The sequence below is a fragment of the Diabrotica virgifera genome, chromosome 1, assembly GCF_917563875.1.
Source record: "Diabrotica virgifera virgifera chromosome 1, PGI_DIABVI_V3a".
In the NCBI taxonomy this organism is placed as follows: domain Eukaryota; kingdom Metazoa; phylum Arthropoda; class Insecta; order Coleoptera; family Chrysomelidae; genus Diabrotica; species Diabrotica virgifera.
Window position 1 is genome coordinate 209,411,218 of NC_065443.1, and position 144,179 is coordinate 209,555,396.

Consider the following 144,179-nt stretch of genomic DNA (forward strand, 5'->3'; position numbering starts at 1 on the left):
AATCAATCGAACACAAAGATTGTCGGAACAAAACATCGCTTTCAGGTTTTGAAGTTACTATTTCGCAAAAAGGATTTCTGACACTCCATCTATTTTGTTCGAAATTTATCGCTAAAGAAAATTTTGAAATAAAGTTACTTCCTAAAATAAAATTTATTGGTAGCGATGGCACTACAAGACAACTAATCACATGATAAATTCCATTCGCCACAAACGGTAAATCTACAATACCAGAAACTTTTTTACTCGATCCGTCGGCTAAAGATACATTCTGACTACACGATAAATCGATCTCATCCTATTGTTCAACAACGTTGAATCAGAAATTCGAGAACGTTGCTAAAAAATTTGACGAGACTTCTCAAGTAATTAAAGAAGTTTGTAGACAGAGCAACGAGAAATTTGAAAGTGTTTCTCAAGTAATTAAAGACGTTTGTAGACAGAACGACGAGAAATTTGAAGAGGTTTCTAAAACATTCGATAAGATGCAGAAAAGTGTAGAGACCGTAGAAGAAAAGATCAAACAACTAGAGAGCATGATAACCGATACAAAAGTACAACCATCAGTTAATGCAGCAGCGTTAGATCCTGTAGTGAAAATCCTGTTGTTTCTCTCAAGAAAATCCAATCCCTTGGATCTGACTACAGTGGTGGAACACCCTGTATCTAATAAAAGCGTAAAGGTTTGCGAAAGAATCTGGACCTCCAAGTAAGGTCTGTTATCGAATGGCTTTGAAGCGATGACCGGAGACAATGTTGATGACTGTTTATAGAAATTGTTTACTTTACCTAGCCACTTGTACCAATCAGAGACATTAAAATTTTCTGGAAACTTATTATCGGCCGCAAAACATGTATATTCGGGGTTTGAAATTTTATTGTGAACACTCCTACCGAACCTAAGGGAGTTGTTTATTCGTTTTTTGGAGATTTGACACAGTTCGTGCATGTCCTTACCGTAACATCATCTGCGCCGCACCGGAAACAAAAATATCTGTCAAATATCTGTTTACAGTCGTTGAAAACGTGTCCGCGTTTTCGGCAATTAAAGCAAACGACCATCTTCAATTTATTTGAAGTACTTTTACTAGGGTTTTTCGCCTCGGAATTTCGCGGAGCGGAGCGATCGTCATTATTTTTAAAATTTGCTTTCCCGGTAGGAACATTGGCTTTTCTGGAGAAACCGGGGGACTCATGATTCACATAAGCGACGGACGTTTCCTTCTTGACACTAGGCCCGACCACATTATTCTCTAGTTTACGAATGACAGCAGACAGTTCCTCAACAGTATTGGTATCAACTAATGCAATCAACGGAACACATTCAGGGATAATATTTTGCCTCAGGTGTTTTACGATAGTTTTCTCCAGAGGCTGCACCGTCAGCCGTTTTGCCAAAGACAACCTGTGCCTGAAATAAAGCGAACGACTCATTTTTCTTCTGCTTCCTGGATTTAATCTGGTTCCATAAATCCTCGTCGTAATCTTGGGGAAGAAACGTAGCCTTCAAAAGACCAACCAATTCGTTCCATGAAGAAACGGTACCACGAACACTCCTGAACCACACAGCAGCGCTACCGGTAAATAACTCAACAGCTGATCGGAAAAGAACCTCTTGTCCTACAAAACGGGATTCAGCCAGGTCTCTAACTTTTTCTAGGAAAGAAAAAACTCCTTTAGAATCTCCATTAAATTTAATGTTCCAATCGGCTAAATTAATTGGATGCGACACCTGAACGACGGGCGTCGACGGGAGCTGGAATATTTACGACCGGCTGTGAAGGAATTACATTTGAAGAAACAGATGGCCCATCAGGAACGATTTTGTCATCTAATTGCCCCTCTAAAAGTAAACAATCTGCAGAAGCCTCTGCCTTATACTCCTCTTCTTCCTCAAACTCTACAGGTAACCTAGCTATTCTAAAAGATAAATGCGTAAGGTGAGCCTTTGCCCTACGATAGACCGAATCTCTAACATCACCTTCGAAATCTCCAATCAAGCTACTGATGTCAACATCATCAATCTATCTGCTTCCTCTCATCATTGAATATTAACCTATTTTCTTCTAAATCAATAACGGCATTTTTATTAAGTAATTTATGAAGCATTGTCTTTTTATCACAAAGATTTTTCTTAGTCTTAACCCCTCGTATAAACAAGTCATAATCAATTTCATCATTTTTCAAATATTGAACCACGGAGGATTCCATTTTGAATTATATACTTTCAAAATAATGCAAAAAAAATTCTAGAAAAAAATATTTAAACTCAAAATTTACTGTCAAACTTGAAATTGAAATCTAGCAGTTATTTTATTTTACCTTCGGAATTTTCTCTTTTCATATTTACATGATCTAAATACCATCTAATTTCTTATCTGCACATCCATCGAAATTTTATAAAGAATATAAAATCTCTGTTCAGACACCTTAAGACAACACATATTAAATTAGTGCGGGGAAAATACCATTTACGTGTAAAAACTTGAAAAAAAAAGGAATTGCAATGACGTTGCAGACGTCACTTTTAAGTATTCAATAACGAGGAGCAAAAAAACAAAAATGACAGAAACCTCTAGGCGCAGTCGCCGTTTTATGAATCAACCCTAGGTTGCGTTAAATAAAAGAGGCCTAGACGAATGGGTGCCATATTATGATTTGAATAACGAGGATAAAATAAAACAAAAAACAAAAAGGACAATATCCCAGGTTGGCAGCGTCATTTTATGAAGCACGACAAATTAAATAAACAACACTCTTTATACTCTAGCCGACAACAACAGCACATGTCTTTTCTAGGTACTTGAATGTCGACGAACATTATTAAGTCTTCACTTAGCGTGAGACTTATTGAAAAATATTTCGTTTGCAAACTGCGCCTCACTTTTACCCATCACGACAGGGTCGGACTTGGTAATATTTAGACGGTGAATTTGAGACTGTTTCAACTTATTAAAGTTGATCTAACAACTTTTTGCTCTGTGTAAACGGAAATAGAGACCAAATAGAAACCATTCCTTTCTTAATTCGCTCTTCTGACAAGTAATCGTAGTAGCCTGTCATTTTTCTTTTGTAGTGTAGTACTAACAACTCGCAGCCAAGGTAAATCTCATTTTACAGTTCAGAAACCTACCCTAACCAATACTTGCGAACTTTTTTTTTTCTGATTCTGGCCTTGGTTTAGAACTAGAACCTTTAGCCACGTAATTGTATAACTTATCACTAACTCAGGTGTAATGTGTAGTGTGTGTGTTGAGTAAGTGTCTTGTTACTTTACAAAGTCGATGTCATTGCCTTTGCAAAGAGACGCTAATTGTATCCGTACGTCTGCGGTCCCTCCGGTGAGTTACCTGCGAACTAAAAAATAAAAATGTTTATGCAAAACAATTTTGTTATCAGAGATTACGGAGCACCCGAAAACAGCAGGTTTATTTTTTAGACTCAATTACCAACTGATTGGAAATTCTCACTTCTCTGATTTATTCTTTACAGTTAGTTTTTGCTAGTCTAGAATGACTACCATTTGTTTACACGAGCTGAAAACTTGTGCATTTGTAAACAAATAAGACTGGTGCTTAGATGTACCTACTTATGTCTTCGGCTGAATTTATGTTCATCTAGTCTGGCAGAAATTGGTCGGTTGGTTTGTCCAATGTAATGTTTGTTAGATTTCTTATCAAGATTAGATCAGAATTAGATTAGTTAGATCAATTATATTGTAGTTGCTTTGATGTAAACTAAAACGGATTTTCAATTAATTTCTAGATCAATATGTTAGTTATATTGCACTGCTTCCTATGTAATATACAAACATCATAGGTTTGTTCCAACACGACGAAGAACCATAATGAAAAGATCACGAAACTGCGCAGTAAACAAAATAACCCATAAAACGTATTATTTTGCTATCTGCGCGCAGTTTGGTGATCATTTCGTGGCGGTTCTCGTCGTGTTGGAACAAACCTATAATAACAAACGTTGGTTATAGAAAAAGACAGCAAATACGAAATAAGTGATTGATGTAATCGTTCTTGGGCTTTTCATTCACAGTCATTTGTTTCGAGCTTCTGTCATGTGTCACATAATATTAATATATCTACGTCCTACGTTATTGGTATATAACAATTGTACAAACCAGAGACGTATGACGTAGATATATTAATATTACGTGACACATGACAGAAGCTCGAAACAAATGACAGTCGATGAAAAGCCCTATTCTTTCATTTTTCCGACTGTATATAGGTACTGCTCTCGTTGTAGATACCTATTTTTTTTCTTTAGTAGGTATATCAAAAATGAGATTTTACCAATAGTATGATAGAATTGATTCAAAAAATGACATAACCCAGACATCCAAAGTGAAAGTTATCCTCCAACACCAAATTGTTCTATATGGTCCATATAATGTTCAGAAAAAAGTCACACCTTTTTGAGCGTCGGGTTTGGGGGGGAGAGGGGGGAGAAGTCGGTAAATTCGTAGTTTTTTACGTTTTTCGTCAATATTTCTAAAACTATGAGGTTTAGCATGAACAACCTTCTATACAAAAATGTTCTACATTAAATTTGAAATAAGAAAGGCCCATACAAAATCCTTCTAAAATCAACGGTTTCAAAGTTACGGAGGTAGTATAGTATAATTGGTCCAAAAAAGGGCCTAACCCAGACATCCAAAGTAAAAGTTTTTGTCCAACACCAAATTGTTCTATATGGTCCACATATTGTTCAGTAAAAAGTTACACCATTTTGAGCCTCCGGTTTGGGGGGGAGATGGGGGAGAAGTCGGTAAATTAGTAGTTTCTTTACGTTTTTCGTCAAAATTTCTAAAACTATGTTTAAGCGTAAACAATGTTCTATAAAAAAATGTTCTACATAAAATTTAAAACAAAAATGGTCCTATCCATATTTGTTATAAAATCAACGGTTCCAGAGTTACGGAGGGTGAAATGTGAAGGTTTTCGATACTTTTTATATTTTTTGGGCAATTGATGATGATTTTGGGTGGTGAGGTTGACGTTTCTTCAAGGGCTTATCACTAACATACCATCGGCCACTGAAATAGCAAATCATGTTAAAGAAAATTTTTTTCAATCGGTAAAATATTATAAATTGTCCATGAAATAAAAAAGTATCGAAAACCTCCACTTTTCACCCTCCGTAACTCTGGAATCGTTGATTTTATAACAAATATGTATAGTATAGGACCTTTTTTGTTTTAAATTTGATGTAGAACATTTTTGTATAAAACATTGTTTACGCTAAAGCATATTTTTAGAAATATTGACGAAAAACATAAAAAACTACTAATTTACCGGTTTCTCCCCCATCTCCCTCCCCCCCAAACCGGACGCTCAAAATGGTGTAACTTTTTACTGAACAATATCTGGACCATATAGAACAATTTGGTGTTGGAGGAAAACTTTTACTTTTAATGTCTGGGTTAGGCCTTTTTTGGACCAATTATACTATTCTACCTCCCTAACTTTGGAACCGTTCATTTTAGAAGGTTTATGCATAGGGCCTTTTTTGTTTCAAATTTATTGTAGAACATTTTTGTATCGAAGGTTGTTCATGCTAAACCGCATAGTTTTAGAAATATTTACGAAAAACTTAAAAAATTACGAATTTACCCATTTCTCCCCCTCTCCCGCCCAAACCCGACGCTCAAAATGGTGTGACTTTTTTCTGAACATTATGTGGACCATATAGAACAATTTGGTGTTGGAGGATAACTTTCACTTTGGATGTCTGGGTTTGGATCTAGTTATACCATACTACAAAGCGTTTTTTAAAACTTTCATCAAAAGGAAAAGAATTACCAGTGAAATCAGTTTTTTTGGCGCCATTCAAATCCGAAATTGATGAAAAAAGTTTGTTGATTTCATAATATGAAATGAATGTTTCATAAATAATTCTGGAATCTATAAGAATTATAATCCAATTCGTATGCACAAACCAGTTCCTCCTACTAAGTAGGCAACCAAGAATAAGGGTCAAAACAATCATAAAAAACATAAATGAAACAAAGAACAATAATTAATTATGTCTCAAATACATCTTTTTTTTACTTTTTATTATAAGTAATCTTCCTTAGGAAATTTTTATTATTTGTAGGTAACTAGTTTTTTAACTTTTTCTTATTGCTAAATAAATATGCACCTACCTATAGTTTGCCTATTTATTCCAAAATGCATATTTTTTATAGCACCAATTATAGATTGTAGAAAAATTGTTAAAAACAAACTAAAATATAAGCTTTGGATACTAGATGGAAAAGGACTGGAATTGGAATGTACAGAATATAAAGTATATTATCTTATACAGAATAATACCAAGAAACTTTTACAGAACTAAAATGTTCAAATAAGAAAAAAATCAATCCGAAGAAATTCTACAAGAAGCACTAGAAAACGCAAATAGTCGGTAGTTATATTGACAAGAGACCTTAATTCAAGAACTGGAACAATGGATAATAACAAAATGGTAGGTCATATTATGGAAAGAGACTGATTGACCTATGAGACCAGTAAAGCAGTAGGTATTCGTTAAGAATCTGTAATACAGTAAGTATTTGTAATAATAATAATAATCTGTATCTTTAGGCACAAACAGATAAAATATACATAGGTATAGGTACAAGACCGGTTCTTAATCAAAAATCAATAATAGCCTATGTAAACGTTAGACAAGAATCAATGATCATCAAGGTCGAAGAAACGAGAGTATATAGAAGAGCCACCTGCGGCCCAGACCACCATTTGGTGTGATCAAGAATATGCATAAGAAATAACGATCACAAAAGTAATAAGAATAAAAGTAATGAAGGTGAAAACATAACATCAAAAAGGTACCCTACGGAAAAGATAAACCACAAGTTGATCTCTTTTCTTTATAAATTGAGACTATTCGTAATAAACAAAAGATGTACAAGGAGTAACAAATAAAGAACTATATGAAACATGAAAATGACCACATAAATTATAAACCAAATAAACCATATTGATGGACAACAAAGATAGAAAACCAAATAAAGGAAAAGAAAACTAAAAGTGGCTGACCACACGAGATTAAGAAGGCAGAAGGCAAACTTAAGGAACAAATAAATAAAAGAAATAGCGAGCAAAAAAACTAATTTTGGTAAAAAATGTAAAGATATGGATAGCTTAATGAGAAACTCAAAACTAATGGAGGCATGAAAAACGTTGACGAACTTCAGACAGTCACCATAAATGGGTAAAGATAAAACCAATACAAATGGACGAATGGGTAAAACATTACTCAATTAGTTATTACAAGAAAAAATATATCAATATACTCCACCAACTTACGAAATAAGGGACAGACAAACACAAGTTGCAAATATATCTGAAAACGAAATAAGAAATGCGCTAAAAAGGATTACAAATAATAGAGCAACTAGCCCTGGAGGTACCTATAACCACAAATGCTTATTTGTTGGAAAAATATCGAAAGAATGGAAAATGGGCTATTTAAGCCCCATACACAAAAATGGAAACAAAACAGGCCCCAGTAATTATAGAGGATATGCGTTACAACTCTTGCAACACTTGCGAAAACAATGTGACAACTACAGGGGTATTTCCGTTACACCAGTAATGAGCAAAATATACGGAGAGATCTTAAAAACGAATAGAAGACGAATACAAGACAAAGGAGGCAGAAGAACAAACACGATTTGGAGCCGGAAGATCTACAATTGACCATGTATTTGCAATCACACAGGTCATGGAAAAGAAAACAGCGGTCAACCAAGAGATTAATTTCGTATATATTGACCTGGAAAAGGCATATGACAGTGTACCTTTGGTAAAGTTATGGGAGGCAATGGAGAATACAAATATAAACATAGAAACCATAAAAATAATTAAATTTTTTTAACACGACCACGAAAATTAGACAAGGAAACAAACTCTCCGAAGGGTTTTTGACAAATAAAGGGCTCAAACACGGATGCTGCCTCTCTCCAACACTTTTTAAAATATATTTGGAACAAGCTCTGAAAAATTGGAAACGGGAATGCAGAACATTGGACTCCCATTGAATGACCATACACTATGTATATACTCTTTGTTTCGCAGATGACCAAATACTAATAGCACAAGACTACGATGATATCTGTTACATGACAAGAAAGCTAATACAGGAATACAGGAAATGGAGACTAGAGATCAACATTGGAAAAACCGAATATATGAATATCGGTGGAACGCAGCAGGACTTAATACTAGACGGAGGAGAAACAATCAGTAAATGTAATGAATATAAATACCTGGGTATGAAAGTCACGAATGATGGAACACTGGACAGAGCCATTAAAGAACGCAATATTCAGGGCAGGAAAGCAATTACGCTCCTAAACTCAGTACTCTGTTACAAGCAGATAAACAATCAAAACAAGAAAAAGATCTATAACGCCGTAGTGAAAAGCATCATAAACATACAGCTGCGAAGTATGGCCTATGAAGGAAAAATCAAAACAAATGTTAGAGGTCACCAAAATGGATTTCTGGAGAAAAGCTGCAGGAAGATCAAGAAGAGAACATGTCACCAACGAACGGATTCAAGAATCTAAACCTAAATCAACGAAATACAACTAAGATGGTTTGGTCATGTACATGGAAGTCCAAAACTGGAAACCGCAAGGTAGAAGAAGAAGAGGTAGACCGAGGAAAAGTTGACAGGCAGGAATAAACAAAGCAATGGATGAAAGAGGTTTGCAAGTAGATCAATATACGGACAGAGAGGAATGGCGAACGGGTATTGGAAGACGGAGTACGTTGTAAACCGATAGTATATACAGGGTGTCCCGAAAAGATTGGTCATAAATTATACCACACATTCTCGGGTCAAAAATAATTCGATTGAACCTAACTTACCTTAGTACAAATGTGCTCATAAAAAAAGTTACAGCCCTTTGAAGTTACAAAATGAAAATCGATTTTTTTCAATATATCGTAAACTATTAGAGATTTTTTATTGAAAATGGACATGTATCGTTATTATGGCAGGAACATCTTAAAACAAAATTTTAGTAAAATTTGTCCACCCCATAAAAAATTTATGGGGATTTTGTTCCCTTAAACCCCCCCAAACTTTTGTGTACGTACCAATTAATTCACTATTGTGGTACCATTAGTTAAACACAATGTTTTAAAAACTTTTTTGCCTCCTAGTATTTTTCCGATAAGCCATTTTTTATCGAGATGCGACTTCTTTTTCAATATATTTACGTAAAAATTTAATGGGGGTTTTGTTCCTTTAAGCCCCCCAAATGTTTGTGTACGTTCTAATTAAACTATTATTGTGGTACCATTAGTTAAACACAGTGTTTTTAAAACTTTTGCCTCTTAGTATTTTTTTCATAAGTCACCTTTTATCGAGATGTAGTTCTTTTTCAAAATATACCTAAAAATGTAAATTATAAATAAATTTTCAGATTATTAACAGGTCTCTATAATCGTACTTAACCATAAATATGTGGTGGATTCGACAAATATTCAAAATATCTCGATAAACACTGGCTTATCGAAAAAGTAATAAGAGGCAAAAAAGTTTTAAAAATATTGTGTTTAACTAATGGTGCCACAATAATAATTTAATTGGAACGTACACAAAAGTTTGGGGGAGTTTAAGGGAACAAAACCCCCATAAAATTTTTATGGGGTGCACAAATTTCACTTTAATTTTTTTGTAAGATGTTGCTGCCATAAAAATGCCACATGTCCATTTTTAATAAAAAATCTCTAAGAGTTTTCGATATATGAAAAAAAATCGATTTTCATTTTGTAACTTCAAAGGGCTGTAACTTTTTTTGTGTGCACTATTGTATATAGGTAAGTGAGGTTCAATCAACCTATTTTTGACCCCAGAATCTGTGGTATAATTTATGACCAATCTTTTCGGGACACCGAAATCATTAAACAAAGGATGGAGGAAGCATGAAATAGGTTCTTGTATACATTTCATTGACAGCAAGCTAAGTCACTAACACATACACATTTGATAACCAGTCATAACAAAAAATGAAGGGAACTCTGTCCTCTCAACAATTGGAAAACAAATAGAAAGAAGTCTTAATTCTCGCCCGATTTAGTCCTAGCCAATATGTACAAATAGTTCGATCAGCCAAAAAAACTATATATATATATTTGTCCTGTTTTAGGACGGTCAAGATATTGGAAATAAAGAAATAAAGGAAAACAATTTTTGAAGAAAAATCCATTGGATAAACAAGAAAAAGTTTCAATCAAAGTTTGAAGCTAGCTTATAAAACAGCTGCAATAATAAAAGAAAATAAAAGTAAGGACTGATTATCAGCTGGAAAATCATCACATTTATAATTATTATGCAGATTTTTACCATTCTTTTTACCACTTACCATTTATTTGAGGGGATTAGATGCTGAAGGGTACAAGTTACAAAATATTGGCAACTGAGTTAAGTGCACAAAATAATACTAGATAGTACTAAAAATTTAGTGGCAAAGAGATACAGGTGAATTACTACTGGTGGCGACATATCGCAGGTTGTAGTTTGACTACTTACGAAATATTTAAAAACAGTTTGGGGCAAACAGGTATAACTTCACTTGTATTCCTTTTCCTGTAAGGTGTTGAATATTATTTTTGGTTAATCGTTTAGTATCTTTGCAAATCAAGCCTTTAAAAAAGTATTCAAAATAAGTGAAATAATAACACAAAATGTACCAAGTAATTTTTCATAAATAAAAACGTTTAATTTTTACGTAATTTTTCTTTTATTTTGTTTTAAGAATTTAAGAAATTCGTAAGGTACGTAAGTGGCAAAGAGAAACAAGTGCAAAATTTGAAGCAGAGGGGTACAAGTGCGAACGTTTTTTTTTTTTTTCAAATTTCAAATATTTCGAATGAAAATAAATACTAACTTTAGTAAAAGGGCTAGGAGCGTTCTAGCTATTTCTCCATGTAAAATCCCATAAGAAATCGCTAAGGCCCATTCTGATCATTTTTGTCTCACTTTGTGGTGGAGGCACAGGTGACCACAGAGGGTACCTGAGACGTACAGACGTCATCAGAGACACGCTAACAGAAGACCACAGAGGGTACCTGACGACGTCTGTACGTCTCAGGTACCCTCTGTGGTCGTCTGTGTCTTCTGTTAGCGTGTCTCTGATGACGTCTGTAGGTCTCAGGTACCCTCTGTGGTCACCTGTGCCTCCACCACAAATTGAGACAAAAATGATCAGAATGGACCTTAGCGATTTCTTATCGGATTTTACATGGATAAATAGCTAGAACTCTCCTAGCCCTTTTACTAACTTTACAAAAGCTTTTACAATCAAATAAATAAAAGGTATAGAATTAATTCAGATTAAGTCCATAACTGATTAATTCGCTGTAGAATTTACTATGTAAATTTAACTTTGACTTCGTTTTTCTCAATTAAACCATTTTATCACTTGTACCCCTTATCATATAATCCCCTCAATTGTTATGCAGAATTTTTTTCTCAAAAATCGGTGTCAAAAAATGTCACATTACCTCTACAGATGCATATGAAATGTGACACGACATCCATGGTTGTCGTCCACATGTTTACAAATAATGTTAAAGAACTCATTATTTCCATAAACTATAAGAGCTAAAAGAAATTCAGCAATTTCCCTATTCTACTTTGCAAAATACATATAGTGTCACAAAACTTGCTTATACATTTGACGCACCACTGTCCATCAACGTGAAAAGAGAAATATTACGATTTAAAAAATATGGCCATTGCAAAGTAGCTAATCAAGTAAGTACATACATTTTTTAACGACTTTTTCTCGAAACTATATTTTTTGAATTGTGACACTTCAAGAAAATAAGACAGTACATTTTTTTACACCTTGCCATGTTGATTACATGAACATAAGTAAATATTCTAAAATTAAAACTTATTTATTTTTTAAAAAATTTTCAATCTTATCAGCTACAGTTTGATACAATTTACTAATATCACCAGTATTTTGTCTTATTGCTATAGGAATTCCCTCATCAGTGCTTGTAGATATACCAGGATCCAATGGAAAACTGGCCAAGACATTACATTTGAGATCATTGGCAAGTTTTGAAGTCCCTTCACCAAATATATTGATGTGATTTGAGCAAGACGTGCATTTGACATACTTCATATTTTCTACTATTCCTATTATGGGCACATTTAGTTTCCTGAACAAACCAGCTCCTCTTCTGGTCACTTCTAGAGCTGCTGATTGAGGGGTTGTTACCAAAACTACACCTGAAAGACAGAATATTAGACACACTCAAAAATAATTCCATGTATATCACATCAAGGTTATGAAACTAGTTTCTTGTGGCATGTTAAATGTTTATATGGGATTAAGCCACAATTGTTGGTGTAATGAAAATTACATTAATTTCTTAATTAACTACTGTTGACGTTTCGATTTCAACTCCGAAAATCATCCACAGAAAATTAAAAAGAAATTAGGTTTGAAAATTCTGGGAAAAATTTCATAACCTGATCTTTTTAGATTATAGTGTAGGAAACAGAGGTTGAACCTTGCAAAATGGACACAAGTCCGGTTTTATTTTTTTTGTGGTATATCAAGGGGTGCTTATTATGAGACTAACTTTTTCTTAAAAAATTTCGCCCCGGAACCCCCCTTTTCACCCCTTTAAAGGGGGTAATTTGTGCTTTTTGCGGAACGTAGCCCTTCCTGTACTTTTTGCAAAAAATTTCTTTTATAGAAGTATGAAGAGGACAGGGGCGGCCCGTCGGGGTAGGCAAGGTAGGCGCCGCCTACCCTCTTCAAATGTAGTACAATAATATAAATTATTAATATAAATTACTTATTTCAAAATTGTAATTTATAAATTTTGACACAATATCTACAATAAAATAGCAAAAATTATCCAAATTATTTTTAAAAATATCCAAAAAATTTTCTCCGTAGTTATAATTATTGTACGCTCCTTGTAGTATCAGTAGTACTGTATAGATTCTATATTCTCCTTGGTCAGGCACTCGGGAACGTAGCCTGAAATAGAACGACGCCAACACCGAATTGACGTGCGATCTCTCTCTGTTTACTCGTAGCGACCGTATTCTACGATTTTGAGCGGGCGGATAGGCACAGAGTCTTATAGCCGGACCTACAAAATTTTATCAGTTGCTTCTCTTGTGTCTTGTGAAACTGTTTTAAAATAATTGTTTTTTGATTTTGGCTGTTATTAGTAGGTTAAGTATTGAATAAAACTAGGTAGGACAATTTAAATTTGTTTATGAAAACTGAATAATGTGTTATTAGATTATATAGATAATTAAAAATTTAAAGCGAGGTTAATTGTTAACTTATCAATTTATTCGAATAGTAAATTATTATTTGATACATAAATAAAATAAGTAATATTTGACGTTGTTGAAACGTAGGTGTGTTAGTTTTATTGGTGGAAAAACTTTAGTCATCGAATATGAATATTTTAAACGATGTAATATGCAGTTTGATCGAGACGCCTTTTTCAAGGCGCCAAAATCAAGAAAGATTAGTAATTATTTCAATGGGCCGGCCTTTACAAAATTTAACAATTTTATCCACAGATAAGACAAAAGACAATCAACCATTTTCGAGATCGTTTAAAACAATATGGTATGAAAATCATAAATGGCTAAGCGGAAGTTATTTTAAAAATTCACTTTTCTGTTGGTCTCAAATTTGAAGCAAAATGTTTGGGTGAGTCAGGGATATTCAGATTTGAAAAATTTATCAGCTAGTGTAAAAAAACATGAATCTTCGAAAGAACATTTAAACAATTGCTTAGATTTAAAACGGTTAGAAAAAAATAAACAAACTACTGACAGTGCTTTCGCTGGACATATTTCTCTATCTAATAAGATATATAATGAAGAAGTTGAAAAAGATTGAAGAAGTTGAAGAAATTGATGCTACAATTCTTTTAGCAAAACAAGAACTTACATTTCGCGGTCGTGATGAGAGCCATAATTCTTCAAACATGGGTAATTTTAAAGAAATTTTTAATTTAGTAGTTAAACGCGATCAGGAAATCCAGGATCATGTTAAAAAATAGAAGGGGTGTTGCCGATTACGTAAAAAATGATATTTCAACAGAAATTAATGAAAGTCAATTTTTTTCTATACTAGCTGACGATACTACTGATATAACCGAAAAATCACAGTGTACTTTAACAATCCGTTTTGTTAACAAAGTTGGTCAGGTAACAGAAAGATTTTTAGGGTTTTTTTATGTTAGCGATAATAGATCTTCAGACGCTCTATATAGTTTAATTTCAAACGTGCTTGAGCCATATGATTACAAAAATAAATTAACTGCTCAATTTTACGATGGTGCAAGTGTAATGGCTGGCTCTTTAAACGGATTACAATCAAAAATTAAAGTAGATGCTCCAAAAGCAATTTTTACACATTGTTGCGCTCATAGATTACATTTAGTATTGCAAGACGGCTCAAAATGTATTACAAACTGTAGGATATTTTTTGTCGCCTACCCGAAGTATATGTGTAGCCTACCCGCATACTGAGGTCACAAGCCGCCACTGGAAGAGGACTATATTTTCTACGATTTATTTTCCAACAGCATATGTCTATCACCCACCGTTTAGTGGGGATGGGGCCCCAAAGTTGACATGTTTTTAAAAGATGTTTTTAAAAAAAATTATTTTTCCCTAACTGTAATGGAAATAAAGAAGAAATCCTGCGGAAATTATTCACAAATAAGTGACTGATTTTTTGGTATAGGTTTCACTTAAGGGTAATTGTCCTTTTTTTAATTACAGGGTAAAAACCCCTTTTTATACCATCTGAACCGTTTATGATAGAGTAAAAAGACTTTCAGCGATTACCCATGTACTGGGTCTATTTACAAATTTGTATAATGCACCCCCATTTTTCCCCGGAACCACCCCAAAAAAAGAAGAATTAATAAAGAAAGTGATTTTCTTGGAATCCTTCACACACAATGCCCTTTGTTAATATACTTCATATATCATTTTGTGCACGTTATTATTTCCCATGCATGGACACCAAAAGCGATTTTCTAGTGCAACCCCTGTAGCCAAAAAAAATAAATAAAATGGGGGATTGAAAAAAAATTTTTTTTTTGCTTTTTGATTCATATGGGCATATGCTTCATCAATAGTGTTTTTCAAAAATATATATGGTTATTGCAAGATCCCTGCGGAAACCACCCCTATCCTTGAAAATATACTGCATAAACTACCCCTATCCCTTGGCGAGCATGTTTTTACGATTTTCTCATTACCTATGCATTCTTTTTAAACAAAACTTATACAAGGTTAAAGACCACTATTTACTCTAAAAATTAGGTCCTATTCATTTTTTTCGTATAAGCAACCGTTACGGCACAGTGGCGCCGTAAACCTCAGATATGCTTTGGCGGGCTCCAGTTTTTGTTTTTTTTTCGTCACTTGTTCGTTTTATTAATAAAGTACTTATGTAAAATAAAACAACACAGTGTAACCTACAAATTATGACCTATGCACATTTTACATTTACCAAAGCCACAGTGGTGGCCCAAAATAAATTTTTGCATATTTTCGCCACCTACACGCATTTTATTGCATTAATGCTACCTTAATAGCACAATATTCACCCTTAAGTGGTCGCTAAGCAGTGGTGGATCCAGGGAGGGGTGATGGTGGCGATCACTCCCCCCCCCCTCAAACCAAGTGATATTATATTTAAAGATTATAAAAATATTCATTTATTTTTATAGAAATTTAGCCAATTGGCACCCCCCTCATAACGATGCTGGATCCGCCACTGTCGCTAAAGCATAAAAAGTAAGCCATTTTTATTAAAATAATAATATAATATAAGTATTTCTATAAAAATAAATGATTATTTTTATAATCTTTAAATATAATATCACTTGGTTTAAGAGGGGGTGATCGCCCCCATCACCCCTCCCTGGATCCGCCACTGCTTAGCGACCACTTAAGGGTGAATATTGTGCTATTAAGGTAGCATTAATGCAATAAAATGCGTGTAGGTGACGAAAATATGCAAAAATTGATTTTGGGCCACCACTGTGGCTTTGGTGCGCAAAGAATGTAAAATGTGCATAGGTCATAATTTGTAGGTTACACTATTTGTTTTATTTTACACAAGTACTTTATTAATAAAACAACAGGTGACGAAAAAAAACAAAAACTGGAGCCCGCCAAAGCATATCTGAGGTTTACGGCGCCACTGTGCGTAACGGTTGCTTATACGAAGAAAATGAATATGACCTAATTTTTAGAGTAAATAGTGGTCTTTAACCTTGGTATAAGTTTTGTTTAAAAAGAATGCATAGGTAATGAGAAAATCGTAAAAACATGCTCGCCAAGGGATAGGGGTAGTTTCTGCAGTATATTTTCAAGGTTAGGGGTGGTTTCCGCAGGGATGTTGCAATAACCATATATATTTTTGAAAAACACTATTGATGAAGCATATGCCCATATGTTTTGGCTACAGGGGTTGCACTAGGAAATCGCTTTTGGTGTCTATGCATGGGTAATAATAACGTGCACAAAATGATATATGAAGTATATTAATAAAGGGCATTGTGCGTGAAGGATTCCAAGAAAATCACTTTCTTTATTAATTCTTCTTTTTTTTGGTGGTTCCGGGGAAAAATGGGGGTGCATTATACAAATTTGTAGATAGCACCAGTACATGGGTAATCGCTGAAAGTCTTTTTACTCTAGCATAAACGGTTCAGATGGTATAAAAAGTGGTTTTTTAAAATGTAACACCCTGTAATTAAAAAAGGGTAATTACCCTTAAGTGAAACCTATACCAAAAAATCAGTCACTTATTTGTGAATAATTGCCGCAGGATTTCTTCTTAATTTCCATTACAGTTAGGGAAAAATATTTTTTTAAACATCTTTTTTAAAAACTTGTCTACTTTGGGGCCCCACCCCCACTAAACGGTGGATGATAGACATATGCTGTTGGGAAATAAATCGTAGAAAATATAGTCCCCTTCATATTTCTATAAAAGAAATTTTTTGCAAAAGGTACAGGAAGGGCTATGTTCTGCAAAAACCACAAATTACCCACTTTAAAGGGGTGAAAAGGAGGTTTCCGGGGCGAAATTTTTTAAGAAAAAGTTAGTCTTATAATAAGCACCCCTTGATATACCAGAAAAAAATAAAACCGGACTTGTGTCCATTTTGCAAGGTTCAACCTCTGTTTCCTACACTATTATGTGTACTTTCCATACTTGATCTCGATATTATGGTTGATCTGTATCTGTGATTGAAAAAACATTGTTTGAAATGATGTTATTGCCACCAGTGGTATCAAATTCTAACTGTTTTTGTGTGTTACTTTTGTGTAATCTGTATTTGATTGATTTGATTGTTGAAAAAATAAAATTTAAAATTAAATTAAATTCCATTATCAAATTTTTAAATTTAACAATAATCTATTTAAGACCTTTATTATAACAATAATTTATTTAATCACATGAAAAATGTAATATTTTGTTCAGAGTTGTGTTTGTGTTGCATATGTATTGGGTAAGACTTTCGACTGTTCTTAGGTTTATTCCAACACGACGAAGAACCGTCATGTAACGATCACGTTACTAGATAATTAACGTTTCATGGGTTCCATGGGAACGAAATATTACGTTCCATGGTACTTCGCAGGACAGTGATCGTAACATGGACGGTTTCTAGTTGTGTTGGAACAAACCTCTTCATTCGGCTATTGTTGGTATTTTCTTGTTATCGACTTCTTCTTTTAGTATTGGTGTATTAGTATTACTGCATTCTGCTGATGGGTTTGCCACATATTTTTCCTCATTGGGTAGGATGAGGGCTGCTTCTTTGACTTTTCTCTTCTTCATGTCTGTTTCTTTCATGATTATCGATGCATCTTTCCACTGTGGCCTGTGCTCCTTGTCCCAGGCATGTTTGCATATTTGGGATTTCTCGAAGTCTCTGTTCTTGATGTATGTTTCATGCTCGTTAACCCTGACACTTAGTGGTCTTGGAGTTTCTCCCACTTTGAAGTTGTCACATTCACACGGTATTTTGTAGGATATGTTTTTGGATATTTCTCGTGTGTTATTGGGTTTGATTTTGGAGTCTCAGATAGATCAGGATAGATATAGAGGCATATCCTTACTCTGTGTGAGTTATAAGGTATTTACGTGGATCATAAACCGAAGATTAAGCTACTTCACAGAACAAATCATAGGAGGATACCAGGCCGGATTCAGACCAGGACGGTCTACTATTGACCGGCCGTTCAACGTGAAACAAATATTAGTTAAAGCCTGGGAGCATGAAATCTTCTTCTTCAACTGCCATCTCCGCGACGGAGGTCGGTAATCATCATAGCTATTCGGATTTTGGAGACGGCTGCTCTGAAAAGTTCGTTTGATGTACATCCGTACCATTCTCTCAGGTTGCGCAGCCACGATATTCTGCGTCTCCCTATACTTCTTTTTCCTTGAATATTTCCTTGCACAATGAGTTGGAGCAAGTTGTATCTCTCTCCACGTGTAATATGTCCGAGATATTCCAATTTTCTGGTTTTGATTGTATTTAAGACTTCCATTTCTTTATTCATCTTTCTCAGAACCTCTTTGTTTGTGAAGTGTTCTGTCCATGATATTTTCAGAATTCTTCTATATACCCACATCTCGAATGATTCCAGTTTTTTCATTGATGCCGCATTCAAGGTCCAAGCTTCCATTCCGTAAAACAGAGTCGAGAAAACGTAGCACCTAGCCAACCTTACTGTTAGCTCTAACCTTAGATCTCTTGTGCAGAGCACTTTTCTCAGTTTGTTAAAATTCGATCTAGCCTTTTCTATTCTAATTTTAATCTCCTGGAAGTAATCTTGTTGGAATTGGTCTACTTGTTCTACATTGGTTCCGTTTATGAGGAGATTCTCGTTGTTTCTTTGAGCTTTAGATATTCTCATAAATTTTGTGTTCTTGATGTTCATTGTTAGACCGTATTATTGGCTATAATCGCTATTCTGTTAACCAGTCTCTTAAGATCTTCAATATTTTCGGCTAAGACGACAGTGTCATCCGCATATCTAATGTTAATGGGAACTCCGTTAACCTTTATTCCAGCTGTTTCAGCCTCAAGAGCTCTTTTTAGGATCTCTTCCGAGTAGGCATTAAAAAGAACTGGCGACAATACGCATCCCTGTCTCACCCCACGTCTAATTTCAATTTCCTCTGACAACTGTTCGTTAACACGTACTTTTGCTCGCTGCTTATAGTATAAATTAGATATGATCCTGAGGTCATTGTAGTCTATCTTTTTTAATTTTAGGACATTCATTAATTGTTCATGTCGTACTTTATCGAAAGCTTTATTATAGTCAATAAAACAGACATATATATCTTGATTGATGTCTAGGCACCTTTGTATTAGGATATTAAGTAAGAAAAGAGCTTCACGCATTCCTAGGCCTTTACGAACATGGCATAGATATCTACCAAATCTTTGTAGATTTTCGACAAGCCTTTGATAACATACATAGAGATAAAATATATGTAATTATGCAAGAATTTGGTATACCAAGGAAATTGGTAAAGTTAGTTCAAGCCACCATGACCCACACAGAAGCGCAAGTACGAGTTCAAAATGAATTGACAGATCCCTTCCAGATAACTAAAGAGCTAAAACAGGAAGATGGGCTGGCACCGACTCTGTTTAATATATGTATGGAATATGTCATCAGAAAAATGTCCATAAACCCAAAAAATTTATTGTTTAATAAGTCTAAGCAGATTGCGGTGTATGCAGATAATGTAAACTTGATGGGAAGAACCGCAAGAGACGTCTCAGAACTATATGTGGAGCTTGAAGAAAATGCGAAAGAAATAGAGCTGGCCATCAACATAGATAAAACTAAATCCCTAATACAAGCAAGGAACCAACGAAACTTGCAGAATTTAACAATAAACGGCGCTAATATAGAAATCATAGAAAAGCTCACATACTTGGGTGTGCAGATAACAGAGAATAGCAGCGAGGAGGAAGAAATACAGAAATGGATAATGCTTGCTAACAAAGCATACTTCTCTTTGTCGCAGGTGTTTGGATCCAATGACATCCATAGGGAAGTTAAGTTTAAAATATATAAAACCATCATACTGTCAATAGCAACATATGGTGTAGAAACGTGGATCATGACAGAAAAGACAATAAACCTAATTAATACTTTTGAAAGAAAGATATTAAGGAAGATACTGGGAGCATGGAGAATAAGGCTCAACCACGAGCTATACCAATATTACAGAGAACCCTCTATTGGGACAATTGGAACAACAAGTTCGGAAAAGCGACACCTGGTTTCTTAGCTCGGCAACATTTTTCGCACTTTTAATTATATTGGTCAATCATATTGGTCCTAGTTATTGGACAATTGTCAAGGCCATGGCCCAAAAAAATTATAAGAAGAAAAAGTAATATTAAGGTTATGTTCATAATCATACATCTCCAAGTGGAGCAAAGGGCACCTTGCGATGTTTCAAGCATAGATATATAATACTCTAGATTGCGCCCTGCCATCTTAAAATGGGTGACGGTTGCAACAGAGATAAATGAGCCTATTTGGTCGGTAGTTTCTTTTTAATTCAAGGGGAATATCCACGACGTGACTATCCCACCTTATCGAGTATTATGTATTGACAGTTCGAGCGGGTGGTGACGTGAAATGGTCTTTGGTTCAGGACGTGGATAATCGTGGTTCGAATCCCATACCAACTTAACCTTTTTTATTTTTAATTTAATCAATATTGCGTTTATTAGATATTTTTACATCTGAAAAATGGACCTAAGTAAATCTAGCAGATAATAAATGTATGTATAGTAAGTTAATATTGGAATAAATCATCATCATCATCACTGGCTCGACAACCCTTTCTGGGTCTTGGCCTGTTCCAGGATTCTTCTCCATTCTGATCTGTTTCGTGCTTTTTTTCTCCAGTTTTTTATTTTTAAGGTTATTATAGGTTTGTTCCAACATGAACTTTTGGACGGTCCAGAAACCGTCACGAAACTACTTGTACCGTTTGTTGTGCGCATGTTCGTAATTGTATCGCCCAGTTATCGTCCCATGACGGTAATCATATATTTGTCATTTTTATTGGTGACAGCTTGTGTGCTTTTAGTCGATAAAAGGCTCAAAAACTTTAAAGAATTAAGTCCTAGTGCGCAAGTCAGTCCAACCAGCACATTATGCATTTGCCCGATCATAGGCGTAACCAGGGGGAGGTTTTGGGGGTTGTAACCCCCCCCCCCCCATTGGGATGTACTTTGAGCTCTATACGCTTAACACCATAGCCCTCATAGACCTTCCAGTAGTTGTAACCCCCCCCTTTCAGGTAGTTGTAACCCCCCCCTTAGGATCATCCTGGTTACGCCTATGTGCCCGATTACTGAAATGATCATCACGAAACCGTCACCGAAAGATCACAATTCTTGTTGGAACAGTGGGAAGGACGATCCGATGACGATCATATTTTTGTTGGAACGGATTTTGTTTACTGCGCAGGAGCATTACCGTCTCGTGACGGTTCTCGGTCGTGTTGGAACAAACCTTATATCATTCTCTATTTGTTCTAAATATCTCAGCTTCGGTCTTCCTCTTGTTCTTTTTCCTACTGGCATCTGTTTGAATATTTTGTTTGGTATTACGCCTTCTTCCATTCTTTCTACATGTCCCATCCAACGCAGCCGCCCTATTTTAATGAATGTTATGATATCCGGATCCTGGTATATTTTGTATAGTTCAAAGTTGTTCCTTTTTCGCCAAATTCCGTTTTTTTTGTGCCCTTATATGTATATGTGCCGCCAGATTTTTCTTTCAAAGGTGGCTAGCAATGTTTCCTCTCTTTTAATGAGTGTCCAGGTTTCTGAGCCGTATGTGAGTACCGGTCTTATTAAGGTTTTGTATATTTGGCATTTTGTTTTTCTTGCGACATTATCTGATCTTAGTTGCCGGATTAAGCCATGGTAACTTTTATTGGCAATAAATATTCGCCTCTTCACTTCCTCCGCAACGTTATTATCAGACGTGACTAGGGATCCCAAGTATGTAAAGTTTTTTACCCCCTCAATGTTGTATTCTCCTATTGTTATATTTTGTGGCTGCCTTATTTCTGCGTTTTTACTTACCTGCATATATTTTGTTTTGTTCTGATTGATTTTAAGGCCACTATTTTGTGCAGCTCGTTCTATTTGATTGAATGCCTCTATCATTTCTCTTCTTGATCTTGCGATTATGTCCACATCATCTGCAAATGCTAGTATTTGCACGCTTTTATTAATGATTGTTTCTCGAGTATTGACTGTTGTGTCCCTCATTATTTTCTCGAGTACGATGTTGAACAAGATGCATGATAGAGCGTCTCCCTGGCGTAGTCCCTTTTTCACATCTATTGTTTCCGTTAGTTCGTTTTGTATCCGGATTTTACTTTCTACTTTTAGAGATTCTTTTATCAGTTCTATTAGTTGTGTTGGTATATTAAATTCTTTCATTGCTTTTATTAAGAATTCTCGGTTTATATTGTCATATGCGCTTTCGAAGTCTATGAACAGATGATGTGTGTCGATGTTATATATTATATTCACTTGTTTTTTCGAGGATCTGTCGCAGAATAAATATCTGGTCTATTGTTGACTTCTGTCTACAGAAGCCACTTTGGTATTTGCCAACTATTTTTTCAGCGTGTGGTCTAAGTCTTTCATAAATGACGTTGGACATTATTTTGTATGCTGCATTCAGCAGCGTGATTCCTCGGTAGTTTCCACATTCTAACTGATTTCCTTTTTTATGTAATAGTACAATAATACAATACCCCTATTCCACTCCGCTGGTAGCTGTTTATTTGACCATATCTTTGTTATCAATTCATGTATTGTTTTCTGTAGTAGGTACGTCTCCTCCTTCCTTCAGTAATTCCGATGCTACTTGATCCGATCCCGGTGATTTATTGTTCTTTAATTTGTCTATTGCTGTTCTAATCTCGGCTATTGTTGGTGGACTCTTTTCTCTGTTGTCTGCTTGGTCTAATGGTATATCAGGGTTCGTCTCACTCCCATCTCCTTCAAGCTTTTCCGTAAAATGTTCTGTCCATCTTCTTAGTATCTCTTGCTGTTCTGTCAATATATTACCTTCCTTATCTCTACACATCGTTGTTCTCGGTTTGAAGTCTTTTCTGCTTTTGTTCAGTTTCTGATAAAATTTTCTTGTCTCTGTTGATTTACTTAGTTCTTGCAGTTCTTGAAGTTCTTTGTTCATATATTCTCTTTTTTCTTCGGTGAGTTTTCTTTTCTTTACATTACACATTAGTGAAAAGACTGGTGATGTCAAAACGAACTAGCATATGTTTGGAATTGTATAGTACCCTCGGAGATCGGTGGGAAAATTTACACCCAAAATAACAAAAATCAGTTTGGCAACACTGTGTGAATGTTGATAGTAACATATACCTTTTAAGATAAACAGAACTGTAGTCAGACATTTAGTCAGACAAATAAAATATTTTTTTGCCAACAAAAATGAGATTTTTCAACCAAATAATGTTTCAAATATGATGTGCAAAATAATTTTGAATTGGGTTCTGCTAATGAGCTTGCTTTTTTTTGTCATTAAGTAAAAAAACTTTAAATTTATTCTTTATAATCATTATCATCCAGTTCTCGTCTTATTATTTTCACTGTACTAATATCCGTCAACTAATTTACAACGATTAATGCGATGTTAAAACATCTTGTCGTTAGCGGCTTCTGGAGTGTCTTAGACTAGACATATCTAATTTCATTGATAAAATGCGCAGTCCCACCGATTTACACTTAAACTATACTCTATTTTCATTTCGACAACAATTGTGACTTAATCTCATATAAACATAACACTCAATATATCACATATTTTACCTGAGATAGGTAGATTCTGCACAAGGCTCAACAATGTATCTCCAGTTCCTGGGGGTGTATCCACTACCAAATAATCTAATTCTCCCCAATACACCTGCCTCATCAGTTTTTCCAGTGCCTGCATTACCATTAGACCTCTCCAAATAACTGGAGCATCTTTTTCTACAAGAAAACCCATTGACATACTAAAAAAATTATTATAGTTCTTAAAGGGTCCCATTCACGTTGAGATTGGTATCGATACATGTATCACGATAAATTATGAAACATGTAACCTGAGATTTGTATCTGTATCTGTTACTGTAGGTACCTACACGTTGAGAGGGTATCATGAAACCTCATTTGAAATCAAATTTTCTTTAATTCACCTGTACTTTGAAATGGTGTGGCGCCTCTAAAGGCACAACAAAAGCTACGTATTTTCTTCACAACAAAATTGTGATCACTATTATAATAGGATACTTTTCTTTGCATTTCTTTACCAAAATTGTTATTGCTGACTCCCTAAGTTGTCTATTTGAATATTCTTTGCGCTTTGAATTCCATAAACATGGATACAATTTGTATAAATTGAAATTCCTCCCAAAACTAGTGACCTGCCATATTAAAAATCAAAATTGTGTATACAGTAGAACCCCGATTATCCGTGCTCCTCAGGACCGAAGGGTGGCACGGATAATTGAAAAGCACGGATAATCCGAACATGTATTTCTTATGTATAATACATATGTACGTATACACATATATATGTACCTACCATAAAAAATAACAGAAGACAATAAATCTTTCATTATGAGTCTCTCTTTCGTCATATAGAGTTTCCGTCAAGTGATCTACGATGACGCTATTTTGATAAAACCTCAAAAACGCAACTTGCGTAATAGAAAAACTAACTAATGGACCTTCCGTATCACAACTAACTTTGCAACCTAATTTTCTCGGTGATCTAGCTAGGTCACCGAGAACTCACCTGCTACTATCAAAATGTTCGCGGTTTAAATAGTAAAATTCATTTGTTTAATCGTAATATAAGTGACAGTTAATATGATCTAATCGCTTTAAGTGAAACTTGGCTACACAGTGATGTATTAAACTCTGAATTATTTCCTAATAATTATATTGTTTACAGAAAAGATCGCAAATTTCAGGAGGTAAATAAGAAGCCGGGTGGTGGTGTATTACTTGCGTTACAAGATTTTATTATTTCGGAAGTTACAGACACCTCTGCATTTGATTTACAATTTCCGTTGATTGATTTACTTATTGTTACATCTCAAATTAAATATAAGAAATTGTATGTACTTGTGATTTATTTACCAGACAAACTGAGTTTGCAAGAATTTGAATATTTTTTTGAGTGCTTGGAACAACTTGATTATTTACATAATGTCTAAAGGCCGGTTGTTCGAACGCTAATCAACAATGATCACTATCAAATATTTAATTACTGTCACAACTGTCAATGTCAACTTTGGTTGGGTTGCTGAAAACATAATTGATTATAATTATGAGATTAGTTAATCAATTAACATAACAATTATTAACATAATTGATTAACTAATTTCATAATTGTAATCAATAATTATGTTTTCAGCAACCCAATCAAAGTTGACATTGACAGTTGTGACAGTAATTAAATATTTGATAATGATCAGTTTTGATTCGCGTTCGAACAACCGGCCCTTATGTTAGGTGATTTTAACGTCCCTAAATTTATAGAAAATGACACTTTCCAGGATAAAACTTCTATAATTTTAAATTTCTTGCACTCTTTTGGTCTTGGTCAATTTAATGGGGTTGTAAATCACTTAGGTAGATCGCTAGATCTAATAATGTCTCATTTTGCCTGCGAAGTAACGCGTGACATATCCCCTTTAGCCTATGAAGATTCCCACCACCCAGCTCTTATAATTAATATTACGAATATTTTTGTAAAGGAGTCTAGGTTTAGGTTTGGTTCTAACCAGGTAACTTACAACTTTAAAAAGGCAAATTTTTGTGATTTATATAGGGAATTGTATGAAACGGATTGGGCTTTTCTAGATGACTACTCAAGTTGATAAAGTTGTAGACATTTTTTACAACAGAATTTTTCTTTTAAGGGGGAAGTCTACTGTGACAAGGCCGATTTTCCGGATTTTTTTTTCTAACAAAATGTGACTCGTACATTAAATTAAATTAAACCGTCATCTTCACTATATATTCAAGTATTTGTAAAACATTTTTCAAGTCGAAATATTCAAAATGGCCGTCGTGGCACTCCTTCAAGCGCAGGTCCGTTTTTATTTAGGTGCCCAAACGGTGTACACGAAATCTCACGTATGGGTGATCTGAAACAAAAATCAAAATATGGTTATCATCTACATAGTATTGACTCTCGTCTGACGGAGGATTTTTTTTGATATCGTTTTTTGTTTAATTATTATAAACAATAATAACATAAAATTTGGCCAAAAAAATAGAAAAAAATTTCAAGAACTTTTTTTTCGGCGCCAAAATTTTTTATCGAAAAAATCTTCCGTCAGACGATAGTCAATACTATGTAGATGATAACCATATTTTGTTTTTTGTTTCAGATCACCCAGACGTGAGATTTCATGTACACTGTTTGGGCACCTAAAAAAACGGACCTGCGCTTGAAGGAGTGCCACGACGGCCATTTTGAATATATCGACTTGAAATTTTTTTTACAAATACTTGAATATATATTAAAGATGACGGTTTAATTTAATTTAATGTATGAGTCATATTTTGTTAGAAAAAAAAATCTGGAAAATTGGCCTGTTTTTTCCCTTGTCACAGTAGACTTCCCCCTTAATTAATAAGTATGTTCCTGTCTACAAAAACTTCAGCCACACATATCCACCTTGGTTTGATGTCGATATTATTCGCTGTATCAAACTAAAGGTTAAGCACAGGAAGAAATTTAGACTACATAAAAACCAATCTGATCTGCTTGAATTTCAGCGCTTAAGATATCTTTCAAAACTAAAAATTAAATTGGCATACAACGAATACATCGAAAATGTACAAGTATTCCTTTCTGTAAACTCTAGAAAGTTTTGGTCATATATAAATGCTAAAAATAACACTTCACGGATTCCTGGTGAAATGAAATATTAAGGCTATGGTGGTTGCTGGATATTTACTATACTGGAATGGGGTTGACTATCAGGAATACACTATGTACTCATTACTACTTTATTTGATTAAACTAATACCATATAAATGTATTCAGTTGATAGGTGACATTATTCTGCTCTAACGGCAGCAACCTCTCAAACCTAACTAACTCATTCGACTGACCCACTAATCCCTCAAATCTGATCGTGTTCCCATATTTATCAAATACTTCGTTATGTAAATATGTTTGTATATATTCTCGTTAGTGTGTCAAATGAATAGTCACAACCTTGTTGAGTAAGCAAAACGTGTAATTCAGCTAAGGTGTTCTACTTTGCAATTATTATAACAAATATGCGTAATGTTTACTGTTTCATAAATAAATATCTAACGAATACTTTAAGGTAATTTAAGGATTTCTAAAATATCTAAATAATGAGATAAATCCCATTATATCATCCCCCTTAGAAAAGAAAATTTTCTGAGCCATGTACTGTGCTTCCTTTTTCCTCCCCGAAGAGAAGAAAATTTTCTTATTATCGTTGTTCTGAAGCTATTTCCTTGTGGCATTTTTATAATTACGTATTTTTTATGGGAAATAAGCCACAATTTTATCATTAAATATTCTTATTATCATCATCAACTGACTACGTTATATGTATAGATTTATACAAATTTTTACAACAAAAAAATATATAAACAAAATTTACATATATATACAATTTATTTTACTAATTATCAAACATCGTCTATTCTTAGTTAATTCTTTTCTTGTGACTCGCGAAAATCTATACTTAGAAATTGTATTTTATACTTTACTTTAATTTCAGAGGTTTAAAAAAAATTACAACTCCTTCATTTGAACTTACTTGTTAATTCTACTTCTTTACTAGACCTTTAAGACAAATATTTTGATGTTCTTCAATTTTTAATATTCTTCTATTAGAAAGTATCTCTTTTTCTTATTCTTCTTCTTGTCTGGTACTTCACAATAACTACATATTTCTTCATTTTCTTTATACCTAGTACTTTCTTCATCGTGTACTATCAAACAAAAATCTTCTTCTTCTTCATATTTCTTCATTATTTCTTTATCATTTACTTTATATTTCATATATCTTTCTTCCTATATTTGTATTATTTTCATAGTTCTTCATTTATATATCATTTGCTTCATAAATTCTTCATTTTCTAACCCTTACCTACTTGGTGGGTAGTTTTTCGCAACTTTATACCCTTGAATTTGCTTCCGGTCCTTTTGCACGTCCTTAGTCGTGAGAAGGTTTGTTCCAAAAAGACAAAATGGATAGTTGTGCGCTTAAAAAAAACTTCTACATCTTGCATCCCTAAATTCCTGTCTGATCTGATATACTCAGTCTAGGTGAGATCCAGTTAGTTTCAAAACACGAAATGGGTATGCTAATATTTTCTAATTTTCATTTTGTACCTTTTTCTTGAAAAGAGTTGGTTTTTATTGTCTAAATTGTCTTTAATTTTACTTTATTATAAAATATTTATACTAAAATTCGACAGATATTTAAAAAATTTAAATAAAAAGTCGGTATCAAAAAAATTCAGCATTCAATATTGAAAAAAAAAAAATCGAAAGAAAGTGTTAATAAAAATAGACCATATTTTGTTAAAAAACTATCATGAAAATCTCCTACTAATGAAAATCTCCTGAAATATCATGAAAATCTCCTATACATAAAGAAAATTTCAGCTTGGAATTGCTGAGTACCTAATTAATATTAAGTCTGGACTTCCATTAAAATATTTACATAAAAACTACTAATGAGAAAAACCTACAATAGCTAAATAGTTAATCTAAATTTTTTTTTACTAGCTAAATAGAAGTTCAGTTTCTTCACGCGAATAGTCACTTTTACATCACAAAAATAATCTCTATTTCTTTAATTGAAATACAGTCTTACAAGACCTCATTCGAATTAAATAAGTATATTGTCTATATTATATTAATTTAAAGTTATTTTATATATTATACTAATAATTATGTTACTCGAAGCCCTACAAAGTATTCTTCTTAAATAGTACTTTACTGTAGGTTCTGTAACTTTTTGTACTGTAGGTACAAAATTCTCTTCAATTATTCTATTTTTCCAGATCTTTTGACATTAATCTTCTTCAAATTATCCTTAATACTTGTCTTTCTCTAGGGTAACTTTTTAAATCTTAATATTTAATCTTCTTTTGTCTTTTTCCACAGATGGGATTTTCTTTTCCTTTATAAACTCCGTTACTTCAACATATTTTTATAACTTGTTTTGTCTTTATATTTCTTCTTATATCAGTTCATCATCATTTCTTAACTGACTTTCTTTTCGTCACAAAATCATTGTATATAAATAATTCACTCTCTCACGAGGAAATTCGTTTACTCAATAAAAACTCCATATGCCATTATGGCAGTAGTTGTGGGCTCTCTCACGAGGACGAATTTTATTAGTCCTATGTACGTGGTATAATCATACTCCTTGTATATAAAAAATTGACAATGATTATTCATTTAAAAAAAATAATTTCTTTTCCATAGTCATTTTTAATTTTTCCTTTTTAGGATTCATTTCTTGGTATTGTCATATTTATCATAAGTAAAAATCTTTGCATTTCTTTGTATTTACGTGCATTTCTCAACAAAAATTTTCATTGATTGAGACATTTCCGTCCCTAATATAATAAGTCCTTTATGCTGGATTTTCCAATTTCTTTCCAACATCTTAAAATATTTTCTTTTATCTTTCCTTATAAACATATTGTTCGAAAACTAATATATTTTTCAGGCTAATTTTATTTATCATAATAAACTTTCTTCGAAAAAATTTGTGGTTTTAGCGAATTCCTATGTAGTTCATTCGTTTCAATTTTCAATGTCAAACACGTCATATCATCATAATATTATACTCGAAGTACTTAGTTTAAAAATAGTAAATACTGTTATAAACAAATTAACTTCCTTATGCAAAAAGTGCAGAAAAAGCAGAAAAACATCAATCAAAATAAACTTATTTACGTACCCGTATGGTTAAAAATAATTATATTATTTCTTACGATATAATATATAAGAATTGTTATATTTCTATTAAAACAAAACTATCGATTAAGATTATCTATATATGATATATGTAATTCTTAAAAAAATCTTCTAAATTAGTGAAATACTTCTAAAGCTTAATAATATACGAAAAAAATTTAACCTAATTTAATTATATTTAAGTGAAAATTAATAAATTCTAGTTCTTCTTAAATGATTATATTTATATTATATTAATAAAAAATTCATATCTGTGAGACTGTATATGCAATTTAAAAAATAGCTAAAAAGTTACTCACGATTAGGTACACATTTGTCCACTAGGCATTGTCCATTTCTTTCCATTTGTCCTCTTGACGTTTGGGCGTGGTCCCAAGTCTCCAAACCTTCGTCCATGTCGACGTCTACTATTTGGACACCCTTATCGTTGGTCTCTCCAGCTCCATATAGTCTCCATTCCATCTAACGATACCAATTAATATGAGGATTGGTACTTTACCCCAAATTTTCTTCGTTTCCTCCAGTTTTTTGCCATCTTTGTTCCTGTTGTCTACTGCCTCAGAAGTCCAGTCCGTCTCTCAGGTCGCCATATGGTGGTTGCTGGATATTTACTATACTGGAATGGGGTTGACTATCAGGAATACACTATGTACTCATTACTACTTTATTTGATTAAACTAATACCATATAAATGTATTCAGTTGATAGGTGACATTATTCTGCTCTAACGGCAGCAACCTCTCAAACCTAACTAACTCATTCGACTGACCCACTAATCCCTCAAATCTGATCGTGTTCCCATATTTATCAAATACTTCGTTATGTAAATATGTTTGTATATATTCTCGTTAGTGTGTCAAATGAATAGTCACAACCTTGTTGAGTAAGCAAAACGTGTAATTCAGCTAAGGTGTTCTACTTTGCAATTATTATAACAAATATGCGTAATGTTTACTGTTTCATAAATAAATATCTAACGAATACTTTAAGGTAATTTAAGGATTTCTAAAATATCTAAATAATGAGATAAATCCCATTATAAGGCATTGCTACTTCTGAACCACAAAATATCGTTGATATCTTCGCTGAATACTTTAATAATGTTTATCAAGCAGCTAATGTACTAACTACCAATAATGTCTTAGCGGTCAACACTGAATGTCTAAATTTTTATCCTGTTCAAGAAACTGAAATAGTTATAGCCAGTAAAAAATTAAAAAATAAAATGATTTCTGGACCTGATAAAATACCCTCTTTTTTTATTAAAGACTGCATAGGTGCTTTAACCAAGCTATTAGTAAAAATTTTCAATTTGTGTTTATTATACAAACAGTATCCAAGTATCTGGAAGGAATCAAAGGTATGTCCTGTTTATAAAAATGGGGAAAAATGTTGTGTAGAAAATTATAGGCCCATATCTATTATATGCAATTTATCAAAGGTTTTTGAAATCATACTTTATAATCGCATATACTCTTTCACTCGTAATCAAATTTCAGAATATCAGCATGGATTCATTGCTACTCCAGGGCCGTAACTACCATTCGGGCAACCGGGGCGGTGCCCCCGGCCAAGGGGGGCCCCGCAGATGCCCCTTTTTGACCGTGCATAGATTTGAACGAGGAAAATAAAAATATGTATTTTAAAAGCCGATCCCAACAAAATATTTTCAAATGACACAATTTTAAAAAGACCTTAAGTCGACTTTACACTACATGATTTATCATGTGATTTGTCATATGATTTTTCCCATGACGAGCCGCATGACAATGCTTATGACAAAACGAGCCGTATAAACAATGCAAAATCATATGACAAATCACACAGTGTAAACATGTAAATTTCACTCCATGACCAAATCATATGACAAATCACATGATAAATCATGTAATGTAAAGTCGACTTTACAGTGGCACCCTAGACCTCAACATAAAGTCTTATTTTTTCACTGGGGAAATTGGTATTTTCGACTAAAATGCAATTGGAACAGAACCCTCAGAAGGGGCCCCTGGGGCCTGAACTAAGCTGGGGCTCCCGAGACCTTAACATAAAAATTTAAATTATTACTTAGAAAATTAGTTATGTCGGCGTAATAAAACCTAAAATGTCATTGGAAGAGGGGCTCGGGCTAAGCTGGGGACCCCGAAACCTCTCGTAAAGATATAAATTGTTATTTACTGAGGAAATTAGTTGTTTTGGCGAAATAAAAGCTAAAATGTAACCGGAATACGGGCCGCCGGTCCCAGCTATTTTGTCTTAACCAATTTACCCCAGACCACACCTTGGTACGTGAACGGAACCACACGGTACCACATAATGAAAAGAAAGGTAAGGGTAAGATGGAATGAGCACATTGGAATCAGCCCCACTAGTACTACAGCATAATAAATCTAACAGCAGTGACGGTACTCGCCTTCGAGAGTGTCACTGCTGAAGGTAGCGGATATCGTTTTCTAATAACTTCGTCAAATAGGATTCAGATCTCATTAGAGCTGTATATAATTACTTCCCGACGGTCTTCTCCTTTTTGACATCTTCCTTTTTCCTTCAATTTTTCTTCCACCTTTTACATATCGAATTTTACCGCATTCTTGAATTTTTCTTTCACCTTTTCAATTTTCTGTATCTCCTCAGCAATCTGGTTTACGTCTTCCTGTATTTTCTCTAAATAAACCTTCATATCTTCATATTTTTCTATTCGGTTTTGAAGTTTCAAGAAATTTTCATTTTATTGATTCATTATATTATTATCTCCTTTTGTTTTACTATCTGTTTATTTTGTTGTTTTTCTTTTAAATTTTTTAAAGCGAATAAAAAATAAGGTGATTTCAAAATTATTTTGTGTTGGTCAACTAAAATAGCAATATGTAGATCGTAGGTAGGAAGAAGAGGAAGAGGAAGACCTCAGATGCGATGGAATGACGATATTGTAAAAGCTGCAGGAACTAACTGGAAAAACGCAGCCAAAGACAGACGGAAATGGAAAGATTTGGGGAAGGCCTTTGTCCAAAGTTGGATAGAAATGGGCTAAAAGAAGAAGATCGTAGGTACAAGAAAGAATATTCAGTCATGGAATGCATTAAAATGCGTTTTCAAGGGGTTAAATATCGAACATTTTTCCGGACCCTGCCTTCCGCTGCTCTGGGGGTAAACCCCCAGACCTCCCGGTAGGGGCCCCCAGATCACCTTTGCCCCGGGGCCCCTAACATCGTAGTTACGGCCCTGTGCTACTCGATCCACAGTTACAAACTTATTGGGAATAACACAGTACATATCTGAGGCGTTGGATAGGAGATCCCAAGTTGACGTTATATATACTGATTTTTCAAAGGCCTTTGACAAAATTCATCATGGAGTTCTTCTTTCCAAATTGTCCCTTTTTGGTTTTTCTAAAGATGCTGTCGCATTCATAAAATCCTATTTGTCAGGTAGAACTCAATTTGTATCTTATAATGGTTATAACTCTCACAAATACATACCTACATCTGGAGTCCCACAAGGATCAAATCTAGGTCCACTCTTGTTTTTGTTATTTATTAATGACTTATGTGAGAAAATATCTGTGCCCTGTTTGTGTTATGCAGATGATTTAAAAATTTACTTAGAAATTAACAATATCAATGATTGTCACACTATCCAGAATGATCTGAGTGGTGTGCAAGAATGGTGTAAAGAAAACTATTTAAATCTTAATGCAAATAAATGCAAAGTTGTAAGTTACTCAAGGAAACAATAGTATACACTATGTTTATACTATTGATGGTAGCGAACTGGAACATGTGAATAAAATTAAAGATCTTGGCATAATTTTTAACTGTAAACTTTCATTTACTGAACATATATCTTTAAAAATTTCTGAAGCGTTTAAATCTTATGGATTTATGTCAGAAATAGCCGAAATATTACTAACATAAAAACTGTCAAATTACTATATTTCTCTTATGTATGTTGTAAGTTAGAATATGCGTCTATAATTTGGTCTCCATTTTATAATTCACATATTCAGTTGATTGAAAAGGTGCAGCGTAAATTTTTAAAATATTTATCATTTAAAATTAACGGTATATATCCAGAAAGAGGTATCAAAAATAGTGAGTTGTGTAATAGTTTAGACATGGCTTCATTAGAAATGAGACGAAATTGTGCTTCACTAATATTCTTATTTAAATTGTTGCATAATTCAATTGACTGCCCCGATATTCTTAAACAAATAAATTTTAATGTACCTTCTTATCCTGTTAGACATGTTTCCACGTTCAGAACTACACAAGCCAGCACAAACCTGATATTAAACTCCCCCATATTTATTATGTGTGAAAATTATAATTGTTTGGTAGACTATTGTGATATATTCAAGTGTAGTATAAGTCAACTTGTCCAATGGCTAAGTCTCATCTGAATTCTTGATTTATTTGGTAGTTTTTTCTTTTTTCTCTTCTTTAGTTATTGTAAACTCTTAAAGTAATGTAATTTAAAATTTAGTTTATAATTAATGTAAAATTGTTCTATAAATGGATACCTGTTGGACAATAAAGCTATTATTATTAAAGCTACTATTATTATTAATAGAAAATCATAGTGATAATCACTGATAATCCGCAGCACGGATAATCCGCACCCGGATAATCGGGGTTCTACTGTACTTATGTGTAATTGTGTATGCTAAAGTAGGATGATGCAAAATAATCGGCATACACGTTGAGACAAGTTGAGACACAGTGATACAAACAGCGATACCTTCTGATACTGATGCAGTGGTACTGAGACAGCCTAATACACTATGAGATTTATTGAGATACTGATACTTGCGATACCGGTCTCAACGTGAATGGGACTCTTTAGACACAGATAATACCATTTTACTCCATAATTTACTAAAGGTTCCATCAGATTATCTTTTGTTAAAAGGGGCTCGTCATCTAGGTTCATCATTAGGGGTACTGATGGGCCAAATACATCTGCATCTAGAAGACCAACTCCTTTGTTAGGATTTAAATCCTTTAATGCTGCAGCTAAGTTTACTAAAACCAACAAAAAGCTAAGTAGGTATATAAAATTTGGTAAACTTTTTATTTGATGTAAAACCAACACATGGACCACTAACACCAGAATCAAAAACGGCAAAAATTTCACTGAGGCATTTAATACTTCAAAAGGCCTCCGACAAGGATGTTGTCTATCTCCCACTCTCTTTAAAATATACCTTGACCAATCCTTACAAAGGTGGACAAAAGCAGTAAAACTGATGGGACTGAAAGTGGGAGACGACTCCCTATTTACATTATACTTTGCGGATGACCAAGCTGTTATAGCCTAAGATCAAGATGACTTAAGCTATATGATACGGAAGCTAAATGAGCATTACCAACAGGCAGGATTAGTAATAAATATGGATAAGTCAGAATACTTCATAGTGGGAAACGAAGACATTGAAAACCTACCATTGGAACAAGGACATTTTGTTGGTGTGAAACAATGCAAATATTTGGGAGCTATATTTCACAAACGAAGAAATAGTGAAGATGAAATACAACACAGGATCAATAAAGGTAGAAGCATCACTAGATCCCTCAATTCAATTTTATGGGACGAAGATATCAGGAAGGAAACAAAGAGAAGAATATATGAAAGTATAATGAAGAGCGCTACAATCTACGGTACAGAAGTTTGGGACATAAGTGCAAGAAATAAAAAGAAGCTACTTAGTACAGAAATGGACCTTTTGAGGAGAAGTTGTCAGGTTTCGAGATTAGAACATGTAAGAAATGAAACAATTAGAGAATGTATGAAGGTGGAAAAAACTATAATAGACGATATTGAAAAGAGACAGCTGACATGGTTCGGTCACGTTAAAAGAATGAATGAGACTCGCTGGCCGAGAAAAATATTAGAGTGGGTCCCACCGGAGAGAAGAAGAAGAGGGACCACGGAGAAGCTGGAGGGACAATATTCAGGAGTCAATGGATTCGAGGCAATTAGATGAAGATATGTGTTACGAAAGAAAAAATTGGAAGCTGGGTATGGTATGGAGAGGCGGCGACAGCCGTAGAAATCCATTATATACAGGGTGTCCAGAAACTCTACTGACAAACGAAGACAGGAGATTCCTCAGATAATTTTAAGACAATTTAACCCAATTCACCTAGTCCGAAAATGCTTCTTAAGGGAGCTAGAGCTCTTTGAAGATGGCGTCATGAAATTAGTTTTTCTTAAATACCTCCAGAACGCTTCTATTTAGAAAAACGAAAATTGGTATGCATATTTACTTTTCAGAGATGAATCGATTCCATCCATTGCAAATTTCTAGTACCGGTCATAGGCGTCCGTTTTGGGTAGAGCAACAGGTATTTTATTGCGTAACTTTTTTGTCCTTAACTTTTATGCATTTTTGACACCGGATTATTAAATTGTGAGGTATTCTAATACTAAAATGTACACCGTTTTCTAGAAAAATCGATTTGAAAGTTTTTCGTTTTTGGAATTTAAAAAGAAATTGAAAGAACTTTTCAACAAAAAACGAAGTATTATACCAACATAAAGTAAGAGTAACTTTTAGTACTCGAATACCTCATAATTTAATAATCTATTGTCAAAGATGCTCAAAAATTCAAGACAAAAGTTATGCTATAAAATAACTGTTCACCTACCCAAAACAGACGCCTATGAACAGTACTAGAAATTCGCAAGTAATGAAATCGATTTATCCCTGGAATATAAATAAATGTACCAGTTTTCGTCTTTCTAAAGTTTTTTTTTAATTTTTTTTTTTTAATTCAAAAAGTGAAAAAAATTTTAAATCGATTTTTCTAGAAAACACCTACCGTTATCCTACCGATTTAAAACAAGAGTGCCTTTTAGTACTAGAATACTTCACAATTTAATAATCCAGTGTCAGAAATGCATAAAAGTTGAAGATAAAAAAGTTATGCGATAAAATAACCGTTGCCCTACCCAAAACGTACACCTATGATCGGTACTAGAAATTTGCAATAGATGGATTAGATTTATATCTTGAAGATAAATACGCGTACCAATTTTTGCTTTCCTAAATAGAAGCGTTCTGGAGGTATTTAACCGTTAAGTACTAACATCTTAAATCAATGGCGCAAACACTAACTAACCGCCTGACAGACGGGTTTCACATTTTACTGGTTATTTTTCTTTTGTTAAATTCTATAATGCAAAAAAAATTTCGATGACTTACTGAAAGTATTACTTATCTAAAAAACACAGTAATTGATCGAGTTTTTCTGTATTTATTAAAATACAAAACATTATAACAAGAATGGAAGGATTGTTTGTGTGACTTTTTATTCCTGAAAAAAAGTGTGATAAAAATGAAACAAATTAAAGAATCTTGATAAAAATTTATAATTGAGTTAAACAAAGAGTAATAAACATGAAAATAAAAAACAATTTAAAAAATATTAAAACAAAAAAATACTGAGTCACTAAAATTTGTACAGTGTATCAATGGTAGTCAGTGGCAACATTTTCATCACAAATTGATCCCACTTCGCTTACGTCGTGTTCTACCTCATCAAGTCATTTCAAAAGAGTTTCCTCATAGTCTTTATCCCCTTATTTGAACTTTTTGACGAACTGGGGCACATTATGTTTAATGACGATCTGGGCACAAACACTAACACCCTGTCTATTAGATGGAAATCACACTTTGAGTCTAAATATCTTTTGAATAAAAACCTGCAGCAAATTGCCGAATTCAATACACTAGTAAATAACAACCCAACTTGAAAAGTCATAAACGGATGACCTTCAAATTTTTCTAGGAAGGGAAATATCCCACTTTCAACAAAGGATGCCTCTGAGAGACAGTGTGTTAGTACTTAAGGGTTAAGAAAAACTAATTACAAGACGCCATCTTCAAAGAGCTGTAGCTCCCTTAAGAAGCATTTTCGGACTAAGTGAATTGGGTTAAATTATCTTAAAATTATCTGAAGAATCTCCTGTCTTCCGTTGTCGGTAGAGTTTCTGGACACCCTGTATATATAAAACCAACACATACCTGAAGTAGTACTTTTTCCTACTCCTCCCTTCCCAGATGATATGAGAATTATATCCTTAACTCCCGGAATAGGTTTTTGTTTTGGTAAGCCCCTGGACATAATCTGTTCCCTTTTTTGCTTTATATCTACATTTTTCTTTGATGACAGCAATGCGATTTGCTAAAAATGTCTAGGTTATAATTAAGATAAATCTACAATACAACTAATTACCTGTAATTGTACTACGGGCTTATTATAATAGAATAGTTTTTGAAGCCCAATTTTTAATATCATGATTTCAATTTTAAAAAAAGTAAGGTTAGGTCATACGTATTTTGTATTTTGCTAAAAAAAATTAAATGTATGTTTAGTAGTCTAAGTCCGGGCGAATCCTTTACATATTTATTTTTTACGAAAACAATTATTTTCTTTTTATAAACTCTGGTATTAAGAATTTATGTTATGTGACAAGGTATTATTGGACAATTCTTTATAATTTTTTTGTGCAATTATTTGTTCCTATCTTTTTTAAATTTCCGTGTGTAAATTTTTAAAACGATTCACTAGATTTTCTCATAAGGAGAAGTGGCAGCTTCTGAAAAAGAAGATATGTTAACTGTCAATGTCAAATGTCAGAATGTCACCTATTTTACTAATTTTTAGGTTGTGTTGTGTTGATTTTAAATTTAATAAATTTTAGCAAAAATAATAAACAGTAATAAAATATGATCGAAATAACGTGTAATGACCGTTTAGGTAAAAAAGTCAGAGTCAAATGTAATCCGGACGATACAGTTGGAGATCTGAAAAAACTTATTGCTGCTCAAACTGGAACAAGATGGGATAAAATTGTTTTGAAGAAATGGTACACTACATTTAAAGACCACATTCAACTACAAGACTGTATCCTTTTAATAAATAGGTTTAATAGTATATATTTAGTTCAAATAAATACCAAATAGACTATTGAAATTTTGGAAAATCTTCTGACCCCCTAATATTTAACAGAAGACATATTTTAAATGGGAATTACATGGAAAATAACGCTCGCCCCCAATAAAAAACTATTGTGCAATTATCAGTAAGTGAAACAGAATTCATTGGTATAAATTTCATATCCGTAAACTGTCTACCCTTGTTCGGAACTAGAACCAAAAATAGTTTGTGTTATAGAAGCCAGGTCAACCATTACACATAATAAAAGTGAATAAAAATTGGCTTGGAATCAACAACTATGTAAAGAAATAGGAGAAAAGTGGTAATCGCAAATAAAGTAGGTAAATCCACAAGATAAAATAAAGTGAAAATTGGAGCAAAAGTTGGTCAGAAGATGGTGCTATATACAGTGATGAGTGCGCTAATAACTGGCAAAATAATGTAAAAGATGGAAAACAATATCAAAGAATATAGACGTAAGTAGAAGAGTACTGCCCTGTAACTTTTCAGCATAGGATTTGTGTTCCCACTGAGTAGAATCTATGGTGTAAAACCACTTGACAACGACTACGGAGCTTGTGCGATCTCCTCACTACTGCAGCCACAACATCACTCGTCAACAAGCCTTCTTCTAAAATATGGAAGAGTCGAGCAACTTTCTTTAGATACTTGTAACATATTTTCTTACCTAAACGCCATGTGGTAGTGTGCATACAATACTTGCCTTAAATCCCTTAAATTTTTGCACTTTATAAAATTAGAGATCTGATGCACCAAATTTTTTTGTAAAAAATAAGATATTATTTTTACTTTTAATAACTGAATTTTTTAGAAGTACATAAGCAATATTGTGATTCAAATTTTCAATTTAAATGTGTACAAATCTAGAAATAATCAGTGGTGTCATGGCAAAATTAGCAGTGCGGGAACGCAGTGCCGGAACGCATTGCTAATTTTTGTTTACAAAACCTAAATCCTCTATTATTTTTTTTCTTTTCTTAACCAGTGTGGGAACGGCGTTCCCACGCGTTCCCACACCATGACACCACTGGAAATAATATAATTAAAACTAAAGGTTCCAAACCAAGACCAGAAAACAAACCAAAAGAACTCTCCTCTTATAAAAGCTCACTGACTTAGGCAAGCTCTCAATTTACTATCAAAACGTCAGAGGACTTCGAACCAAATTAACTGAAATTAGTCTTAATGTATCAAATTGCTTTTATGGTGTCATCATTCTCACAGAAACTTGGCTAACAACTGATATCAACAATGCTGAAATAGGTTTATCTAATTTTAATGTCTACAGGCGAGATTGTTCACTGGAATCCAGTAGTTTTAGTAGAGCAGGTGGTGTGCTAATAGCAGTTAACAAGAAGTTGTCAACAAGTCTCATCCAATCTAATTCAGCAGTGGAACAAGTTTTTGTTCAGTTAAATAAAAACATCATTTTAGGGGCTGTATATATTCCACCAGGTCTGAAATTAATAAATATGAAATTCATTCTGAACAACTACTAACCACAAGTGAACAATTTCCTAATTCTACATTTTATCTATTTGGTGATTATAATATTCCATCTGCTATATGGGAACTAGAAGATTTCTGTTCATTAGCAACCTGTCAACCGACCTCCCCAGTGGCAGAGGCTGAAGCTATTGAAGTCGTCCCAAATATATGTGCCATTCATAATATTTTCTGATCCAGCAAGATGTTCACTATCCTCCGCTAGTATCTGCAGCAACTTGCCTTATTGACCAACCTTCTTCGAGTTTGGCAATTGCTCTTGTTTCTTGCCTATCATTCAATAATGCATTCTGGGAATTTCGGATGGATTTAATAGCTTTTTATATTTTGTTTTTCAATATGCATGAAGTTTTTGACAAGCTTTTTAACATTATTATTTTTTAACATGTTACAATGTAAAAATGAAGGTGTAACTTGTCTTATTGACCAACCTTCTTCGAGTTTGACAATTGCTCTTGTTTTTTGCCTGTCATTCAAATGCATTCTAGGAATTTCAGACGGATTTAATAGCTTTTTATATTTTGTTTTTCAATATACAGTAGAACCTCGATTATCCGTCAGGGCACCGGATCAAGGGTATGACGGAAAATCGAAAAGACGGTTAACAGAACATTAAAAAAAAACTTAAAATTCATAGTACAACTCTCAGATTTCATTTGTATGTTTTGTTTGACAATATAAGAGGGATTTGTGTTCGTACAATCGAATCAATTTAAAATATTCTGAAATCTTTGTTTTACTGTGGCTTCACATTTTGCAACGGCTGAATTTCCTTATCGGCATAAGATCATGCAGTCTACTTTATTGGCTTCTTCTTGTTGAGAATACCACCCGATGAATTATTGTAGGTATGTGTGATGCAGCTTCTCTAGATTATTTACGCAAATCTTTGTCAGTTACAATAGGTTCATCAACATATCGCACCTTTAATAAAAAAAAAGAAATAACTCAAAAAACACAGTTTGTGGGAATTTGCAGTTAAAGTTTTTAAGTTTTGCACAGTACAGGTTAAAAATTAATTTCACAAAAATCACACGGGTTAGAGGAATTCTAAAGGTTGGTGTGGAGAGCTTAATTAGTAAGCTCTTAGATTTTAGTAAATGCTAATCCTCTCGTCTATTGTTAAGGGTGCAAATGTGTTGTTCTTTTGATAGTTTAGAGTTATTTCACTTTATGATTAAACATATATTCTGCGCCGATGAAATAATTCTACATGATGCTCTTTTATTGCTAAATGAACTGTCATGTAAAATAAACAATTAGGTTTGTTGCAGTTTTTATGTAAAAACTTTGAGTTGACACTGAATTAATCCTAGTTGTTTCTATATTTTCTTAAACACAAAATGAATTTTCGTTTTCTTTATAATAAAATACTGATTATTCGTTTATTTATCTTTATTAACAAAATTGCCTGATTACAAAATTAAGCTAAAACATAAGTAACACTATAATAATACAATGAAAAGATGTTAATACATTTTAAAAATAAACCGAAAATATAAAATAGATTGTTTCAAGAAACTTGTGTGGCACCCGTGTTACCTTAGCCATAAATTTCATCCATAAATTTTTTTTTCATATTTTCACAAAAATTTGGTATAAATTTATCAAAAATGAATAAAACAGATAATATTGACAAGAAAAATGTTATATATGTTATATATATTTGGAAAAAAAAATTTAAACGGGCGATGTATTGACGGTGAGTAGATAATGCCACTCAAATTCAAAAATCCTTTATGGATGGTACGTTAGTCAACTTTTTTTCTCAGTTTTTTGTTAAATTCTCAAAGTAAATATAATAAAGCATAACATATAAAAAAATCGTGATGGAGGTATTTTCCAAAACAAGCGAAAAAAATTCTGAAACTTAGATGTATTGCGCTCTATTCGTTAATACGTCTCAAATTCAAAAATCCTTTATGGATGGTACGTTAGTCAACTTTTTTTCTCAGTTTCTTGTTAAATTCTCAAAGTAAATATAATAAAGAATAACATATCAGCCATTCCAGAAATAATGAGCCTAAATGCAAAATAATAAAGTTTTATAATAAAATGAAATTTCATTAGAAAAGGCATTAAAACATTCTAATAAAAATAAATCAAAACGTAAAATTAAAAATTTGTCTATTTATTTAGGTTTTTTGTGCACCCAAAGTTTGACAAGCTGATACTGTGCTCAAAGTCTCAAATGTAATCAAGTTGGCCCACCTGATTTCTTCTTTATTTTTTCTTAAATGTCATATGTTTTGTTTTGTTTATCAACATAACCTCAAAAACCAGCACTATCAACCTAAATTATGATGTTCAGTGATTTCAGAACTTAACAGAAAAATAAACTTTAAGAGTGATTTCGGTGTCCCATACGGAACCAAAAAGTTGGAAAAGTTAGCTTCCCGAGAGAACAAAATAAGACTAAAACGTCAAAACCTTCAAAAGTTAGGTAAGTGGAATTATCAATACACTCATATAGTTGATGTTTTTTCAAACTCGGTATTTTTATATGAAACAGTAGTTCCGTACGGGACAGTTCCGTACGGGAAATTTGTATTATGGATGCAAAAGTCACACTCTATGCCTGTTTAAATGTTTTATAGCCAAATTTTACAAGAGCCTTATAGACCTACATCATTTTAAGCTAGACCTAAACCACTTACATGTATTTATCTTTTCAGAAAATGGACAATAAAGAAAAAAAGAAAAGATATTTTGAGAAGCTACGATTGGATCCCCAGCGACTTGCTGCACATCAGGAAAAGGAGAGGCAACGTGTGAAAGCCGTAAGAGCAAAGGAGAGAGATCTTTTTAAAGATAGGCCAGATATCTTAGAAAGTAAAAGAAAATATGAAACATTAAGGAAACAAAAACAACGAGAGCGGAAAAGGCTAGCTAAATTAGGAGAAGAGTCAAATTTTCCCAGTGTAGCTTCAGAACTTGGCTCATATAAAAGGCCTCAGAGCTTAGGAAAGGCTGTAAATAGGGTTAAAAAAGTTTTACCAGATAGTCCTTCCAAGAAACAAGCTGTTGTACGGAAACTGATTTTGGAATACCCAAATTTGATATTGACCAAACCTCCTCGTAAGTGTACAACCAAACTCTCTGATGAGGTAAAGAAAACTGTCAAAGATTTTTTTATCAGGGATGATATAAGTTATCAGGCTCCAGGAAAAAGGGATACAAAATCAATTAAGGACCCTGTAACTAACAAAAGAGCTAATGTGCAAAAAAGGTTTCTTGTCATGTCAGTCAAAGAAGCCTATCAACAATTCATCCAAGAAACAGGCTTGCAACAAGTGACAAAGACCACATTTTATGATCTGTGACCAAAACATGTCCTTTTAGTAAGTGATACACCACACACGGTATGTGTGTGTAAATACCACGGAAATTTTAACTATCTTTTAGAATCCTTGCATAGTAATAAAGTATTAAACCAGGATCTTGTACCAAATGGCAAAGAACTATTAAGAAAACTTGTTTGCAGCTTAAACGAAGAAAACTGTATGTTAGGAACTTGTTCCCAATGCAAAAGTTTGGTTGAACATGAACTTGCACATGTGTTAACTGTCAGTGATTATGATGAAGGGAAAAGAATTGTCTGGAAACAATGGGTTGACATTGAAAAAAGGCCAAAACAAGTTGAGCACAGCGGTACTGTAAAAGATGTAATTTGTGAAATAAAAAAACAATTGCCTACATTTAGAGTTCATTGCTATATCAAAAATGTGCAATCAGAAGAATTTGAAGCAAGGAGACTTGAAAATAATCCAAAGTCAGGAACTCTGCAGATTGATTTTGCAGAAAACTTTTCCTTGATTTCACAGGATGAGATACAGTCCGCACATTGGTCTCATCAACAGGTAACTTTATTTACAGCTTGTGTTTGGACTGGTAGTGCAACTTCCTCATACACCATTGTGAGTGATGATTTATCACATCAAAAACTCAGCATTAAAGTTTTTCTGTATAGAATAATTGAAGATATTCTCAAGAGGTTCCCTAATCTGGAAAAACTGTCAATATTCTCTGATGGTCCCTCATCTCAATTCAAAAACAAATATACAGCTGGACTCTTGTGCTCAATGCAAAAACATTTCAAAATTGACTTTGACTGGTTGTTTTTCGCCACTTCCCATGGAAAAGGCTCTGTTGATGGGATAGGGGGCGCCATAAAGCACCGAGTATGGATCAAAATCAAATCAAGACAAAGAACAATTTCAAATCCCTTTGAGTTTTATGAATGTGCTAAAGAAGAAATAAAAGGGACACATATTATCTTTCTGCCTGAAGAAGATGTACAAAATCATGCCCAGGAAATGGAAAAAAAATGGGCAGACATAAAGTCTATTCCTGACATTCGGCAATGCCACTACTTTATGCCTTATGACTCTACGAGCATACTTGTTGCACGGACTGCAAAATCGTTAATGACTAAACACATTATTTCCAAAGAAGCGGAAGAAGACCTCTCAAGGCAATTAGATTTAAAACAGAGGCGCCTACGCTATGAGGATGTCTATTCCTCGTCTGATTCTGATGATGACAAAATGTGTACACCTACTGCACTACCAGTTGGTGAAGAGACAGTTGTAGGATCATGGGTTGGAGTGATATATGACAGCCAATGGTATCCAGGTAATTATTTATTTTATTATATATATAATAGTGTTGAATATTTTGAACCTACTGGTAACTTAGCAATTTTTGTATTTTTTTGCAGGGATTGTTGAAAATAAATCGGAGAAAGACATAACTGTCTCATTCATGGCCAGAGTGGGCCAAAGATTCTTTTGGCCATCAAAGCCTGATATCCAAACACTGCATCATGTCAATATAATGTGCAGGATCAAGGAACCGCCACACCCAGTATCAAATCGTCATTTTGAAATCAATGGAGTATCCCTATACGATGAGATTTTCAAAAAACTGAATGTTTAGTTTGCCTAGCCTACTCTTCATTATGTTTAGTAGCATTATTAAGTAGCATTAAAATTTGAAGTAGTTAGAATTACTTCATTGATAAATTTTCATTAATATTTTAGTGTAACTTATATTAATTATTCATTAATATTTAAGTTAATTGAAGGAAAACCTATTATAATAAGTTAAATAAATATATTTCACATTCATCACAGTCTATGTTTTATTTCTTAACAAATAAATGAAGGGGATGTTAGGAATATTTCACATAGGTCCCGTACGGAACCAGTAGGTGTCCCATACGGAACTGTTTATTTTAATTTATACCATTTTATTTTCAAACAGAGTATTGAACAAATAAGCATAACTACAAAAATTGAAGTCTTAGGAATCAAAGTGTATAATTACAGTAGGAAATGTTTAAAAACATCACAGAATTTTTAAGTTAATGCTTAAGTTGCACAGATAGGAGCTAAATGTTGTCCCGTACAGAACCGTGGATTGAACCAGTTTTACACTGAAACTAGTCAAGTTAAGTCTTTGAAATTAATTGAGCAAAGTAATCTGTTTGTTTTTCACCTAAGTCTATTTAATTTATAGCTTTCAATTGAATTGTTAAAAAATCTCAGCAAGTTTTGTTCAACAATGCATAGTCTAAATGTCCCGTACGGAACCTGGAATGGCTGATATAAAAAAATCGTGATGGAGGTATTTTTCAAAACAAGCGAAAAAAATTCTGAAACTTAGATGTATTGCGCGGTATTCGTTAATACGTCTCAAATTCAAAAATCCTTTATGGATGGTACGTTAGTCAACTTTTTTTCTCAGTTTTTTGATAAATTCTCAAAGTAAATATAATAAAGCATAACATATCAAAAAAACGTGATGGAGGTATTTTCCAAAACAAGAGAAAAAAATTCTGAAACTTAGATGTATTGCGCGGTATTCGTTAATACGTCTCAAATTCAAAAATCCTTTATGGATGGTACGTTAGTCAACTTTGTTTCTCAGTTTTTTGATAAATTCTCAAAGTAAATATAATAGAGCATAACATATAAAAAAAACGTGATCGAGGTATTTTCCAAAACAAGAGAAAAAAATTCTGAAACTTAGCTGTATTGCGCGGTATTCGTTAATACGTCTCAAATTCAAAAATCCTTTATGGATGGTACGTTAGTCAACTTTTTTTCTCAGTTTTTTGTTAAATTCTCAAAGTAAATATAATAAAGCATAACATATAAAAAAAATCGTTATGGAGGTATTTTCCAAAACAAGCGAAAAAAATTCTGAAACTTAGATGTATTGCGCTCTATTCGTTAATACGTCTCAAATTCAAAAATCCTTTATGGATGGTACGTTAGTCAACTTTTTTTCTCAGTTTCTTGTTAAATTCTCAAAGTAAATATAATAAAGCATAACATATAAAAAAATCGTGATGGAGGTATTTTCCAAAACAAGCGAAAAAAATTCTGAAACTTAGATGTATTGCGCTCTATTCGTTAATACGTCTCAAATTCAAAAATCCTTTATGGATGGTACGTTAGTCAACTTTTTTTCTCAGTTTCTTGTTAAATTCTCAAAGTAAATATAATAAAGCATAACATATAAAAAAATCGTGATGGAGGTATTTTTCAAAACAAGCGAAAAAAATTCTGAAATTTAGATGTATTGCGCGGTATTCGTTAATACGTCTCAAATTCAAAAATCCTTTATGGATGGTACGTTAGTCAACTTTTTTTCTCAGTTTTTTGTTAAATTCTCAAAGTAAATATAATAAAGCATAACATATAAAAAAATCGTGATGGAGGTATTTTTCAAAACAAGCGAAAAAAATTCTGAAACTTAGATGTATTGCGCGGTATTCGTTAATACGTCTCAAATTCAAAAATCCTTTATGGATGGTACGTTAGTCAACTTTTTTTCTCAGTTTTTTGTGAAATTCTCAAAGTAAATATAATAGAGCATAACATATAAAAAAACGTGATGGAGGTATTTTCCAAAACAAGAAAAAAAAATTCTGAAACTTAGATGTATTGCGGGCTATTCGGTAATACGTCTCAAATTCAAAAATCCTTTATGGATGGTACGTTAGTCAACTTTTTTTCTCAGTTTCTTGTTAAATTCTCAAAGTAAATATAATAAAGCATAACATATAAAAAATCGTGATGGAGGTATTTTTCAAAACAAGCGAAAAAAATTCTGAAACTTAGCTGTATTGCGCGGTATTCGTTAATACGTCTCAAATTCAAAAATCCTTTATGGATGGTACGTTAGTCAACTTTTTTTTTCAATTTTTTGCTAAATTCTCGAAGTATATATACTAAAGCATAATATATAAAAAAAACGTGATGGGGGTAGTTTCCAAAACAAGAGAAAAAATTCTGAAACTTAGAAGTATTGAGGTAATAAACCCGACGTCAAAGGATGTATTAAAAGGCATTTTCCAAAGTCTTTATAACGACATCAGCCTTATGTAACCCGAAAAAAAAATAAAAAATTCCAAAAAAGCAAATTAAGATATAGATTTCACCAACAATGATAATAAAAATGAAAATCACACACACACACACACACACACACACACACACACACACACACACGCACGCACACACACACGCTCACACACACACACCCACGCGCGCGCGCAAAATGAACCCATATCGAATCCCCTGGATCTGCAATGCCCAGGCCGGCCTGTGCACTTGGAGAGTAAAGAGTTTCGAACCACCACCCCCCTGAGCCATTCGCTCAGAGGCCTCATGTCTTTATTTGATTACTACCTTACTTCCCTGAAGGGGCTGACGCAAACCGTCTGTGTATGCTTCGGACTTCCCTGAGGGGGTTGTCGTCAGTTGTGTGCCGGCCTCGTCGCCAAAGTTCTTTGTTCAGGTGTTACGAATCCAATCCAAAGAACCTTAACCGGCCTGTCATTCAAACAGTACATGCATTCACACTTTCATCTACTCGCTCCGACGCGCAATTTTGTCGACCTGAAAAAAATAACCTGAAAGAGAAAACATTATTTTTGTTTTTTATATTTTTTTTTGGGTGGGAGAGCCTAGTCCCCAAGTAGTGTTCTAGTCGGTGACTAGGCCCTTCCGGTTTTTTTGGTTTTTTGGTTTTTTTGGTGTTGGAGTAAAGACTCCGACCGGTTACCCGACTGGAGACGTTACTCCTCCGTTTTGTTGGATTTTTCACCGTGGTTTTTTTTGGGTAGGTAGGCGAGGCCCCGGAGAACCGGCGCCTCGGCTATCTGGGGTTTTTGTGGTTTTTTCTGGGGTTTTTTTGGTGGTAAAAGTCCAGACCCCAATTTCAATTGAAGTCGGTGCCCGGACTCCTCCCTTTTTGGGTTTTTGTGGGTTTTTTTGGGAAAAAATGAATATCAAACGCTTTCGATCCTATAAGATTGAATTAATATTAAGAGGGCAGAATATTATATTTTATTGTTCCGTATCTGTACACTCGTCTGAAGAAGACTCTAAATGGGGTTCAATTACGATCGGGTTGATAGACGGCAATGTTCGATATTCATTTTCTTCTTTTATTACATGACCTACGCTATTTTTCCAGACTTGTAAATATTTTGGATTAGTAAATACTTTCCGTATATTTTCAATGACCACGTTATGACCATGTTATTGTTTTAGATAATGCGTCGTATCATTCGCGTCAAATGAATAAAATACCGAATTCAAATACCAAAAAATCGGATATAATTATATAATAGCATTTATGACACATAAAAGTATACCAATTCCTCAAAAAATGACGATAAAAACAAGATTGTTGGAAATTATAAAAACATAAATTACGTGGTTGATAAAATGGCGAAAGATGAAGGTCGCACGGTACTCCGCCTACCTCCTTATTACTGTATTTTCAACCCGATCGAGTGTGTGTGGGGTTGTTTAAAACAAAAAATTAAAAAAACTAATAGTGCGCTATCCTTAAGTAACATGGTCATTGAAAATATACGGAAAATATTTATTTATCCAAAATATTTACAAGTCCGGAAAAATAGCGTAGGTCATGTAATAAAAGAAGAAAACGAATATCGAACTTTGCCGCCTATCAACCCGATCGTAATTGAACCCAATTTAGAGGCTTGTTCAGACGAGTGTACAGATACGGAACAATAAAATATAATATTCTTCCCTCTTAATATTAATTCAATCTTATAGGATCGACCAGAGCCACGTTTTTAGTTTTTATATTTTGTAGTACCTATACTACTACCTTTACATAAAAAGCACTGGCTTTTAGCTACTACATAATATGTGTTATCCGCACAGTTGTCGTGTATAAACCTGTCACATGTTACACATTGAAATGACTTGGAAGATGTAGGGGAGAACATAATATCGCAACCGCAAACTAAACAGCGATGTTGCATGGGCAATGAACCCTGTAGAATTGCCCGTTGTAAATCTATTCTGAAGTTATCCAAGTTTATTTTATCGTTGATTAATTTATTATCAATAATACATTGGCTGACATAAATTACGCAAACACCACAATTGTGCTGGTCTTTCTGAATAATGGGACTTAGCACATTAACATTCAAATTTTGCATATTACATTTCAAAGTATCTACAAATGAACTCGGTCTAAAAAGTAAGAGGAAAACAAATTTCTATAACGGACAGCTTGAGTTTTGTTTACAAGTCTAGATGAATCGTATATATTAAACTGATAATGTATAAAGTCTATTTCACACAAGATCCAATGGTTTTGATTATGGTTAACGGGAATTAAAATTTTGTTATAATTTGAAATATTTGTTTTATTCACAATGAAATTTTCGGTTACGTTGTTATTACTATGGCTTAATATACAATATCCTAAACTTGCATAAATATATAAATCATCCTTTGAATTTTTTATATTTGTTGTGCTAAGAATAGCAGCGTCTATTACAGAGTCACTTAACCATTTTATGGGATTTAACGTTTCAAAACCTTCGTTGTATAATGTTAGATCTCCTAAAATATAATTGTATTTCGCAATTACAAAGTATTTATTTAAATTTATTGAATTGTAAAATTCAATTTTGTTTTGAAGACCGTTTTCAAATTTATTTTTGAAAGTTGGATTAGAATACTCGGTTGTAGTATGTTTTTTAATAGTTGAACATTCGTACTCAGTCTTAAAGTATTTTTTTAAGGGTTGTTTTTTAAAATATGTATTATTTCTTTTTATCCGTTTGCACCATTTTTCTTCGTTTATCTTTATTGTATTACGCGGTTGTTTTTTATTAACTCTTGTGGCGCAGCCCGTTTTTTTATGCTATACTTTTGTTCTCTATATCTGTTAATAACATATTTTCTTACAGTTCTAATAAAGCGCGAGCATTTTCTGTGTAATTTATTGTTTAATATATTGTTTTTAAGCAAACCGAAAAAATTTTCTACCGGTGCATTACTGCTTCGTTTGTAATTACAAATTCCCGTCCAGAGCGGAATGTAGGGAACAAAATGTTTTAAAAAATAATATACGAAATCTTGATTATACATAGGATTTAACGGAATATTTTTACGTTTATTAGTTTCGTTAATAAGTTCACATTTTTCAATTATGGAATGTTTTAAAATATGTTCGAAATGTTTAAAGAAATCGTTATTTTTGTAAAAAGCTGTGTGCTTAGCTGTTAAATGAAATTCGGGAATTGTTGTCATTTCTTCCGTATCATCAATAATTATTGTGTTTATATCAGTATTGATTAATGTTATTTTTAATAAATTTGTCCTCATTTCATTACTCTCAGTGCTTTCATGTTTTAATAGCAATAACTGAAACATCGATATGATAACTTCCTCAACAGATCCAAAGTCAGAAATATCAAACAGCGACGCTAAAACCTCCTTCAGAAAAGACCTTACGTTCTTGTCTTGCGAACAAAAATACTTATCCACACATCTAACGAATATTTTCATCAAATGGGCACAACACAATTTTAACACGACTAACCTATCCACTATTTTATTAGAATACCTAGATTCAAAAAACAGAGTGCAGTACCGTTGCAAAGTCATTAAATTCCAAGCCTCACAAATGGAATTTATAACAGCTAAACTGAAATCCGTTGTCGCTGTTCTAAATACAGGCCACCTTAGATTATTCCTCACACAAAAGTATTTAAATTCCTGTAACCAATTTAATATGGTAACAGTGTCATGCTTTTCAGCTACCATTTCAAAGACTGGAACCACCCTTTCCATTTGTACCTGAATAACACCAGTGTAATACAAAATCCTATTAGATGCAGGACCTGGTTTTCGGACTACTCTCCCTGTTGCATCAATATGAACATCCGGTAACTCACCGGTTTTACATTTCGCAAAGTTAAGTAAATGCAACTATTCTTTACTAAAAATAGTCACAATAAATGGACTAGATACCCTATAAATATAATTTTTATTATCGGTCCTCATCTCCACCATGTCCTTTAAATCGTCGTTGGATCTATCACGAAAAGCCTCACTTTCAGACTTTATTCTGCGATATACACATTCGCTCTTAATACGCTTTAAATTTTTAGTGACCATAGCTACTTTATGACACCTTATCAAATGTAAATATCGTAAAAATAAAGTATTAAATCAGTTATGTAAAATTTGTACCTAAAGAGATCTAAAATTTTATGTTATCAAATGTAAGTATCTCACTTTTTACCACAGGCATATAAATCTTCAAATACCGGCTTTACTCTTTCTATCCTTCAAATTTGCCACTAGAAATACTTTTCAATGCCCCACGTTGGGCGCCAGTTGATGTGATCTTGATTATTGATATGAGATAATATTCTTATACAGTGCGTAAATCGTTCAGCTGGACATAGGGAACATACATTGTATATATTTAGATACATAAATACGTACATTGTATTATATTAAGATAATTGTGGCAACTCCGCTCTCTCAATGACAATATAGTTGTTAGAATTAAGATGCATTAACCTCAAAATGGACAATTAATTTTATCTGACACAAATAAACGTCAAAACATGATATTCTAGAACTATTTTTGACCTAATGGGAAAACCGTGTCTGTTTAATTTGGAAATTAATTTTTAAATAAAAGATATTTTAAAAATTAAAGTAAAATTATTAATTCATAAGTCATAATCTTTGTTTTTTATTTATTTATGGACTGCCTTGCATTCAAAATCATTCATTCTATTCGTTGTAACAGCTCTATTGCACCAGAAACTCGTATTCGAACAGAAGTTTCAACTAACACAGGTTAACGCAGTTGCCACAATGATCTCAATGTATATTCCCTATGTCCAGCAGAACGATTTACGTACTGTATGTCATTTAATTTAATCAATGCATTAATAATAATCTAATTAATTAACCAGATCACATATCAATATGTTTTCAATCTCAGGGCGAATTATAAAATTAATTACTTACTTTCGTGGCTTCTAAATATTTCTCAATGGTTCCTAATCGGGATAGGAAAGAAAAGAGTAAAATAATACACACATATGGGTTACAATTATAATCAAAATATTGTTTATTTTATTTAAATGGCAATCACTGCTTAATATTTGCTAGATCTTATTATTCTTAAACATAACATTTACAAATGGGAATCTTATTTCCTTTTTGTTTCCAATTGACAGTTTTTATTAACATTTAACTATTAGGATTTATTAGCAACAATTCTATTTAAGTTTGATGAAGCTTTTCTGATATTATTGATTATGTTCTTCAATTTTTAATGTGGTATTTAATACGAAAAACCCATACATTCATGTCCAAACAAATGAGACTGACCTTTTTCTGGTGAACTGAGAATGTCTTCACACAAGACCCGTTTCCTGCTATCCTTGGCTGCGATCAAAACCTCGTCCTGGCTTTCAGTAATGTTCTCCTTTGAAAACTAGCTCGTATAGCTCTCGTTCCTGCTTCTGTCGTGATGCCGTGTTCTACCTTTTTCGAAACTTCAATCAGCTACCGGGACACTCTTGGCTCAAGGAGGTTCTTTACTCTCGACCCGGCCTACCTCTCGTTCCACGATAGATACTCCACACTCACGGAACTACACCGGCTTTCTCACTCTCCGTACACTACCGTCTACTACTGGACTTCACCTCTCAACAGCTCAAAACATTCTGATCTATCTTTTCATTCATTCCCCTACTTTCTAAATATCCCTTCCAGATTCACAAATCAACCTTCCACCACCAACTCTCATTCGCAGTATTCCTCAAAACCAATTTTTAATCTTTCTAAATATGCTTAATGGATTTCAAAAAAAAATAGTTAATTCCCATTCTAAAATTACTTTCTACTATTTACAAAATTTAATGACCTATTATCTATTTCAACTGAGTCTTATTTAGCATAGGCTAATGATCGAACCTTCCGCGAACAACGATAATGACCTATTATCTATTTCAACTGAGTCTTATTTAGCATAGGCTAATGATCGAACCTTCCGCGAACAACGATAATGGTACGCGCCATTCACTTTGTTTATTCTAGGCGCATTGTCCCGAGTTTCGTAAGCTTCTTCTAATCACTTCTTAAAATTAAATATAACAATTTGTTGTATACAGGTTGTTCTAAATTTATATGCCCGTGGTTGAGAAAATTGAAAATATTTTATATTAAATTGAATTTTGCTTATAATTATCAAAATTTAATTTTCAGATCAAATAGAAATATAACAATATATATATATATATATATATATATATATATATATATATATATATATATATATATATATATATATATATATATATGTATATTGATGTGATCTTGATTATTGATATGAGATAATATTCTTATATGTCATTTAATTTAATCAATGCATTAATAATAATCTAATTAATTAACCAGATCACATATCAATATGTTTTCAATCTCAGGGCGAATTATAAAATTAATTACTTACTTTCGTGGCTTCTAAATATTTCTCAATGGTTCCTAATCGGGATAGGAAAGAAAAGAGTAAAATAATACACACATATGGGTTACAATTATAATCAAAATATTGTTTATTTTATTTAAATGGCAATCACTGCTTAATATTTGCTAGATCTTATTATTCTTAAACATAACATTTACAAATGGGAATCTTATTTCCTTTTGGTTTCCAATTGAAAGTTTTTATTAACATTTAACTATTAGGATTTATTAGCAACAATTCTATTTGAGTTTGATGAAGCTTTTCTGATATTATTGATTATGTTCTTCAATTTTTAATGTGGTATTTAATACGAAAAACCCACACATTCATGTCCAAACAAATGAGACTGATCTTTTTCTGGTGAACTGAGAATGTCTTCACACAAGACCCGTTTCCTGCTATCCTTGGCTGCGATCAAAACCTCGTCCTGGCTTTCAGTAATGTTCTCCTTTGAAAACTAGCTCGTATAGCTCTCGTTCCTGCTTCTGTCGTGATGCCGTGTTCTACCTTTTTCGAAACTTCAATCAGCTACCGGGACACTCTTGGCTCAAGGAGGTTCTTTACTCTCGACCTGGCCTACCTCTCGTTCCACGATAGATACTCCACACTCACGGAACTACACCGGCTTTCTCACTCTCCGTACACTACCGTCTACTACTGGACTTCACCTCTCGACAGCTCAAAACATTCTGATCTATCTTTGTCATTCATTCCCCTACTTTCTAAATATCCCTTCCAGATTCACAAATCAACCTTCCACCACCAACTCTCATTCGCAGTATTCCTCAAAACCAATTTTTAATCTTTCTAAATATGCTTAATGGATTTCAAAAAAAAATAGTTAATTCCCATTCTAAAATTACTTTCTACTACTTACAAAATTTAATGACCTATTATCTATTTCAACTGAGTCTTATTTAGCACAGGCTAATGATCGAACCTTCCGCGAACAACGATAATGACCTATTATCTATTTCAACTGAGTCTTATTTAGCATAGGCTAATGATCGAACCTTCCGCGAACAACGATAATGGTACGCGCCATTCACTTTGTTTATTCTAGGCGCATTGTCCCGAGTTTCGTAAGCTTCTTCTAATCACTTCTTAAAATTAAATATAACAATTTGTTGTATACAGGTTGTTCTAAATTTATATGCCCGTGGTTGAGAAAATTGAAAATATTTTATATTAAATTGAATTTTGCTTATAATTATTAAAATTTAATTTTCATATCAAATAGAAATATAACAATATATATAAGTTATTAAAGAATAAAAGCCATTAACTAGAAAGTTAACTGATTTTTCTGAAAGGACATTCTACAAAAGTCACGTTGAAAACTGGACAAAGAACTCGTTATCATAATCTCTAAACAACTCTTACCCGATAATTAGGGCTAATTAATATTCACTTTCAGTGGTAAAACTCTACTAAAATAACTATAAATGAAAAACTAGTCGTTACTAATGACCACAATCCCAGGTAATAAAATCATATTATCTTAATCCCTCAAGAATGGTATTTTCCAAAAATTTACACAAAACATAAGAATATTAGATCTGTCTATAAAACAATTGTTAAGAATGTATTTGGTATTCCTACTTATTCTTCTATAATAACTCAAAATTAAAAAACAAATAATTTCAATTTTTCTAATACAAATTCGGCTAATTGACGAAGTCCCTGATCACACAAACAACAGCCCACACACATAAGAAATTTTTGAAAATGAGACGCATTACCTACACGCCGTTTAAAAATTTTTCCCTCGCTTTCGAATATACCTTGATCACGATATTTTATATCTCATGCTTTATTACACGTACTTCCATAAAATTTTATTATATGTACTTCCAGAATTTAACTAAAAATTAAAAAAAAAATGTTAACTAACGTACCATCCCCAAAGCATTTTTTAATTTGAGACGTATTCCCGAATAGCCCGCAATACATCGCAAGTTTCAGAATTTTTTTCGCTTGTTTTGAAAAATACCTCCATCACGATTTTTTTATATGTTATGCTTTATTATATTTACTTTGAGAATTTATCAAAAAACTGAGAAAAAAAGTTGACTAACGTACCATCCATAAAGGATTTTTGAATTTGAGACGTATTAACAAATGCCGCGAATACATCTAGTTTCAGAATTTTTTTCGCTTGTTTTGAAAAATACCTCCATCACGATTTTTTATATGTTATGCTTTATTATATTTACTTTGAGAATTTAACAAGAAACTGAGAAAAAAAGTTGACTAACGTACCATCCGTAAAGGATTTTTGAATTTGAGACGTATTAACGAATAGCCCGCAATACATCTAAGTTTCAGAATTTTTTTCTCTTGTTTTGGAAAATACCTCCATCACGATTTTTTGATATGTTATGCTTTATTATATTTACTTTGAGAAGTTAACAAAAAACTGAGAAAAAAAGTTGACTAACGTACCATCCATAAAGGATTTTTGAATTTGAGACGTATTAACGAATACCGCGCAATACATCTAAGTTTCAGAATTTTTTTCTCTTGTTTTGGAAAATACCTCCATCACGATTTTTTTATATGTTATGCTTTATTATATTTACTTTGAGAAGTTAACAAAAAACTGAGAAAAAAAGTTGACTAACGTACCATCCATAAAGGATTTTTGAATTTGAGACGTATTAACAAATACCGCGAATACATCAAGTTTCAGAATTTTGTTCGCTTGTTTTGAAAAATACCTCCATCACGATTTTTTTATATGTTATGCTTTATTATATTTACTTTGAGAATTTAACAAAAAACTGAGAAAAAAAGTTGACTAACGTACCATTCATAAAGGATTTTTGAATTTGAGACGTATTAACGAATACCGCGCAATACATCTAAGTTTCAGAATTTTTTTCTCTTGTTTTGGAAAATACCTCCATCACGATTTTTTTATATGTTATGCTTTATTATATTTACTTTGAGAAGTTAACAAAAAACTGAGAAAAAAAGTTGACTAACGTACCATCCATAAAGGATTTTTGAATTTGAGACGTATTAACAAATACCGCGAATACATCAAGTTTCAGAATTTTGTTCGCTTGTTTTGAAAAATACCTCCATCACGATTTTTTTATATGTTATGCTTTATTATATTTACTTTGAGAATTTAACCAAAAACTGAGAAAAAAAGTTGACTAACGTACCATCCATAAAGGATTTTTGAATTTGAGACGTATTAACAAATACCGCGAATACATCAAGTTTCAGAATTTTTTTCGCTTGTTTTGAAAAATACCTCCATCACGATTTTTTTATATGTTATGCTTTATTATATTTACTTTGAGAATTTAACAAGAAACTGAGAAAAAAAGTTGACTAACGTACCATCCATAAAGGATTTTTGAATTTGAGACGTATTAACGAATAGCGCGCAATACATCTAAGTTTCAGAATTTTTTTCGCTTGTTTTGGAAAATACCTCCATCACGTTTTTTTATATGTTATGCTTTATTATATTTACTTTGAGAATTTAACAAGAAACTGAGAAAAGAAGTTGACTAACGTACCATCCATAAAGGATTTTTGAATTTGAGACGTATTACCGAATAGCCCGCAATACATCTAAGTTTCAGAATTTTTTTCTCTTGTTTTGGAAAATACCTCCATCACTTTTTTTTTATATGTTATGCTTTATTATATTTACTTTGAGAATTTAACAAAAAAACTGAGAAAAAAAGTTGACTAACGTACCATCCATAAACGATTTTTGAATTTGAGACGTATTAACGAATAGCGCGCAATACATCTAAGTTTCAGAATTTTTTTCGCTTGTTTTGGAAAATACCTCCATCACGATTTTTTTATATGTTATGCTTTATTATATTTACTTTGAGAATTTAACAAAAAACTGAGAAAAAAGTTGACTAACGTACCATCCATAAAGGATTTTAGAATTTGAGACGTATTAACGAATACCGCGCAATACATCTAAGTTTCAGAATTTTTTTCGGTTGTTTTGAAAAATACCTCCATAACGATTTTTTTATATGTTATGCTTTATTATATTTACTTTGAGAATTTAACAAGAAACTGAGAAAAAAAGTTGACTAACGTACCATCCATAAAGGATTTTAGAATTTGAGACGTATTAACGAATACCGCGCAATACATCTAAGTTTCAGAATTTTTTTCGGTTGTTTTGAAAAATACCTCCATAACGATTTTTTTATATGTTATGCTTTATTATATTTACTTTGAGAATTTAACAAAAAACTGAGAAAAAAAGTTGACTAACGTACCATCCATAAAGGATTTTAGAATTTGAGACGTATTAACGAATACCGCGCAATACATCTAAGTTTCAGAATTTTTTTCTCTTGTTTTGGAAAATACCTCCATCACGATTTTTTTATATGTTATGCTTTATTATATTTACTTTGAGAATTTAACAAGAAACTGAGCAAAAAGTTGACTAACGTGCCATCCATAAAGGATTTTTGATTTGAGACGTATTAACGAATAGCGCGCAATACATCTAAGTTTCAGAATTTTTTTCTCTTATTTGGAAAATACCTCCATCACGATTTTTTTATATGTTATGCTTTATTATATTTACTTTGAGAATTTAACAAGAAACTGAGAAAAAAAGTTGACTAACGTACCATCCATAAAGGATTTTTGAATTTGAGACGTATTAACAAATACCGCGAATACATCAAGTTTCAGAATTTTGTTCGCTTGTTTTGAAAAATACCTCCATCACGATTTTTTTATATGTTATGCTTTATTATATTTCCTTTGAGAAGTTAACAAAAAACTGAGAAAAAAAGTTGACTAACGTACCATCCATAAAGGATTTTTGAATTTAAGACGTATTAACAAATACCGCGAATACATCAAGTTTCAGAATTTTTTTCGCTTGTTTTGAAAAATACCTCCATCACGATTTTTTTATATGTTATGCTTTATTATATTTACTTTGAGAAGTTAACAAAAAACTGAGAAAAAAAGTTGACTAACGTACCATCCCAGAAGGATTTTTGAATTTGAGACGTATTAACGAATACCGCGCAATACATCTAAGTTTCAGAATTTTTTTCTCTTATTTGGAAAATACCTCCATCACGATTTTTTTATATGTTATGCTTTATTATATTTACTTTGAGAATTTAACAAGAAACTGAGAAAAAAAGTTGACTAACGTACCATCCATAAAGGATTTTTGAATTTGAGACGTATTAACAAATACCGCGAATACATCAAGTTTCAGAATTTTGTTCGCTTGTTTTGAAAAATACCTCCATCACGATTTTTTTATATGTTATGCTTTATTATATTTACTTTGAGAAGTTAACAAAAAACTGAGAAAAAAAGTTGACTAACGTACCATCCCAGAAGGATTTTTGAATTTGAGACGTATTAACGAATACCGCGCAATACATCTAAGTTTCAGAATTTTTTTCTCTTATTTGGAAAATACCTCCATCACGATTTTTTTATATGTTATGCTTTATTATATTTACTTTGCGAATTTAACAAAAAACTGAGAAAAAAAGTTGACTAACGTACCATCCATAAAGGATTTTTGAATTTGAGACGTATTAACGAATACCGCGCAATACATCTAAGTTTCAGAATTTTTTTCTCTTGTTTTGGAAAATACCTCCATCACGATTTTTTTATATGTTATGCTTTATTATATTTACTTTGAGAATTTAACAAAAAACTGAGAGAAAAAGTTGACTAACGTACCATCCATAAAGAATTTTAGAATTTGAGACGTATTAACGAATACCGCGCAATACATCTAAGTTTCAGAATTTTTTTCGGTTGTTTTGAAAAATACCTCCATCACGATTTTTTTATATGTTATGCTTTATTATATTTACTTTGAGAATTTAACAAAAAACTGAGAAAAAAAGTTGACTAACGTACCATCCATAAAGGATTTTTGAATTTGAGACGTATTAACAAATACCGCGAATACATCAAGTTTCAGAATTTTTTTCGCTTGTTTTGAAAAATACCTCCATCACGATTTGTTTATATGTTATGCTTTATTATATTTACTTTGAGAATTTAACAAGAAACTGAGAAAAAAAGTTGACTAACGTACCATCCATAAAGGATTTTTGATTTGAGACGTATTAACGAATAGCGCGCAATACATCTAAGTTTCAGAATTTTTTTCTCTTATTTGGAAAATACCTCCATCACGATTTTTTTATATGTTATGCTTTATTATATTTACTTTGAGAATTTAACAAGAAACTGAGAAAAAAAGTTGACTAACGTACCATCCATAAAGGATTTTTGAATTTGAGACGTATTAACAAATACCGCGAATACATCAAGTTTCAGAATTTTGTTCGCTTGTTTTGAAAAATACCTCCATCACGATTTTTTTATATGTTATGCTTTATTATATTTACTTTGAGAAGTTAACAAAAAACTGAGAAAAAAAGTTGACTAACGTACCATCCATAAAGGATTTTTGAATTTAAGACGTATTAACAAATACCGCGAATACATCAAGTTTCAGAATTTTTTTCGCTTGTTTTGAAAAATACCTCCATCACGATTTTTTTATATGTTATGCTTTATTATATTTACTTTGAGAAGTTAACAAAAAACTGAGAAAAAAAGTTGACTAACGTACCATCCCAGAAGGATTTTTGAATTTGAAACGTATTAACGAATACCGCGCAATACATCTAAGTTTCAGAATTTTTTTCTCTTATTTGGAAAATACCTCCATCACGATTTTTTTATATGTTATGCTTTATTATATTTACTTTGAGAATTTAACAAGAAACTGAGAAAAAAAGTTGACTAACGTACCATCCATAAAGGATTTTTGAATTTGAGACGTATTAACAAATACCGCGAATACATCAAGTTTCAGAATTTTGTTCGCTTGTTTTGAAAAATACCTCCATCACGATTTTTTTATATGTTATGCTTTATTATATTTACTTTGAGAATTTAACAAGAAACTGAGAAAAAAAGTTGACTAACGTACCATCCATAAAGGATTTTTGAATTTGAGACGTATTACCGAATAGCCCGCAATACATCTAAGTTTCAGAATTTTTTTCTCTTATTTGGAAAATACCTCCATCACGTTTTTTTTATATGTTATGCTTTATTATATTTACTTTGCGAATTTAACAAAAAACTGAGAAAAAAAGTTGACTAACGTACCATCCATAAAGGATTTTTGAATTTGAGACGTATTAACGAATACCGCGCAATACATCTAAGTTTCAGAATTTTTTTCTCTTATTTGGAAAATACCTCCATCACGTTTTTTTTATATGTTATGCTTTATTATATTTACTTTGAGAATTTAACAAGAAACTGAGAAAAAAAGTTGACTAACGTACCATCCATAACGGATTTATGATTTGAGACGTATTAACGAATAGCGCGCAATACATCTAAGTTTCAGAATTTTTTTCGCTTGTTTTGGAAAATACCTCCATCACGTTTTTTTATATGTTATGCTTTATTATATTTACTTTGAGAATTTAACAAAAAACTGAGAAAAAAAGTTGACTAACGTACCATCCATAAAGGATTTTAGAATTTGAGACGTATTAACGAATACCGCGCAATACATCTAAGTTTCAGAATTTTTTTCGGTTGTTTTGAAAAATACCTCCATCACGATTTTTTTATATGTTATGCTTTATTATATTTACTTTGAGAATTTAACAAAAAACTGAGAAAAAAAGTTGACTAACGTACCATCCATAAAGGATTTTTGAATTTGAGACGTATTAACAAATACCGCGAATACATCAAGTTTCAGAATTGTTTTCGCTTGTTTTGAAAAATACCTCCATCACGATTTTTTTTATATGTTATGCTTTATTATATTTACTTTGAGAATTTAGCAAGAAACTGAGAAAAAAAGTTGACTAACGTACCATCCATAAAGGATTTTAGAATTTGAGACGTATTAACGAATACCGCGCAATACATCTAAGTTTCAGAATTTTTTTCGGTTGTTTTGAAAAATACCTCCATCACGATTTTTTTATATGTTATGCTTTATTATATTTACTTTGAGAATTTAACAAAAAACTGAGAAAAAAAGTTGACTAACGTACCATCCATAAAGGATTTTTGAATTTGAGACGTATTAACAAATACCGCGAATACATCAAGTTTCAGAATTGTTTTCGCTTGTTTTGAAAAATACCTCCATCACGATTTTTTTTATATGTTATGCTTTATTATATTTACTTTGAGAATTTAGCAAGAAACTGAGAAAAAAAGTTGACTAACGTACCATCCATAAAGGATTTTTGAATTTGAGACGTATTAACGAATAGCGCGCAATACATCTAAGTTTCAGAATTTTTTTCGCTTGTTTTGGAAAATACCTCCATCACGATTTTTTTATATGTTATGCTTTATTATATTTACTTTGAGAATTTAACAAAAAACTGAGAAAAAAAGTTGACTAACGTACCATCCATAAAGGATTTTAGAATTTGAGACGTATTAACGAATACCGCGCAATACATCTAAGTTTCAGAATTTTTTTCGGTTGTTTTGAAAAATACCTCCATCACGATTTTTTTATATGTTATGCTTTATTATATTTACTTTGAGAATTTAACAAAAAACTGAGAAAAAAAGTTGACTAACGTACCATCCATAAAGGATTTTTGAATTTGAGACGTATTAACAAATACCGCGAATACATCAAGTTTCAGAATTTTTTTCGCTTGTTTTGAAAAATACCTCCATCACGATTTTTTTATATGTTATGCTTTATTATATTTACTTTGAGAATTTAACAAGAAACTGAGAAAAAAAGTTGACTAACGTACCATCCATAAAGGATTTTTGAATTTGAGACGTATTAACGAATAGCGCGCAATACATCTAAGTTTCAGAATTTTTTTCGCTTGTTTTGGAAAATACCTCCATCACGTTTTTTTATATGTTATGCTTTATTATATTTACTTTGAGAATTTAACAAGAAACTGAGAAAAGAAGTTGACTAACGTACCATCCATAAAGGATTTTTGAATTTGAGACGTATTACCGAATAGCCCGCAATACATCTAAGTTTCAGAATTTTTTTCTCTTGTTTTGGAAAATACCTCCATCACTTTTTTTTTATATGTTATGCTTTATTATATTTACTTTGAGAATTTAACAAAAAAACTGAGAAAAAAAGTTGACTAACGTACCATCCATAAACGATTTTTGAATTTGAGACGTATTAACGAATAGCGCGCAATACATCTAAGTTTCAGAATTTTTTTCGCTTGTTTTGGAAAATACCTCCATCACGATTTTTTTATATGTTATGCTTTATTATATTTACTTTGAGAATTTAACAAAAAACTGAGAAAAAAGTTGACTAACGTACCATCCATAAAGGATTTTAGAATTTGAGACGTATTAACGAATACCGCGCAATACATCTAAGTTTCAGAATTTTTTTCGGTTGTTTTGAACAATACCTCCATAACGATTTTTTTATATGTTATGCTTTATTATATTTACTTTGAGAATTTAACAAGAAACTGAGAAAAAAAGTTGACTAACGTACCATCCATAAAGGATTTTAGAATTTGAGACGTATTAACGAATACCGCGCAATACATCTAAGTTTCAGAATTTTTTTCGGTTGTTTTGAAAAATACCTCCATAACGATTTTTTTATATGTTATGCTTTATTATATTTACTTTGAGAATTTAACAAAAAACTGAGAAAAAAAGTTGACTAACGTACCATCCATAAAGGATTTTAGAATTTGAGACGTATTAACGAATACCGCGCAATACATCTAAGTTTCAGAATTTTTTTCTCTTGTTTTGGAAAATACCTCCATCACGATTTTTTTATATGTTATGCTTTATTATATTTACTTTGAGAATTTAACAAGAAACTGAGCAAAAAGTTGACTAACGTGCCATCCATAAAGGATTTTTGATTTGAGACGTATTAACGAATAGCGCGCAATACATCTAAGTTTCAGAATTTTTTTCTCTTATTTGGAAAATACCTCCATCACGATTTTTTTATATGTTATGCTTTATTATATTTACTTTGAGAATTTAACAAGAAACTGAGAAAAAAAGTTGACTAACGTACCATCCATAAAGGATTTTTGAATTTGAGACGTATTAACAAATACCGCGAATACATCAAGTTTCAGAATTTTGTTCGCTTGTTTTGAAAAATACCTCCATCACGATTTTTTTATATGTTATGCTTTATTATATTTACTTTGAGAAGTTAACAAAAAACTGAGAAAAAAAGTTGACTAACGTACCATCCATAAAGGATTTTTGAATTTAAGACGTATTAACAAATACCGCGAATACATCAAGTTTCAGAATTTTTTTCGCTTGTTTTGAAAAATACCTCCATCACGATTTTTTTATATGTTATGCTTTCTTATATTTACTTTGAGAAGTTAACAAAAAACTGAGAAAAAAAGTTGACTAACGTACCATCCCAGAAGGATTTTTGAATTTGAGACGTATTAACGAATACCGCGCAATACATCTAAGTTTCAGAATTTTTTTCTCTTATTTGGAAAATACCTCCATCACGATTTTTTTATATGTTATGCTTTATTATATTTACTTTGAGAATTTAACAAGAAACTGAGAAAAAAAGTTGACTAACGTACCATCCATAAAGGATTTTTGAATTTGAGACGTATTAACAAATACCGCGAATACATCAAGTTTCAGAATTTTGTTCGCTTGTTTTGAAAAATACCTCCATCACGATTTTTTTATGTTATGCTTTATTATATTTACTTTGAGAATTTAACAAGAAACTGAGAAAAAAAGTTGACTAACGTACCATCCATAAAGGATTTTTGAATTTGAGACGTATTACCGAATAGCCCGCAATACATCTAAGTTTCAGAATTTTTTTCTCTTATTTGGAAAATACCTCCATCACGTTTTTTTTATATGTTATGCTTTATTATATTTACTTTGCGAATTTAACAAAAAACTGAGAAAAAAAGTTGACTAACGTACCATCCATAAAGGATTTTTGAATTTGAGACGTATTAACGAATACCGCGCAATACATCTAAGTTTCAGAATTTTTTTCTCTTGTTTTGGAAAATACCTCCATCACGATTTTTTTATATGTTATGCTTTATTATATTTACTTTGAGAATTTAACAAAAAACTGAGAAAAAAAGTTGACTAACGTACCATCCATAAAGGATTTTAGAATTTGAGACGTATTAACGAATACCGCGCAATACATCTAAGTTTCAGAATTTTTTTCTCTTATTTGGAAAATACCTCCATCACGTTTTTTTTATATGTTATGCTTTATTATATTTACTTTGAGAATTTAACAAGAAACTGAGAAAAAAAGTTGACTAACGTACCATCCATAAAGGATTTTTGATTTGAGACGTATTAACGAATAGCGCGCAATACATCTAAGTTTCAGAATTTTTTTCGCTTGTTTTGGAAAATACCTCCATCACGTTTTTTTATATGTTATGCTTTATTATATTTACTTTGAGAATTTAACAAAAAACTGAGAAAAAAAGTTGACTAACGTACCATCCATAAAGGATTTTAGAATTTGAGACGTATTAACGAATACCGCGCAATACATCTAAGTTTCAGAATTTTTTTCGGTTGTTTTGAAAAATACCTCCATCACGATTTTTTTATATGTTATGCTTTATTATATTTACTTTAAGAATTTAACAAAAAACTGAGAAAAAAAGTTGACTAACGTACCATCCATAAAGGATTTTTGAATTTGAGACGTATTAACAAATACCGCGAATACATCAAGTTTCAGAATTGTTTTCGCTTGTTTTGAAAAATACCTCCATCACGATTTTTTTTATATGTTATGCTTTATTATATTTACTTTGAGAATTTAGCAAGAAACTGAGAAAAAAAGTTGACTAACGTACCATCCATAAAGGATTTTAGAATTTGAGACGTATTAACGAATACCGCGCAATACATCTAAGTTTCAGAATTTTTTTCGGTTGTTTTGAAAAATACCTCCATCACGATTTTTTTATATGTTATGCTTTATTATATTTACTTTGAGAATTTAACAAAAAACTGAGAAAAAAAGTTGACTAACGTACCATCCATAAAGGATTTTTGAATTTGAGACGTATTAACAAATACCGCGAATACATCAAGTTTCAGAATTGTTTTCGCTTGTTTTGAAAAATACCTCCATCACGATTTTTTTTATATGTTATGCTTTATTATATTTACTTTGAGAATTTAGCAAGAAACTGAGAAAAAAAGTTGACTAACGTACCATCCATAAAGGATTTTTGAATTTGAGACGTATTAACGAATAGCGCGCAATACATCTAAGTTTCAGAATTTTTTTCGCTTGTTTTGGAAAATACCTCCATCACGATTTTTTTATATGTTATGCTTTATTATATTTACTTTGAGAATTTAACAAAAAACTGAGAAAAAAAGTTGACTAACGTACCATCCATAAAGGATTTTAGAATTTGAGACGTATTAACGAATACCGCGCAATACATCTAAGTTTCAGAATTTTTTCGGTTGTTTTGAAAAATACCTTCATCACGATTTTTTTATATGTTATGCTTTATTATATTTACTTTGAGAATTTAACAAAAAACTGAGAAAAAAAGTTGACTAACGTACCATCCATAAAGGATTTTTGAATTTGAGACGTATTAACAAATACCGCGAATACATCAAGTTTCAGAATTTTTTTCGCTTGTTTTGAAAAATACCTCCATCACGATTTTTTTATATGTTATGCTTTATTATATTTACTTTGAGAATTTAACAAGAAACTGAGAAAAAAAGTTGACTAACGTACCATCCATAAAGGATTTTTGAATTTGAGACGTATTAACGAATAGCGCGCAATACATCTAAGTTTCAGAATTTTTTTCGCTTGTTTTGGAAAATACCTCCATCACGTTTTTTTATATGTTATGCTTTATTATATTTACTTTGAGAATTTAACAAGAAACTGAGAAAAGAAGTTGACTAACGTACCATCCATAAAGGATTTTTGAATTTGAGACGTATTACCGAATAGCCCGCAATACATCTAAGTTTCAGAATTTTTTTCTCTTGTTTTGGAAAATACCTCCATCACTTTTTTTTATATGTTATGCTTTATTATATTTACTTTGAGAATTTAACAAAAAAACTGAGAAAAAAAGTTGACTAACGTACCATCCATAAACGATTTTTGAATTTGAGACGTATTAACGAATAGCGCGCAATACATCTAAGTTTCAGAATTTTTTTCGCTTGTTTTGGAAAATACCTCCATCACGATTTTTTTATATGTTATGCTTTATTATATTTACTTTGAGAATTTAACAAAAAACTGAGAAAAAAGTTGACTAACGTTCCATCCATAAAGGATTTTAGAATTTGAGACGTATTAACGAATACCGCGCAATACATCTAAGTTTCAGAATTTTTTTCGGTTGTTTTGAAAAATACCTCCATAACGATTTTTTTATATGTTATGCTTTATTATATTTACTTTAAGAATTTAACAAGAAACTGAGAAAAAAAGTTGACTAACGTACCATCCATAAAGGATTTTAGAATTTGAGACGTATTAACGAATACCGCGCAATACATCTAAGTTTCAGAATTTTTTTCGGTTGTTTTGAAAAATACCTCCATAACGATTTTTTTATATGTTATGCTTTATTATATTTACTTTGAGAATTTAGCAAAAAACTGAGAAAAAAAGTTGACTAACGTACCATCCATAAAGGATTTTAGAATTTGAGACGTATTAACGAATACCGCGCAATACATCTAAGTTTCAGAATTTTTTTCTCTTGTTTTGGAAAATACCTCCATCACGATTTTTTTATATGTTATGCTTTATTATATTTACTTTGAGAATTTAACAAGAAACTGAGCAAAAAGTTGACTAACGTGCCATCCATAAAGGATTTTTGAATTTGAGCCGTATTACCGAATAGCCCGCAATACATCTAAGTTTCAGAATTTTTTTCTCTTGTTTTGGAAAATACCTCCATCACGATTTTTTTATATGTTATGCTTTATTATATTTACTTTAAGAATTTAACAGAAAACTGAGAAAAAAAGTTGACTAACGTACCATCCATAAAGGATTTTTGAATTTGAGACGTATTAACGAATACCGCGAATACATCAAGTTTCAGAATTTTTTTCGCTTGTTTTGAAAAATACCTCCATCACGATTTTTTTATATGTTATGCTTTATTATATTTACTTTGAGAAGTTAACAAAAAACTGAGAAAAAAAGTTGACTAACGTACCTTCCATAAAGGATTTTTGAATTTGAGACGTATTAACAAATACCGCGAATACATCAAGTTTCAGAATTTTGTTCGCTTGTTTTGAAAAATACCTCCATCACGATTTTTTTATATGTTATGCTTTATTATATTTACTTTGAGAATTTAACAAGAAACTGAGAAAAAAAATTGACTAACGTACCATCCATAAAGGATTTTTGAATTTGAGACGTATTACCGAATAGCCCGCAATACATCTAAGTTTCAGAATTTTTTTCTCTTATTTGGAAAATACCTCCATCACGTTTTTTTTATATGTTATGCTTTATTATATTTACTTTGAGAATTTAACAAAAAACTGAGAAAAAAAGTTGACTAACTTACCATCCATAAAGGATTTTTGAATTTGAGACGTATTAACGAATACCGCGCAATACATCTAAGTTTCAGAATTTTTTTCTCTTGTTTTGGAAAGTACCTCCATCACGTTTTTTTGATGTTATGCTTTATTATATTTACTTTGAGAATTTAACAAAAAACTGAGAAAAAAAGTTGACTAACGTACCATCCATAAAGGATTTTTGAATTTGAGACGTATTAACCAATAGCGCGCAATACATCTAAGTTTCAGAATTTTTTTCGCTTGTTTTGGAAAATACCTCCATCACGATTTGTTTATATGTTATGCTTTATTATATTTACTTTGAGAATTTATCAAGAAACTGAGAAAAAAAGTTGACTAACGTACCATCCATAAAGGATTTTTGAATTTGAGACGTATTAACGAATACCGCGCAATACATCTAAGTTTCAGAATTTTTTTCTCTTGTTTTGGAAAATACCTCCATCACGTTTTTTGATATGTTATGCTTTATTATATTTACTTTGAGAATTTATCAAAAAACTGAGAAAAAAAGTTGACTAACGTACCATCCATAAAGGATTTTTGAATTTGAGACGTATTAACGAATAGAGCGCAATACATCTAAGTTTCAGAATTTTTTTCGCTTGTTTTGGAAAATACCTCCATCACGATTTTTTTATATGTTATGCTTTATTATATTTACTTTGAGAATTTAACAAAAAACTGAGAAAAAAAGTTGACTAACGTACCATCCATAAAGGATTTTTGAATTTGAGTGGCATTATCTACTCACCGTCAATACATCGCCCGTTTAATTTTTTTTTCCAAACATATATAACATATATAACATTTTTCTTGTCAATATTATCTGTTTTATTCATTTTTGATAAATTTATACCAAATTTTTGTGAAAATATGAAAAAAAAATTTATGGATGAAATTTATGGCTAAGGTAACACGGGTTTGTGTGGCTACTCTCAAATATGGCACAACGTTTATCTTAGAACTATGAATTAAAAAAACGATTAAATTATTGAATTATAAAATCGGGAGTAAAAAGAAGGAATCAATCCTTTAGATAGCAATGCTTGCAAATCTTTCCGTTTGTTTGTACTCAATTTTTGTTTTTCTGTATAGGCGGGTTGACTGCTATTTCCGTTATTGATCCTATTTTTTTTTCGTTTGTTCCTTACATCTACCTGTTTATAAGTCTCATCCTTGTATGATGTCTTATAAAAAATATGTAGGATTATCTTTGTTCACTTGTATTGCTTTGATTTCGTTTCAGTTAACATTTTCTCCCTCAGTATTAATCGTAAAGTTATACCCCAATTCTTCTTGCAAACCTTTTAAATCATAAAATGATTGGTAATTCATCTCGTGCACAATTAAAGGTGGGTTCGATTTTCTAGCATTCCTTGCTAAAGTTACGTATTGGTCTGGAGTGTAAATAGATCCAGATTTCAAGCTGTTTTTAACTTCTTTCTCAATAAGACTGTGCACACTATCGGCTTCGTTCTGACTGTGGCCCCTTATTAAAAATGTATGTGTAATTCTCTTCATTTTTAACGTGTGCACAGCGAATAAATACAGCGATGTTATATACTTATTCTTGTTTTGTTCCACAGCAATTGTCTGAATAGAATATGACTTTTTTTTCACCACCACCCTCTTCACTTATATTTTTTAAATAGGCCCATATGCAAGAACCGATTTCTATGGAGCCTCGTTTTGCATCAAATTTAGATCAAAAATAACAGTGTACAGTGTACATTTTTATACGCCTGCTTAGATTCTTTCTGTCAGTTGCGACACCGTTAAATTGTAACAGTTCAGTTTTGATTTATAATAAAATGAAGAAGACTGACCTGTATGACATTGCACTCTTACATTTTGGCTGACTTTGTTTCGGTCATTTAATTTCTCAGCCCTACTCCAGTTTTTTTTTCTTCTAAATTTGATTTATATTTTTGCTCCAGGTCTTTATTTTCATTAACATTGGAATTGTTGTAGGTATTACACAGATCGCATTTATCTTTTTTTTGGTTGGAAGAAACCGATATTAAATTCAGTAGTAAATATTTTATAATAGGTAATATATGTACCAATTTCTTTATTGTTCCGCTCTTGTTCTAATTTAAAATCATTGTATAAATCTTTATTGGTTTTGCTGCCTTCTATGTATTCTCTTGAATTAGAAACGCGTAGGCAGTGAGATTCGACCCTTGGTATAGAATTAATATGCCCCTTGATGTCGGTTATCAGTTCGGGATCATTTTTTCTGTTCGGGATCATTTTTTCAATGTTTTTCTCTTAAATCATCCAGTGCAAAACCATTTGCATCAATCTTAGTCTGTATTGTAAAAATCATGCGGTCAGAAATATCTAAAGTTGATTTAAAAAATGTTTTGCACACTCTAATTTTGACATCATTTATAACAAAATGGAAAGCCTGGTTGCAGCGCCTAGGATTCTCAGCGTTTGTGTACCTGTACTTAGGTTGAATATCATCCATACAAGAATTTATGTATGCTCTTTGCTTTAGCAAACTGCCCAATTCCTAGAACTTGCAAACAATACCATATCTGTTTGCTGTATTGATATTATCGGAGCACCTAAGTCTGCACTTTTCGGTACATGGCTCTTTCAGACAACGAGCGGGGATAGTTTTTTTTTGTATTTTTTCACATATATACGTAAGTTTACTATTATTACGTAAGATACTATTACTGTTTGATAGAAACAAGTAAAAGCCTTAGTTTATAATAAAAAAATGTGTGTTTATACATATATTAAAGTAATACAAATTGAAACTTACTTCTTCCGTAGTTTCACATTTATTATTAACGGGTTTTTCATTGATGGAATTATTATCCAATTAGGAATTTTTCGCTAATAACCCAAGTATTTTTGTGCTCTAGACTAGAAGACGCCACTCTAAAACAAGAGTATAAATATTATACCGGTTAGTTAGACAAGAAGCTGATAGTCAACAAGAATCTAATTTAATTGGATTATCAAAAAATAAGTACATAAGTATCAATACAAACATCAAACCATTGCATATTAAAAGTATTACTATTACAATAATTATTGTTGATTTTATAATAAAGTGAAACAAGTCAAAAACGTGAAGGTTTCTAACTACCTATCTAATAAAATAATAGTAGAATATTGAAATAATACTTATTGTACTTTAGTAATTTTCTAATTTTTAATTAGAAACTGCATAAAGTTGAAATAATACGGCACATAATAAGAAATAATTTCTACTAAAATGAACTAACTCATAAATGAACTAACAAATATTCAACTAGTTTTCTAATAAAGTGAAATAAATCTGAAAGAATACACTTTTCTAAAAAGCGATAGCAAATAATATACTTACTCGTTAGTAAAACACAGAATTGTTTCGTATTGTATCACTTTCTTTGAAAATACCGGATATCTTACCTCCAAACACAGCCGGAGTATAACTGAATTCCACCACTTTACCGGTACCGGTTTGTGCAAAGGCGTTAGTAAAAAAGAGCGGGAAAATCATTTATTTTTCTCATTTTCATCATTTTAACCTGGCTGTTAAACGGAACAGGTTCTTCTCGTCTAGTTATTTCACTTTATGATTAAATCTCGAAAACCATGAATTTTGAGTTATTTCGCTTTTTTATTAAAGGTGCGATATCTACAGTCAAATTCCAAGTCTGTGTCAGCTTCTGAATCTGTTTGGTCCGCCTTTGTTGCCATTTCAACGATTTCTTTATCTGTCAGCAATGGATAGCCGATGTGTCCTCATCACAAATCAAATTAACTTTTTTTTTATTTTTTAAATTAAAATTTTTTGCTTATGTAGTCAATACAACGTCTGTATGTACCCTGACGGTTAACAGAGGTGACGGTTAATGGAGAGACGAATAATCGAGGTTCCACTGTACATGAAATTTTTGACAAGCTTTTTAAGATTATTATTTTTTAACATATTACAATGTAAAAATGAAGGTGTAAAGTATTTAATGACCGCAGCTGTAGATTTGTCCTAAAATGGTCTTTTAAAATAAATGTTACACTTCAGAAAAGAGTTACACATGTTTATCTTGTTTTCCTTAATATAATTTCAGATGAAATCCATGATGGAATGAACATTGAACTCTACTATCAATAGAATATGAATACATTTAAGTTAGCCAATAATTTATAATTTTTTATGATTTTTGAATAAATGTACATACAATACTCAATTTTTTTTAATATATGTGTTCAAGACATGATTTCTAATCTCCAACAGAACACTAGAAGATTAAGAGAAGTGAAAATACCCTTACAACATAACAAATATGTTAAATTAATGGAATGTAATGGACTTCTACATATCAGCAATCAGAAAAATTAAAGAAACGCCAGAGTATGGTAAAATTACATTTCATCAAAAATGTCACTTTTAAACTAACAGCCAAGTACCAGTGAAAAGAAAGCATTTTCTTTACCTTACAAATTACCAACATACCTATTGCAGCACAAAATATTCAACAATTTTAAGAAGCTATATTCTGTTTTTAAACTAGAATGAGTAAACGCAAAAGGCAGATTCACACCCAATAAAATGTCACTAGAAAATTCACCAGAATCATATTTTTTGGTTGACCATGTTGGCCTTCAACGGTAATCCATAAATATATTATATATGTACTAATATGTCGCTAAAAAGTTCTAAAAGAACTGTTTTTTATATAAATGCAGACTAAAATCTAAAAATTAAAGAAATAACGTAGAAAACATAAGGAATTGCCTTGAATTACTCCTCCTGTTCTAAAAACTAGGTATAGTAATTCCCAATTTAAATCGCCTCTCCAAACATGTGGTTTGTTTGTAGTATCATGTGGTTGTTTTAGTGAGGTAATTTCACTGGCATTTTTTTTTTATTTTAGTTTGGCTGACACCAGTATTGATCGTTGACCTGTCCATGTTTAATCTTGTGAGTGACTTAAAAAATGTTTGCCAATAGTAAAAGTCGTGTTGGGAAAGAGAGTAATACAAATACTTCAGTAACATTAAGACATCACAAAAGACAAAAACGAATATAAGGTTAGTTTATGTTCATTAGCTGCTGAACAACCCTTCTACTCAACCTAAGACCTAAGATGTCTGGTGTGGCTCATCCCTTAAGGTCTTCTTCTTCTTAAAGTGCCTATCCGTTCCGGGTGTTGGCGATCATCATGGCTATCTTGACTTTGTTTACCGCAGCGCGAACAGTTAAATAATAGTCGTGTTATACCACTTTCATAAATTTTGAAGCCAGGAAATGCGTCTTCTTCCCGGTCCGCTTTTACCATTTACCTTCCCTTGAAGAATCAGTTGGAGAAGGCCGTAACGTTCTTGATTTCTCATTACATGTCCTAGATATTCTAATTTTTTTGTTTTGATGGTTATGAGAATTTCACACTCTTTCCCCATTCTACGCAGGACTTCCACATTAGTCATTCGGTCAACCTAGGATATACGTAAGATGCGCCTATAACACCACATTTCGAAAGCTTCGAGCCGATTCATAGATGCAACAGTTAGTGTCCACGCTTCCATTCCGTAGAGCAGAACTGTGAATATGTAGCATTTCAACTGACGGTATTTTGTTTTTAATGATATGTCTCTACTGTTGAAAATGGGTCTCATTGTAACATATGCTGCTTTCGCTTTTATTATTTGCTGTTTAATTTGTGTTGAGTGGTCCCATTGGCATTTAAATTCGTGCCCAGATATGTATATTGCTCAACTCTTTCGATATTCTGTTGGTTGATTTAAGTTGAGCGTTTAGTATTGGTTTTTTACTAATTGTCATAAATTTGGTCTTCTTTGTGTTAAGAGCTAGTCAGTATCTGTTGCTGACTTCTCTTATACGATTTGTTAATATCTGTAAATCATTCAGATTATCGGCAAAAACTATGGTGACATCTGCATATCTAACGTTATTCAACCATTCACCATTTATTAATACTCCTTTCGCACAACCGTCTAAAGCTTCCTTAAATACCCACTCAGAGTAAATATTGAATAATAGTGGAGATAAAATATAGCCCTGTCGTACTCCTCGTTCTATTGCAATTTTATCAGTTAACTGGTCTTCTATTTTGATTTTGGTCGTTTGATTGTAATAAATGTTTCTAATAATTCTCAGATATTTGTTGTCAATTCCAATTTCTTGCATTAGAGTTATTAATTTGTCATGTTTTATTCTGTCAAATGCGTTCTTGTAATCTATACAGCATACGTATATATCACAATTTACATCCTTGCATCTCTGAAATAGCACTTGTACAGCAAAAAGGGCCTCCCGTGTTCCCAGAGCATCACGAAATCCGAATTGTGTTCTTGTTAGTTCGAAGTCCGAATTCTTTTGTGAATGACCTTTAGAAATGTTTTAAGTAAATGGCTCATAAGGCTTACGATTCTATAGTCTTCGCACTTTCTCGCATTGGGTTTTTTTGGAAGATTTATAAAAGTTGATTCTATCCATTTTTGGGGAATTGTGCCTGTGTCATATAGGTATATTGTTAAATATATTTGTCAACCATTTTATGCCGTCGTTAAGGTCTAGGGAGTTTTAACAATGTCTATTGTGGTCTTTGGTGACACTTCTATGAAGTCGTAGGGCTTAATACGTAGGTTAATAATGCTCAACTAGATTAATCCATAATTTCTGTTCGATTTTATTCATGTACTCCTTATGCTGACCGGTGTCCTGTTGGAAGACCTACGAATACTATAATTCAGGGATTATTCCTATTCATATCTGGTAATAGATCTTTGGATCTCATCTTCAAAGGCTCATGTATAAAAGCCTTCAAATGTTTAAGATCCATCTGTTTGTACTACTCTACTGGTTACTGAAGTGCTTTTTGGCACTTCTAATGGCCGGCTTTGGACCAAAGTATTTTGTAGCTAATCCACTTTTAGTAAGTTCGTCAGCTCTTTCTTTGCCTTGTATTCCCAGATGACCTGGCACTGGCACACATACCAGTGTGCCACTGTTATACGCTGTGATTCTGTGCCATATAGTCATTGAAATAATAACTTGCCCAAGAAATAAAATTTATAAATTTTTATGTTTGTGTAGGTTTTAAAAAATTCAGGCCGAATATAATTGTGTATAAATATACCTAACAGTACCTAGGTATATTTCAAGTCAAATATAGGTACACAGTAGTTGGTTTTCAAGAAAAAATCCTCTACCCTGTAATAATTTTTGTTTATATCATAACATTAAAGCAATTTTAATGTTTTTATGTATTATAATTTATGTTTTGATACAATATCAAAATATACCATCAGATTTTATGAGCATAGAAATTTAATAAGCTCTGTTTTATATACATACTATAATTTCTCATTAAAATATATTATTGTACCTATGCCTAAAATAGCAAGGGGATTAAAGTGTTTATTTATATAAATATGTTTATGTTTAAAAAGTAGATAGCGTCCTAAATTATTTTATGATTTAATTCCAATGTTAAATGAAAAAGTAACAACTTATACCAGGAAAACGTATATTTTATGGCAAATTCTTGTCTAGATATCTCGATTCGTATGTAAAAACACTATTTAGTAATTAAATTACTGAGTATCCATATTAAATATTCACATAATTAGCCAAACAATAGTGATTTAACCCAGCCTGAGAGACTTGCTCACCCCTAAAAAATGACATTCGGGTGATACAATTCATTGGGAAGAGGAGGATTAATTCCTGTAAGCAGGAATGACTACACCCGCTCCAATTCTCCAGACCATCCACTCCCCCCCCCCCCCCCCGATAGCACTCTGATGCGCTATAGGGGCTCTCAATCAGCAAAGTGCTTATCACATTGGAGTCCTGGGTACACAGACTCCCACATGAAATCCTACCCCGATCAATGCAGGCCAGCGTGAGGCGCTCTATTCCCGCTATCTCTAGTGACTTATCTTCGATCTGTATTGCTTGCTCGGGCGCCGAGTCCCCGCTCTGGGCTATGTCCAGGTCGTTGACTCGGCGCTCGAGGATGTGGGCCCCTCATGCCCGTTTTTTGGATTTTTTACTATTTTTTTAGTGGCCGAAGCCGTTTTGGAGTTTTTTATAGATTTTTTTTTGAGGGATGTCTGAAACGTATAAAAATCAACGTTAATAAATATAATGAGATGCCAAAGGTGAGCAAATTGTCTTCTTTTGATAGAGCTACGATTATCTAGCCTTTATTATATAGGGTGTCCCAAAAGTAGTGGAACGGTCGAATATTTCGCGAACTAAACATCGGATCGAAAAACTAAAAAATACGTGTTCAATCATTTTCAAAAATCTATCCAATGACACCAAACACCAACCCCCACTACACCCCCTGGAGGTGGGGTGGGGGGTAACTTTAAAATCTCAAATGGAAACCCCTAGTTTTTCTTTCAGATTTGGATTCGTTACTAAAAGTAAGCAACTTTTATTCAAGACATTTTTTCGATGGATTTTCTGTGGATAGATAGCGCTATAATTGGGAAAAACAATTTATCCTGATACCAGAGGTAAATTATAGAAACGGTCTAATATCTCGAGAAATACACTTCCAAATGAGAAACCAAAAAACAGGTTTTTAATATTTTTCGAAAACCTATCGATAGACACCAAAAATGACCCTCCAACCCACCCCCTGTAGACGGGGTGGGGGGTAAATTTAAAATATTAAATAGCAACCCCCACTTTTTATTGCAGATTCGAATTCGTCATGAAAAATTAAGCAACATTTATCAGAAACATTTTTTAAAATTGCTGATAGATGGCGCTAATAAATCGTATTTTTCCAATTAAAGCGACATCTATTGACAATTCTAAAAAATGTTTCGAATAAATGTTGCTTAATTTTTCATGACAAATCCGAATCTGTAATAAAAGTGGGGGTTGCTATTTAAGATTTTAAAGTTACCCCCCACCCCACCTCCAGGGGTGGGTTGGAGGGTCATGTTTAGTGTTATTCGATAGGTTTTCGAAAAGTATTAAAAACCTTTGGTTTCTCATTTGGAAGTATATTTCTCGAGGTATTAGACCGTTTCTATAAGGCATAAGAATAGAACAAAAACTAAATGAAGTGCAAAATGATTTACAGCTCATGAAACTGGAAATCGCAGAATTAAAAGCTGAAAATATAGCATTAAAATCAGAAAATAAAGTACACGAAAAAAGAATAGAAGATCTAGAAAGAGAGGTAAGAAAGAAAAATATTATAGTATACGGTATAACAGAGAAAGAAGGTGAACAAGAAAATGATATGATAAAAAGTATACAAAATATGGCAATTAAAATCCAAGTTCCACTAAATGAACACACAAACATAATAGACATAAAACGCGTTGGTATACAAAGAGATCCCCTAAGACAGTTACCGAGACCTATACTACTGGAACTTAAAAGCGGTTCCAAAAGAACTGAAATATTGAACCAATCGAAAAGACTAAAAGGAACAGACATTTACCTAAGTGAAGATTATTCCAAGGAGATACAAGACCAGAGAAAAATACTGAAACAACACTTAAAGGAAGCAAGAGAAAGGGGTCAGAAGGCATCGCTAAATTATAATAAGCTAAAAATAAACGACAAAGCATATACTGTGGAAAGCTTAGGATACAAGAGGACACAAAGCGAAATGATGAATACTAAAACACCTTAAGGAAAACCCAGAGGAAGAACATATACGGAAAGATCACCAGGAGATGACGAAAATGAATCAGAAAATATGGCGAAAATAACCAAGACTGCACATAATTCCGGCACAAAGCCAAAAAACTGAGATTGTATGTAAAAGTAGCACATAGTAAAGAACAAACGACTAGTATCACTAAAACATACCGGCAAACGAATATGGAAAACGCATTTATGGAATGTAAAGAGACTGTAAAGAAAATGAATGAAAACCTGAAAACGAAACTAGCACGGAAAAAGAACAACGAATCAAACATAAGAAAAAGAGATAGAAAAAGAAAAACCAAGAAGAAAAATAGAGTAAAAGTAGGAACCTGGAACGTTCAAACATTATTGAGACCAGGAAAAATGGAAGAGGTAGCAAGAGAAATGCAAAGATACAGAATAGACATACTAGCACTACAAGAAGTACGATGGAAGGGAGAAGGAAATATCAAAAAGAAAAACTAAACAATATATTACTCGGGAGAAAACAAGCAAGGAAAAAACCGTACAGCATTCATGGTTAACAGTAAGATTAGGGACAAAGTTATAGAATTTAAAGCGATAAATGGACGAATGTCGTATATAAAAGTAGAAAACAAACAAGCCAATATGACAATCATAAACATATATGCACCCACAGAAAATGCACCAGAAAATGATAAAATTGAATTGTATGAACAACTGGAAGAATTATATGAAAGATTACCCAGAAATGATATAGTACTAATGGTTGGTGACTTCAATGCAAAAGTAGGCAAAGAAAACCAGTATAAGGAAGTAGCAGGGAAAGAAACTATTCATGACGAGACAAACGATAACGGAAGAAAATTATGCCAACTAGCAGCAATAACAAACAGTTACATTATAAGTACAAACTTCATGCACAGAAGAGAGCATAAAGTAACATGGTTGATACCTGGCACAACAGATGGCAATCAGATAGATCACATACTAATATCCAAAAATGGAAAGCAATAATGCACGATGTCAGATCATATAGAGGAGCAAACGCGGACACAGACCATTTTCTAGTAATAGGAGAAATCAAAATGAAGATAATTAAAGCAGAGAGAACAAGACAAAACAAAAGAAGATGGAATCTGGAGAAGTTAAAAGTACAGGAACTAAGAGAACAATATGAGAAAACCCTAAAGGAAAACCTAACACAAGCAAATAACACAGAGGACATATGGAAAAATATAAAAGAATCCATTTTGAATTCAGCTGAAGAGGTGCTAGGACAGAGGGAAATAAAAAGAAGGAAAGAGTGGTTTGATGCAGAATGCGAAAACAAAATCAAACAGAAAAACCAAGCAAGAGATAAATGGATATCAACTAAAGAAGTGCATCATCGAAACGAATATAAAGAAAAAAAGAAAGCAGCCGATAATTGTTGCAAGAACAAAAAAAAACTGTGGATCGAAGAGCTGTTAAAGGAACTAGAAATGAATAGTAAAGACAGCGCCAAACTATTTGGATACCTAAAAGCTCAACAAAGAAAAGGCAGACCAGTAGTTAAAATTGACAATAGATCATGGGAAACACACTTCACAGAACTATATAGATGCAAAGAAAGCCCGGAAGAGGAGGTAGGCGCAATGGAAGACATTAGAGATAATGAAATAGGGATGCCAACACATGATGAATATTTAGCCATCATTCAAAAAATGAAACAGAAAAGAACACCAGGCCCAGATGAAATTCCCAATGAGCTAATTAAAAACGGAGGGGAAAAGTTATTAACAAGCATCTATAACCTAATAGTTAGAATATGGGAAGCAGAAGAAATGCCCGAGGATTGGAAAGAAGGCAGAATTATACCAATATTTAAGAAAGGAGAAGTAACAAACTGTAACAATTATAGAGCAATATCTCTACTGAGTACAACATATAAAATTCTAACAGCCCTCATCAAACAAAAACTTAATCAATTCACAGAGAAAAAAATTGGGGACTACCAGCAAGGATTCAGAGAAGGCAGATCCACTACAGATGCGATCCACATAGTTACACAAACAATCGAAAAATGCCACGAACACAACATAGAACTCCACATCCTCTTCGTAGATTTCAGACAAGCCTTTGACTGTATTGGAAGAAATAAATTATTTATTGAAATGAAAAATCAAGATATACCAGCAAAATTAATCAGATTAACAAAAATGACCATGGATGGAGCTCGAGCCAAAGTAACAACAGAAGAGGGTAGCACAAAATCAATTGCAATAGAAACAGGAGTGCGACAAGGCGACTCCCTGTCAACCACATTATTCAACATAGCACTAGAAGGAACAGTCAAGGCCAGCAAAATTAAAGGAACTATAGCCCACTCCTCAACACAAATAGTTGCATATGCAGATGATTTAGTTCTTATGGGAAGAGACAAGGAAAGATTAAAAGAAGCAGTAACAATCCTGGCAAAAGAAGCACGGAAAAGAGGTCTAGAAATTAACGAAGGAAAAACAAAATATCTACTCTGCTCTAGAAGAGAAGATAACAGAATGAGAGAAATCAAAATAGAAAACTACACTTTTGAAAGAGTCCAACAATTTAAATATTTGGGAGTAATAGTGAATGGCCAAAACAAGAGAAGTGAAGAAGTAACGGAACGAATACTAACAGGCAACAAAACATACTGGAGATATCATAGGCTTATGAAGGACAAGAACTTATCCAGAAATACAAAACTGAAAATATACAGAGTTGCAATCAGACCAGTAGTTACGTACGCAGCTGAGACAATGTGCCTCACGGAAAAAGATGAAGAAAAATTGAGAATATTCGAAAGGAAAATCCTCAGACGCATTATGGGCCCGATAAGAATGGACAACGGAGAAATGAGAAGAAGAATGAACCATGAACTAAGAGACATAATGAAGGGAGAAGATATAGTTAGATTTATTAAATCACAGAGGCTGAGATGGCTGGGACACATAGAAAGAAGGAAAAACGACCGACTGATTAAGAAGATCACCAAATGGAAACCGGCAACTGAAAGACCAAGAGGAAGACCCAGAGAGAGATGGGAGGACCAGGTCATGAGAGATATCAAAATTCTGGAAGTGAGAAACTGGAGGGAACTATGCACATATCGAAATGAGTGGAAGAAAATAGTAACGAAAGCCAAGTCATACAACAAACTTTGACAACATACAAGTGGAATGCGGAGTGATTCACCGCAATAAGCGAATCTGAGAGCTCTAAGTAAGAGCGGCAAACATTCCACCTGGAATGAAAAGCCCTGATGATGATGATGATTAGACCGTTTCTATAATTTACCTATGGTATCAGCATAAATCGTTTTTCTCAATTATAGCGCCATCTATCCACACTTCGAAAAAATGTCTTGAATAAAAGTTGCTTACTTTTACGTAACGAATCCAAATCTGCAAGAAAAACTAGGGGTATCCATTTGAGATTTTAAAGTTACCCTCCACCCCACCTCCAGGGGGTGTAGTGGGGGTTGGTGTTTGGTGTCATTGGATATATTTTTGAAAATGATTGAACACGTATTTTTCAGTTTTTCGATGCAATGTTTAGTTCGCGAAATATTCGACCGTTCCACTACTTTTGGGACACCCTGTATATTTACTAATATTGGCTGTTTGGGTCTTCTGTGTTTCCATCTATGGTACACATCATACCTTAATATCTCTTGTAGGATCCGGTTTGGGTGGTTTTCTAGCTCAGCAAATTTTGTTGTGGCTTTTTTCGCCATCATATCTAGCACTCTTATTTGTTTTAGGTCTCTAAATAAGAACCGTTCGGCGACGTATCTGGCACGTTTGCAGCTTCTCTGAGGGAGTTGTTGTGTACCGCTTGTATCTTCTTTTTGTTTCTTTGACTTGTGGGACCCCGTGCAAGAGATGCGTATGTAATTATTGGCAGTATAATGCAATTTATCAGTCTTAATTTTGTTTTCATAGCTAATTTGCTTCTTCTTGTGAGTCCTCTTATTGCAGCTCTGGCCGCTGCTGTTTTTTGGACTGTTGCGTTGACATGTGATGTGAATGTTAGACCTTGGTCCATTGTGACTCCTAAATGTCTGTCCTGCAATGTTAGCTATTCTTCTGGGTTATCTCTTCTCTTTTTGAAGATAACCGCTTGGGTCTTATCTCGATTTATTGCTATTTTCCATTGGATACTTCATTTTTCTATTGTATCCAATGCCGTCTGTAGATTTTTTACAGCTATATCCAGGTTTATGTGTTTTGCAGCAATTACAGTGTCTGCATAAAGGCTGATTAATGTTCCGGGTGTTCTTGTAACATCTGCTGTTTATATGCTATACAGAAGGGGTGATAAAACTACCCCCTGTGGTACTCCAGCTTCCGGGATTCCGTGTTCTGATAGAACTGGTCCTATCCGGACCCTGAACTTCCGGTCGCTTAGGTACGAGGAGATGAGTTTCGTCATGGCCCCGCTGTATCCATAATCTCTCATTTTGTATGTCAGTCCGTCATGCCACACTCTATCAAAGGCTTTGCTTACATCAAGAAAGGCTGCTCCCGTGTATTGTTGGTCGTTGAATCCAGCTGCTATATATTCGGTAAGTCTTAATATAATTAGCTCAGGGCATTTAGAACAAAAAACACCGGAATAAATCTAATTTTTAAATACAGCACCTATCAACTTGCAACTTTTTGCATTGTGTTCAGGATGACCCCAGGAAAAAGTCTATACATAATAGAAAAATGGGTGCAAATTCATAATTGCACGTCATGTATTAACATGTCAAATGCAGTATATTAAGGGGGTAGGCGCAAAATCTTGGTCGAATGCTATTTAAATGCATTCATTTTTTTCGAATCCTTAGAAAACTAATAAGTATTTTTTTTAAATTTAAACGCTTAATGAAAGATTACCTACATTATTACCGTGGGCCAACAGTCACTGAAAACTTGTAGAATGTCTATTTGAATAAGTTACAAGGGTGAAGAAAAAGAGAAAATTTAGTGTGGTTTTTAATTTCAAATATTTCATTCAAAATAAACTTTTTGTTTATTCTAAGGCACTTTTGGTCCTCGGTAATAATGTAATCTTTCATTCTGCGGTTCAATTTTTTAAAAATATTTGTTAGCTTTCTCAGGGTTCGAAAAAAATTAATGCATTTAATTAGCATCGGACCAAGATTTTGCGCCTACCCACTTAAAGGCCAGATTTTGATACTCGGGAGTTTTTGGGATCGCTGAACACGAATACGCCATAAGAACCGCCGAAGATCTACTGAGCTTTATCACACTAATCAATCACCCAGGGAATTTTGCACTACAAACACTGGAATAAATCAATTTTTAAATACAGCACCTAGAGGTTTGCAACTTTTTGCATTATGTTCAGGATGATGTCAAGAGAAAAGTCTACTATAGAAAAATGAGTGGAAATGCATCGTTGCATTTTAAAGTGTATAGAATGCATCCAAATGTGCATAGACATGTCAAAATAAGTAGGTATATCAAGGGCCAGATTTTGTTACTCGGGGGGTTTTGGTGTCACTGAACACGACTACGTCATCAGAACCTACACTGCTGGAGCACCTGGTGCCCAGTGTCACTGTCACTGCTAAGGCACGTCATCTTCTGGAGTTTCGAGTAATTTCGGCACTAAATTGATGCAAACAGATTACAAGGGGTGGGGTTGCTGAACACGAATACTCCATCAGAACCGATCCCCTATCACTGCTGAGGATGTCACCTTCTGGAGTTTCGAAGGTTTTCGACACTGAATGCATGCAAATAGATTACCAGGCGATTTTGGGGATCGCTGAATACGAATACACCATTAGAACTGACCTCCCGTACCACCTGGTGCCAGGCGGCGGGTTTTTGGGCACCCTGTGTACGGGATGTCAGTTCCGATGGCGTATTCTTATTCAGCTACCCCAAAAACCCCCCGAGTAACCAAATCTGGCCCTTATTACACCTCTTTTAACCTGTTTATGTACATTTGGATGAATTCTATGCACTTTAAAATGCAACTATGCATTTCCACTCATGTTTTTATAGTAGACTTTTTTCTTGACATCATCCTGAACATAATGCAAAAAGTTGCAAGTTTCTAGGTGCTGTATTTAAAAATCGATTTATTTTCTGCTAAAAGCCCTGGTCAAATAAAACTAATGACATCGTCAGGAAACTAGTTTCGTGTAAACTAGAATAAAAATCAAATTAAATAAACGGCTACTATGATTATTATTATTCATAAAAAAGTACGAATGTCAAGGATAATTTGTCTGAAAAATTAAAATAATATTTACATCTTAATTACTACACATATGTTTTAAATTACTAAGTATTATGTATAAGCAGTAATAGAAGTTATTTTTTGTATTTAATCATTCCAGCCGAGCTATTTATATTTTATAATAATGTGTTAATGATTGTAATAAGCAATTATTTAAGTTCATTTCTCTTATCAATAACCGCGAGATTAATTTATTAAATTACACTTTTTTCAAGTAGGCACAGCTTTTATTATTTTTTTATTACATATTTGAATTATCTGTCTCAAGTATTGACATTACTACCGGTAGCTTTTGTGTTTTATAACAATAACAACACGGCAAAAATTAAAACAAACGACACCACTACGGCCAACATACCAACACCAGGGGGAATCAGGCAGGGAGACAGCCTCAGCTCATTTCTATTCAATAAGCTAATGGCGAAATAATAGAAGATGTGGAATCGCTTCAACTAGGATACAGACTCGGACACAGTAGAATCAGTATAGTGTGCTATGCGATGCGGATGATGCAGCCCTGATTGAAGAGGATGAGGATCATAGGCGTAACCAGAATGATCCTAAGGGGGGGGTTACAACTACCTGAAAGGGGGGGGTTACAACTACTGGAAGGTCTCTGAGGGCTATGGTGTTAAGCTTATAGAGCTCAAAGTACATCCCAATGGGGGGGGTTATAACCCCCAAAACCCCCCCCTGGTTACGCCTATGATGAGGATGACCTACAAAGACAACTTTATCGATTGTACGAAGCATGTCGATGACTCAACATGAACATATCCACGCATAAAACAAAATGCATTACCATTGCGAAAGATCCAATTAGGTTAGATGCAATCTCGTGGTAGAGGAGAAACCCATAGAAGAGCTAAACCAGTTCAAATATCTAGGTGTAGACTTATCAAGTTATCATTATCCAGCCAGTGACCTAAGAGGACAAATAAACAAGGCCGCATTCATGTCCGGATGTTTGAGAGATGTGGTCTGGAATAACCCATATATGAGAATGGACAGCAAAGTTAGAATTTATAAAAATTGCATCAGACCTGTTATGACCTATGGCATTGAATCAAGAGAAGACACCAATAAAACCAAAAGCATGCTACGAACAGCCCAAAATGAAGACACTAGGAGCAATAGCAGGGAAGACAAGAAGGGATAGAATATGAAACAACATAATCAGGGAACAATGTGGCGTGCAAGATGTAGTAAGATGGGGTAGGCAAAGACGAAGAGAATGGTTCAGACCTGTAAATAGAATGGAGGGGTACAGACCACCAAGAATTGCGCTAGAAGGAAAACCAGCTGGCAAGCGTCCACCGGGGAGAAAACCAAAAAGATGGAGTGATAACAGTCTACCTCTCAAGAAATACTTCAACGTCAGAATTAACAGATCGACAGATCTACAACAAGTATAAGAAGAAGAAGACACTTTTATGTTGTTATGTACAGGTCGTACCGGTCCAAAATACTGAGGATAATAGCAGATGATCCTTGATACTTATCCAATGAAATCCTCCATGGGGACCTGAGAATACCAATAATTATAAACGACACAATACATCAGTATGGAAGAACCGCACACGCGCATAGTAGTAAACACAACCTCAGGAGGCATATTCTTCTTACGATGCCTATCCGCTCTGGATGTTGGTGATCAGCATGGCTATCCTAACTTTACTTATAGCTATTCGGAATCGTCCGGTTGTAGACGTATTGAACAACTTTTTCAGGTTTTGAAGTCAACATATTCTTCGATCCCTTGTCATCTCTTCCTAAATACCTTGTCCTGAAGAACGAGTTGCAACAAGCCATATCTTTAGTCATTTCTCATAACATGGCCAAGATATTATAATTTCCGCTCTTTGATTGGGTTAATAATCTCGCATTCCTTGCCCATTCTACGTAGGACCTCAACATGAGTCACACGACCCAGAAAGGGATCAACATGAGTCACATAGCCTGGACACAAAAAGAGTCCAGGCCTCTGCTCCGTATAATAGGGTAGACATTGCATCTCATGATGAAGATTTTGGTACTAAGTGGTAAATCGTGACTCGTGACTTCTGAAAAAAAGAGACTTCATTGTTACGAACGCTGATCTTGCTTTTCTTATGCGGTATTTTCTTTCGGTAGACTGACCCCATTGACTGTTTATGTTGGTACCAAGGTACGTGTAGCTGTCCACACTGTCAATTGGTTGTTGGTTGACCAAAAACAGGGTATTTAATACACTCTTACCAAAAACCACAATGTGAAAATTCTGATATATCTACTGCGTTTTTACGTCTGAGGTCACATCTAATGTAAGCAACCTGTCAAGGGCGGCGTTTACATTGGATGCGAGTTCGTACGAAAAACCGATCGTAAGAATCCGTACGAAATCATCAGAGCGAAACAAATGCGTACAATGTTATATATGCACGGTTACCCCCCGATAGGGGCTTCACGACCTTGATGTTGGTTCGGGGACTTAAGCTGACTGTTCAGATAGGGATGTAGTCTGGCGCAGGAAGTGGATCAAGTATGTGTGTGTGAATGAATGGGATCTCCCTAATAAGGAGCTCTGCGTTGAATGAAGGCACCCCCTATAAACGGGCAAGGCCTGGTGAATGGTAAGTATGAATGGATGTGAAACAACCTCACTAGACCAGTTCCTGTCACGACTTAGCTCTCTGGAATATCTGGGTATCTTTCCTAGGTACTCGAAACACTAGGAATGTATGAACTGCTTCAGCGACCAAGAAGTACCCCGCCCTAAGTTAATCCACCCATATCTGGTTGTATCACTACCCTGGCGTAAATTTAAGTAGAAGACCCTCTGGTCTTCACTGCCACATCTCCAGTCTACGGCACTTCTCACATCGCCAATATATAGTCAACCGACCCGATATTGTCTACCAGTTGTATCTATCCTACACTCCGAGTACAACCAGAAAAGGCTATCCCTCCTTCATCCTTTTTCCCACTAAACCTACGCCTTCAACACACAAGGTAGGTAAAGGTTACTTGTACCGTGCCCAGGCCTGCATGACAGTTGTGTGCCTAAATTGAACTGTCTCAAACGGTCGACTTTCATTTAAGGCCTTACACCGGCACAGGGAGTGCTATTGGTACGGACAGTTTATTTCTCCCATACTAGTTGGATCAATATGGAACCATGCAAAAATTTAAAAGATTTAACCCTAGGAGTCTCGCAGGAGAACCCAACAGACACTCAAACTTCCACTGAGACTGTTCGGCAGAATCTGGAAGAAAATAAACCCACCACATCGGGTAATAAAAATACTGAGGACGCAATTCGGACTCCTTTAAAAGATACTGTGAAGGATGAGGTTTCTCGGCCAAAATATCTGGGGCACAGAGAAGGAAGCTTCGGAAAATGAGAGAACAGGCAATTGACACTTCTAAGGCCAAATTTTCCTCCTAGACCCAGAGGCGGCTCTAGCCCATGTAGCGCCCGTGTGCAGTCGACGCCCTGGCGCCCTTTGGTGGACGCGCAATCAAAATGGAATAGTCGAATAGGTACCTTACCTACCTAGTACTAGTACATGGGGTATTAGAGTGTATTAGGTACCTACGCTTATGATGTAAACAAAAATCCAGATGCAAATATTGCAATATTAAATGATGCCGGGAGCCAATAGGTATTCACGGCGTCAGAACAACCTACCCAAATCTGTTAAAAATACTTAATTAAAAATGAACTTTTTTTATCGATATGAGGTAAGGTTAAAAATTGGTTGAGGAAATTTGACAGGTAGTCCGATCAAAGAACACACAATTTTCCGAAAACCTCCAAAAAAATAAAGGAAGGATGAAAATTTGGGAATAGGTAGTTGAAATTGTCTATTTTTATATAACAAAAAGTTTACAATTCTACATCCCCTCCATTTTCCAAAAATTGGGAAATACGGGGTGAAAAATATTTTCTAGGGGGTGAAAAAATATTCATTCAAAATAAGTCTGGAATTGGATAAAATGACTTATTTTAAGCAACTTTTGTTCTATACAGTTTTTTCACCAATCAATACTTTTCGAGTTATTTGCCAGTGAGTATGTTCATTTTTAACAAAAAAAAAAACATGGTTTTGGACGGTTTTTCGCAAATAACTCAAAAAGTAAGTATTTTATCAAATAAAATATTCCTAGCAAAAATATAGCTTATAAGAAAGTAAAAGAAATGGTGTATACATGAAGTCTGTAGACCCAGTAAAAGCAGAGTTGTAGCTAATGAAAAGTAGGTTCTTATTCGTCAAATTCAGAATCGAATATGTCAACGTGAAATAACCAAAAATCGGAGCAATTTTCGGGAAAAACTATTTATAATTTTTTAAAGTGTTTAAAAAAAGGTTTCAAAATAAACACTTTTTTTTTATTTTGAAAAAAATTAATTTTTTTTTCAAAATAACTTAAAAATTATTAGTAATACCAAAAATCTCAAACAGTAATAAAATGTACGTTTTGGTTTTCTGAATATTTTGGATTTTTTGTTTGCTTGTTAGACAAAAATTGGTTATACTGTGGCTGTTCAAAATTGGCATAAACTCGTGATTAGTTACTCGTTCAAGCCATTTTAACTACAGCCTTTTCAAAAATAAGCACTTTGAACCAATGAAACTTACAGATCATATAAAAAGAATACATAATAAAAGTAACTTGTGAAGCGGTAGAGATTAAATTTATTTGGGCTGCTAATTAGGGGGAGATTTCGCTATTCTTTTTACCAAAAAATAAAAGGGACCAACAATATTTTGAGCGTAACTCACTTTTAATGTTAGAAGTTTTTTTAAAAAACAAAAATAAACTTTTTTTAAACACTTTAAAAAAGTTGTAATGAGTTTCCCCGAACAGTGCTCCGTTTTCTGGTTATTTCACGTTGAAATATTCGATTTGGAATTTGATGAAGAAGAACCTACTTTTCATTAGCTACAACTTTGCTTCTACTTGGTCTATAGACTTATGCATACACCATTTTCTTTACTCTTTTATAAACTATATTTTTGCTAGGAATTTTTTTTTTTCGATAAGATACTTACTTTTCGAGTTATCTGCTAAAAACCGTCCAAAATCATGTTTTTTTTTGTTAAAAATGAACATATTATTCACTCGCAAATAACTCGAAAATTATTGACTTGGGAAAAACTCTATAGAACAAAAGTGGCTTAGAATTAATCATTTTATCCAATTCTGGACTTATTTTGAATGTATATGTTTCACCCCCGAGAAGGGGTATCCCCCTTCATTTTTGTAAAATGGAGGGGATGTGGAATTGTAAACTTGTTCTTATATAATAATAGGCAATTTCAACTACGTACTCCCAAATTTTCATCCTTCCTTTATTTTTTTTTTGGTCAGATTGTTCTTTGATCGGGCTAAGGTTTGAGTACACGAGTAAATAGTACTTTTAGGAAGGAATTCGTTGTGATTATTTAAAAAAAATATTAATTTATTAACGAATTATTACAGGACGCACATACTATAACATATACATAATTATAAAAAAGATACTTTTCGTGCTTTTGCATTAGCAAAATCTTGAATAATATCACTCACTTCAATTTTTATTTCATGTTCAATACTTACTAGTCAATCTTCTATATAAATAAAAATGAATGTTTGTATGTATGTATGTTCCGTATAGACTCGCAAACTATGCATTTGATCGTATGATGACCTTAATCAAAGTTGTTGTGCATGAACCCGGGATGGTTTCTGAAGTGGAACGGTCTACCTAAGTGAAAAGAGGGCTTGCCCCCCCCAAAATTATTTTAAATTTTTTTGGCCAAATTTTTTTTTCTTAATTTTATACGATGTAGAACCAAAATATACATACAATCCTAAATTTTCACTTTTTTATTATAAAATTATAAAATTAATATTACAAAATTATTTTAAATTTTTTTGGCCAAATTTTTTTTTTCTTAATTTTATACGATATAGAACCAAAATATACACACAATCCTAAATTTTCACTTTTTTATCTTCAACCGTTATTTTTTAATAGCCATTTAAATATTTAACATCTATATATATAAAAAATTCTCTTTCTTAGTATTTGTTGCCATACTCCTCCGAAACTACTAGACCGATTTTTATGAAATTTGGCAGTTATACTCCCTGATGAGTTCGCTATCCAACGGTATATAAATCGTCTCTCTAGCTCAATTAATTTCCGAGATAACAAAACGAGCCCGTAGGACAACACGAGAGCACGAGAGACGACATTAAGCACACGAGAAGAACGGGCGAAAATTGTACTAACATCCGTGAAATTATGAAGTTTTTAATTTATCGATTACTATTTTTAATGTACCAAAAATATTTCAAAATTTTGCCGAAGGACCATGTCTCTGGTATAATAATCAAAATTTTGGCTGATGCTTTTATAGAGGCGCATCTCTGGTATAATAATCAAAATTTTGGCGAAGGCGTGTATCTCTACTACAATAATAATTTTTCCCCAAAAAACTAGCGCAAGAACACTTCGCTATCTGTCTCAATAGGTCCGTCCGTCAGTTTACTCTTTTTAATGCTTTTAAAATTTTACCAAAATACAGAAGCATAAAATCAAACTCTATTGTTGATCAAAAAATTTTTCTATAAAATATTTTGTAGAACACCTACGTTTTTTAGAGTTTATACAATTATTACAGAGAAAAGCAACTGCCGAAAGGTCACATTTACTCAAAGTTGATTGCTCGAATGAAAAAGAAAATTGTATATCTAAAATATTTATTCACAATAGTACAAAATATAGACATAAGAAAGATAGTATAATAGAACAAATTATATGATATTCCACATATATAATCGTATATTAATTTATGCTGAAAACATCTTTATTATAAATCTTAAATATGTTTGAGCTTTGGAAATATAAGAAAAATAACGGCAGAAATTTATTTCCGCTCTAGAACAAGAACAAAGTTTAAATGAACTAAAAATTGAACAGTGTGGTCCTTCTCAGAGGCATTTTTCAGTATGTCACAAGTAACCGCAAAAAAGGTAAGTCCGTGGTAATACACATTTATAACATTTATTAAAATCTGATATTTAAGTTAATTGTGACAGTTGTCAGAATCGTAATCAGCCAAATATGAAAAGGGTATTGCAGTTTAACCCTTTAATTTGCAATTTGGTATAAAAACAAATCAATTGTGTTTATTGCATTTATAAAATGTTATTTTCTTTGATTTGTATAGTCTTATAAATTGTACAGATTATAGTCGTATTTTGTTATATTTCTATTTGATATAAAAATTAAAATTTGATAATTATAAACAAAATTCACTTTAATATAAAATATTTTTAATTTTCTCAACCTCGGGCATATAAATTTAGAACAACCTGTATACAACAAATTGTTATATTTAATTTTAAGAAGTGATTAGAATAAGCGTACGAAACTCGGAACAATGTGCTTAGATAAACAAAGTGAATGACGCGTACCATTATCGTTCTTCTCGGAAGGTCGATCAATAGCCTATGCTAAATAAAACTCAGTGAAATAGATGATAGTTCATTATCGTTTTTCGCGGAAGGTTTCGATCATTAGCCTATGCTAAATAAGACTCATTTTAAAGAGAGAATAGGTCATTAAAATTTGTAAATAGTTAGAAAGTATTTTAGAATGGGAATTAAATATTTTCTTTTGAAATCCATTAAGCATATTTAGAAAGATTAAAAATTGGTTTTGAGGAATATTACGAATGAGAGTTGGTGGTGGAAGATTGATTTGTGAATTTGGAAGGGATATTTAGAAAGTAGGGGAATGAATGACAAAGTGAGATCAGAATGTTTTGAGCTGTCGAGAAGTGAAGTCGAGTAGTAGACGGTAGTGTTCGAGGAGTGAGAAAGCCGGTAGTTCCGTGAGTGTGGAGTATCTATCGTGGAACGAGAAGTAGGCCAGGTCGAGAGTAAAAGAACCTCCTTGAGCCCAGAGTGTCCCGGTAGCTGATAGCAGTTTCGAAAAAGGTAGAACACAGCATCACGACAAAAGCAGGAACGAGAGCTATTCGAGCTAGTTTTTCAAAGGAGAACATCACTGGAAGCCAGGACGAGGTTTGATCGCAGCCAAGGATAGCAGGAACGGGTTTTGTGTGAGGACATTTTCAGTTCACCAGAAAAAGGTCAGTCTCATTTGTTTGGACATGAATGTATGGGTTTTTCGTATTAAATTCCACATAAAAATTGAATAACAATCAATAATATCAGAAAAGCTTCATCAAACTTAAATAGAGTTGTTGCTAATAACTCCTAATAATTAAATGTTAATAAAAACTTTCAATTGAAAACCAAAAGGAAATAAGATTCCCATTTGTAAATGTTATGTTTAAGAATAATAAGAAATAGCAAATATTAAGCATTGATTGCCTTTTAAATAAAATAAAAAATATTTTTATTATAATTGTAACCCATATGTGTATTTTTTTTTACTCTTTTCTTTTCTATCCCGATTAGGAACCATTAAGAAATATTTAGAATCCACGAAAGTAAGTAATTAATTTATATTTCGCCCTGAAATTGAAAACATATTGATATGTGATCTGGTTAATTAATTAGATTAGTATTAATACATTGATTAAATTAAGTGACATATAAGAATATTATCTCATATCAATAATCAAGATCACATCAACTGTTTTTTTTTTTTTTTTTTTATGGTTACAATTATAATAAAAATATTTTTTATTTTATTTAAAAGGCAATCAATGCTTAATATTTGCTATTTCTTATTATTCTTAAACATAACATTTACAAATGGGAATCTTATTTCCTTTTGGTTTTCAATTGAAAGTTTTTATTAACATTTAATTATTAGGAGTTATTAGCAACAACTCTATTTAAGTTTGATGAAGCTTTTCTGATATTATTGATTGTTATTCAATTTTTATGTGGAATTTAATACGAAAAACCCATACATTCATGTCCAAACAAATGAGACTGACCTTTTTCTGGTGAACTGAAAATGTCCTCACACAAAACCCGTTCCTGCTATCCTTGGCTGCGATCAAACCTCGTCCTGGCTTCCAGTGATGTTCTCCTTTGAAAAACTAGCTCGAATAGTTCGAAACTTCGAAACTGCTATCAGCTACCGGGACACTCTGGGCTCAAGGAGGTTCTTTTACTCTCGACCTGGCCTACTTCTCGTTCCACGATAGATACTCCACACTCACGGAACTACCGGCTTTCTCACTCCTCGAACACTACCGTCTACTACTCGACTTCACTTCTCGACAGCTCAAAACATTCTGATCTCACTTTGTCGTTCATTCCCCTACTTTCTAAATATCCCTTCCAAATTCACAAATCAATCTTCCACCACCAACTCTCATTCGTAATATTCCTCAAAACCAATTTTTAATCTTTCTAAATATGCTTAATGGATTTCAAAAGAAAATATTTAATTCCCATTCTAAAATACTTTCTAACTATTTACAAATTTTAATTACCTATTCTCTCTTTCAAATGAGTCTTATTTAGCATAGGCTAATGATCGAAACCTTCCGCGAAAAACGATAATGAACTATCATCTATTTCACTGAGTTTTATTTAGCATAGGCTAATGATCGACCTTCCGAGAAGAACGATAATGGTACGCGTCATTCACTTTGTTTATCTAAGCACATTGTTCCGAGTTTCGTACGCTTATTCTAATCACTTCTTAAAATTAAATATAACAATTTGTTGTATACAGGTTGTTCTAAATTTATATGCCCGAGGTTGAGAAAATTAAAAATATTTTATATTAAAGTGAATTTTGTTTATAATTATCAAATTTTAATTTTTATATCAAATAGAAATATAACAAATCCCCGCCTTGTATTCGATAAAATTTATCTGCATTTTTAAATAAATTTTCTCGAGGCAAAACCAACTCCCTGTATATTTCCTTACTTTAATCTACGTCTTATACCCCTTCTTCTTGTATTACTCTAATTAGTCCCACCTGTAGAGTAATTGTTTCCTTATTTTCAGTGTCCTCATCCTGTGTTAGAGTGTCGGCTATTATGCTGTCTTTCCCTTTTTCCCATATTAATCTTCTGTCTTTTTCCTCAGATTTTTCACATACTTTTATCGTGTATTCTGCATCCTCGTTTTCATATGCCTCCTCTTCAAATGCCACTGTTTCGATCATATCTTTTTCGCTTTCATTTTTTTGCTTTATTTCTTCTTCTCCTGAGCTCGTCTCTTCTTTTGAGAAATCCCAGGTTTCCTTTGTTTCTGATACTCTCAAATTTTCTTCTTCTGGGCTCAACTCTTCTTTTGAGGAGCCACAGGTTTCATTTTCTTTTGTCTTTTTCTGACTTTTTCTTCCTTTTCTTCTTTGTCCTTGCTTCGTTGCCAAATTCATTTCCACTGTTTGTTCTTTACCTGATTCGTCCGTATTTTGTTTCTCCTGTTCCTTGTCCTGTTCTTCTTCTTTTTCTTCTGTTAGATTCATCGTATTATTTTTAAAATCTATCACTACATGTTTTTCTGCCAATTCGTCAACTCCTACTATCATGTCATGTGACATGTTTGGCATTATTACACATTGTAGTGCATACATCTTCTTACCCAGTCGTACCATTACTCGTATGCCTTCATTTATAGTTGCCAATGTCCGTTTGTTTGCGCCCACTAAATTTACCCTAGGTATTTTGTAAATTAAATTTGTTAAGTTAACTTCTTCTATTAGTTTTCTGTTGACCAATGTTATTTCAGATCCAGTGTCTATCATAATTTTAATTGGTTTCTCGTTGATAAATCCATCCACAAATTTTAAATTAACTCCATTTTTCTTTTCGTTGTTTCTTGCCAATTTAATAAACTCCTTGGGGTTACAAAAGATTCCTGTTTGATTTTTGGTTTTTAGTGAGCGCCGTCGTGAAAAAACGCCGGTTGCTCATCGTTGTTTATATTTTCGTCATAATGTCTCTCTCCGTCATATCCATCTGTCTGGGTATTATTTACTTCTCTTCTATTTTCTCTTGGTCTGTCGGATCTGTTTCGGTTTTCTTGATATCCCTGTTCATTTTGTCTACCATTATTTCTGTTTTCTTGATTTGAGCGTGTGGTGTTTCTATTCTGGTATTCTCGATTTCTGTCCTCATTCCATTGCCTATTTCTTTGTTCATAATTTCCTCTTCCGTTGTCTCTATTTTCGTTTTCCCTTCTGGGATTAAAATCTCGTCTTGTATAGTCCCTCCTATTTTGATTTCTATCTCTGTAATCCTGTGTTTCTCGGGGCCTGTAATCTTCTCGCGACCTTCTTGATTTTGTTTCTCTTACACGTAATTCTCTTATTTGTAGGAATTGGCATAAACTATCTATGTCTTTGTAGTTTTGCAATGTGATATGGTCTTCCAGCGTTTCTTCGAAATGTCTTGCAATCAGTTCGACTAATTGTTCCGATGAGTAATTATATTGTAAATGTTTTGCGTTATAGTAAATTTGTAATGCATATGTCCTTTCTGATATACCCATCCTATCATTGTATTTCCCATTTTGCAATTCCTTGTTAATTTCCAATTGTTGGACTTTTCCCCAGAAATAATTCAAAAATTTTTGTTCAAATTGTTGCCAACTGTCAAATTCTTCTTCTTTGCAATCGAACCATAGGCTTGCTTCATTTTTGAGATGGTTTCTGATAGTTTCTTTTGCTGTATCGAAATTTCCGATGTGTTGTATTTTCTTTTTCAGGCTATTTATGAACGGCACTGGGTGTAATCTTCTTACATCCCCGCCAAACCTTATCTTCACGTCATCTGTGCTATGTATAACCATTTCTCTTCTTTCTCCGACATTCTGTTGCGTCCTATTTTCGGTGACTTGTTTTTCTATTTCTGTGATTCTTTTTTCCACTTCTTCTCTGTCTACTTGGATAGCATTTTCCAACTTATTTTCCAAATTTTCTAGTTCCTTTTGCTGGCAATTCGTTATCTCCTTTATTTTGATTTTGATTTCTTTAATCTCTAACTCCTGTTTCTCGCTCTTTTCTGCAATCTCTTCTATTTTTTTAACCATTTCCTTCTTAATACTCTCTATATTTCTGTTGTTTTCTTCTATGGCTTGTTTTGTTTCCTCCTGATTTTCTTTCATTACTTGTTGTGTTTCATCCATTTTTCGATCCACTTTTCGTTGATTGTCATCCAGTTTTTGTGACTGGAGTTGCATCAGTTGTAATAGTTTATCTATTCCTGATAATTCTTGCTGTTCTGGTGCCATGATTGTCGTGTCTAAAATCTCTTCTTGGTCTGAATGTTCTTTTTGTTTTTTGTTGTCTTTGCTTTGGCTTCTTGTCACAGACATTTGTTTTCAAGAAGTACTGTCCCCGCCAAATATGAAATTTTACTAGTATGTTACCAAGACGACTTTTTCTCACCCAAATATTATAAATTGTCAATAAATATATGAAATGTAAATATCGTAAAAATAAAATATTAAATCAGTTATGTAAAATTTGTACCTAAAGAGATCTAAAATTTTATGTTATCAAATGTAAGTATCTCACTTTTTACCACAGGCATATAAATTTTCAAATACCGGCTTTACTCTTTCTATCCTTCAAATTTGCCACCAGAAATACTTTACAATGCCCCACGTTGGGCGCCAGTTGATGTGATCTTGATTATTGATATGAGATAATATTCTTATATGTCACTTAATTTAATCAATGTATTAATACTAATCTAATTAATTAACCAGATCACATATCAATATGTTTTCAATCTCAGGGCGAAATATAAATTAATTACTTACTTTCGTGGATTCTAAATATTTCTTAATGGTTCCTAATCGGGATAGAAAAGAAAAGAGTAAAAAAAATACACATATGGGTTACAATTATAATAAAAATATTTTTTATTTTATTTAAAAGGCAATCAATGCTTAATATTTGCTATTTCTTATTATTCTTAAACATAACATTTACAAATGGGAATCTTATTTCCTTTTGGTTTTCAATTGAAAGTTTTTATTAACATTTAATTATTAGGAGTTATTAGCAACAACTCTATTTAAGTTTGATGAAGCTTTTCTGATATTATTGATTGTTATTCAATTTTTATGTGGAATTTAATACGAAAAACCCATACATTCATGTCCAAACAAATGAGACTGACCTTTTTCTGGTGAACTGAAAATGTCCTCACACAAAACCCGTTCCTGCTATCCTTGGCTGCGATCAAACCTCGTCCTGGCTTCCAGTGATGTTCTCCTTTGAAAAACTAGCTCGAATAGCTCTCGTTCCTGCTTTTGTCGTGATGCTGTGTTCTACCTTTTTCGAAACTGCTATCAGCTACCGGGACACTCTGGGCTCAAGGAGGTTCTTTTACTCTCGACCTGGCCTACTTCTCGTTCCACGATAGATACTCCACACTCACGGAACTACCGGCTTTCTCACTCCTCGAACACTACCGTCTACTACTCGACTTCACTTCTCGACAGCTCAAAACATTCTGATCTCACTTTGTCATTCATTCCCCTACTTTCTAAATATCCCTTCCAAATTCACAAATCAATCTTCCACCACCAACTCTCATTCGTAATATTCCTCAAAACCAATTTTTAATCTTTCTAAATATGCTTAATGGATTTCAAAAGAAAATATTTAATTCCCATTCTAAAATACTTTCTAACTATTTACAAATTTTAATGACCTATTCTCTCTTTCAAATGAGTCTTATTTAGCATAGGCTAATGATCGAAACCTTCCGCGAAAAACGATAATGAACTATCATCTATTTCACTGAGTTTTATTTAGCATAGGCTAATGATCGACCTTCCGAGAAGAACGATAATGGTACGCGTCATTCACTTTGTTTATCTAAGCACATTGTTCCGAGTTTCGTACGCTTATTCTAATCACTTCTTAAAATTAAATATAACAATTTGTTGTATACAGGTTGTTCTAAATTTATATGCCCGAGGTTGAGAAAATTAAAAATATTTTATATTAAAGTGAATTTTGTTTATAATTATCAAATTTTAATTTTTATATCAAATAGAAATATAACAATATAATTCCTAAATCATTTTTTGTTCGATTATAGCGCCATCTATCAAAAACTAGAATAAATGTTATAACAAACTGTGATCACGGACGTACCATTTTTTCTGTCACTTCCAACTTAATGCGTTAGAAAGAAATCGAAAACCTGTGATGCACTGAAAGATGCCTCTGAGAACGAGTATCCATAAGTGGCAAACAACCTCAAAATGATCATAGAAGATATAGAGATAGTGTTGATAGGTTATTGCGTTTAATAAACAATTACATATTATGAACCACAAATTAATATCTGTGATTATATACGTAGAATATTAAATAATTTGTCCTATTAAATGTACCTCTCTTATATACCTACAAATTTTGCATTATTGTGAATAAATATTTGGACATATAATTTTCTTTTTTATTCGAGCAATTTTTATTTCGATCAATTTTTATATCGAGCAATTCATTTTCGAGCAGTTGATTTTGAGTTATTGATCTCTAGCAATTGCGTTCGACCAATTGATCTAGAATTAAAATTATGACACATTATCTAATTATGACACATTATCTAAGGTGCAACGAAGTTCACCGGGTCAGCTAGTACTAGATAAATTTGTTAATCGACTTTGCGACAATGTTGACCTTAATCTTTCACTGTGCGCTACTGCCACTGGAAATGTGAGGTAAATTCTAAGAGCAGTGAACAAATTTGGGAACACTGAAAGTAATTTATTTGTATACAAGTAATTTAAAATATCCAAAAATGTAGTAGAATCCAATGTAATTTTTCATTAATCGTTTTAAAGCATATTTTATGTTGAAAAACAAAGTAAAGGACCCGCTCTTTGGCGCTCGGCGCCCGTGTGCACCGCACACCCTGCACAATAGGTAAAGCCGCCCACCTCAAAATAAGGCTCCTGGGAATGCCGAAATCACACAAGCTGTTAAGCGGACTGTGTCTGATAGAAGCACTCCTGAGTAGAAATTAACAAAAAAGAGCAGAGCTGTTGCTGCCTCTTTCAAAGAGCTCAGCAACAACTACAAAGCAGCTCTCACGGGGATAAAGACGGCAATCATTCCCAAAGAATACCCAGATATATCTGTGATGGAAAAAGACGTTGGGGCAATAAAAAAAGTCCTAATTAAACTTATCGATGAGGTTCTTTGCCCACCTGGTTACGAAGGTACTCGGCTCATGGATGGATACTATGGATTAATATGTGCTGACGAGGAGTCCTTTAAGATTTCTTAAAGGATTTCTTGGAAGAAAAGACGGAGTGGAAGGTCATTAAGGCTGAGGAATCCCAAAATCGAAGCGTGTACTGATGTACCTTCCAGAGACTAAAAATGAGGAACTGAAGATGCCACTGGCACGAATTGGAAAACAAAATCCTGAACTAAGGACCAGTCGTTGGGAAATTCTGAGTTCCAAACCAGCAGCTGACGGAGGACTGCATGCGAGTCTCCGAATTGATAAGGAGTCAGAGTGTGTTGCCAATCGCATTTCTCTAGATTATCCGATGTTCGCACGAAAAATATCCGATTTGTCACGAAAAGGTACGCTAGGTCAAAAATTATTCTGTTATTAAAATCTTATTAAAATCAATGTTGCCAATGTTATTCTTTTAGTCCCCTTAACAACCATCAAATAACAAAATCCGTTGTTCGTACGCCAATCGGTTGATTGTAATCAATTATCATTATGATAATTAACATAATTGATTGATTAATTAATTATTAATTATCAATTAACGTAACAATCATTAACATAATTGATTAATTAATCAATTTAGCTCATAACTGTAATCAATTATGTTTTAAGCAACCCAATCACAGTTGACATTGTCAGTAATTAAATATTTGATAATGATCAGTTGATTCCATTTCTGATTAGCGTTCGAACAACCGGCCCTTTAATCTACTGGATTCTCTATTTAACAGTTTAAAAATTTTCGTTTATAGATGAAAATCTCGTATCCTAGCTGATTATTACCTAATTCATGTATGTAAATACTATTTCTTTACTATTATTATATTATTCGTATTTTGTATTATCGGAAGTGTTAAATTCTAAATAAATAAATAAATCTAAATATTTCATTACATACTTGGATCGTTATATTAATTTATTATAATTATTTGTAAAAAAAACACTTTTAAATATTATTTTATTAAAACGTGATAACTACCTAAAACTAGGTACTGGAAAAATAAATAATAAATAAATCAATACAAAATAAACTACAGCTACATTAATAGCATAGGCGCTAAATTTCTGGTCAATGCTTTTAAAATGCATTATTTTTTTCGAGTCCTGAGAAAGCTAATAAGTATTACCTATTTAAAAATGTAAACGCAGAATGAAAAATTACGTTATTATCAAGGGCCGAAAGTTCCTGAAACTTCTATAATTTAATATGTTACAGGAGTAAAAGGAAAAGAGAATATTAAGTGTGATTTTTAATTTCAAATATCTCATTCAAAAGAAACATTTTGAAACATATTTTCTCACAGAATATCTGACAGTAGTGTGCAGAAAAGTGACGTTTCTGTGCCGGAATAGCTATTTGTATAACAAGGGAGGAAAGTGCTACTTTTCCTCCCGAGAATCAGTAATCATTCAAGGGAGAAAAAGGCACTTTACTCCCATGTTATACATATGGTTTTTCCACCTTCCTCAAATAACAAGTCATTTTTTCATTTTTACTTAATTTATTTATGTAACTAACCAACAAAATTTATTAGAACTAAAACTAACAAGTAGTTGCAATATAACTGTCAACTGTCAAATATAAGTCAAATTATTAATGTAAACATTGCGAAATCAGAATAACAATTTACTGTTTTTTACCATTCTGCAAAACACATAGTGTTTTTAAATAAACGTTAAAATGTATAGATACTTACGTAATAGAAAATAGGTATTGTACAGGGCGTCAATAAGTTATATTTCATGAATGAAATACCATGACGTCACTTTTACTTTTCCTCACTAGGGAGGAAAAATATTTTCCTCCCTAGGGAGGAAAAGTACAACTTTGCTCCCTACAATCAGGTCCGAAAAAGTATACTTTCGGTAGAGGTAGGTGGAAAAGTTCTTTTCTGCATAGTACCATTACATTCCTCAAAAAAATCATAAATATAATTAGGTAAGTATAACATGTTTTGATGAAATTGTTTTGTTTAAGATATTAGATTTGATAGAACTTTACAAAAAAGAACTAGATTTAACTACATCTCATGTCAGAGAAATCTGGAAACGTTTACTTAAGCACTGCACTACATAAAATGAAAATAAAACTAAATCGTGCGTGAATTAGCTTTTATAAGTTTAAAGACTAAAAACTAAAAACTCATAAATAACATCGGACGACAGACGGTTTTTGAAATTTGAATTGGATTAGTATGCCTTAAGTGGATGCACTTGTGCATTTAAATTCTAAACAAAAGAATGGGCACATGTCCCTTTTGTCAGCAGATGAAAAGTATCGGATGTCACTAACATTCATCCAGTATAGGCTGTTTATAAAAATTTGGGTGGAACCAAACAAAATTAATGTGTTGTTGGTGTTGGGAATATATGGATGAGAAAGTTTTAGTCGATGGTAGATACACTGAAAAATATCCGCAAATATCCGATTTATTTAAAGATACGAAGAAGATACGAGAACTCTCAAAAAGGTACGCAAATCGGATAATTATCCGCCGATTGGCAACACTGAGTCAGAGGCACAGTTCTAAAGGCTTCAATGGAAGATTTATTACCTTTTACAGCTAGCAAGTATTATACCGTTGGAAGAGAGTAAAGCGAGACAGGCAGGGAACATTGGGGAACCAAAACCTGCAACAATTACTTCCGAACCGCAGGAGGCCGAAGGGGAATCTATGCAGGTGGAAGAAATTACAAGACGGCCTATTAGAGACCCAAAAAATTAATAAACTGCAAAATTAAGATCATACAGATCAATTTGCAGCACAAAAAAACAGTTCGGCACTTTTGTGCCAGGAAGTAGCTGAGAAGAACGTTGATATGGTGTTTATTCAAGAACCGTGGATAAATGAAGGTAAGATACGGGGATTGAATGATAGGGGATGGGAACTAATTTTGGGAGTACCTGACAATAAAATCAGAACTTGTATCTTTTGTAGATCTGACCTTAACCTGGTACCAGTTATGGAGCTCTGTAGGGGAGACATAACAGCTGCCAGAATTAAACTGAATTGCAATGGGTTGGTTACAGAGTTAATTGTTGCGTCTTTTTACCTTCCTTTTGACACTAAAGAACAACTTCCAGGGACTAACCTAGAGCACCTTCTAGAATACACTAATAATAAGCATACAGAGCTTATCATTGGAGTCGACTCCAACGCTAACCACATCATTTGGGGGAGCAGAGATACAATCAATAGAGGTAAGTTACTTTTTGAGTATCTTTGCATTAGTGAACTTGATTTTCTGAACAGGGGTAATAAGCCCACCTTCAGGACATCAAGAGCAGAATCACTGATCGACCTAAACCTATGTTCTATGGAGACTGGGAACATAATATCTGACTGACATGTGTCGGATGCGTTATCCTTATCGGATGCATATGCATACATATGCTTTGAGATAAACTCAGTCAAACCGGAACCAAGGTTCTATAGAGATCCTAAGGTGACCGATTGGGAATCCTTTAAGAGGGATCTTGGAACAACGGTACGGAATTATCGTAAAAGGCCAAAAAACAACGTTGAGGTTGAGATGGCAGTAGACTGGTTGCAGCATGCAATAGTCGTCTCATATGAGGAAAATTGCACGTTAAAATAAAGTCGTCCTCCCAGGCAAGTAACTTGGTGGAATAAGGAGCTGTCTGATTTCAAAAGAGAAACAAGACGGCTCTTTAATAGGGCGAAGAAATCAGGTGATTGGGAAGCATATAAGGCTAAACTGAAAACCTATAATAAGAAAATCGAATCCGCTAAGGAAAGATTCTGGAGAGAATTCTGTGAAAACATTGAAAGTGTACCTGAAAGCGCCAGAGTTAACAGACTCCTCAAAAGAGATAACATTAACAAACCCAAGTCAATGAAATTGCCCAATGGGAAGTATACGGACACAGAGAAGGAGGCTGTAGAGCATCTTTTGAGTGTTCACTTTCCAGGGTCGACGCAATTGACTGGTAATAACAATTATCAAGCAAACAATAGCCCAACCAAAAGGGACTGGCTGACCTCTGACGAGATCTTTGGTTCTCACAAGGTCAAATGGGCTATTGAAACTTTTGAACCTTATAAAACTGCGAGACCGGATGGTATATTTCCTAAGCGTCTCCAGGAGGGTCTTTAAATAATCATGGGTCTCCTGATCACAATATTTAGAGCTAGCCATGCTCTGGGATACATTCCCAAAGCTTGGAGAAGTGCAAGGGTGTCGTTTATTCCCAAACCAGGAAAAACAGATTACACCTTAGCAAAATCCTACACCTACAGGCCTATAAGTCTGACCTCATGTTGAAAACCATGGAAAAAATCTTGAATGAACACATCAAGAAAAACAATCTAAATGAAAATCCACTGCACCAACGGCAATGGGCGTATCAGGCAGGGAAATCAGGAGAAGCAGCCCTGCATAATCTAGTGTCGGAACTCGCAAGGAGTCTGCATCAGAAAGAGGTCGCCCTTGCTGAATTTTTAGATATAGAAGGTGCATTTGATAATACCTCAATCGAGTCTATACAATGCGCACTGGTGAGGAAGAAAATCAGCAACACAACAAGCAAGTAGATTATTCAGATGCTTCAGATCAGAATAATATCCACAGATACGTATGAAGATGTCATAAATCTGAGGGCAACTAAGGGATGCTCTCAAGGCGGTGTATTGTCACCGTCATTATGGGACATAGTTGTCAATGATCTGATTCATGGGCTAAGTGCCCAAGTAATCTGGGTCCAGGGTTTCGCAGATGATATTGTAATAGTAACTAGGGGAAAATTTTCCAGCACTGTTGCGAATCAGATGCGATATGCCCTTCACTACATAGAGAACTGGTGTCTGAAAGATAACCTCTCCGTGAACCCTTCTAAAACTAAACTGGTAGCCTTTACAAATAAGAGGAAGCTTACTGGACTGAGTGAGCTGAAATTATTTGGAGAGGTACTGGAAAAAACAATGAGGTTAAGTATCTAGGGGTAACCCTGGATTCGAAACTCAATTGGAATACTCATATTACCAATATAACCAATAGGGCTAAGCGACTCTTCTGGAACTGCAGACGAGTTGTAGGTAAAACCTGGGGATTGAAACCAAAGGTGGTCTGTTGGTTGTACACATTAGTGATACGACCGACAGTCACTTTTAGGTCAGTACTCTGGTGGAGAAAGACGGCTTTGCAATTTTGTGTGACCTTGGAGCTAACAGAAGCCTTGAATAGTACAGGAACGGCTTCATTAGAGGCTAGCACAGGTCTCCCTCCGCTGGAATTATATATTTCGGCGATAGCCTTTATGACCATCCTGAGACTCAAAGCAAACAATACTTGGAGGCCGAATTATGTATTGAATAGCCACACAAACACTACTGGGACTATACTTGAGGAATCCATCTTTATGATGGACTCAGATATGATGACACCTGAGATATGATGACTTCACTGAGAAGATTAACACAATTACACCATCTAGAAAACAAAAAGTCCCAAATATTAATGGGAACTTAATATGGTTCACTGATGGATCTAAAACTGCCCATGGTACTGGATCAGGAGTCTTTGGGCAAACATGTAACTACAGTAAATCTTACAGCCTAGGTCAACATACTACGGTGTTCCAGGCTGAAGTTTTTGCTTTGGTGGCCTGCATTGATGAAATTATTGATGAAGACCCTAAAGCTAAGAGAATCAACATTTACACAGATAGCCAATCGGCTATTCTAGCTGTAAAGAACTCTCTCACCAAATCAAAACTGGTGAGAAACTGCAAAGATCTCCTCAATAACCTGGCAAAAGACAATAAAGTGTCTTTAATATGGGTGCCGGGTTATGAAGGGGTGCATGGGAACGAACGAGCAGATATGTTAGCGAAACAAGGCTCGAGAGAAACTTTTGAAGGACCAGAACCTTTCTGTGGCATCACTAAAGATGCTACGAAAAACGAGGTTCAGAAATGGCTGATAAAGAATCATCAAAATAAATGGAGAACCACTCAAGGGCAAATCTAGACTAAAAAAATAATCAAGAATATTGATAAAAAACTCTCGAACAATTTTATGAACCTCAAGAAATCAGAGATCAAAACGGTCACTGAAATGGTGACTGGACATTGCCGCTTAAGAAATCACCTAACTAGGTAAGGTGAATGAACCATGGTGCAGAAAGTGCGAAATGGAAGAAGAGACTGCCATACACATACTATGCCATTGCAGTGTGCCAGGTGAAGTAAGGCAGGACTTCACTGGTCAAATGAGGTTGGAATCAGAAGAGATCCTAAAACTACCAATAAGAAAACTGTTAACCTTCGTTGAGGCCACAGCACTTATTAGAGTTTAAGGAGAAGAACAGGGTTTGGTACAAAGGTCTTATGACCATGTGCCAGAGACTAACGAGTCTCGCCTGAGTTAAGAAGAAGGAGGAGAAGATGCACGGTTACATTACTTACTTCTTATGAATTCCTACGAACTCGTACGATTTTCTGATGTGGTCAACATAATTTGTTTTTTCTGTGACTATTTGTACGAGAAGTCGATTGTATTTAATAATTTGTGTTGTCCGGCTGATTATAGTTACAAAATGGATATTGAAAAATTAATAATACTAGTCCAAGAAAGGCAATATTTATAGGATCAAAAAAGTAAACAATACAACAACCGAGATTTGAGTAAAAAATCATCAACCCAAACTCTGGAGTTTTCTAATAAGAGCAACTTTAATAATAACAATGTTTCAAAAAAGTAATACTTCACAGCGTCATTCATTGTTAATAACCAAATGTGAAAACTCTGATATATCTACTGCGTTTTTTCGTCTGAGGTCACATCCAATGTAACGAATCTGTCTTACGACTTAAATTAGTACGAATTCGTACAAATAAAGTTTCGTACGAATTCGTAAGAGTACGTACGAAATCATCAGAACGAAACAAATACGTACAATGTTATATGCACGGATACATTACTTACAAATATTACGTATGAATTCCTACGAACTCGTACGATTTTCTGATGCGACCAACATACCTAATTGGTTTTTCTGTGACTATTCGTACTAGAAGTCGATTGTATTTAATAGTTTTGCTGTGTTCGGCTGACTATAGTTACAAAATGGATGTTGAAAAATTACTAATACCAGTCATGAAAGGCAATCTTTATTGGACTAAAAAAGTAAACAATACAACAACCGAGATTTGCATAAAAATACTGGAAGGAAATAGGGGCGAAAATGAATGTAGCAGGTATTTTTTAAATTTTATTATTATTAATTAGTACTGTTAGGAATGTGACCAATTAATGAGTAAATACATAATTATGATTACATCTACTGCGTTTTTGAAGTTATACTTCTTTACGCGCGATATGAGGGCGAATTTTAATAGGATTAAAACCTTTGATCCCGGCGCAGTCGCATTACAACTTTTTTCTGATTGGATGTTCAAATTACATGACAAAAATTATCCAATATGGCAGCTGTGGGACTGTGGTTTGGTTGTTGCGTTTTAAAATTTGTAGGAAGAGAAACAACAAACAAAAAGTTAGTTAATGGTTATACTGCCTTTTTAAATAGCTTTCATATTATATTTTTGGACTTATTAACATAGAAGAGATGATTGTTGCATGCCAATGTGAAAGCCCATCAAACTGTGACTAGTATGAGTGCCGCAAAATTACTGATAAATAACCTATTAGCTCGAAAGCGTAGAGAACTGTGGATAACAACAATCAACCGGGACGATCTACGATCTCGCTTATTCAAAGCTAAAGAATCTTACACTGGTAAGTGTTTTAAGAATAGTTGATCAAATTTTGTTATGATATTTGAACATAGCACGATGCAAGTGATTGCGAAATTTATTAGTCGTTATATTGATATATAGTATGTAATACTTTTATTTACATAATTTGATTACCATCAAAATTTCTATCAATATTCACCTAATATATTGTTTTCTTACTCTATGTTTTGTTGTATTTTTTCAATTCTAAATCATTTCAATTCAAAATCAAAATAATTTGATTTACATAATTCAAAAATGTCAAAAAGTTTAATCCGTTTAGTTAGTCGATCTTCGCACATAATGACACACTGTCTCCGTGGCAAAGCGTTTAATGCGAGTGAACCTCAATACAATGCGAACGCGAATAACAGGAGCGCTGGAAAGTTGGTTCGAATCCCATTAGAAACTTTTATTTTTTTATTTTTTTTTATACATTTTATGATTGTAAGTATATTTATTATATAATTTTATTTTCAGAAAATACGTATTTGTGGCATTTTTAATGTGTTTGTGTGTGTTTTATTCTTTTAACGACTAGTGTTAGGACAGGTGTGGGAGAGACTTATAAATTTCATGTGAAAGTAGGATTGCACCAAGGCTCTGTGCTTAGTCCGTATTTATTCTCATTAGTTTTGGACCAGATAACAGCGAAACTACAGGGTAACATTCCATGGTGCTTAATGTATGCTGATGATGTCGTGTTAGTAGGAAATAGTGAAAAAGACTTAGAACAAAAACTGGAACAGTGGAGACAAGCTCTGGAGGAAAAAGGTTTAAAACTTAGTAGGACAAAAACAGAGTATTTGGAATGTTCATTTAAAGATGGAGCTACTACAAATAAAATGGTATCTTTGGATGGTGAAATGATTGTGAAAAGCAATAGTTTTAAGTACCTAGGATCGGTATTACAGAGCAATGGAGAAATAGATGGAGATGCATGCAGTAGAATTAGGGCTGGATGAATGAAGTGGAAAGAAGCGAGTGGTGTGTTGTGTGACAGAAAAATTCCAATGAAGCTGAAGGGAAAATTCTATAAAACAGCTATAAGACCGGCTATGATGTACGGAACTGAATGTTGGGCAGTGAAAAAGAAAGAGGAACAACGAATGCATGTGGTGGAAATGAGAATGCTTAGATGGATGAGTGGAGTGACAAAGAAGGATAAAATTAGAAATGAGTATATTAGGGGAAGTCTAGGTGTGGCACCAATTGATGTCAAAATGAGAGAGCATAGGTTAAGATGGTTTGGTCATGTTCAACGTCGAAATGTTAATCACCCAATATGAAGAAAAGCTGAAGTGCAGATTCCTGGAACGAGTAGGAGAGGAAGACCAAAGAAGACCTGGTGGGAGACGATAAGGCAGGACATGTTGGTAAAGGGGATTAACATTGATATGACTCAAGATAGAATTGTGTGAAGAAATGCAATTAGGGAAGCCGACACCACATAGGGATAAGGCAAAGAGAATGATGATGATGATGGTGTGTGTTTTATTCTTTTATTATTTTAATTTTTGGCACTGTTTTAATAAAAATGTTTGAGAAGTAGTAAGTATAAATTAGTTTAATATTTAAATAAAATATAAATAAAAAGTATATTAATTTCGTTTATAATCATATAATCATATAATAGAAGTATAACTTCGTACGTGCGTACAAAAGTACACACACATTCTTTTTTTTTTTTTTGTCTGAGGTCACATCTAACGTAACCAATCTGTCTTACGACTTAAATTAGTACGAATTTGTACGAATAAAGTTTCGTACGAACTCGCATCCAATGTAACCGCCACCTAATACGCATTCCTGTAGTTCTCCAATTATATAACAAAGTGGACAGAATGCATCCTTGCCTCAATCCTCCATCTATAGAGACTGCCTCTTGGCATCCACTAGGTTAATTGGCCATCCACTCTAATGTTGGCAGTGTGATTGTTTGTAATATAAATTGTATTGATTCTCAAGTCTCTATCATCCAAGCCCGCTTCCTTCAAGATGGTTATGAGCTTTTCAAGTTTTAAATAAAAAACAAATCATCATCATCATTCTCTTTGCCTTATCCCTATGCGGGATCGGCTTCCCTAATTGCATTTCTCCACACAATTCTATCTTGGGTCATATCAATGTTAATCCCCTTTACCAACATGTCCTGCCTTATCATCTCCCCCCAGGTCTTCTTTGGTCTTCCACTCCTACTTCTTCCAGGAATCTGCACTTCAGCTATTCTTCGTATTGAGTGATTAACGTCTCGACGTTGAACATGACCAAACCATCTTAACCTATGCTCTCTCATTTTGGCATCAATTGGTGCCACACCTAGACCTCCCCTAATATACTCATTTCTAATTTTATCCTTCTTTGTCACTCCAGTCATCCATCTAAGCATTCTCATTTCCGCCACAGGCAATCGTTGTTCCTCTTTCTTTTTCACTGCCCAACATTCAGTTCCGTGCATCATAGCCGATCTTATGGCTGTTTTATGGAATTTTCCCTTCAGCTTCATTGGAATTTTTCTGTCACACAACACACCACTCGCTTCTTTCCACTTCTTCCATCCAGCCCTAATTCTACTGCATGCATCTCCATCTATTTCTCCATTACTTTGTAATACCGATCATAGGTACTTAAAACTATTGCTTTTCACAATAATTTCACCATCCAAAGATACCATTTTATTTGTAGTAACTCCATCTTTAAATGAACATTCCAAATACTCTGTTTTTGTCCTACTAAGTTTTAAACCTTTTTCCTCCAGAGCTTGTCTCCACTGTTCCAGTTTTTGTTCTAAATCTCTTTCACTATTTCCTATTAACACTAAATCATCAGCATACATTAGGCACCATGGAATACTACCCTGTAGTTTCGCTGTTATCTGGTCCAAAACTAATGAGAATAAATAAGGACTAAGCACCGAGCCTTGGTGCAATCCTACTTTCACCTGAAATTTATCAGTCTCTCCCACACCTGTTCTAACACTAGTCGTTACTCCCTCATACATATCTCTCACAATCTTTAGATATTCGCCGGGGACTCCTTTCTTATTGAGTGCCCACCACAGAATCTCTCGAGGAACTCTATCATATGCTTTCTCAAGATCAATGAATACCATATGAGCGTTGGTCTCTTTATTCCTGTATTTTTCCATCAGTTGCCTTACAATGAAAATTGCATCTGTTGTTGATCTGCCCTGCATAAAGCCAAATTGATTATCGGATATTTCGGTTTCTTCACGTATCCGTCTATCAATTACTCTCTCCCATATTTTCATGGTGTGTCTAAGTAGTTTTATAGCCCTGTAGTTTGTGCATTGTTGTATGTCTCCCTTGTTTTTGTAGACAGGTACTAATATACTGCTTCTCCATTCGTCTGGCATTTGTCCAACTTCCATAATTCTATTAAATAGACCTGCTAACCAACTTATTCCTGTCTCTCCCAATGCTCTCCATACTTCCCCAGGAATATGATCTGGTCCGACTGCTTTTCCTTTCTTTATTTTTTGAAGCGCTTGAGCCACTTCCTCGTTTGTTATTTTGGTAACCATTGCTGTTACTGTCTCCGTTAACTCCACAGGCTGTCTGTCAAATTCTTCGTTTATGTAATAAACGGTCAAAATACTTTCTCCATTTCTTTTTGACATCCTTTTCGTGAATTAGTATTTTATTATTTTCATCTCGGATACATCTAATCTGATTAAAATCTCTTGCTTTCTTTGCTCTCTGTTTGGCTATTTTATATATCTTTGCTTCGCCTTCCCTAGTATCAAGTTGATCGTATAGGTTTGAATACGCTTCTGCTTTAGCTTTTGCTACTGCTACTTTCGCTTCCTTTTTGGCGACCATATAGTTTTGAAGATCTATGTCCGATCTGGTTTCTTGCCACTTTTTATACAATTTTCTCTTCTCTTTTATTTTTCCTTGTACCTACTTCATTTGACCACCACCAAGTCTCTTTATCCTCAAACTTCTTTCCTGACGTTTTCCCAAGTATTTCAATAGCCGTCTCTCTAATAATATTGGCCATTTTTCTCCAAATTGTGTTAGGGCTTCCTTTCATGTTCCAACATATTTTTCCTACTATTCTTTCCCTGAATAGACCTTCCTTCTCATCTTTTAGCATCCACCACTTGATTTTTTGTGGTCCTCTCCGATATTTTTGTTTAGTTTCGCTTTTTACTTCGATGTCCAGAACAAGCAACTTATGTTGTTGGCTTACTGTCTCACTAACTATTACCTTGCAGTCCTTGCATTCACGTATGTCTTCTTTCCTTATCATGAGGTAGTCTATTTGGGATTGATGTTGTCCACTTTTGTAGTTAATAAGTTGAGTTTCTCTCTTTTTAAAGAATGTGTTAACAATCGCCATATCCAATGCTGTTGCTAATTCTAGCATGTCATCTCCAGCTTCATTTCTAGTTCCAAAGCCTAATCCGCCATGTATTGTTTCATATCCTGTCTTGGCTTGGCCCACATGTGCATTGAAATCACCTCCTATTATAACTTTCTCCTCTGCTGGAATATCACTCAGTACGTCTCCTAATTGGTCATAGAAAGCTCTTCTTTCATTCTCACCCAGACCTGTTTGAGGAGCATACATACACAACATTCAATACCTCTTTATCAATTACAAATTTCACTGACATCATTCTATCACTCGTTCGTACAACTTCTACTACGTTATCTTTCATTTCACTATCAGCAATTATACCAACTCCATTTCTAGTGTTACTACTCCCTACATACCACAATTTATATCCATCACCTAGTTCTTTCGTCCTTTGTCCTTTCCACCTAGTTTCTTGAATACAAGCAATTTGAACTCTTCTTCATTTACTCATATTATTTTTGGTATAATTACGAAGGTCGACTTTAGCCAGCTTTAGGGGATTTTTTTTTCATACACCTAACTCTTCTAGGCTTGAATAAACCTGCAACTTTTTTAACTGTTTTTGTTTTGTGCATTTTGAATTAATCGTGTTTATGCTGCAATAGCTGTATTCCCGCACACTGTTCTCTTAGTCGTGTTTCCTTAGCTATTCTAAGGACTTTTTTGATCTCTTTCCCTATCGTTTTGTATAATGTCATTTTCTAATCTTTGAAAAACACTTTTTGATGACTACTAAGTGACTACAAGTAATGGAAAATTAGACACGCCAATTGGATGTAGTACGACTGATTTATAACAGTAATGTTTTAAATAATGATTAAACTATCACCCAAATCGGCCAAATCTAGTAAATAATAACAACAATAAAATGTGTTTAATATTAGATAATTAAGCCAAAGCTTCTCTTCGTCCGCAAATTGACTCTAGAGCTGCCGTGAACAATTTGGAGTACTTAGTGAATCCCAATCCAGTATCCCGAATAAAGTACGTGCCTCCTAGTGGCGGGATACGGGCAACAATACATTGGCTTATAGGGCAGTCCTTACAGTAGGGATCCTGGCCTATACAGAAAAATACAGGCGGTTGTGGGGTAATACTGCACTTTGGTTGCATTGGTGGTGTATTGGCTAAACGTGTAGGTCAGGGTATGGTGCTGATAGAAAAGGCATTCAGGCATCAAATATCCAAAAAATCTTTTCATGCCATAATAATGACAAGACCTTCTCCATACGCAATAAAAACATACTGAAATGATGGCATCTCCTGAGGTAAAATGTTCCGGAAGTAAAATGAGTCTCCGTTCGGATCTCCGGGTGAGGACTATCTCAGGGGGAACACCATTACAGGTTAGAAAAATCAGGATAGGGTCTTGGAATCTTGGTAGTCTTACAGGTAAGAGTCTGGAGTTAGTGGATGCGCTCAAACGAAGAAGAGTTCAAATTGCTTGTAACCAAGAAACTAGGTGGAAAGGACAAAGGGCGAAAGAACTAGGTGATGGATATAAATTGTGGTATGTAGGAAGTAGTAACACTAGAAATGGAGTTGGTATAATTGCTGATTGTGAAATGAAAGATAACGTAGTAGAAGTTGTAAGAACGAGTGATAGAATGATGTCAGTGAAATCTGTAATTGATCAAGAGGTATTGAATGTTGTGTGTGTGTGTGTGTATGCTCCTCAAATAAGCCTGGGTGAGAATGAAAGAAGAGCTTTCTATGACCAATTAGGAGACGTACTGAGTGATATTCCAGCAGAGGAGAAAGTTATAATAGGAGGTGATTTCAATGCACATGTGGGCCAAGCCAAGACAGGATATGAAACAATACATGGGGGATTAGGCTTTGCAACTAGAAATTAAGCTGGAGATGACATGCTAGAATTAGCAACAGCATTGGATATGGCGATTGTTAACACATTCTTTAAAAAGAGAGAAACTCAACTTATTACCTACAAAAGTGGACAACATCAATCCCAAATAGATTACTTCATGATAAGGAAAGAAGACATACGTGAATGCAAGGACTGCAATGTAATAGTTAGTGAGACAGTAAGCCAACAACATAAGCTGCTTGTTCTGGACATCGAAGTAAAAAGCGAAACTAAACAAAAATATCGGAGAGGACCACAAAAAATCAAGTGGTGGATGCTAAAAGATGAGAAGGAAGGTCTATTCAGGAAAAGAATAGCAGAAAAAATATGTTGGAACACGAAAGGAAGCCCTAACACAATTTGGAGAAAAATGGCCAATATAATTAGAGAGACGGCTATTGAAATACTTGGGAAAACGTCAGGAAAGAAGTTTGAGGATAAAGAGACTTGGTGGTGGTCAAATGAAGTACAAGGAAAAATAAAAGAGAAGGGAAAATTATATAAAAAGTGGCAAGAAACCAGATCGGATATAGATCTTCAAAACTATATGGTCGCCAAAAAGGAAGCGAAAGTAGCAGTAGCAAAAGCTAAAGCAGAAGCGTATTCAAACCTATACGATCAACTTGATACCAGGGAAGGCGAAGCAAAGATATATAAAATAGCCAAACAGAGAGCAAAGAAAGCAAGAGATTTTAATCAGATTAGATGTATCCGAGATGAAAACAATAAAATACTAATTCACGAAAAGCATGTCAAAAAGAGACGGAGAAAGTATTTTGACAGTTTATTAAATGAAGAATTTGACAGACAGCCTGTCGTGTCGAGTTAACGGAGACAGTAACAGCAATGGTTACCAGAATAACAAACGAGGAAGTGGCTCAAGCGCTTCAAAAAATAAAGAAAGGAAAAGCAGTAGGACCCGATGATATTCCTGGGGAAGTATGGAGAGCATTGGGAGAGACAGGAATAAGTTGGCTAGCAGGTCTATTTAACAGAATTATGGAAGTTGGAAAAATGCCAGACGAATGGAGAAACAGTATATTAGTACCTGTCTACAAAAACAAGGGAGACATACAACAATGCACAAACTACAGGGTTATATAACTACTTAGACACACCATGAAAATATGGGAGAGAGTAATTGATAGACGGATACATGAAGAAACCGAAATATCCGATAGTCAATTTGGCTTTATGCAGGGCAGATCAACAACAGATGCAATTTTCATTGTAAGGCAACTGATGGAAAAATACAGGAATAAAGAGACCAGCGCTCATACGGTATTCATTGATCTTGAGAAAGCATATAATAGAGTTCCTCAAGAGATTCTGTGGTGGGCTCTCAATAAGAAAGGAGTCCCTGGCGAATATGTAAAGATTGTGAGAGATATGTATGAGAGTATGAGGGAGTAACGACTAGTGTTAGGACAGGTGTGGGAGAGACTTGTAACCCTTATAGTAGGGTTATATTTTTTTTTGGTACTAAAATTTGATTGATGAAGAGAAAGGAGTAGTGAGAAACGGCTTAACAAGTTAAAATTAGAATGAAGATAACAAATTAATTATGAGGATGAGGATGAGACGTAAAAGCTCAGGAAGTGGAGATCGGCTTATTTTCGTGCTGTTGTTTAGGGGAGAAAGAGATAGTGATAAAGGAAGAAACCAGAAAAATTAAAAGTAATGAAATACTTAAAAAAAAAGAACTGACCTATGATCAATAAACCAAAGATGGGCGCCAGAAGTAAATGCCTTTTAGAGCCTTTACTTCGTTGATAGAACAGTGTGGGAGACTAGAAAAGAGAGAGAGAGAGATATAGAGAGAGAGATATATAGAGAGAGAGATATAGAGAGAGATATATATATATATATAGAGAGAGAGATAGAGAGAGAGAGAGAGAGGGGGAAAGAGAGAGAGAGAAAGAGAGAGAGAGAAATAAGGAGAAAGATATAAACAATCCAAATAACTTAATCCTGAAATAAAATATTATATGAACACATATAGTTGAGAGATATCAGGTGCAGGTGAAATGATACAAACCCAATAGGTATACCTTATTTTTATTGTGTAAAAAAAATACCTAGATATATGTAAAGTAAGATTTTGGTAACTAATGTATATATATATAATGTAAAATTTCTAGCTAAAAATATAAATAATGTATAATAATGTAAAACATTGGCTTGCAAGATGAATATATAATAGTAAAATTTAATTAATAATATAAATAATGAATATGAGTAATGTTAAAATTTTGGTTGCCAAGATATAAGCAGATAACGTAAAAGTTTCCGACTATTAAATGATTTCTATGAGTTTACGTTTCTTTCAGATACAAACAATAAAGAGACAGAAAAACAATAGTGAGTGCTAGTCAACAGAACCAGATGATATTCTTCATAATACCGTATTAATATACTTGTATATTATCTACCACAATACCTAAGTTATTATGTAATGAACCCTATAGAGACCAATGCTCTAGGTCTATAAGTACTTATGTTCCCTTACATGCATTGAGATTTAGATGAAAAATTGACAAAATATTATTTGTTGTGTAGACACAACCGATAGTAAAAGATATGATAAGGGAAGTTAAAAAATAATCTAATGCTTAACAACAAATGTAGAATAAATATATAATATATTGCGGAACACAATTCGGTCTATAAATGAGAACATTAATTAAGTACACTTATCTTTGTTCCAATCTAGATGAAATTCCTTCAGCTCTAATTCCAAGTGTTGGCTTATGGACGTGCCGGTTTATCAGACGGTAAGCGGCTCTATGAGTATACACATCTTAGGGAAGATTTACGTTCCAGATAATTAATAGGAATGTTATTCTTAGTGCATTTTCCATATAAGTTGTCTTTGTGGGATATTAAAAGCTTGGTTCTATTTTATAATTCTCTAGGTACGGCAGACGTTCATTTTAGGTATATTATATCTTTACAGATATATTTAGCTTGCTTTGTAATTGCAATTCCAAAATAGATTTATTGAATATCTCCTATTCTTTTATGTATGACATCTGCCGTTTTTTCTCCAACACATATTTGTCTGTATTTGACCTTCTTAAGTCGTTGGTTAGCTAGCACTAATTCTGTTTTCATTTTCGTACCTCGATCGTAAGGTAACTTTTTGTTATTCGATGTTAATTATTACGGTTGTCGGGAGTGGCTACTCGTAAACGTAGCGGAACGCTACATTCCCCCTCCACTCGATATAATTTTCCTTCAGAAAATTATTTTGGCAAAAACCAAAACGAAGTTTATTCTTGGCAGGGTTAGTACTTTAATATGGGTCAGGAGTAGTAGCTCCTAGCAGTTGTAGCTATAGTTACAGTCACAACCACTCCACAAAGTTAAAGATAGGATTAGTACATCAACTAACTAATCTAATCTAACCTAAAACATTAATTTTGAATTTGGCTCAAAGTGGGTAAACATCCCCATTATACCACATATTTACACAAGGGAAATAAAAGGCAACACTTCTCATGCTTCCGAGCATGGAAGAGTGCGGGCACAAAAGTATGACACACTTGTGTGGATCCAACACAAGAGTGCATCAAGGTAAGTTCCCAAGATTCCGGAACCGGTATGGTTTACGGAGATCGCGAGAAAGGAACTTTTCCTTCCTTAACGTAGACAAGGACTAGTCTGATGATCTGCATCCAGACTTTATTTACGAATGGACCGTATACTAGGTATCTTAAAGTTTACTAATAGTTATTCTTGCTGTACCATTACTTACATCAATTAAACTTATTAAATCGTTCACATTAAAGGCTTAGATTACACGTAACCCCAAATTGTTATCAACGTGAACTAAAGGTACTAGAAAAAAATATTCCTGACTAAAACAAAGTATCCACCCAACTACATAAAGAACCATTAAATTTGGCCTTACTCACTATCGGACTCACTATCGATTTGGATATTAGCACCTAAGTTAATCCAAAGATGAACACAAAATTTATTGTTGACATATTCAACCGAGAGTAACCAGGATATTCTCCAACCGATTCAAAACATGGTATCAAAGATAACTTAAGGTAAGGAAATAGAGATGTAACATAACTCTCTTAGGTAAGATAAGATAAGATAAGATAAAGTGAAGTACGATACGCTAAGTTAAATATATTATATATCCAATGTAGATATAAACCAGCTAGTTAAGAATGCACAGCAAAACAAAAAATGGACAAACAAAACAGTTCCACAAATGGATAGCCATTATCGTATCCATCCAAATATGGTTCCGTCAGTATAATTCATAATCCATTCCCGAATTGACTTAATATAATCACAGGTAATAATCATTGAAAGGTAACCTAAAGATAACCTAACTTAATATCTGTATCCGATAAATCTATAGCCTAAGGCTACAGCTGATTTCAGTGTACGATATACCAAAACGTTTGATAATCAGTGTATTTTTATACTAACACATGTATAAGCATCAACACAAGTAAGTTCTTAACTAAAATTTCTCAAAAGTAAAACTAAAATTTAAGAACCAAAATCAAACAATTTCATCCGAAACCGTATATTTATAGATCAGTTCCTAAAATCAATGACAGAAGAGGTCCGAACTGGACTACTATAGTGGACCAATGCATAAGAAAACGAAAACCAAATATTAGAGTAGTCACTAAACAACAGCTAATGAATGTATTCTCCCAAAATTATTGATACAACAACCATCAACGAAATTAATATTAAAGGTATTGGGTTATCGCCTTGTACAAGAAAAAAATCCATTGTATAACTTGATGAAGACTTAATCTATGCTACAGAACCGAAGATGGTCAACGACCATATTCGCCACATAGCGACTCCAGGTAAAAGTACATCCATCACAAAATATAGCATGGATTACGAAATCCGCTAACGATGTAGTCCGGAATTTGATCAACGAATTCGAACCCACGTATTATGCTTAGATACACCTATATACCCATATACAACAAAATTTACTAATAAAAGTGAAAAGACAATATTTAAAAGCAATTTACCTATAACAGTCTAATATTTTGAGAAGTGATAATAATGGAATACCCTGTATAATGCATTTATTACACCAGACAAATGTTATGACATTCCCTGTGCAAACGCTGAGTCCATAATATATGTGAACAACTTAACTATCAAAGGTAAAATCAAGAGCAGAGGTAAAAATAATAATTACCAAATAGCAAAAATAAGAGTTTTTTTTAGGAAACTAGCAAGTTGCAGACTGCGATAAAAGGTTCCAAAATTAATGCAGAACGCAAGTTAATACCTAATCATCCTCTGAGGTCGAGGACTCAGAATCCATGACTGTTTTATCAGGTAGGAGATCTTTGACATGAAAACGACCAATTCGTTTATTGGACGAATTGTCTTTTAGTTCATAGACAAGAGGCGATATGACTTTTAAAACCGTACATGGAATATACTTCTGACAAAATTTCGCCGCTATGGCATCATTTTTACTTGATTTCACAAAATTTCGTTTTAGGACTCGGTCTCCAGGATAAAAACGTAACGGTCTTTTCCTTAAATTATAATATTTCTGGGAACGTAAATAAGAATATTTCAATCTCTTCCGAATATCGGCAAATATAGGGGGTAGGTTTTGGAGATCCTCTAGTCGATGAAGATTCTCAGAAACTTGTGGTAAAGTAGTTGCATTATCGGAAATTAAACCAAAATAATCGCCTGAGAGAGGAACATTTCGACCAAAGTTAAGATACGCGGGAGAACATTTAGTGACCTCGTGAGTGGAAGTCCTTATGGCTTGGGCAACAGAATGAATGTATTGATCCCACGACCTATGGTCCTCAAATGTATAAGACCTTAAAGCGGTAACAATACTACGATTTACACGTTCTGAGTGGTTCGCTTGAGGGTGATATGCAGCATTATAGAAAATCTTCTGCACCCTATATTTGGACATAAGAGTCTTGAAAGCGTTCGAGATAAATTGGGGCCCATTGTCACAGGAGACAATTTGAGGAACACCAAATACTAAAAATACTTGTTCTTCCAAATACTTAATAATTGCTGGGACTGTGGCTTTCCGAAGAGGGCAAACCAAAGGAAATTTGGTGAAATAGTCCACTACTACGAGACAATAAGTATTTCCTGTATAGCTACGAGGGTATGGACCAATTAAATCGAGAGAAATCATCTGCCAAGGGAAATTAATATTTCTAAAAGAACCCATAAGACCAGCTTGTGGTAAGTTACTTGGTTTACAAGTAGCACAAACTATGCATTTAGAGATGTACCTTTTAATGGATTTGCGCATGCCAGGCCAATAATATAACTCAGCAATACGGTGGTAAGTTTTATAGAAACCAAAATGGCCAGCAGTAACTTCGTCATGACACATACGCAAAATATTTTCCCTGTTTGGCGTAGGTACAACTATTTTCCATTCGGTCATATTCGATAATACCTCAACAGGACTTAAAATGTGTTTGTACAGCACATTGTTCTCCACCTTAAAATCGGGATATCTTTGTGGGTCTTGAGTAACCTTATCGACCATATTTTGATACCACGCATCAGGAGTTAATGAAGATAGATCTAAAACATTAATATCAAAAACACGGGAAAGAGCATCAGCAACCACTACTCCGGCTGCCTTTCGATGGACAATCTTATACGAATAGGCAGTCAGTTTACATATCCATCGGAAAAGTCTCTGAGAAGGGTTTTTCATGCTGTGAAGCCATACCAAAGAACTATGGTCCGTAATTATCGTGAAATTACGACCCTCTAAATAATAACGAAAAGCTTCTAAACCCTGAATAATAGCTAATAGTTCTTTCTCCGTAGTCGAATAGTTTTTCTGCGCCTTATTCAGTTTCTTACTTGTATATGCTATTGGGTGTTCAGAGCCATCTTTCACCTGAAATAGCACGCCACCAGAAGCGGTGTTAGAACAATCGGTCATCAGATAAAAATGTTCGTTAAAATTAGGTGAGATCATGACTGGAGCGCTCGTTAGTGCATCTTTAACGCGCCTAAACGCTTCATCGGCCTCAGGAGTCCAAATAATCGTTTGGCCTTTTTTCCTATCCTTCAGAAGATCAGTAAGGGGTGATAGTAAGGTAGAATAAGACGGAACAAACCGACGATAATATCCACACATGCCTAAAATTCTGCGAACTTGGGTGGTAGTTTTTGGGATGGGAAAATCTCTTATAGCGGCGACCTTTTCAGGGTCTGTCCTAAGACCCTGGTTATCAACCATATAGCCTAAAAACTTCAAACTTGGTCGACAAAATTGACATTTATCAAGATTAACCGTTAAATTGGCCTCTTTTAACCGGACAAATAATTTATTCAAAATTTCGATATGAGTAGAAAAATCCGGGGTGACTACCAAGATGTCATCAAGATAATAAAACACGTAGGGCTCTAACTGAGGACCTATTACTATATCCATGAGACGACACATAGTTTGGGGAGCAGATACTAACCCAAAAGGCATTGTTACAAATTGAAACAATCCTTTACCATTGACGGCAAAAGCGGTATATTTCCTACTTTCAGTACTAAGAGGTATTTGTAAAAAAGCTTTTGAAAGATCTATAGACGATATGAACTTCGAGTTTTGAAGTTTGCTCAAGATAATATCAATTCGAGGGATCGGGTAAGCATCCCGATTTACTGTGATGCTGTTTAACTTACGTCCATCAAAACAGACCCTAAATGATCCATTCTTTTTTTTCGTGAGCCATAATGGACTACTATAGGAAGAGGTAGACGGTTCGATGATATTAAGTTTAAGCATTTCATCAATCTCTTGGTCTAAATCTTTTTGCCACGCTTGGGGTATCGGATATTGGTATTGCCTAAATGGTGTGGGATTATTCACTTCAATAGAATGGGAAAGCAAGGTAGTACGGCCTAACTTATCCGTAGAGGAGATAGAATTAAACTTGGAGATAGTTTCTTGTAACTGATTTTGTTCCTCATTTGATAAACTAGAAAAATCTTGTACGGCATTCAAGCTCGAAATATTAAATGAAGATATAGACATAGAAAAATCAGAGCAGTTAAGTGTGCTATTAAAAACATTAAGAAAGTCCATTCCAAGGATAACTGAATTTTGCACTGAGGGGATAACATAAAAAGTAACATTTCTGCGTATATTCGCTACAGAGACTTCTGTTACGAATTTTCCCGTGATGGGTTGTACAGTGCCATCAGCAGTCGATACTTGAAGAGAAGAAATCGGGTTAACTTTGACTTTATCGTTGTCTATTAAATGAAGAGATAAAGAACCTAGTAAAGATATGTTTGAACCACTGTCTAGAAGTGCTAAACAAGATTGACCTAATACTTCGATAGGGAGATACGGACGATTATCGTTATGTTTCCTAACTAATAGAGAATTTAAATCTAAGGTTGTTTTATCAATCACTATGGTGTTGCCAGAAAATTGAGATAAAGGTAGACAGGTATCTCCTTCCTTAATTTTTCTGGAAGAAGAAGGTAAAGGTAACGGAATTAACGCAGAGTTAAGTTCTTGCTCGAGACAAGGAGATGGGAGATTTAATGAAGATACTGAGAAAGAAACACTATCATTATCTGATTCGACATTAAAGGGTGTCTGCTTCAGATAACTTAATCTTGAGATAGGTTGTTGTTTGAAGTTGTTGTCTTTTTGGACGAAATACCTTTCCCTTTTCGACTGGTAGAAGGTACGGGAGGGCTTGACGTGTTGAGTCCTGTATTGTTTATGGAAGTTACGGAATTCCCTGATGGAGAGACTGTCAGAGGAGGGCTCAGGGTACAATCCTCTAAACGACCGTTTCCCTGACAATTCCTACACCTGGGTTTAGTGGTATTTTCAAGGCCACACCCAAAACAAAAGGGACGCAATCTGGGGTTTGGGCATGCAGAGAAGGCATGTCCCTGAGTATAACAATTCCAACATACGATCGTGGAGGTAACGGTAGATACATTGTGTTTCGGTACTTTATTTTGCCATGATCGATTTCGTGAAAAGGAATTCTGACTAGAAGACAGGAAAGGACGAGACGAAACTACAGTTGAGGGTTGATTAGACCAAGAAAATGTTTCTTCTAACCGCTTACATTTTTCCGTAAGTTCGTCGATACTACGGATTTCTACAAGAGCTAGTTGAGAGTGATATGAGGGTAACAAAGATTTCATGATGATTCTTACCTTTTCGGATTCCGTAAGAGGAATGTCAAGACGACTACACAACCCAAGGATGTTGTTGATAAACATAGTAACGGGTTCATTCTGGAGTTGTTTCCGTTTTTTAATGTCATCCAAAAGATCATCTTGGTAGGAATATGGTAGGAAATCAGCTTTAAGTTTTTGCACCAGATCTTTCCAGCAAGAAAGGTTAGAGCGATTATTCATAAACCAAGTGAACGCAGGACCGGTAAACAACTCAGCGGAGGCTGCAAATAAGTCATCCTCTGGAATACATCTAGAGATTCGCAAACATTCAACTTTCTCTAAGAAAGCGACAACAGTATCACGATCACCTGTACCAGAAAAAGAAATACCCCATTTATGAACTTGGGCAGATTTAGAAAATGGGAAGGGTGACGCATTGTGTATGGGTGCATTTGGAGTGGAGGTAGCAGCTGGGTTTCCCCGAGCATCGAGGTCACCTTCAATATCCAAGATTTTGACTGCGACGGTTTTCTGGTATAATTCCTGTTCATCGGTATCACACTCTAAGCGACTTACTCGTTCAGATAAATGAGCTACTCTAGACGACAATCTAGCAAAGGTAGGATCCAGTATTGTACCCCTGAATATCCCGATTTTCTGGGTAAGGTCTTTCAGTGTGTCCTCAATCTCCTCCTTATGTTTGTCAAAGGGAATACAGGAGGAAGAAATTTGCCGAAAACTCCTATTTTCCTTCTCCTGTCGCAGAGCTCCACGCAATATTTTGCGTTTAGCCTCGACGGTAGGATATTCAGTAACATCAATACTTCGGATTTTAAGCTCGTAATCTAACTCTTTTACCAGTAAATGATCAACTTTAAAAGTGGACATTTTAAAAAAGAAACTTTCAGTATCAAGACAAAACACCCCAATGAAGGTTTGATAGATAAACTCAATAAAAAAAAATTTTACAACTGGCACAAAGCCCGCAAATTTAATCGCATACAGTAATCTAAAATTGAGATAGAAATCAGAACCTAATAAACATATACCTATAACCCAAAATTTATAATTGTGTGGATACAAGTGCCAGTACAGGATATCATAATAATTATAAGATACCAAAAAATATGTAACGTATAAAAATGTAAAAATTCAGTTTATTAAATATTAACGTCACCTTCAATAAACATTTATATATTACCTTTTAACTTATGTTCGTATACCACCCAACAATTCATGCTACATCCTCAATTCTAAAATAATTTCCCTTACACCTGTATACTCTCTCAAAAAAAAACAAAATGATACACTGCTACTATCAACTTTTTCTTTTTTTTTTTTCCAAAACAACAACAAACTGTAAGTGATCATTCGCAATAACCAAATTGAATAAGAGAATGTAGTGTAACTAACACTAAATCACCACCTAAATGAAAACAACGGCTCCACGATGGGCTCGCCACTTTGTAACCCTTATAGTAGGGTTATATTTTTTTTTGGTACTAAAATTTGATTGATGAAGAGAAAGGAGTAGTGAGAAACGGCTTAACAAGTTAAAATTAGAATGAAGATAACAAATTAATTATGAGGATGAGGATGAGACGTAAAAGCTCAGGAAGTGGAGATCGGCTTATTTTCGTGCTGTTGTTTAGGGGAGAAAGAGATAGTGATAAAGGAAGAAACCAGAAAAATTAAAAGTAATGAAATACTTAAAAGAAAAGAACTGACCTATGATCAATAAACCAAAGATGGGCGCCAGAAGTAAATGCCTTTTAGAGCCTTTACTTCGTTGATAGAACAGTGTGGGAGACTAGAAAAGAGAGAGAGAGAGATATAGAGAGAGAGATATATAGAGAGAGATATAGAGAGAGATATATATATATATATATAGAGAGAGAGAGAGATAGAGAGAGAGAGAGAGAGAGAGAGAGGAGGAAAGAGAGAGAGAGAGAAATAAGGAGAAAGATATAAACAATCCAAATAACTTAATCCTGAAATAAAATATTATATGAACACATATAGTTGAGAGATATCAGGTGCAGGTGAAATGATACAAACCCAATAGGTATACCTTATTTTTATTGTGTAAAAAAAATACCTAGATATATGTAAAGTAAGATTTTGGTAACTAATGTATATATATATATATATAATGTAAAATTTCTAGCTAAAAATATAAATAATGTATAATAATGTAAAACATTGGCTTGCAAGATGAATATATAATAGTAAAATTTAATTAATAATATAAATAATGAATATGAGTAATGTTAAAATTTTGGTTGCCAAGATATAAGCAGATAACGTAAAAGTTTCCGACTATTAAATGATTTCTATGAGTTTACGTTTCTTTCAGATACAAACAATAAAGAGACAGAAAAACAATAGTGAGTGCTAGTCAACAGAACCAGATGATATTCTTCATAATACCGTATTAATATACTTGTATATTATCTACCACAATACCTAAGTTATTATGTAATGAACCCTATAGAGACCAATGCTCTAGGTCTATAAGTACTTATGTTCCCTTACATGCATTGAGATTTAGATGAAAAATTGACAAAATATTATTTGTTGTGTAGACACAACCGATAGTAAAAGATATGATAAGGGAAGTTAAAAAATAATCTAATGCTTAACAACAAATGTAGAATAAATATATAATATATTGCGGAACACAATTCGGTCTATAAATGAGAACATTAATTAAGTACACTTATCTTTGTTCCAATCTAGATGAAATTCCTTCAGCTCTAATTCCAAGTGTTGGCTTATGGACGTGCCGGTTTATCAGACGGTAAGCGGCTCTATGAGTATACACATCTTAGGGAAGATTTACGTTCCAGATAATTAATAGGAATGTTATTCTTAGTGCATTTTCCATATAAGTTGTCTTTGTGGGATATTAAAAGCTTGGTTCTATTTTATAATTCTCTAGGTACGGCAGACGTTCATTTTAGGTATATTATATCTTTACAGATATATTTAGCTTGCTTTGTAATTGCAATTCCAAAATAGATTTATTGAATATCTCCTATTCTTTTATGTATGACATCTGCCGTTTTTTCTCCAACACATATTTGTCTGTATTTGACCTTCTTAAGTCGTTGGTTAGCTAGCACTAATTCTGTTTTCATTTTCGTACCTCGATCGTAAGGTAACTTTTTGTTATTCGATGTTAATTATTACGGTTGTCGGGAGTGGCTACTCGTAAACGTAGCGGAACGCTACAGACTGATAAATTTCAGGTGAAAGTAGGATGGCACCAAGGCTCGGTGCTTAGTCCTTATTTATTCTCATTAGTTTTGGACCAGATAACAGCGAAACTACAGGGTAACATTCCATGGTGGTTAATGTATGCTGATAATGTCGTGTTAGTAGGAAATAGTGAAAGAGACTTAGAACAAAAATTGGAACAGTGGAGGCAAGCTCTGGAAGAAAAAGGTTTAAAACTTAGTAGCACAAAAACAGAGTATTTGGAATGTTCATTTAAAGATGGAGTTACTACAAATAAAATGGTATCTTTGGATGGTGAACTGATTGTAAAAAGCCATAGTTTTAAATACCTGGGATCGGTATTACAGAGTAATGGAGAAATAGATGGAAATGCATGCAGTAGAATTAGGGCTGGATGGATGAAGTGGAAAGAATCGAGTGGCGTGTTGTGTGACAGAAAAATTCCAATGAAGCTGAATAGAAAATTCTATAAAACAGCCATAAGACCGGCTATGTTGCACGGAACTGAATGTTGGGCAGTGAAAAAGAGAGAGGAACAACGAATGCATGTGGCGGAAATGAGAATGCTTATATGGATGAGTGGAGTGACAAAGAAGGATAAAATTAGAAATGAGTATATTAGGGGAAGTCTAGGTGTGGCACCAATTGATGCCAAAATGAGAGAGCATAGATTAAGATGATTTGGTCATGTTCAACGTCAAGACGTTAATCAGCCAATAGGAAGAATAGCTGAAGTGCAGATTCCTGGAAGGAGTAGGAGAGGAAAACCAAAGAAGACCTGGGGGACGATAAGGCAGGACATGTTGGTAAAGGGGATTGACATTGATATGACCCAAGATAGAATTGTGTGGAGAAATGCAATTAGGGAAGCCGACCCCGATTCAACTTATAGCCCGATCAAAGAACAAACTGACCCCAAAAAAAATAAAGGAAGGATGAAAATTTGGGGATAGGTAGTTGAAATTGTCTATTATTATATAAGAAAAAGTTTAAAATTCTACATCCCCTCCATTTTATAAAAATTGGGAAATACTGGATGAAAAATATTTTGTCGAGGGTGAAAAAATATACATTCAAAATAAGTCCGGAATTGGATAAAATGACTAATTCTAAGCAACTTTTGTTCTATTCGCTAGGTGCAAGTACTTGGGAGGGGATACGAGAAACGATCGTGCTCGGGAGAGAATAGCGGAGAAATTTTATAAGTATTACTTAAATAATTCATATTGTCAATTGAAATTGCCCTATTGGTATATTTATACTCATTGTCATTATGAAATCAGGCATTAATATTGCTCCACAATATTGATATGATATGCAATTATTAACAGTCCTGTCGCCAGGGGGGGTACAACGGCCTGCTTAATTCAGATGGACTTACCCAAGTTTTTTTTATGTATTTTGACCCGTAGAACACGAATTTTTTGGGTAACAGTTGATCCGGATGTCGATAAGACTGTTATAAACAAAGAACTTGAGGAATTACATAACAGCGATTTTTCGCAAAACAAAACATTTTTTTGTATTTTTTGGGTGATTCTCAGCAAAAAATGATCTTACAAGTGTTTTCGTAGGATGCATAGTTTCCGAGATAAACGTGGTTGAACTTTCAAAAAATCGAAAAAGTGCAATTTTTGAACCGGAATAACTTTTGATTAAAAAATAAAATAGCAATTCTGCTTACTGCATTTGAAAGTTCAAGTCAAATTCTATCGGTTTTGATTATTTGCATTGCTAAAAATTAAGTTTTTATTTGTTAAAACAAGCTATAAACACATAGTATTTCCCGTGCCCAATGCATGCGTTTTAATGTACCGGGTGTCCCAATAAGAATGGCTCTCGGCCATATCTCGGAAACCGTTTATAGTAGAGCTTTGAAAAAATTTTATAACAAAAGTTGCCTCAGGAAAAGCCTGGAAATTATTTTCATAATTGTGGGACCACCGCTAGAGGGCGTAATTAAATATCAAAAATTAAAAAATCTAAATTTTACAAAATTTACCTAATGAAGGGGCACTGGAAATCCGATCGTCGTATTCTTCATAAAATTCTACGCATATTTGATTTGACAAGTTTAGGTCTACCTTTAGAAATAAGAGGTGGGGGTGAGTGGGAACCTTGTTATGAAAAACTGGCTGTGAGTCCGGTTCTGCTTAATCAAATTTTGCAAACTTGGTCTTGTTGAAGACAGATCTTTTTCGTCAATGTAAAAGTTATGATTTCGAACCAACTTACTGAGTAATATGCCAGCTAGAAGGCGTTATTTAATTTTTTTCAGAAATCTAGTGTTCCTTGGAAAATATTAAATACAAACATGCATTTTTAATACCATATTACAAAATTAGACAAAATTAGCAACAGAATAGCGAAAACCGCATGTAATACCTTTTTTCTATCTCGAGATATCTTACAAAACGTGTAAATTTAAAAACATAACTGTTACTGTCACCGGTAAACGAAATTCATTAAAAGTAGTGTGCTATGGAAACAACAAAGAAAAATTTTCCAGCTGTCAACGTATATTAGGTCTTTTCAACGCTTCTCATTTGTTTGGAGCCTCGTTCATATCTCGTATATTAATATTATACACGGATTATACGGCATATGACAGAGGCTCGAAACAAATGAGAAGCGTTGAAAAGCCCTATTACAAAGAAATAAAAACAACTATTTAGTGATAACATAAACGTTCAAATTTTTGCCCATCATTTTCGTTGCAAACATTTACTCTTTCAAGAGTAGATTGAACAGCAGTCTTAATTTCTGCTCTCGATATGCTTTGAATGGCGTTTAGTATTTTCTGGATAATGTATTCTAGAGTAGTGTATGATGGGCAACAATTTGAATATTTAGGTCGTCACTAAGTAGTTCTTTTTGTTCTGTGTTATATTTAATTTTAATAGTATTGTTTCTCTTTATATTGTTGTTTTAATTAATTATATTTTTATACGTTGACATCTGGAAAATGTTATTTTGTTTTTTTCCACAGCACACTACTTTTCATTAACTTAGTTTACCGGTGATAGTAACAGTTCTGTATAAAATTTACACGTTTCTCGAGATATCTTGAGATAGAAAAAAGGTTTCGACATGCGGTTTTCGCTATTCTATTGCTAATTTAATCTAATTTTATAAAGTATGATTAAAAATGCATACTTGTATTTAATATTTTCCAAAGAAAACTAGATTTCTGAAAAAAATTAAATAACGCCTCCCAGCTGGCTTATTACTTATTAGGATGGTTTAAAATTATCACGCTTACATTGAAGAAAAAGATCTGTCTTCAACAAGAGCCAGTTTTCAAAATTTGATTTAGCAGAACCGGACTTACAGCCATTTTTTCATAACAAGGTTCCCAGTCACCCCCACCTCTTATTTACAAAGGTAGAGTTAAACTTGTTAAATCAAATATGAGCAGAATTTGATGAAGAATACAATAATCGGATTTCTAGTGCCCCTTCATTAGGAAAATTTTGTAAAATTTAGATTTTTTTATTTTTGATATTCAATTACGCCCTCTAGCGGTGGACCCACAATTATGAAAATAATTTCCAGGCTTTTCCTGAGGCAACTTTTGTTATAAAAATTTTTATTTCAAAGCTCTACTATAAACGTTTCCTGAGATATGGCCGAGAGCCATTCTTATTGGGACACCCGGTACGTAACATACGTAAAAATTCTGTATTCGCGCCACTTGTTCGATTTCAAATTAGAAATGCATTGAAAACATCATTCAATCACTATTTGTTTATAGCTTTGTTAAACAACAAAAAAATTCATTTTAATTTTTAGCAATGAAAATAATCAAAACCGATAGAATTTGACTTGAACTTTCAAATGCGGTAAGCAGAATTGCTATTTTATTTTTCAAACAAAAGTTATTCGGGTTCAAAAATTGCAATTTTTCGATTTTTTGAAAATTCAACCGCGTTTATGTCGAAAACTATGCATCCTACGAAAAAACTTGTAAAGACATTTTTTGCTTACAATGACCCAAAAAATACAAAAACATGTTTTGTTTTGCGAAAAATCGCTGTTATGTGATTCCTCAAGTTCTTTATTTATAACAATCTTATCGACATCCGGATCGACTGTTACCCAAAAAATTCGTGTTCTACGGGTCAAAATCCATAAAGAAAACTTGAGTAAGTCCATCTGAATTAAGGAGGCCATTGTAGCCCTACTGGCGACATGACTATAAAGTGAATTTAATTAATTGTAGGTATTTTACTTGTAATACTGCATTTTAATAATTAATTTTATTTACTAGGTACATACAATTGTTTACCTTTTAATAACATAACCTTAATCTTACTTTTTCTTCTTATTCTTTTTTGGGCTATGGCCTTGGCAATTATGCAGCAACCAGGACTAATATAATTGGCCAATATGGAAAGTGCTAAAAATGTTACTGAGCTATGAAACCAGGTGTCGCTCTTCCGAACTTGCACGATCCCAATAGAGTTTTTTCACTAAGTCAATACTTTTCGAGTTATTTGCGAGTGAATATGTTCATTTTTAACAAAAAAAAAGAATGTGTGTGTACTTTGTACGCACGTAAGAAGTTATACTTCTATTATATGATTTCAACGAAATCAATATACTTTAAACAGTGTATTTATATTTTATTTAAATATTAAACTAATTTTAATACTCACTACTTTCCAAAATTTTTTTTAAAACAATACCAAAAATTAAAAAAATAAAAGAATAAAACACAAGCAAACACATTGAAAAATGAAACAAAGAAATGATTTCTGAACAATAATTGTTGACAAAAATTTTAACTAAATACTTATTTCCTGAAAAAAATATAATAAATATACTTACAATCATAAAATGTATAAAAAAAATAAAAATTTGCATTGGGAATTGAACCTGCGCCCGGTAGCGGGTAGAAACTCCTTTTGGATAGTCCTATCAGGGAAAGTGAATCAATCCCTGCCTTCCGCAGATTCCAGGTGTTTCCTGACCCGAGAAACTAGTACCTGCTAAGGGTCCCTTGTCCAGGGTCACGGATGAAGCCCACAACGGCATCCAGGGCGGAGAAGAAGATCTTCACAACGGTCTGGAAGGCGGAGGTGGCAGCCCACTGGTTTTAGGGTTTGTATAAAATCGAGGGGAAGATTGATCTCCAAAGTCCAGAAAGACAGTCAATCTAAAGGATGAAAACCTTAGACAAATTTCCTGGCCCTCCAGGTTGGGGGTTGGATCATTGAGCTAGCTCCTTAATATCTAGAAAAAAACTACTGCTAAAAATCCCAAACCAAGCCTCGGAAATAGAGACGGATCTAAACAAAGACGAAAACGGCTACGAAAAAGGACCATGATGATAGGTACATGGAATGTACAAGGAATAAGGGGTAAAACTGAAGAGATCATCAAAGAAATAAAACAACTTGGCCTCAACATAGTGACCCTCACTGAAACAAAGAAGAAGGGCGTTGGATCAGTAATGATAGGAGACTACATACACCTGTATAGCGGCGTACCAAAGGAAGAAAGAGCTAAGAGAGGGGTATCCGTAATTATTAACAAAAAGTTTAAAAGGAAAATAACCAGCTGGACTGCAATAGATGAAAATATCCTGCAAGTAAATATGACCCTACACCATAAAAAAACAACAATACTAGCCATACATGCTCCTTCAGATAATGAGAATGTAACCACAAAAGACGAATTCTTTGCAAAATTAAACGAAGTTATCACGAGAATTGGAAATAACCGAGAAATATTTTTATTAGGCGATTTTAATGGAAGAACAGGAAACAAGCGCCACAACAATGTAATTAGACCTTATGGAGAAGACGTCGTAAATGATAACGGAGAAAGACTTATTAATCTGTGTGAAAGTAATAGACTCAAAATAACTAATGGATATTACTGTCACAAAAACATACACAAATATACATGGTTTCAACCAACAAGGAATCTTAAGTCTATAATAGATTACGTGATAGTTAAACAAAATTCACAAATACTCATTAGTGATATTAGAGCTATGAGAGGAGCAGTATGCGGATCAGATCATCACATGGTCATGGCGAAAATTGTTTTCCCATATAGATTAAATGAAAGGGTCTCACCAAGCCAAGACGAACAGCTTTTAGAAAGAATTGAACTTCCTCAATACAATCTGTCCAGTTTAATTCATGAGAGCACCCGTACACTATATAAGACTCGAATGGACTCCAAACTTGACGAAACACTAACAAATACCAAATACATATATGAGAACATAATATCAAGTATTCATCAAACAGCACAGGAGGTCTTAGGAATCAAACAAAATAAAATTAGTAACAAGCTTTGGTGGAATGAAGACGTCGAAAAAGCGGTAACAGAAAAGAAAAGATTATACCATAAATGGTTGAGTACAAAAGGTGACGCAGACAAAGACCGATATAATGAAATGAAGAAGAAAACTAGAAAGATAATTATGACCTCCAAAAATGAGACGTGGGACAGAAAATGCAGAGAGATAGAATCCTATATTGGAGGACGACAATGCACTGAGGTGTGGAAGTTTATAAACTCTGTTAAGAAGCCGACTAACGAGAAAGTGATTCTAAATCCCACAAATCCCGAGGATTGGACACATTATTACAAACATCTATTAAATGAGAACAGAGACGAATTTAAAGAAGATATGAATTCATCAAGAATCGAAATTCTGGGAGAGCATATTACCATAGATATCAACAGACTGCAAAAAGCTATAGCAGGGATGAAGAATGGGAAAGCAAGCGGACCAGAGGGAGTAACTACGGAACTAATAAAGAATGGCTCAGAGAAATTACACAGAATGATCACTGGGATATTTAACGAATACATTAATGGCCATCCAACACCAGATAAATGGAAAACAGCATATATGACTCCAATATATAAAAAAGGTGACAGGAGAAATTGTAAAAACTATAGAGAGATATCGGTCAAAAGTTCAATGAGTCGGCTATATGGTCGAATACTACGGGACCTGATAGAGGAAGATTATCAATCGTCTGAAGACGAAGAACAAGGAGGATTTAGAGCAGGTCGTTCATGTACAGATAACATCTGTTGTCTTAAACAAATTATAGAAAAGAAAGTTGTGACAAATAGAGAGTTACATATGACTTTTGTAGATCTTGAGAAGGCATATGACACAGTCCCTCTAAATAAACTATGGGAAGTCCTGGGCACATCAAACATACATTAAACATTGGTTAGTGCTCTCAAAGATCTATATTACGGCTCAAACTCCCAAATGAAATTCGGAAACCTCTTAGCTGAAAAATTTGCAGTTACTAAGGGTCTCAGACAGGGATGTTGTATCTCTCCGACTTTGTTTAAGATTTATATCTCTGCAGCTCTGAAACAATGGAAAAGGAAAGTCAAAGGAATGGGTATACAATTGAACGATCAGGATTGTATATATACTTTACAGTTTGCAAATGATCAGGTGGTGATCTCAAATGACAAAGATGACATGGAATATATGCTTAGAAAACTAATTGAAGAATACCAGAAATGGGGATTAAATATCAATTTAGAAAAGACAAAATACCTCTCAATTGGCGCTGAAGCAGAACAACTCGATATCGAAGACAATCAAAAAATAAATCCATGTGACGAATATAAATACCTGGGCGTCATCTTCGACCGTAGTGGAAAAGACGAACGAGAAATTGAACATCGAATCATACAAGCCCGAAGAGCTATAGCATGTCTAAACGGAGTTCTATGGAGTAAAGAAATATCAAAGAAAAGAAAATGGAACATATATGAGACAATGGTTAAAACTAGCCTATGTACTTTATGGAGCCGAGACATGGAGAATAACTGAGAAATATAAGAAAAAGGTCGAAGCCACGGAAATGGATGCCATCAGAATATCGATGAGAATATCAAGAGCCGAAAGAATAAGGAATGAAGTAATAAAACAACAAATGGGTGTAGAGGGCACTATAGTTGAGGATATTGAAAGAAAACAGCTCATATGCTATGGGCATGTGAGCCGAATGGGGGACGAAAGATTGCCTAAAAAAACTATGATGTGGCAACCCCCAGAGAAGAAAAAACGAGGACGACCACCACAGAGCTGGAATCTGGGAGTTAGGAAAGCGATTAGCGCTCGAAATCTAAATGAAGACCTAACTCAGGACAGAATACAGTGGCGTTTGGGAGTCGGACAACGTCGTAAGACGTTATAAAACCGAATATATATATATATATATATATATATATATATATATATATATATATATATATATATATATATATATATATTGAACCTGCGTCTATAAGGTTGTTAAATTTTGAACTCACCGCCCGCAGAACTTAGCTAGCGAGACATTTGAATGATGTGGGAAGATATAGCAACTAAACGTTTTAAACTTTTTTGACAGTTGCTTATTCTCTTAGTTTAATTAAAAAAGTTTGATTCTTGCGGAATTAAAATTAAAACACAACAAAATATAGACAAAAGCAATTTATTAGATATGAAGATTGGTAGAAATTGTATTGGTAATCAAATAGCTAGGTACTAGGTAAATACTAGCTAAGTACCTACATTTGCCAAATAGGTATGTAGGTTCTAATCTTTTATTACAATACTGAAACATTTAAAATTACGTATCTACCTGTTGCTTTTAAAAACTATTTAAAAAGTCACTACAATTATAAACTTGCTTTTTGTGTCTGTCTTCACAACAATAAAAACTAATATACTACATACAATTTGTTTACCCATAACCATTGACGTATTAATAAAATAACCGACATATTGGACAATAGGGCTTTTCATTCACAGTCATTTGTTTCGAGCTTCTCAGAGCTTCTGTCATATGTCGTATAATCCGTGTATATTAACATTATACACAGATTATACAACATATGACAGCAGCTCGAAACAAATGACAATCGATGAAAAGCCCTATTGTTGACAGGTTATTGTAATTACCCAATCAGAGGACGTATAACGTTTAAGCTGCGCCGGGTACCAAGATTCCGCAAGACGCGGATCAAAGGGGGGTCAATGGAGTCAATTGCCCCCTCCTTGAGACCTGACACTTTTTTTAAGAAAGAGATTACGATTGAACATAAATAGTGAGTTTTGTGTCTTGTTGATAACTGAAACATAATGTATGGCAGAATTCCTTGGAAAATTATTAAAAGTCTTTGAAACATAATAAATGAAAAATTCCCACAATAAATCTGTTTATTACAAATAGAGAGTTACATATGACTTTTGTAGATCTTGAGAAGGCATATGACACAGTCCCTCTAAATAATTTATTTAAATCTGTTTATTACCATCTATTCAATTTAATGCCAGAGACCAGATAAAAATATTAAATGCCGCTGCTATGTTATGGTAATTTGATCATTTAAGAAAACCCCCGAATAAGAGCCGCTTTTAGAAGGATGTCCAAGTCCAAAGTATTATGTAACAGAGACCTAAAACTGGCATTAAGGATCCGTATAAAATAGCCAAACAGAGAGCAAAGAAAGCAAGAGATTTTAATCAGATTAGATGTATCCGAGATGAAAATAATAAAATACTAATTCACGAAAAGTATGTCAAAAAGAGACGGAGAAAGTATTTTGACAGTTTATTAAATGAAGAATTTGACAGACAGCCTGTCGTGTCGAGTTAACGGAGACAGTAACAGCAATGGTTACCAGAATAACAAACGAGGAAGTGGCTCAAGCGCTTCAAAAAATAAAGAAAGGAAAAGCAGTAGGACCCGATGATATTCCTGGGGAAGTATGGAGAGCATTGGGAGAGACAGGAATAAGTTGGCTAGCAGGTCTATTTAACAGAATTATGGAAGTTGGAAAAATGCCAGACGAATGGAGAAACAGTATATTAGTACCTGTCTACAAAAACAAGGGAGACATACAACAATGCACAAACTACAGGGTTATATAACTACTTAGACACACCATGAAAATATGGGAGAGAGTAATTGATAGACGGATACGTGAAGAAACCGAAATATCCGATAGTCAATTTGGCTTTATGCAGGGCAGATCAACAACAGATGCAATTTTCATTGTAAGGCAACTGATGGAAAAATACAGGAATAAAGAGACCAGCGCTCATATGGTATTCATTGATCTTGAGAAAGCATATAATAGAGTTCCTCAAGAGATTCTGTGGTGGGCTCTCAATAAGAAAGGAGTCCCTGGCGAATATGTAAAGATTGTGAGAGATATGTATGAGAGTATGAGGGAGTAACGACTAGTGTTAGGACAGGTGTGGGAGAGACTGATAAATTTCAGGTGAAAGTAGGATGGCACCAAGGCTCGGTGCTTAGTCCTTATTTATTCTCATTAGTTTTGGACCAGATAACAGCGAAACTACAGGGTAACATTCCATGGTGGTTAATGTATGCTGATAATGTCGTGTTAGTAGGAAATAGTGAAAGAGACTTAGAACAAAAATTGGAACAGTGGAGGCAAGCTCTGGAAGAAAAAGGTTTAAAACTTAGTAGCACAAAAACAGAGTATTTGGAATGTTCATTTAAAGATGGAGTTACTACAAATAAAATGGTATCTTTGGATGGTGAACTGATTGTAAAAAGCCATAGTTTTAAATACCTGGGATCGGTATTACAGAGTAATGGAGAAATAGATGGAAATGCATGCAGTAGAATTAGGGCTGGATGGATGAAGTGGAAAGAATCGAGTGGCGTGTTGTGTGACAGAAAAATTCCAATGAAGCTGAATAGAAAATTCTATAAAACAGCCATAAGACCGGCTATGTTGCACGGAACTGAATGTTGGGCAGTGAAAAAGAGAGAGGAACAACGAATGCATGTGGCGGAAATGAGAATGCTTATATGGATGAGTGGAGTGACAAAGAAGGATAAAATTAGAAATGAGTATATTAGGGGAAGTCTAGGTGTGGCACCAATTGATGCCAAAATGAGAGAGCATAGATTAAGATGATTTGGTCATGTTCAACGTCAAGACGTTAATCAGCCAATAGGAAGAATAGCTGAAGTGCAGATTCCTGGAAGGAGTAGGAGAGGAAGACCAAAGAAGACCTGGGGGACGATAAGGCAGGACATGTTGGTAAAGGGGATTGACATTGATATGACCCAAGATAGAATTGTGTGGAGAAATGCAATTAGGGAAGCCGACCCCGATTCAACTTATAGCCCGATCAAAGAACAAACTGACCCCAAAAAAAATAAAGGAAGGATGAAAATTTGGGGATAGGTAGTTGAAATTGTCTATTATTATATAAGAAAAAGTTTACAATTCTACATCCCCTCCATTTTATAAAAATTGGGAAATACTGGATGAAAAATATTTTCTCGAGGGTGAAAAAATATACATTCAAAATAAGTCCGGAATTGGATAAAATGACTAATTCTAAGCAACTTTTGTTCTATTCGCTAGGTGCAAGTACTTGGGAGGGGATACGAGAAACGATCGTGCTCGGGAGAGAATAGCGGAGAAATTTTATAAGTATTACTTAAATAATTCATATTGTCAATTGAAATTGTCCTATTGGTATATTTATACTCATTGTCATTATGAAATCAGGCATTAATATTGCTCCACAATATTGATATGATATGCAATTATTAACAGTCCTGTCGCCAGGGGGGGTACAACGGCCTGCTTAATTCAGATGGACTTACCCAAGTTTTTTTTATGTATTTTGACCCGTAGAACACGAATTTTTTGGGTAACAGTTGATCCGGATGTCGATAAGACTGTTATAAACAAAGAACTTGAGGAATTACATAACAGCGATTTTTCGCAAAACAAAACATTTTTTTGTATTTTTTGGGTGATTCTCAGCAAAAAATGATCTTACAAGTGTTTTCGTAGGATGCATAGTTTCCGAGATAAACGTGGTTGAACTTTCAAAAAATCGAAAAAGTGCAATTTTTGAACCGGAATAACTTTTGATTAAAAAATAAAATAGCAATTCTGCTTACTGCATTTGAAAGTTCAAGTCAAATTCTATCGGTTTTGATTATTTGCATTGCTAAAAATTAAGTTTTTATTTGTTAAAACAAGCTATAAACACATAGTATTTCCCGTGCCCAATGCATGCGTTTTAATGTACCGGGTGTCCCAATAAGAATGGCTCTCGGCCATATCTCGGAAACCGTTTATAGTAGAGCTTTGAAAAAATTTTATAACAAAAGTTGCCTCAGGAAAAGCCTGGAAATTATTTTCATAATTGTGGGACCACCGCTAGAGGGCGTAATTAAATATCAAAAATTAAAAAATCTAAATTTTACAAAATTTACCTAATGAAGGGGCACTGGAAATCCGATCGTCGTATTCTTCATAAAATTCTACGCATATTTGATTTGACAAGTTTAGGTCTACCTTTAGAAATAAGAGGTGGGGGTGAGTGGGAACCTTGTTATGAAAAACTGGCTGTGAGTCCGGTTCTGCTTAATCAAATTTTGCAAACTTGGTCTTGTTGAAGACAGATCTTTTTCGTCAATGTAAAAGTTATGATTTCGAACCAACTTACTGAGTAATATGCCAGCTAGAAGGCGTTATTTAATTTTTTTCAGAAATCTAGTGTTCCTTGGAAAATATTAAATACAAACATGCATTTTTAATACCATATTACAAAATTAGACAAAATTAGCAACAGAATAGCGAAAACCGCATGTAATACCTTTTTTCTATCTCGAGATATCTTACAAAACGTGTAAATTTAAAAACATAACTGTTACTGTCACCGGTAAACGAAATTCATTAAAAGTAGTGTGCTATGGAAACAACAAAGAAAAATTTTCCAGCTGTCAACGTATATTAGGTCTTTTCAACGCTTCTCATTTGTTTGGAGCCTCGTTCATATCTCGTATATTAATATTATACACGGATTATACGGCATATGACAGAGGCTCGAAACAAATGAGAAGCGTTGAAAAGCCCTATTACAAAGAAATAAAAACAACTATTTAGTGATAACATAAACGTTCAAATTTTTGCCCATCATTTTCGTTGCAAACATTTACTCTTTCAAGAGTAGATTGAACAGCAGTCTTAATTTCTGCTCTCGATATGCTTTGAATGGCGTTTAGTATTTTCTGGATAATGTATTCTAGAGTAGTGTATGATGGGCAACAATTTGAATATTTAGGTCGTCACTAAGTAGTTCTTTTTGTTCTGTGTTATATTTAATTTTAATAGTATTGTTTCTCTTTATATTGTTGTTTTAATTAATTATATTTTTATACGTTGACATCTGGAAAATGTTATTTTGTTTTTTTCCACAGCACACTACTTTTCATTAACTTAGTTTACCGGTGATAGTAACAGTTCTGTATAAAATTTACACGTTTCTCGAGATATCTTGAGATAGAAAAAAGGTATCGACATGCGGTTTTCGCTATTCTATTGCTAATTTAATCTAATTTTATAAAGTATGATTAAAAATGCATACTTGTATTTAATATTTTCCAAAGAAAACTAGATTTCTGAAAAAAATTAAATAACGCCTCCCAGCTGGCTTATTACTTATTAGGATGGTTTAAAATTATCACGCTTACATTGAAGAAAAAGATCTGTCTTCAACAAGAGCCAGTTTTCAAAATTTGATTTAGCAGAACCGGACTTACAGCCATTTTTTCATAACAAGGTTCCCAGTCACCCCCACCTCTTATTTACAAAGGTAGAGTTAAACTTGTTAAATCAAATATGAGCAGAATTTGATGAAGAATACAATAATCGGATTTCCAGTGCCCCTTCATTAGGAAAATTTTGTAAAATTTAGATTTTTTTATTTTTGATATTCAATTACGCCCTCTAGCGGTGGACCCACAATTATGAAAATAATTTCCAGGCTTTTCCTGAGGCAACTTTTGTTATAAAAATTTTTATTTCAAAGCTCTACTATAAACGTTTCCTGAGATATGGCCGAGAGCCATTCTTATTGGGACACCCGGTACGTAACATACGTAAAAATTCTGTATTCGCGCCACTTGTTCGATTTCAAATTAGAAATGCATTGAAAACATCATTCAATCACTATTTGTTTATAGCTTTGTTAAACAACAAAAAAATTCATTTTAATTTTTAGCAATGAAAATAATCAAAACCGATAGAATTTGACTTGAACTTTCAAATGCGGTAAGCAGAATTGCTATTTTATTTTTCAAACAAAAGTTATTCGGGTTCAAAAATTGCAATTTTTCGATTTTTTGAAAATTCAACCGCGTTTATGTCGAAAACTATGCATCCTACGAAAAAACTTGTAAAGACATTTTTTGCTTACAATGACCCAAAAAATACAAAAACATGTTTTGTTTTGCGAAAAATCGCTGTTATGTGATTCCTCAAGTTCTTTATTTATAACAATCTTATCGACATCCGGATCGACTGTTACCCAAAAAATTCGTGTTCTACGGGTCAAAATACATAAAGAAAACTTGAGTAAGTCCATCTGAATTAAGGAGGCCATTGTAGCCCTACTGGCGACATGACTATAAAGTGAATTTAATTAATTGTATTTTACTTGTAATACTGCATTTTAATAATTAATTTTATTTACTAGGTACATACAATTGTTTACCTTTTAATAACATAACCTTAATCTTACTTTTTCTTCTTATTCTTTTTTGGGCTATGGCCTTGACAATTATGCAGCAACCAGGACTAATATAATTGGCCAATATGGAAAGTGCTAAAAATGTTACTGAGCTATGAAACCAGGTGTCGCTCTTCCGAACTTGCACGATCCCAATAGAGTTTTTTCACTAAGTCAATACTTTTCGAGTTATTTGCGAGTGAATATGTTCATTTTTAACAAAAAAAAAAAGAATGTGTGTGTACTTTGTACGCACGTAAGAAGTTATACTTCTATTATATGATTTCAACGAAATCAATATACTTTAAACAGTGTATTTATATTTTATTTAAATATTAAACTAATTTTAATACTCACTACTTTCCAAAATTTTTTTTAAAACAATACCAAAAATTAAAAAAATAAAAGAATAAAACACAAGCAAACACATTGAAAAATGAAACAAAGAAATGATTTCTGAACAATAATTGTTGACAAAAATTTTAACTAAATACTTATTTCCTGAAAAAAATATAATAAATATACTTACAATCATAAAATGTATAAAAAAAATAAAAATTTGCATTGGGAATTGAACCTGCGCCCGGTAGCGGGTAGAAACTCCTTTTGGATAGTCCTATCAGGGAAAGTGAATCAATCCCTGCCTTCCGCAGATTCCAGGTGTTTCCTGACCCGAGAAACTAGTACCTGCTAAGGGTCCCTTGTCCAGGGTCACGGATGAAGCCCACAACGGCATCCAGGGCGGAGAAGAAGATCTTCACAACGGTCTGGAAGGCGGAGGTGGCAGCCCACTGGTTTTAGGGTTTGTATAAAATCGAGGGGAAGATTGATCTCCAAAGTCCAGAAAGACAGTCAATCTAAAGGATGAAAACCTTAGACAAATTTCCTGGCCCTCCAGGTTGGGGGTTGGATCATTGAGCTAGCTCCTTAATATCTAGAAAAAAACTACTGCTAAAAATCCCAAACCAAGCCTCGGAAATAGAGACGGATCTAAACAAAGACGAAAACGGCTACGAAAAAGGACCATGATGATAGGTACATGGAATGTACAAGGAATAAGGGGTAAAACTGAAGAGATCATCAAAGAAATAAAACAACTTGGCCTCAACATAGTGACCCTCACTGAAACAAAGAAGAAGGGCGTTGGATCAGTAATGATAGGAGACTACATACACCTGTATAGCGGCGTACCAAAGGAAGAAAGAGCTAAGAGAGGGGTATCCGTAATTATTAACAAAAAGTTTAAAAGGAAAATAACCAGCTGGACTGCAATAGATGAAAATATCCTGCAAGTAAATATGACCCTACACCATAAAAAAACAACAATACTAGCCATATATGCTCCTTCAGATAATGAGAATGTAACCACAAAAGACGAATTCTTTGCAAAATTAAACGAAGTTATCACGAGAATTGGAAATAACCGAGAAATATTTTTATTAGGCGATTTTAATGGAAGAACAGGAAACAAGCGCCACAACAATGTAATTAGACCTTATGGAGAAGACGTCGTAAATGATAACGGAGAAAGACTTATTAATCTGTGTGAAAGTAATAGACTCAAAATAACTAATGGATATTACTGTCACAAAAACATACACAAATATACATGGTTTCAACCAACAAGGAATCTTAAGTCTATAATAGATTACGTGATAGTTAAACAAAATTCACAAATACTCATTAGTGATATTAGAGCTATGAGAGGAGCAGTATGCGGATCAGATCATCACATGGTCATGGCGAAAATTGTTTTCCCATATAGATTAAATGAAAGGGTCTCACCAAGCCAAGACGAACAGCTTTTAGAAAGAATTGAACTTCCTCAATACAATCTGTCCAGTTTAATTCATGAGAGCACCCGTACACTATATAAGACTCGAATGGACTCCAAACTTGACGAAACACTAACAAATACCAAATACATATATGAGAACATAATATCAAGTATTCATCAAACAGCACAGGAGGTCTTAGGAATCAAACAAAATAAAATTAGTAACAAGCTTTGGTGGAATGAAGACGTCGAAAAAGCGGTAACAGAAAAGAAAAGATTATACCATAAATGGTTGAGTACAAAAGGTGACGCAGACAAAGACCGATATAATGAAATGAAGAAGAAAACTAGAAAGATAATTATGACCTCCAAAAATGAGACGTGGGACAGAAAATGCAGAGAGATAGAATCCTATATTGGAGGACGACAATGCACTGAGGTGTGGAAGTTTATAAACTCTGTTAAGAAGCCGACTAACGAGAAAGTGATTCTAAATCCCACAAATCCCGAGGATTGGACACATTATTACAAACATCTATTAAATGAGAACAGAGACGAATTTAAAGAAGATATGAATTCATCAAGAATCGAAATTCTGGGAGAGCATATTACCATAGATATCAACAGACTGCAAAAAGCTATAGCAGGGATGAAGAATGGGAAAGCAAGCGGACCAGAGGGAGTAACTACGGAACTAATAAAGAATGGCTCAGAGAAATTACACAGAATGATCACTGGGATATTTAACGAATACATTAATGGCCATCCAACACCAGATAAATGGAAAACAGCATATATGACTCCAATATATAAAAAAGGTGACAGGAGAAATTGTAAAAACTATAGAGGGATATCGGTCAAAAGTTCAATGAGTCGGCTATATGGTCGAATACTACGGGACCTGATAGAGGAAGATTATCAATCGTCTGAAGACGAAGAACAAGGAGGATTTAGAGCAGGTCGTTCATGTACAGATAACATCTGTTGTCTTAAACAAATTATAGAAAAGAAAGTTGTGACAAATAGAGAGTTACATATGACTTTTGTAGATCTTGAGAAGGCATATGACACAGTCCCTCTAAATAAACTATGGGAAGTCCTGGGCACATCAAACATACATTAAACATTGGTTAGTGCTCTCAAAGATCTATATTACGGCTCAAACTCCCAAATGAAATTCGGAAACCTCTTAGCTGAAAAATTTGCAGTTACTAAGGGTCTCAGACAGGGATGTTGTATCT

General features: G+C 33.7%; 3 protein-coding genes across 3 annotated transcripts; 2 read left to right on the forward strand and 1 right to left on the reverse strand.

Annotated features, from left to right (window-relative positions):
• Positions 1–11,920: 11,920 nt before the first annotated feature.
• LOC126879023 (iron-sulfur protein NUBPL) lies at positions 11,921–38,536 on the reverse strand. Its single transcript, XM_050641905.1, has 5 exons — positions 38,379–38,536; positions 38,168–38,327; positions 34,997–35,162; positions 23,967–24,151; positions 11,921–12,279 (listed from the first exon to the last, which is right to left on the reverse strand). Exons 1-5 carry the CDS (start codon positions 38,439–38,441, stop codon positions 11,936–11,938), a joined length of 918 nt encoding a protein of 305 aa, XP_050497862.1. The 5' UTR covers positions 38,442–38,536; the 3' UTR covers positions 11,921–11,935.
• Positions 38,537–38,775: 239 nt separating this feature from the next.
• LOC126879024 (ubiquitin-like protein 5) lies at positions 38,776–73,306 on the forward strand. The gene is made up of 2 exons (XM_050641906.1): positions 38,776–39,050; positions 73,187–73,306. The coding sequence occupies exons 1-2, from the start codon at positions 38,873–38,875 to the stop codon at positions 73,228–73,230; spliced, it is 222 nt and encodes a 73-aa protein (XP_050497863.1). The 5' UTR covers positions 38,776–38,872; the 3' UTR covers positions 73,231–73,306.
• On the forward strand, positions 44,114–46,222 carry LOC126879022 (uncharacterized). The gene is made up of 2 exons (XM_050641904.1): positions 44,114–45,245; positions 45,331–46,222. Exons 1-2 carry the CDS (start codon positions 44,114–44,116, stop codon positions 45,546–45,548), a joined length of 1,350 nt encoding a protein of 449 aa, XP_050497861.1. The 3' UTR covers positions 45,549–46,222.
• Positions 73,307–144,179: the final 70,873 nt, after the last annotated feature.

Coding starts and splice junctions, on each gene's coding strand:
- LOC126879023 (XM_050641905.1), bottom strand. CDS start 38,441: ATGATATTAAAAATTGGGCTTCAAAAACTATTCTATTATAATAAGCCC. Junction 38,328..38,378: donor AGCCCGTAGTACAATTACAG/GTAATTAGTTGT, acceptor AGACATTTTTAG/CAAATCGCATTGCTGTCATC. Junction 24,152..34,996: donor GTAAATTATGGAGTAAAATG/GTATTATCTGTG, acceptor TAATTTTTTTAG/TATGTCAATGGGTTTTCTTG.
- LOC126879024 (XM_050641906.1), top strand. CDS start 38,873: ATGATCGAAATAACGTGTAATGACCGTTTAGGTAAAAAAGTCAGAGTC. Junction 39,051..73,186: donor CCACATTCAACTACAAGACT/GTATCCTTTTAA, acceptor ATATAATTTCAG/ATGAAATCCATGATGGAATG.
- LOC126879022 (XM_050641904.1), top strand. CDS start 44,114: ATGTTAGGAACTTGTTCCCAATGCAAAAGTTTGGTTGAACATGAACTT. Junction 45,246..45,330: donor TGACAGCCAATGGTATCCAG/GTAATTATTTAT, acceptor ATTTTTTTGCAG/GGATTGTTGAAAATAAATCG.